The 134,641-nt window shown below is 40.7% G+C and overlaps 5 protein-coding genes across 5 annotated transcripts; 2 read left to right on the plus strand and 3 right to left on the minus strand.

The window, feature by feature from the left end:
* The first annotated feature begins 704 nt into the window (after positions 1-704).
* On the plus strand, positions 705-8,815 carry LOC146610018 (digestive cysteine proteinase 2). The gene is made up of 11 exons (XM_085345729.1): positions 705-859; positions 1,504-1,563; positions 1,647-1,739; positions 2,325-2,497; positions 3,445-3,706; positions 3,797-3,992; positions 4,090-4,283; positions 4,364-4,455; positions 6,510-6,671; positions 7,971-8,160; positions 8,247-8,815. The coding sequence occupies exons 1-11, from the start codon at positions 814-816 to the stop codon at positions 8,432-8,434; spliced, it is 1,656 nt and encodes a 551-aa protein (XP_085201855.1). The 5' UTR covers positions 705-813; the 3' UTR covers positions 8,435-8,815.
* A 3,806-nt stretch (positions 8,816-12,621) lies between these two features.
* Positions 12,622-36,043, minus strand: LOC146610019 (solute carrier family 22 member 13). Its single transcript, XM_085347055.1, has 10 exons — positions 35,711-36,043; positions 24,536-24,639; positions 23,603-23,757; positions 15,821-15,989; positions 15,559-15,673; positions 13,698-13,801; positions 13,392-13,603; positions 13,186-13,294; positions 12,890-13,102; positions 12,622-12,724 (listed from the first exon to the last, which is right to left on the minus strand). Exons 1-10 carry the CDS (start codon positions 36,041-36,043, stop codon positions 12,622-12,624), a joined length of 1,617 nt encoding a protein of 538 aa, XP_085203181.1.
* On the minus strand, positions 30,100-33,414 carry LOC146610020 (uncharacterized). Its single transcript, XM_085347054.1, has 9 exons — positions 33,330-33,414; positions 32,884-33,030; positions 32,470-32,651; positions 32,090-32,226; positions 31,875-31,968; positions 31,278-31,610; positions 30,915-31,089; positions 30,701-30,825; positions 30,100-30,502 (listed from the first exon to the last, which is right to left on the minus strand). Exons 1-9 carry the CDS (start codon positions 33,412-33,414, stop codon positions 30,176-30,178), a joined length of 1,605 nt encoding a protein of 534 aa, XP_085203180.1. The 3' UTR covers positions 30,100-30,175.
* Positions 36,044-49,816: 13,773 nt separating the features above from the next.
* On the plus strand, positions 49,817-61,918 carry trak1b (trafficking protein, kinesin binding 1b). Its single transcript, XM_085346126.1, has 16 exons — positions 49,817-49,867; positions 49,991-50,107; positions 50,185-50,285; positions 50,414-50,519; positions 50,608-50,686; positions 51,667-51,797; positions 51,901-51,975; positions 52,072-52,209; positions 52,289-52,365; positions 54,788-55,036; positions 55,150-55,427; positions 59,138-59,256; positions 59,436-59,637; positions 59,850-59,955; positions 60,843-60,968; positions 61,324-61,918. Exons 1-16 carry the CDS (start codon positions 49,817-49,819, stop codon positions 61,916-61,918), a joined length of 2,550 nt encoding a protein of 849 aa, XP_085202252.1.
* Positions 61,919-73,221: 11,303 nt separating this feature from the next.
* LOC146610022 (cholecystokinin-like) lies at positions 73,222-75,768 on the minus strand. Its single transcript, XM_085346002.1, has 3 exons — positions 75,648-75,768; positions 75,413-75,568; positions 73,222-73,358 (listed from the first exon to the last, which is right to left on the minus strand). The coding sequence occupies exons 1-3, from the start codon at positions 75,766-75,768 to the stop codon at positions 73,222-73,224; spliced, it is 414 nt and encodes a 137-aa protein (XP_085202128.1).
* Positions 75,769-134,641: the final 58,873 nt, after the last annotated feature.

A 134,641-nucleotide genomic window follows, 5' to 3' on the forward strand; every position in this document is an offset into this window, starting at 1 on the left:
CCCATTTCCTTTGGGGTCAACCTTCAGGATCAATAAAGTTTTATTGAATTGAACTTCATTTTACACGTACAATGACAATAAAGGGCTATTCTATTCTATCTATTCCATTCTAAAAAATAAATAAATAAATAAAAATGAATAATAGAAATTGTTTTAAAAACTTCTGGAAATGGTCAGGTATGAGGATTGGACTGAATAAAAAAGCAGTTATTGTCCAAAGAAAACTTTGAAAACCCTTCAGAAACTTTGAAAGACTATTCTCGACATCACTGGATCAAAATGGGAATCAAAATGGGGCGACTTGACACTTTTGCACAGGATTGTATATAAAGAATAGCTTTTAAAAAAGCAACCCTTCTCTATAACAAACAAAACCCAAGAGGGAACTCTGACTAATCCTGTTGTAAATGTCATTTAACATACAATTAGCACACAATTAAGTTATCTTATCAAAGTATTTTCGTCTGATTGATTTAAGGATTTTAAGAGCTCCAAACAAAAAAGGGGAAGCCTCGGCTTCGTGACACGCAGTGGTAGTTCACACAAACACTGCCCTTTCCGCTGTTTTCCTATTATCTAGTTAACTACAGTCATATGACATGCTTCACATGATGTGCGTGCAAATAAAACTGTGATTGGAGGAGACACTTCCTCGGCGCGATGTGATTGGTGGACCGGGCAGGCACCGTTCTCCATGATTTAATCATTGTTTTGGGGGTTAAAGAACGTCCGCAGAGCAATGTGTTTCTGTGAGGTTTGGCTTTAGTCTGCCAGCTGTTCTCATTGTCACTCTGAGAATACAGAAGAAAAAAAATGCAGCTTTGGTACATTGCAGCTATTTTTTTGTGCGATGTCGCTGGTAAGGAAATACATTTCATATTTGTTTTTTTAGGTTAGCTGTTTACAGTCAGCCAGCGTTACATGCTGTGGAGGTAGCTAGCACTCGGGGGTCTTGTTACGCAGCCGTTACGTGCAAATAAACATGTTAATAAACGTACATTAGCATTCAGTTTGCTAAATAAGAGGCTATCTTTGTGTGTAAGTAGCTATACAGTAGAGCAGGAATACATACGATAATTTTTAACTTTCACATTAAAGTCTTCCTGTTTTAGCTTGAGAGAAGTGCTAATTTATGAGCGCCACTAACCACTCTTTAATTCGGCACACAACTAACTTTATTATTTACCAAAGCTTAACCTGTTCCTTTTATGATAAAGTGGGCTTTAAAACTTAAAAAAGGAAGGTTGGGGTATGAGAAGTTTATCTAATTTTATAACTTATATTGCCAAAATGGCTACAAACGTCTGTTTTATCCTCTGCTCCGTGTGTGAGAAGTTAACAAGGCGTCTGTAAATGACCAGTGTTTGTAGCGTCCATGTAACCAGTTATAGCAAATATCCAGGGATAGCTGTCAGTATTTCTTGCTTTGCTATTTGCTGCTTGTTGCACACAGCTCTGTAGTTATATTACTAACATGTGTTGTCACCTCTGCTTCATTGTCAGGTACAGAGGCAAAGGCAGTACATAGCCTTCCTGATTTTGGAAAGAGCTATCATGTCAAAGGTAAGCTGTGAACTAACAGAGGGTTACACAGTATGTTTTGGGCCTTGTTGGAAGTTATGTTTCATTGAGTATTTACATTTCAGGAATCATCTCTCTGCCCTATGCTGAAATTGAGGAACCATTTGAGGCCTGGTTAGACCTAACAGCAAAGTCAAGCCGGATAGACTACTACCACGGTGAGAAACCCCCTTCAGCTGATTCTCCTGAAGCAGATTCTGTATTCCCCTGCTTGGCTAATCAGTAATTTGAAATTGAGTGCCTGTTGTGTAAGAGAAACGATACCAGACTGTAACATTATCGCAAAAAAAGAAGTGAAAAAAGACAGAGTAAGCACGCGTGATGAACATAATCTGATGACTTGTGTTGCATGTGACTTTGTACTAAAATTGTGTTTTTATATGCTTACAGTGCTGATGACGGCTGGTGCAAACTTACCCACAAATACTCCTCTTTATTTAGTTTTTCTTCCATCAGACAAATCATCATCTTGACTTGTACATAACTGTAGTCTGTTAGGAAAAAGGAAGAATGAACACATTCAAAGTAGTAATGAAATAATAATAATAAAATTGAATCCTGATATAATGCGTTTCTACTGACAGGTGTATACGCCAAAAAGCCCTGACTATAGCTAATAAGGTTTTGTCTGAGCCACACATAGCATATTCATTCAGAAATCTTGAGCTATTAACAAAATAAATGTACTATTAACATTAGAGAAGTCAATAATGTCTCATTTTAACACTCTTTATCACCAACAGGCCAGGTTTTGACTTACCAGTTAGCTTCAGAGCAGCAGTATGGCACTGCCTATAAGATCTCGCCTGAGACCACTGAAGAGGAGCTAAATGTGATGAAGTGCTTCCAGATTAACGGAACAAAGGACGAAGCAGTCACACCGCAGGCTGCGCTCCCCGATGTGCAGGGCTTCCAGGTGTGTGTTTTATTTCTTTTTATTCCACTTTTCAGTTTGATCTTCATGAGTAAAAGTGTATATATGGAACAGTCTCCGGTTGTTAAAACAGAAGCCAAAGCAGAAAAGTCTTAAAGCTGTATACTATCATTCTAATGGCCAGAAGGGGGTAGTTACCCTACTGCAAGAAGAAGTCAGAGTGTACTGAGGTCACGCACACATCGGTTAAGAGTTGACCTCGACATTGGACATGATGCAACCACCGGTTGCTAGGGAAACTTCTATTCCCCAACCAGTTGGCAGTGTTTCTAGTAGATTGCCAGTGTTTGTAGATAAGCCTTTCACTTACAGTCAGACCAGTAAATGGGAATATGCTACCATTACCAGTATTACTAACATTGGGGGAATACTAATATTTCTTTAGTGACAGGTTGTTTCCAGGAAACCATTAACCTGTCTGTAGGCCTGTGTGACTTTGGTTATAGCAGTCATTTTTGCAGCAACTGCCATCAGCCTCCAGCAATCATTCACCGCTGGTCTTGGAGTACTCATTTTCCTCCTCACGTTCGAGGGTTGTCAGATGGTCACTCTCTAGACCCGTGTCACTATAGACGCATTCACTTGATCCTATGTTGTCACCATGATTGTCACACAATCATGGTATTAATGGTTAACAAGTTGACATCACACGGTCAGTGGTGATGTGTCAGCAAAACCGCAAAAGAAAACAGGTAAATGACTCAACTGCTTACCTCAGTAAACCTTTTCTGATGAGTTTGTGGGCTCATAAGTCATAAGATCTTTATTACAGTGTCATGTTCATTTTGTAAATTACATTTTCATGAGGAGTATGTCTTAGTGGAAAACAAACCGTCACCATTTGTGAGTATTTATATCGTAGTCACATATTTCATTGAATGTTTTTATCTTTTATTTTGACAAGTCAAGTTGTTCATTTCCCTCCTTAGTTCCTGAGGGTGGAGTACTACAGAGGTTCCCTGTGTGAAGTCTGGCAGAATGTGACCACTGTGGGTTACAAGAAGAACACGTACACACTGTGGGTGACACATTCAGAGCGAGGTGCAGATGGAGGAAAAGACACCCCCATTCCCATTCACTATGAGATGATGGGATACAACACTCTGCTGGGGTCCCATTACGACAAGTACTTGGTGGAATACAAGGAGTTCAGCACTGACGTGAACCCCAAAGTCTTCCTGCTGCCTGAAGGTTTGTGTAAATATATACCTGCTCGACCTTTTGGAAGACTCAGAGGACAAAAGAAAAACAAAAACTCCTTCTTGTTGTGTTTCTATACAGGCATGAGTTGTGGTGGGTTTCCTGGTCCTGGAGTGGAGCACCATATGTTGGCCAATCCAATGAAAGATCTCATCCACACCTCAGCGTCAGGCCAGTCACAGCGCATGTTCAGCCATTTCAAGGACAAGTTCCAGCGGCAGTACAGCGATGAAAGGGAGCACGAGAAGAGGGAGCATGCTTTTGTTCTTAACCTACGGTGAGCGCAACATTTAATACTTTAATAATAATTGTGAGGCTACAGCTTTAGTAGTAGTTTTTCAGCGGTGTGTCTGACTGGTTCCCTGTTTTTCTAGGTACATTCACTCTAAGAACAGAGCGGGCATGTCTTTCTCTCTGGCTCTGAACTCTCTGTCGGATCGCACCATGTCTGAGCTGGCAACCATGAGGGGAAGAAAAAGGGGAAAGACCCCAAACAGAGGGCTCCCCTTCCCCTTCAAAGCTTACAAAAGAGTCAATCTTCCCGAGTCACTCGACTGGAGGCTTTATGGTGTGTATAAGCTTTAAATATTCACCAAAGATGCATCTGTGAGGAAGGTTTGTTTTTTCACCTTAACTCTGGCCTCCCAGGCGCCGTGACCCCAGTAAAGGACCAGGCCATCTGTGGCTCCTGCTGGAGCTTTGCCACCACTGGAGCAGTAGAGGGCGCTCTCTTCTTAAAGGTAAAAAGGATAGGAGGCAGCTTGCTGCACAGTCCTTGGCCCCATTCCAGTGTCTTCGAATAATGGGGCTCCTTCCCTATTCTCTTTGAAGCCGCAGATGCTCAGCTTGATGCTTCATCTGTTCTTGTTTGGGTTTATTTCCAGTGCACTTACGTTTGGTATAAATCTATATCTATCTTTCTGATGTTTTAGGGAGAAATTAGGTTTTATTTTAATACTCCTTGTATTGAAGTGGCTCGTGCAGGCAGAAGAATACGCCCAGTGAAATGAATAAAATACAAAGATGCAAATTATTCAAGGTGCATGACTGATATAGATTCTTTGTGACAAAACCAGCAGAATTATTTGCAAAATTAAAAATAACCATTTGTAAATTAGATAGATATGACAATCTGTCACATTTATTTAGCATAGGGCTGCTGTTTGAGTCTACTGACCTTTTTTAAAAAATAAAAAAAACAAACAAACATCCTTCTCTCCGAAGTGCAGCCCTCCTTTTGGGGATAGATCCACAGGAAGATTCATTGTGTAACTTCAGTCGTGTTGGACGGGCTTTACAGTGTGTGTGTCTGTGTGAATGAATGAGTCTGAGGGGACGTCAGCTTTGGGCTGCCTCCATCCTGTAGAAAGCTGAGCTCAAAGGCATTCCTTATCCCATGTTGCCTAGCAACTTGATCCAAACATAGGATCAGTTTATTGGGACTTGACGGCACCCCATTGAAGTGACCGAATTCTGTGTCTCTCCCTCACATAGGAGACTCTTAATTATGTGTCTTGCCCCTGGCCTGTAGCTCTGTAACTCCTAGGCTGAGGTCCAGTGATGGAGGAAGTCTCAGGGATAATACTTACATTAAAGCTCCTGCTTCATCGCAGTGCAGTAACAACATTTAAACATTAACTGAAGTAAAATGTTTTTGCATTGCAGTAAACTTAAGGTGCTGCGCTTGGAAATTTACCATTGAGTATCAGTAAAATCTGATCTTAGTATTTATTTACTCATCTAGTTTTAAATTACTGATCAGAAAATGCAAAGTACATAACGAACACCGAAATCCAGGGTCGAAAAGTAAAGTGAATGTGGAAGTGAGCCCCTTGAGACTGGCTCCAAAGGCGATTCACTCAAGTATAAAAGATCGATAGAGCTTCTGGGTCTGAAAAGTGAAGCAACTGCAAGTTTATTAAAGCCACCGGGGAGGTGATATCTGTGATTTTAAAAATACTCCTGCCTTATAAAAGTCTGTAGGAGAAGAGCCCATAAATCTTTATCCCTTTTGTAAATTTTAGTCATTTGAAGTGTCAGAAAGGAGGATTATCCAGGACATGCTCTTTGGCATCAGCGCGGTTTCATGGTCAGATTACCCCTCGCTGTCACATGTGGTTCAAAGCACCGAGATGATGTTGCAATGAGATTTCACAATGCAGTAGAAAACTTTATGGTAGTTGCATCCTTGTTTCACACTGTCAGTGGTCGTGATGGACTTCCATGTAAAAATGTCCAACTTTACACCAAAACATGTTTTTAAGGTCTGGTTTTGGTCTCTGTAGCGACTTCTTGTTTAACGATGTATAAATATATAAATGTAAGGGATTCATCCGTGCAATAATCTTAACATTTCTCACTGAGGTAAAGCAGCTTGAACTGCTAATTGCTTTGCAATAATTGCAGGAACAGTTTGTTTTGGCTAGGAGGAAGTACTGCTGTGAGGCTGCAGCAGGTCGTCTTTGAACCTGAGCGATGCAGTGACCCCCATGGGCAGGTTCATAAACAGAGCCACTCAGTGGGGGGCACGCTTTGAATTTAGTTCTTCGTGATCTCACAGCATCTGCCTAGAAACCTGTAGATTGCAGCTGGAGTAAAAATGGTGTAGGAATGAAAGCCGATTATAAATGTTTAGCTGTCTTGTTTGTGTTTCATATAATCAAATGTCAATAAAGTGGATCAGTGGATTAAAATGTCTGCATTTTATTAGAGTTTGATTCATGATTAGTGCAGAGTAAGCGCAGGCTGCTGATGTAATGCCGAGTGTAATCATACTTTTGCTCGTGTCTTTCAGACGGGCTCTCTGCAGGTTCTGTCTCAGCAGATGCTGATCGACTGCTCCTGGGGTTTCGGTAATAACGGCTGCGATGGCGGGGAGGAGTGGAGAGCGTACGAGTGGATCATGAAGCACGGAGGCATCGCCACAATGGAAACATATGGCGCCTACATGGGGATGGTGAGATGATTTCACAACAACAAATCAAAAATTTAAATGGCCTTTATTTGTATAGCGCTTTACTCGTCCCTAAGGACCCCAAAGCACAACCAGTCATCCACACACACATTCACACACTGGTGATGGCAAGCTACATTGTAGCCACAGCCACCCTGGGGCGCACTGACAGAGGCGAGGCTGCCGGACACTGGCGCCACCGGGCCCTCTGACCACCACCAGTAGGCAACGGGTGAAGTGTCTTGCCCAAGGACACAACGACCGAGACCGTCCGAGCCGGGGCTCGAACCGGCAACCTTCCGATTACAAGACGAACTCCCAACTCTTGAGCCACGATCGCCCCTTAAAAGAGCGACGTTAATAGTGTAATTCTACAAATCTTATCATTGTGGTATTAACGGCATGTTTGATTTCAGGCTCAGGAAGCCTGTCTTACAGTTAAACAAGCTTTTGACCAGAGACTGTTTCATGTGTCTCTTAAGTACTTAAAGCATTCAGAAAGTTACTGTCAGTTTGCCCCACTGTGTATAACTGTGTATTTATTAACATCAAAGGAAGAGACTGACTTCCAGTGACCTGTGATTATCCCAAATTGCTCTGGTGTCACCCAAAAGTAGCGACACCTGAACAGTATTTTGCAAAATTCAGTCATAAATCTAGCATGCTCTAACTAAGCAGACATAGATCTGCTGTTTAAGAGTAGTATTAAATATTATACATGTATTTAAAAATAAACTATGTGATGTCTGTTCATGTCTTTAACCCAGCTGCCCCACATGTGCTAGGTCACAAAAAGCCAGAGATGGATGAAAGCCAGTTGAAATGACCACTGCTGGTGTGTATAAATGGCCTTTACTGGGCAGCTATTCTACCACTCTCTCCAGTGCTCCTTGTTAAGTTTTCCTTTGTAATAAAACAGCAATTTTAAGGTCCAGAAATATTCAGAACCCAAACAAAGATTCACATTTTGTTCCAATAATCCCTCCCCTCTGGTATTCCAATTAAAATAACATTCCTTGCAGCTATCATAGAATCATCAGGAGCAAAACATCACATACTTTCTTTCTGCGTTAAATAATGGATTGTTTTTCCATTAATTTGCCCTCCACAAACCCCAGTAAATCACATGCGTATGATTCATTTCAATACATTCCTCCCTAAATGTTAAAGCAAAACCTACAAATTTATATTTAAAAAGCCAGCAGAATAACTGCCTGCTTATTAACAGTGGATTTCAACACAAAAGAGGATTTCGAGAAGCTGTGAGAAAGTTTTTAAAAATATTTTTTTCTCTCCGAGTAGAACGGATTTTGCCACACTAACTCGTCCGAGCTCGCTGCACGTATCCAGAGCTACACGAACGTCACGTCTGGCGATCAACTGGCCCTCAAGCTGGCGCTCTTTAAAAACGGCCCCGTTGCCGTGAGTATCGACGCATCACATCGCTCGTTTGTTTTCTACAGTAACGGCGTCTACTACGAACCTGCTTGTGGTGAGTGTTTTTTCTTTCCACAGTGATTGCGTTAGATACTATCCTTCACGCTCACAACAACGTAACTCGCTGGTTCTGTTTTTCAGGGAACACTGTGGATGATCTGGACCATGCTGTGCTTGCAGTGGGATATGGCACCCTGAATGGAGAGCCATACTGGCTCATCAAGAACTCTTGGTCCACATACTGGGGCAATGATGGCTACATCCTCATGTCTATGAAGGATAACAACTGTGGTGTTGCCACTGATGCTACATATGTTACACTGGCATAGACTGTCTTCTTTTAAAGCCTTTATGTTGCTGTTGATGCCACTTCATGACTGCTGAATTACACTTAATCTTGATGTGTGTGTTAGGCCAGCTTTATGGGAAAAAAGCCTAAGAACTTATCGTGGACTGAACTAAACATGGCAGCCTGATTGGGAGGAGACAGCACTACAGTGTGTTGCATTGATAACAAGACAAACTGGATCATTGTGAAGTAAAAAGTGTTACGTCCCGATAATCTATTTTGTCTCTGTGGTGTTAGTTTTTTAATTGCTGCTGGAAGGCAGAATTTTTATTGAAAACAAATTTAAATAAATTTGCTGGTCCCAGGAAGTTATTAACTCTGGTTGCTTTGTCTGTTTCTACTTGATGACACACAAACACACACAGAACAAGTTCACTCAGTCATTAAAATTTTACTGCTCAAGGCACACTGGCTCAATGCCCTTATTTCAGATAAGTCACAAATTTCCACTCGTCCTTTACAGGCAAATTATTCCTGCTATAAAAAGAAGTTGCATTTATAATGACATCTAACATCACATGCTGTGGCCAGCATTAAGGCGTGCACTCTCACATCATGCATATCGACATTTATACAATTGGTTTCTTTAATTTCTTTGCAAAAGGAATTTAGTTTGTTTGTTTTTTTAAATCTACAAAAAATCTTACAACAAATTGTTTTCATAATGGAACAGAAATAATATCAAGTGTTTCAATTGACTTTACTATTTTCTTTTTCTTTTTTAAATTGATGGAAGGTCACAAAAATATTAAGTCATACAGGAACATGATAAAGAAATGATGCCGGAGAAATTGGAAAACTGCTCTGTGGTCAGAAATGTGAAATTCCTTTTGGAAAACATGAGCGTCATGTCCTCCCGGATAAATCCTGTGTCTTTCACGGTGTGTGAGTGCATCAGGGGCTGTGCAATTACACATCTGAAAAGGCACCATCAGTGCTGAATGGCATATACATACATATGAGGGCCCAAAATTAAAAAAAAAAAGCAGAGTGGGTATAAAATTTTGAGAAAAAACTCAAGATTTTTGACATTAAAGTGGCAAATCTGAGAGAACATTGAGCCTACAGTACCTAAGACGCCTCTCATGGTTTCAATCCTTCAAACCATGAGGATTGAATGCTTTAATAATCTGTTGGATTGCGTCCTGATGTACCACAAGTCCTCAAGATATCAACTGTGCTGTAGTACTTCACACACAGGCTGTTACCTCATCCAAATCAGTGTGTTTTCTCATGAATAGCAGCTCACGACAACGACTCTTTGAAACTCAGACGCTTTTGAAAATGTGGTGATTCTGAACTTAAACCACAAGGATTTCTTTATTGCAAAGTCCAATTGAAAAGTAGAATTAAATTAGGTCATCTAAGAAAAAGGTTTTTTTTGTATTATTCCTGGCAAATTTGCCATTTTTCTCATTAATTTGCCACTTTAATGTAAAACATGTTGGGGTTTTTTCCATTTTTTTCTTGGAATTTTTCCTGCAGTCCAGACCTTCCACCAACAGAAAGCAATTGGCACATCATGAAGAGAACAAGATATAAAGACTCAGGACTGATAAGCAGCTAGAATCATTTTTTTTCTCAGTTTAAATGTTCCATATTGTTTCCATATTCTATTGTGAATCAAATGTGGGTTTATGAGGTTTGCAAATCATTGCATTTTATTTCTATTTACAATTTTACAGTTGGACATGTAAATGCTTGTGCCTGAATAACAGCACAAACATACGGTGTTGTGTGAAAGTATTTGCCCGCTTCCTGAGTCCCTCTTTTCTTTTTTCTCATCTGTCACAATGTTTCAGATCATTAAGCAGAGTAACCAGAGTAAACGCAAAACGCAGTTTTTAAATGATGATTTCATTAAATGTGTAAAAATAAAATCAAGAAGGGGCACAGATACTTCACAGCACTGTATGGCATCATATTGCACATTCAAGCGCATCCGATACATGAATCGAATTTCTTCTATAATTCATAACAATAACAGCCCTTGATTGCTTGTGAAGACTCATAGAGTGTTATCATTGATACATGCTGCAGTCCATTTGTATTGGACAATAATAAAAGGAGAACAAATCTAAAAACAACAACAACAACAACACTGCTGAAATCAAATATTCTTCCACATGCTGATAACAGTCAAATCTCTTTTTTTTCATCCAAATCTATTAAATACAGCAGTCTAACTAAAAGGCTTCACTAGTGCATGCAGTCTCACTTGACTAGTCTCTTTTTTCTTGGCTTGAGACGAAGATGAGGCAGTTGCTTGCAATATAAATTTGTGCTACAACCAACATATGCCCAAAACAAAAACACTTTCATACAAAAATATCAAGCATGTTTCTTTGAACAAAATGTTTAAAATGCAGTAATAACGTTTGGAGAATAGGTGCGTTGCATTTGGCAGTCTGCTAGTCTTCTCCAGTCTTTAAACAACGTTTAGTTGTGCGTTCGGCACCCCCAATCACAAGAGCAGCGCGTCCAGGGATTTTGCCCTGAACAGCAACCGCACACCCATCTTGAGTGAAAACAATACCTAATTTTAAGTGGTGCGAAACACAGTCCGGAGATCTTTGCGAATTTATAGCACGCAGCACACACAGATCAACAATCAGCACCGTTACAGTCACGTGAAACAGAAAGTTTTCACTGGACTTCATGCTGCCTGTGAAGACCCAAGTACACATTTAATGCTTCCAAAGCAATTAAGAGGATAATAGAACACAGTTTATTTAACTGACTAACAACAAGCGTGACCACTTCTAAAAAAGCAGACGTTTGATGGTCTGGTGCATTCAGGTGTGTGTTAACACATTACCGAATCTTCAGAGGAATGGACACCCCAAAGTCAGACCACCAAATGCTCAGAGTAACAGCAAAAAACAGCTACGTGAGCTACATCTCAGAGTCTACACACTTCAGTTAGAATGTTAAATGTTAAAGTTCATGACAGTACAATTAAAAAAAGACAGAAAAAGTCGCTTGCTTGTGAGGACCTACCAGGAGAACATCTCCTCTCTAAAATGAACATGGCACCAATGCTTAGGTTTGAACAGTAACATCTGAACAAACCACAACACTTCTGAAGAATATCTTTTGGCTAAAACCAAACTCAGCATATCAGCACTTACAGCTCATATCAGCTGTGAAGCACGGTGGTGGAGGGGTGATGATTCAGGCTTCCTGTTGGCCATGTGACCTAAGCATCTTTCAGTGACTGAGTCGACCATGAACTCCTCCGTACACACAAGTGATCTAAAGTCAAACGTGTGACTATCTGTCCGTCAGCTAACGTTTGACCCAAATATGGTCACGTAACAGCACAGCAGGAACAGAACGGCTGAAAAGAATCCAGGCGTTACAATGGTCCCGTCGAAGTCAAGACTTCAATTTGATTAAAATGCTGTTGCAGGTGCTTAACAGAGCTGTGTATAAACAAATGCCTGCAAACCTCAATTAACTGAAACAACGCTGTAAGGAAGATGTCCCAGAATTCCTCCACGATAACGTGGTAGACTGAGAAAGTCATACAGTGAACTATTACTTCAAGTTAATACATGTGGTTCTACAAGAAGTTTCTGGAGTTAACGAGTGTCGCAGAAGGAGAGAGGAAGTCGCTTTAGCTTGCTGTAGCCATGTCTGACAAGCTAACTGTTAGCCGACTTACATACAGGAGAAGATTAAATTAATTTTTGCTGCGTTTTCATTGTTGCTACAGAGTTATTATTAAACTGGCAGATTTTACAAATGTGACTGTTTACTCTTTAAATTTGACTTAAATGACATACTTACAGAACAATCCAACTCAGCTTTATATTGATGTAAAGACCCTACAGTAATGCACTTTTACGCTGATTGTTTTCACCCAAAAGGCAGTGCAGACGTTCTGGTGGCAGGGAAGTGATGTATGAGTGCTCTCATGCATGGATGAATATATACACATGTGCAAAATCCTAATAGGAGCTATTATTCTGCCTAGCCACATTCAAACCTCAAGTAAAAGGTGTAAATCTCTGATGGATTTAAAAGATTGTAAAACACAGATATTTCTGTGCTGCTTTTTTTCCATTTGAAATATGTTCTGCTCAGAATCAAACACCTGACGTGTAATTGCATAGAGGGTTTTGTGAAAAGTAGTATTTCTGGCATCAAAGCTGAGGCTGTGCATTAGGTGTGGCTTGCCAGATTGCATAACTCCAGCTTCTCTGTGCTGCGTCCTGATTGGCTATCATCTTCACACATCTCTGGGTTTTCCTCGGTTGGAGGTGTCCTGTGAGAGAGGAATAACAAAAAGTAGACACTCATAAGTGTAGAGGTTTCATGTGCTTTGGAGTTCAAATTGAAGACTGTGTGTTAAAGTTTGCTAACCTGCGTTTTTACTTTCATCCTTTCTTTTGTATTTTGCTCAGAAGCAAGCAGGTTTTTAAACAATTACCTAACATCCCAGTTCTCTGCATCCTCCACTGTGTCTGGAAGAGGTCTGTTGGCAGTTTCAGGAAGGGCCAGGGCAAGGACAGCTCCCAGAAGCGGAGAGATGCCGAAGATGGCGAGGGGTGTGGCCGGGCTGTGGTTATGCAGCATGTTGATAATGGGTGCCAGCACACCACCTATCCTTGCAAACATACAGGATACGCCTATTCCTGTTTGCCTTTTGGCACAGCAAGGGAAAAGAAACTGTTTCAGGAATGCGTCACTGAAATAACCGTTTGATGATTAGGACAGAAGTCTCACCGAAGCACCGTGGGGAATATCTCAGCAGTGTAGACATAGATCACAGCAAACGACGCCGCTATGCCAAACTTCCCTACCATGGCGAGACCACTCAGGAGATTGGGATGATCTGCAGACGGAAGGAGAAAAATCATTCAAGTGATGAAATAAATTTTAATATTAGCTTTTTGAGGAAGAAAAAGCATTTTAGCAAGTTTCCATCTTACCTGCAGGCACTGCAAGCATGAGCAGACAGGCGAGGCCTCCGATTGCCAGAAAGCCACTCTGAGTGAGTCGGCGGCTAAAGGGCAGCACGACGAGGACCAGAGAACGAGCTGGGATCTCAACCAGCCCGAACACGAACTGGGTCAGGTAGAGGTCTGTCCCCAACCTGGACACGCCCAGTGAGAGACCATAATAGACCAGCACATTCACAAACCTGTGATTTCAAAGGGGAGAAAGAGAGGAGTGGTAAAAAGCTACAGAGACATTGTCTCTGCTGAAAATGACAGTGAAACGACAAGAAGTCGTACCAAACATAGAACAGGATCAGCGATCTTTTCCTCATCTGAGGCGTGCGTACCAGATCGACAGCCGAGTGACTTCTCTTCCCCTCGACCGATATCTCACACTCAACCTGATGTGGACGCCACAAACGAATCAGAAACCACAAAAGAGGCTTTTACATTTTACCTGTACATTAAAAACATCCCTACACTACTTGATGTACTGTAAATGTTAAATCAAAATATACTATATTTAAATCTAAGTGTTACATTAAAAATCCTCAAACCAGATGTTTTTATAAGGTGTGGAGCATGCTTCAGCTTACAAACCCCATACAGTTATGTGTAGGCTGATCTAGTACTTAGCAGTGTTGTGGTACAGGTGCCTTTAGCCACGCTGGCTTTAAGCAGTCATGATGGCTCATGTAACGACTGCTTATATCTTTGCCGAATGCATTTAGCTAAATCCACAAGGAGCAGTAAACCTCTGAGTCATCAACACCAGGAGTACAGGTCAGCTGATCACCGGCTGTCCACAAAGAAACTACTGTAACTCCCAGTGCACATCATCATGTGACTTATTTAAGTTAACCCCCCTGTGGCACTGCTCCATCTATCTCAGGGTTCCCCACCTGTCAATTTCAATTTTAACACCTGTACATGATTAATAATAAAACATGTTTTAGTATCAAAATTTAAAGTACATAAAATACTCAGTAGTAAAGCAGGATGGCCTTTTTCACAGCCATATACAGGACATTGTTGGATCATTTTTGGCCTGATAGCACTGAAATAGAATTCATGGAAAATTTACGTTTATTTGTAATTTCATTCAAAAAGGTAAAGTTGCATATATTCTTTATTCATTACATGTGAAGTGAATTAATTCAAGCCTTTTTACATATTGATCAAACAATATAGTTACTGCGTATCTCTCCGTCTAGCTCTGTACATGAAACCACGGTAACGGGAAGACTGATTAGTCTGGAAGGTCGTCACTAGACTGCAATAGTGTATCACCAGCTGTGAGTCATGACAACCAGTTATTGAAGTTTCATCTGTGCCACAAACTTGCACGTGTTCAGCACACAGCCCGAGAAAATCCCTGCTATCCTGACCATGCATTACACGCTGCATTAAAACAAATCAAGAAAACAGTGTTCTCAGCACGAAACCTCAAGTCCTTCAGCTTTCATGTGGCCATCATCAAATCAGAGGATTCAGTTTTGAAAACCAGCTTAGAAATGTATGTTTTTATTTATTTATTAAGTTTCACTGTATAAAAGTTGTACTCCTCATTTCGTGATTGTCTCATTTTCCTCAGGAAGCTCAGCTTTCACTTGATTCATATTTAATTCTTATGAATATCTTGCCAGATAGAAAATGCCAAAGGGACCCGTTTCATGAGAGAACTGCAGCATGAGTCCTACGAGACAAAACAAAACATTTAATATGGCTTTTTCTTTTCTTTTTCGCATGGAAATGATGAAGACGACGAAATCTCTGCGGCTTTTCCGAGATCATCGCTGCTGATATAAAGGCAACTGTAAGGGGAGGAGATTTCTCTGTGATTATTTTCTTTTAATTTTGTTACAGAGTCGCACGAGGCCACATGAAGATCAAAGGAGCAAACATTTGCTTCCAGGACAGCATGCCCTGTTCACTGTTTTCCCTTGGTTTAATGTAGCATGTAATGAATGCTCACACTACTGGTGTGTGATCTGAAATGCAGTTAGGTTTGTGTGCGATTGCTGCTGGAGGAGTACGAGGTTTTTGTTAGAGATTACAGAGTAAACAGGAGAAAGGTGGCTGTAAAAATAAAGCCTAGCACTGTCACAAACACTGTTTTTGAACCAGGTGATCCTGAACCTGACACACACACACACACCTGTACGGTGGGAGGTAAGACACGACCATTAACAAGCGCTGCCTTGCGAAGGAGCGCGATGGCCTCCTCTCTCCTGTTGTTGGCCAACAACCATCTGGCCGAATGGGGAAGCACCCTTGTTGGCATTGAGAGGTCAAACAGAGAGGTAGAGAAAAGGAGAAAATGAGGAATGATAACATGCAAGACACTCATAGAAATGCAGGTGTATTTTCATGTCTGAGCAGGGCAGATTTTATATTCAGATGTCAGTTGAATTTCTCACCATATATAGAAGCTAAGCAGGAAGCCCGGGGCTGATATTGCTAGTTGCAGCTTTCTCCAGTCTCGTATAAGATATGCTACTCCTGCTAGCAGCATATAACCCAGGCCATAGGCATAGTCGGTGATGATACCAGCCAGCATGCGTCTCTTGGTGCATGTCCACTCAGTACCTGTAGAACGAAGCGAGGAGAGGAGAGGAATTGTGGGTAATGGTGGCAAGGGTTTTGCAAAAACAGCTTTCAACCAGTTTATTTGCATATCTGAAGATAATGAAAGGTCTGCACAAATGTGTTCCTTTGTTGTTAGCATAAAGATGAGGAGAGCCTAGCTGTCTAAAGCCTGAATTTACATCTAAAAGTTCTGTCATGTTTGCTTACTCAGCACAAAAAATAACTGTATGAGAACTTAGGTGAAAATAAGGAAAGCGCTAGACAGAGCTTATAAATGTCTGGCATGGTGGTGCATTAGTAGTCTATGAGGTTTTGAGTCATGTGACCACGAATCTTGTGACCGTTAATCACCTGATATAACCTGTGTGCTTTTTTGGATGTGTAACAAGGTTTAAGTGAGTAAGGCAAGGCAAGTTTATTTATATAGCACAATTCAACAACAAGGTGATTCAAAGTGCTTTACAGAGACATTAAAAAACAAAAACAAATAAAAAGCATGATTTAAAATCGATAAAAACAAAACAAAACAGCAGATAAAATCAGTAGTTAAAATGTAAGTTTTGAAATTTAAGCTTAAAGGTGTGGATTTGGTGCTTTATTCAAATGCAGCTGAGAATAGGTGAGTCTTCAACCTGGATTTAAATAAACTGAGTGTTTCAGCTGATCTGAAGCTTTCTGGGAGTTTGTTCCAGATATAAGGAGCATAAAAGCTGAATGCAGCTTCTCCGTGTCTGGTTAAAAAACCGGATCCAGAGGACCTGAGGGATCTGGAAGGTTCATACTGGGTCAGGAGGTCACTGATGTATTTTGGTCCTAAACCATTCAGAGCTTTATAGACCAGCATCAGAACTTTAAAGTCTATCCTCTGACGGACAGGCAGCCAGTGTAAAGACCTCAGAGCTGGACTGATGTGGTCCACTTTTTTGGTCTTAGTGAGGACTCGAGCAGCAGAGTTCTGAATGAGCTGTAGTTGTCTGACTGATTTTTTAGGTAGACCTGTAAAGATGCTGTTACAGTAATCAAGCCTACTAAAGATGAATGCATGGACTAGTTTTTCCAGGTTCTGTTGAGACATCAGATCTTTTATCCTTGATATATTCTTGAGGTGATAGTAAGCTGATTTTGTTATTGTCTTAATGTGTTTTTCTAAGTTTAGGTCTGCATCCATCACTACACCCAAATTTCTCGCCTGGTTTGTGGTTTTTAGGTGTATAGATTGAAGTTCTCTGGTGACCTGTAATCGTTTTTCTTTGGCACCAAAGACTATTACCTCAGTTTTGTTTTTGTTTAGCTGGAGAAAATTGTGGCACAGCCAGTCATTAATTTCCTCAATGCATTTACCAAGAGCCTGTACAGGGCCTCGGTCTCCTGGTGACATTGTGATATATATTTGTGTGTCATCTGCATAGCTGTGATAGTTTATTTTGTTGTTCTTTATAATCTGTGCCAGTGGGAGCATGTAAATGTTAAACAGAAGGGGTCCCAAGATGGAACCTTGGGGAACTCCACATGTGATACTTGTCTGCTCAGATGTGAAGTTACCTATTGATACAAAGTATTTCCTGTTTTCTAAGTTTTGAACCAGTTTAGTACAGTTCCTGAAAGACCTGCCCAGTTCTCCAGTCATTTGAGTAATATGTTGTGGTCAACTGTATCAAATGCTGCACTGAGATCCAGTAAAACTAAGACTGACATTTTTTCCACTGTCTGTGTTCAGACATATGTCATTAAACACTTTTGTCAGAGCGGTTTCAGTGCTGTGGTTCTGTCTAAAACCTGACTGGAAGGCATCGTAGCAGTTATTCTGTTTTAAGAAGTAATTGAGCTGTTGAGAAACTGCTTTTTCAATGATCTTACTTAAAAATGGGAGATTTGAGATCGGCCTGTAGTTGTTCACTTGTGTCTTGTCAAGATTGTCCTTTTTCAGTATAGGTTTGATTACAGCAGTTTTTAGTGGTTCTGGAAACACACCTGACATTAAAGAAAAGTTGACGATCTGTAACAGGTCTGACTCCAAAGTCTTTGAGACCTTCTTGAAAACACTTGTTGGCAGGACATCTAAACAGCAAGAGGAGGAGTTCAGTTGACCTAAGATGTCCTCCAGGTCTTTGCTGTTAATAGGTTGAAACTGTTTCATGGTGTTTAAACAGTTTTTTGGTGGACACAGTACATATCCTGGATCTGCTGTTGATGTACCAATTGCTTGTCTAATCTTTTGGATTTTTTCTGTGAAGAATTTGGCAAAGTCATTGCAGGCCATGGTCGAATGAAGTTCAGCTGCCACTGACACAGGAGGGTTTGTTAGCCTGTCAACTGTAGAAAATAAGACCCGAGCATTATGACTGTTTTTGGTGATGATGTCAGAGAAGTAGGACCTCCTTGCACTCCTCAGTTGTAAATTATAATTGTGAAGTTTCTCTTTATAGATGTCATAATGAACCTGGAGGTTTGTTTTTCTCCATCTGCGCTCAGCTTTCCTACACTCTCTTTTTTCATTTTTCACTAGTGTGGAGTTTCTCCATGGAGACTTTTTCCTTCCAGAGATAACCTTCACCTTAATGGGAGCAATTGTATCCATTACATTTAACATTTTTGCATTAAAGCTATTGACGAGCTCATTGACTGAACCTTTGGACAGGCCAGGTGTTAATGGGAAGACCTGGTTAAAGATCTCACTACTGTGTTCAGTTATACACAGTTTTGTGATCACTGCTATTGATATATTTGTGTGTGCTGAAATTGCCCAAAGTTGCCCAGAGTGTTACTCAGGTCTTTAGTCCCTTTGTCCTGAGGGTTGTCCACATGGATGTTAAAATCTCCAACAATAATTACACAGTCGAAATCAACACAGATCACAGACAGCAGTTCACTGAGGTCATTAAAAAAGTCTGTGCAGTATTTGGGAGGCCTGTAAACATTAAGAAACACAACTTTGGATGGGGCCTTCAGCTGTAAAGCCACATATTCAAAAGACTGAAAACTTCCAGGAGAGAGCTGCTTACATTGAAATGAGTCATTAAATAAGACAGCAACCCCCCCTCCTCTCCTGCTCACCCTGGCCTCACTGATAAAACTGTAGTTAGGAGGTCTGTGAAGGTTCTCAGTCATCCAGGTCATCGTAGTCAAAGGAGCTTGCAAAGAAAAGCGTCTGGACTTCTTTAAGTTGCTTGAAGACGTTTCACCTCTCATCCGAGAACTGAAGAAGCTGAAGAAGCTTCTCGGATGAGAGGTGAAACGTCTTCAAGCAACTTAAAGAAGTCCAGACGCTTTTCTTTGCAAGCTCCTTTGACTGTAGTTAGGAGGGGTCAACTCGATGAGAACAGCTCCACTGTTACTTTGGTCCAACCAAGTTTCAGTTAAAAACATAAAAAAGGCTGTGCTCAGTGATTAAATCATTAATTAAAAATGTTTTCCCAGCTAAAGATCTAACATTTAATGAAGCCAACTTAAGTGTTTTAGAGGCATTATTTGCCCCCTTGTGTTTGGGAGCAGTCTGTGGCACACAAGGTATGTTTACTATATTTAAAGATCTTTTAGAGTGCAGCTCTCTGTGTTTTGACCAGGCCACATGTCTCCTTCTGTCACCTAAAAGTACAGAGATTTTAAAACCTTCTAGTAAACAGGGTCCCAGCTTCTCCTGGGAAAAGTCGCCACTGCCATAATCCTCGCAGCCCGGACCCTCCACACATCACACATCAGACTGCGGAGACAGAGCATGAAGGTGGTAAGGAGGAACTAAGGGGGGCGAGGCTGGGCAATGTAACTTCGATTGCTTTGTTGAGGGCGGGGCTCGATGGCAAACCTTTGGCTGCTCTGGTGGGGGGTTTATGGGGGACAAAAAGGGATTGGGCCGGGGGGTAGATCTGAGCCCAGCACTGACCCGCTCCATCATCTCCTCAGTGAATTTCAGGGGTGGGGAGGAGGGAGAAAGGGAGGGGGGGAGAGGGTGATGGCCTGTCAGGGGTTTGGGGGACTGGGGAAGGTCATGGTCCCTGGTCCTGGTCGTTGGTGTTGTTGAGAGAGTTGGAGGCAAATAGGGACCCCTCTTCTTGCCTCTGATGTCTCTCCTTTCTGAAGCTTTTCTGGGCGAAGCTCTTCTGGGTTGGGAACGCAGGCTCCTGCGTTCCCAAAAAATATTAAAGTTGTTGATAAAATGCACTGAGTGGTCAGTACATGCTGATATAAGCCATTTATTCAGTGCAAACAACCTGCTGAATCTCTCGTCTCCTCCTCTGACCGGCGGTACAGGTCCACTGATGAATACAGCTGCATTCAGAGAGTTTACAGTATTTAATAATCCAGTAAAGTCCCGTTTCAGAACCTCCAACTGTTGTTTGGACACATCGTTTGACCCTGTATGCAGAACAATGTTTGTCACAGTTGGATATTCATCTGCAATTTGAAGAATTCTCTCCTTCAGGTTGTTGACCATATCCTTAGGGAAGCAGAGCACTTTAGTGTTCTTACCGCACATCCTTTGTACATCCTTAACGGCAGAGTCACCCAAAATCAGAGTTTCAGGCCTAGCCTTTAGCTTTCCCTGTGGCCTTTTACTTTTCAACAGATTTTCAGTCCTTACTTCGCTACTTTTAGATGGATGGTTGTCCGATATAGATCCAGGGTCCTTTGATAGTGGAGCAAATCTGTTCTGCAGTTTCACATTCAGTTGTTTTGAAGGTTTGTTGTTAACCTTCCTATTCACGGTTGTCCAGTCCTGTTTCCTCCCATATACAGGGGTTGAAGAGCTTCCCTGTCTTGTAGGAAGTGAAGGCCAGTCGGTTTCAGAGATTTCAGCTCGCTGTGCTCTGCCTGTGATACGTCCTCCCCCTTCCAGGAGACATGATTTATGTCTTGGTTTTGCACCAAGACAGTCCAAGGGGGGATTTTCGCTTGAGGATTTATTATAATGCACAGAGTCTACTTTCTTGGTCATGTTATCTGTGCTCCTTAGCTGTGTACTAGCTTGCTCATCGCCATTGTTTTGAATCAAAGGCAAGGTTGTTTCATTTCCACACAGTCCATTTACCTCCACGTTTACTTCTAAGCGATGAATTTTTGTCTCCAGTACTGAAATCTTCTGCAGGAGGCTGTGGTAGTCATCTGTGGAGAGGGAAGGCATCTTGTTGCTAGTTAGCCGAGCGGTTAGCATCTTTCCAGGCTGTTCAGTGCCCAGACGCTGTAATCAGGCTTCAGCTGTGTGTAGGCCACAAACACACGGAGCGCTGAAGATAAGCTAACTATAAAAATGTTGCTGTTTCTGTTAAGAACACTTTAGTCCTGATGATCTATAAGTGTCCAGTATCCAGAAGCTATCGCAGGTAAGCTCATACGGAAAAAAGGGAAAAAATCTGCATAAAAATCAATAAAAATCAATAAAAGAAGCAAAGTATTTAAAGAGCAAAGAGAGGAAGAGTCCACACTCACAAAAGGGGTTGATAATTTAAATGTCACACAGGCTGCTCTGTAACCATCTGGCAACAACCAATCGTGAGGGAAAAATGAGTATTCTTCGACTAGTTTTTGAGTGGTTTCTGCAGGTTGCTGGCAGTTGTTGTGAAATAGACTCCTAAACCCCCAGTCACACAAGCCTAGACCCATTCAGTGAAAACCTGGCAACCGCTGGTCACAAGGAAAAAATGTGTATCACCCTGCGGGTTGGCAAAAACCTCCTTGAGGTTGCTTTGGTCAGTGGCAGGTTGTTGCAGTCAGCGTTCTCCATTTCTGGTTCTGGCTTTGTCAAGGCTTGCTGCCACCCTGGCCATCAGGAGGCAGAGCAGGTCTTCTACAAATCGGTAGGCTTGTTGTTTAGTGTGCTTGTTCCAGTCCTTGGGCAATGGGCATGGTACTGAACCCTGATGTGCTCCCAGTGCATTTATCAGAGTGTGAGTGTGAATGTTAGATGCAGATGTAGAAAAAAGTGCTTGTAGAGTAGAAAACTTTAACTATAACTATAAAAGAACCAATCCATTTACCATTCACTCAGCTGGCAGTCACAGACTGTTTGGAAATAAGTTGACGTGTTGCATGCAAACGACTGGGAACCACAGTAATCTCAAATCAGAAGCAGGTTTATGGTGCAGCATCCTCTTTGTAACTGATTTCATCCAGCGAGAACCAGCAACCTGCAGGAACCACTGATCAGCATGCTATAGGTGTGTACTGTTCCCTTCATGTTTGTGCTGATATTGGCTCTGGTTGTAAGACAATAAGAACATCTTTGTAGTGAAGTGAAACCAAGTGAAAGAATAAATACTAACCACTGCAAATACTATCTGTGCTTCCCACGCATGTTTTTTTTAAATATATACTTTCAACCAGTCAGCAGTGAACATATCTGCAAGGCCACCAATGTCAGTTTATGTGCTGTTGGCTTTTTTAGAGAACTGTGTACAAATATATCTTCACAGACTCAAATCCCACAATCCCTCAGACTCCACACAGACACCAACCATAAATTTGTATTAGCGGTGTCTCTCAGTGTATCTAATTAGAGCCTCGTTAGCTGTTTCCATGTTTCCACTCTGAGTAAATAAAATTGAAGTTTATCAGCCAGGATATAAAACTATGTAGGTTTGAAATAGTGTTTTAACTGCATTTAATCTGCATTTAAAGTAAATGTAATCACATTGCAACAGATACCAACGTGTTTTTTTTATACACACACTTTTGGGACACTCAACCAGAAACACGCCTGTGCTGGATCTGTGACGATTAATAAAACTTAAAAAGTCTTAACACTGACTAGGAGGATGATTTTGTTGAGGCGTATGTCATTATGTTTTCTTTATTAAAAACTCTTCGGAAAATGACAAACCCTGAAGTCATCAGAAAAGTGTGAAAAGTTTTGAAAAATAATAATAACATTAATAGATTAATTAATTTATAAATTAATTACCAAATTAAATATTTAATATTGAAATGTAAGTTGTTTTTTAGTATAAAAGTTCTATATGAATAAATGAGGTCCTTATATGTCTGAGATGCATCTTATTGATCTGATATTGCTTTAAAATTAAAGTCATAATGAGGAAATTAAAATAGGAACGCTTAAACATTTAAAAAACATAAACACACTATCCTGCATCAACAGAAATGTCAGTCCTGTCATACATGGCATTATTGTTAAATAATTGACAATTTAAAAAAATATTAATGAATTATCTTTTTTCACCATTTAAATGAACCTGAGATTATATATCAGCCACTGTGTTTTATGAAAACATCACTTTTTTTATAATTACTAGCAGCGCTTTCTCAAATTCTTCATCCTTTATTTATGGTTGTCTTGGTGAACATTACGTTTCGAATGGGCAACGTATGTTGAACATGACTCATGAGACATGATCTATATGAAAATCAAAAGAATTTGGATTTATTTAAAATATTTTTAAAAACATATAGATGTTAATAATTGCTACATGCATGACGGTGTTCGTGCACAGCTTCATTCCGATTGGCCCACCCAACACATATGCATACATACACTACAATGATCACAGTAGGAAGGTAAGTGCCTGTCGGGTATTCTGTGCTGACGCTCCACTACAGCAGCCTCAAATCATCATACTCATGCAGGGTTTGAGTATGTGTGTGTGTGTGTGTTTGTTTAGTACCAAGTACAAAAGCATTGATGATGACACCAGATATTGTTGTGCCAACTACAAAGCGAAGAATCACATAGACCGGGAAGTTGGGTGCGAAAGCCACAGCGACACCGAACACAGTTTGGAGAGCGAGGGACAGCAGCAGGACGAAGCGTCGGCCATACCTTGTAGACAGAGAGAGGACACAGGAATGTGAGTTAGCCCTCCCTCATTATTAAAGATTTGCACCAGTAGACCCAACGAAACAGAAGTAAAGATATCACACTAAGCTCGAAACACATAAAAGAAAAAAAATACTAAGTCTTTATCTAGTTCTTAGTGTAGGAGGTGCAGTTATCAGAAACCAAGTGCTTATAACTTTATGTTCACCAGAGAAAATCTGAGGTTTGAAAATTAGTAACAAAGCTGGGAACTTCAGTTTGCTCCCTGGGCTGTTTTTCTTTTCAGGTGCAAACGCTTCCTTTTGTTCACTTTAGCCCTAACTTACCAGGAAGACCACATATTGCCACCTGCTCACTACCACCCACTGCAGCCTTCACTCTTCAGTTTCTTAACCCTTTCAGCTCCGTCAATAAAAGGGAAGCACAGGTCTCATGACCCACTCCCACTTCCCATTTGTCTTTCTGCAATAGATCTACTGTGTCAGTTCAAAGACTTTTCCAAGATATTGATGATACTACCCTTCTATTGTTTCTAGTTTAAAGAAAAAACAGAGAATGAACAAGAATGTTAAACGTATGGGTGATTTTTACTGTCACACAGTTAAGTCTGAACAGTTTTATCGTGTGTATCTGTAGCTGATGAAGCAAATAAATTAACTGCTCCCCTTACATACAGTTACCACATGCAAAGGCCTACAGCAGTGGCCACCCCTACAGTCGTGCTTTGATGCTGAGGATCTGACACTTTGTTCTATCTGTGCGCCGAGTGAGAAAAGCCTACCTGTCAGCCATGGCTCCAAACACCACCGATCCCACCAGCAGGCCAAACATGTAGATAGATGATCCAATGTTGTTGAACACAGCTTTGCTGCACACCAGGTCCCACTGGTAGATGGAAAAAGAAGTTACTCCTTGTGCATTTGTTTATTTCTTATGTATTGGTGAATGGCCATGCAAATGGTAAATGGCCTGTATTTGTATAGCGCTTTTCTAGTCCCTGAGGACCCCAAAGCGCATTCACACATACATTCACACACTGGTGCAAGTGACATACACTCTGTGGGCAAAGTATCGGGCTACATCACGTAATCTTAAGCACCTCACTTTTGTAAAAGAACTCAATACATTTAAGTGTAGTACTGTAGTAGGATGATATCGGTGAAACAAGTCAGTTCCTGAAATTTCTTTCTCCTTTGATACTACACAATAACATGAAAGTGGTATCATTGCAACGTGGAAGCTTTTAGGAACCAAACCACAGCAACTCATCCACAAAGTGGCAGACCATATAATCTTACAGAGCAGGCCTTTCAAGTGCTGAGGCGCATATTGTGGAAAAGTTGCCAACGCTCTCCTGACTCAGTAACTACAGGGCTCCAGACTGCTGCTGACATTAACATCAGCACAAAAGCTGTGCAATGGGAGCTTTGCACATGTTTATGCAGATCCTGTAGCTGTATCTGGCCCAGTACCTATGTCTATGTAGAGTATTGTCAAAGTAAATTTGCTTGTGTGTTTGGGCTGCTCTTTGCTGATATTGATTATAGAGTATGGTATCAAACTGGCATTGGACAAAACAAAGCACTGTCATAAAGTTCCAAGTGCAAATGGACCTTAGGAAAGGGTTAGAGCTGCATCAGGGTCAGATTGACTGCAACCTCTAAGGAAATATGATTAAATCAGTCTATACTTGCCAAAAATGGCAGCTGACCAGCTGTAAATGACCAGACACTGATGATTTTCAAATTACACTGTCATTTGTTTCTGTTCTGGCTCATTAAACATAAAATAGTCCTTGCACACAAACTGAACCTTCCAAAGTCCAAGAAGAAGTGGCAAAACTGTCCAGGATATGGTCGCAGTACAAAATGATGGCAATCATTTCTGAATCCCTTTATTGAGACAGTGACTGTTAGTCAAGGAAAATATGTGGCACTACAGCACAATATCAAGGACACAAGAACCTTTATGCCAAGAAGACTCTTATGTAATATAATACAAACTGTTGTTGATTAATTTGTGTATGATTACAACAGCAGCCGTGAACAGCAGGGGTGCAGCAGGGTGTGAGTGGGGCCAGTTGCTTATTTTGGCTCCAAGGCCCTTTGGAAAGCTAATGTGGATGTTTGCTGTGCTGGGTTCATTACTCTTTATCATCACATCAGTCTTTCATGAAATAATTTCTCAGATTTTTACATATTTGAATTTTATTTTATTTTATTCATGTTTTTCCTTATTTAGCTCCTTTCTTTTCCATGGATTTTGAGATATTTGCCTTGCCATATTGTTTTATTACATGCATTTAGCACAAAAAATAAGAACATTTATGTTTGGTTGATTATTTCTTTGGACAGCCAGTTTATTTGGGTGCCACATTGGGTGCCAAATGGTGCCACGTTTGTAAGAAAAATGCATTTGTGGGTTGAGCAGCAGAGCTGAGTATGTGGATCGCACCGATGAAAAACCTGCAAATCTTCTCTTAAATCGTGACTCTTGTTTGGTGTTGTTTATTGGGTTATATGATTGAAGTCTGAAGAAACAAGAGATATTGGCAGATTAACAACTGATTCATTTATCAAACAGGGGCCTCTGCAGCATGTAGAAAAGCCGTACACAGCCACAACAGCCCGGCACCTCCTCCTCACTAGTTTGGCCACACACTGCTTTGGCATGGCATCCCAGTCTTAATCACTATTTGTCGCATTTCAGACAATGTTGTTGTGCTGGTCACAGAAAATGTAGCAACAGCGATTAAGATTTGTCAAGTTTTTCACGGCACAACCCACGTACTCAACTCTGCTGCTCAACCCACAAATGCATTTTCCTGACAATTGTCACGACATTAAAGGGAAAACAAATAAGCTATGATTTATTGCCAAGAAGCATTGTCATATGACCACATGTCATAAGAACAACACAAATATTTGTCAAAAACAGGCTAAATAAAGAAAACTATATTGTTATATAGGTAGCCTACATAAAACACTAAATTCAGGTTTTGCCAAAAAGTGATTTCCAATGTTTCTATGCGTTTTCTATGTGTAATATCTTTATTTATATTGGTAAATAGAGTTTAGTGAACAGAATTTACAAAGGGTTACATAAAAAATGCAAGCTCTTCATATCTTTATGACTGCGACATTATAACCAGTGTAGTCCTTTATGGCCAATTAAAATATCTTCCTAGGAAATTTAAAAAAAATAATCATTAAAATTTCCTTCTAGATATTTGTTGCAAATTCTGCTACCCACTTGGTCACATAAGTCGTAAGTCAATGAGACTTTTTAACTGGATAAATAAAAGATCGATGAAAGTCACTTTGCCAAAAACTTATTGCGGCTTCTACACAGCAAAATCTCCAGTGTTAATTCAACTCCTATAGTGTTAAAGTTAACACTTTTCCAGTGTTTATATAATTCTCACTGGTTTAGAGTTAAAGTAACACTTTGCAAAGTGTTATTATTTTAACTCCATTGTAGTGTTAAAAATATAACACCCATAGTGTTAGAATTTCACTCTGTATGGTGTGAAGTGTCTTCACTCAGAGTGTAACTACCTAACATTTATAGTGTTGTTTTAGGACACTGATAAGTGTTCACTTTTACACTGGCTTGGGTTAACTCTTTTCACTGAGGGTGTTACTACACAACAACTATGGTGTTATTTATGACACTTTTAAGTGTTTATTTTCACACTGGATTGTGTTGACTGTTTTCACTTAGAGTGTTATTCTGTAACTTTTACAGTGTTATTTTGGCACTTTAAAGTGACATATATGAGCTTTTAAATACTAGTCTGTATTAATTGTCTGAATACAAAAATGCATTAAAGTGCAATTACTGTATGACGACTGTGTTACATTCAGTGAAAATCCTTGTTAAGTCCCTTTACAGGATAAAAGGAGAAAACATAAAATTGGTCACATAAGCATTTTAATAAATATTAAATTCCAAGCACCATACAGCATACGTTCACAACAAAAATAATGGCACAATGTACAGACCATCATCATCACCATAAGCACTTTGCAAATCAAAGGGCTTGTATATTTCAATACAGTCTGCTTTAACAACATCTTTTTCATCCGTTTCAAACACTTTATAAGCATGGCAATGTTCACTGAAATTTTCAACCACAAGCTTCTGAACTATGAAGTAGGTGTGACTATTGACCAAAACTATTGTTTTTATTCTGCAAAACACCGGCATCTCATGTTCAGAACCACAACAAATGACCAATCCTGTTCTGTACTCAGTCCCATTAATGTTAACCCAATTAGCAGAGAAAGCCTCTTCTGCAACAGCAGGCAAGCCTAGGGAGATCATTTCACTATTTTCCTCACTATCAACATCAAATGATTTCAAGGGCCCATACTCAACATGGCTTAAAGGACATGTCTCCCACTTGTATGCTATGGATGTTTGATGTTTTTTGGCAAGTGACACTGTGATGTTCTTAAAGTTCTTAAGGGTGTCTTTGAACACCCTATGTTTAGCCTCACCTCTCATGCTCCATACATGCAATAATGGCCCAATTTTTCTGATGCAAGTTGGGTAGTGCAACATAAAGTGGTGTTTGGGAATCATGTTCCTACCTGGATACAACAATTTGAACAAGTCATGATGTTCCATTGTTAAATGTTTTAGAAGCACAGTCATGCCATGTGTAACAGATGGAGAGAATATGATGTTAATTATTTGCAACAATAGCAATAGCATAGTCCAGTTCTGATTTCCTTCTGGCACAATATCACCAAAAATTAAAGGAATGTTTCTTATCAGACAAAGAGTCTGAATGGAGTTAAGACCTATACTATTACCACTACTGTCTAAGTTCACCCTTGTTGGACGATTTTTGCTCTCCAAGTAGCCATAGTCAAAAGCATAGATCCGTGACAAAAGAGCAGGTTTCGGCAGAAAATTGTCTGACAGATATTCCAACAGTAACTTTATCTCATATTGTGCTACCCCTTCGAGAATATCATGCATAATGTCCAAGGAAAAGTTCTGGCAAACATGAAAGAATTGAAGAGTGTTCAGTGTAGAATTCTTTCTTAAGCCAAACACATGTAGCTTTTGAGGATCAGATTGCAACTCACTGCAGTGCATTTCAAAAAGTTCTTTCCCTCGTAAGATGATCTTTGGATCATCCTCAGTATACACACTCTGTGCATCCTGTTTTGCAATTAAACACAAACGACAAAAGTAACGTCCACTGAAAGACTCAACAAAACCCAAAATTGAGTGCATCCCCAAGTTGTCCCCAGTTATCTGACATATAGTGCCATGGACCTTTTCAGATGAGAAGGGTAAATCAATGCCATGGCTCTCCAAAAACTTTATGTCATCAATCAGAGGCTGTAAAATAGGATCAAAGCCGTATTTTTTCACATCTTCTGCATGAAACAATGCAACCAAATGAATGTTCATCAATGCAGAATTTAACTTTGGAGGCAGATTTCTGAGGACAAAATAGATTGCACCAACTTTGTGAACACCACGTTTGGAACCAAGTGGATTAGCAGTCTCAAAGTCATCATAATAAAGCTGAATTTGCAAAGAAGTCTGTGGTTTTGAAAACAATGGATGAGACTTATAGTAACTCCCATCACAAAAGTCTTCATATCTGTCTTCTTTTGATACACATAGTTTAGCAAGCAGCTCGCAAATATAAGAATTGCGACATATAAATTTGATTGTTTCCAAAATTGGAATGTACACAAAAGTGTCTTTTACTGGTACCTGGTCATAAGTGCCTGATTTTTTATTTAACCTTGTATCATAGCGTATTCCTAAAGTCTTTTCCACTGGATCCACAATTCCCCATTTTTCACGGAAATATGACTTTCTTTTAGCTTCAGTGTCGAACTTCTCAACTGGATTGTCAAAAGTCTCAAGACATTTTTCCACTGGAGATCTAACAGGATTTTCTGTTGGCACAACGTTCAGTACTTTATGTTTAAACTCACAGTGCAGTCCATCTGCAAAATCTTCCAAATCACAAACAAGTGATGACACAAAACTATTTGCCAAACCACTACCATTGAGTTTACCAATAATTTTAGTGCAAATTGCTTCAGAATTTTTTTTAATTCTTTGACCTGACCCATTGTTTTCAGAACACCCAACCTCTAGGCTCTGAGTAACACTTGTTCCTGCAACTGCTATGTCTGTATCTTGTAATCTGTCAAAATCAGCTTGAAATGACTCTGAGGGTTCTGCATCACCACTTTGACAACAATCTTCATCATGAACACTATTTAAATGTTTTTTTAAACTAGAATATGTAGTGAACTGACGGCTGCAACCATCTTGTGAACAAGCCAACTTAAATTTGGTGCTTGGATAAAAACTGTGACCTAGTCGCAAATGACTTATCAAAGCCTGACTGGTGCTATGCAGAGTTTGACAGATAAAACATTTAAACATGGTTCTCATTCAACATTTTGGCACGCAACTCACGAACACGTGGTGACTCATCTGTTGAGGTGGCATCAATGTTGAATATGGTGGTCTGCACAAAACTGTAGAGATGAACCAGTGACTCGTCGTAAGATAAGTTGAACACGTAGTGGGATTTGAAAAGTTCATCAAAAGCACTGAGTGAGCTGGTGGCTTGGCAGGGGATGAGCTGTTTGTCCACTGCAATGTAGAAGGTGTCAATGCTGTTCTGGGTTCGACCAACAGCGAGGATGTATGGTTGTTTACCATCTCTTGCTTGCAAGTGTTCATCAATGCTGCAGCATGACTAAAAACAAATGAGATATTGACATATAGGCCTAGCTTATACTTGCTGAGTATGAACCATTCATTCAGTTTGACATTATGTGCCTTGCTAACTTATTACAAAATACTAAGACACATACTTCATGGAGAGGAAAACTAAAAAGTGCAAAAACTGAAAAAGTGTTTTGTAGGATTTTAAAAAGTGAGACAACATATTTACCTTGTGAAAGTGCACCATTTTGTGTGCTGCATCAGTTGGACTTATTTTGGTTCTCCTCTTTCGTCCAGCTGTGGGTGGCAAAAGTTGAAGGAGTAGCAGCAGAGAGGCCATGTCACTGTCCCAGTCTGTGTATGGTTGAATTTATAAAACAATTTCAAAATGACAGGTAAAAATAAATATTATTAAAATCAAACAAGCATGGTGCGACGCCTACCATTTGCATCACTCTCTGTTGGTTTCTCAGCAGCTTTTATCAAACGACACAGGTCAGTTGACTGAGTCAGCTGTTTGGCTTCTTTAATAACCTTTGGCTTGAATGACATGTCCCACTTCTCAAGCAACTTGGTGGCTGTTTCAGCACCAAACAGCAGCAGGAAGTCTTGATTGACCTGTTCATCATACACACAGGACATAAAGACAGTGCTCAACATTGTTTACATTGCAATGTGATTTTGACCAATATGGGATATAGCCTGACTGGGATGACCAATGATCACATCTTTTACTGTTGCCATCCACATCAGCAAAAAAAAAAAAAAAGGATTAACAGTTGAAAATATCAAGTGATTTGACTTACTAGTCCTTTGACATCCAAAAAGCGTGGAAATGTTTTGAAGACATCTGCAGTTCTTTGTGGATCATGCACCAGATCCTGGCGATGTTGGAACATCATTTTCATCTTTTGAAATACACTTGCTTCATCAGGAGAGTGAACAAGAAATGAGATGGCCTCCTTGCAGGCATCTCCATCAAGTTGCTGAGGCAATGTGGTTGCTAATCTTCTGCGCTTAGGCCCTTGTTCTTGATGCACTGGGACTTCCTTCACTGGCCGTTTGGTTGTAGACCTGGACATGGTTTTGAGGCGCCACGCTACATATCCAGTGCCTTTCACTCCGTCGTAGAAATGCTCCTGTCACATTTAAACATAGATGAAAAATAAACATCAAATGCGATCTTACAGACTTTGCAGATTCAACAAAAAGAAACCCAAGGACTATTATCATGTAACAGGTGCAATACATGTTAAACAACATCCACAATTTCAATACAGTTTTATGACAATAGTTATTACGAAAGAGGAATTAAGATTTTTCTTTTAAATCATTTAGCTGATGTAATTATTCCATGATGAAAACTAAATAATGTGCTGTTTTACAATCACTGCATGACTTACATAGCCGTTTGGAGAAAATGGATCCTTCAATGAGGGAAAGAGTGTAATTATTCCAAGGGCATATTTCTCCTTTTGCTTACGGGAGGGAATTCTGCTATAGAGGAAATACAATTGACAATGTTAAATCAGAAGTATGTGTCTTTACTGCAGTATACATTACAAGAATATTCCATATGGCCCATCTTTACTTTTTTATTAGGTACTATTACTCTTACCCATGTCTCTCAGTCATATCACTTGCCAATATGTTAACAAGCTGCCGCCGGGTGCGGTGGCTCAGTGAATTTTCGGCATTGTATTCTTCAAGAATTTCCTCTCCACCAGGTTTCCTAGTCAAGGCATTTTTAACCATCTGCTCATATAAAAGGGAAAATAATAACAATAAAAACTTGTTTGTCAGTAAAGGTGAAAGTTTAGAGGAATGTCAACAAACCTGTGAAAGACATATCTAGCAAGAAGCACTAACTTCTACTAACATTTTTTCATACAGGGCAAGTTGGGAACCACCATGTTTTGAATTTCAATTTGTATAACAATCTACAGTATAAACGGTGTCAACTCAAAAATACAAAAGACATTTTCTGTTCTCAATTACCTCTTTTGCAGCCTCTGACACAGAAACATTTGGTGCAGAACTGTCTTTGCTGGATCTACTGCGGCCTGCAGGAATGCCCTTTTCCCTGAGGTCACTGTCACTTGATGAAAGTGATATAGTGTCCGTGAGGGAAGATAATGTATCCGAGGAGGATGGTGTGGAATGAGCTAAAGGACAAAAATCTTTGGGAGAGATGATTTGGTTAACTTTCTTTAGGCTACTCCACAATGCCATTAATAACACAATTTCAATGTTCATGTTCAGACAACATTCTATACAAATATGACCCAGCCCTGTCCACTGTCATGTATATTGCATGAAGACAGGTCAATGTCATCTGCATCAAGAGCAAAAGAACTTGGCTCTACATTGAGTGGGCTATACTATGAAAATTTAAGTTATGATAACATTTACCTTCATCTGAAATCTTTTCACATATTGTCAGGCATAGGTCTGGTTGGGCCTCCAGTAACTCCAGAAAAATGTCTTCTTCGACAGCTGTGTCAGTTTCATCGAAAATATCAAGGTCAGCAGCATCCGGAAGTCCAAACTTGGTTTTGGCTTTACAAAAAGATAAGCATAATGTCACCTAAAACGCCTGAAAAACTTTTTTAAAAACTAATTTTGACTTTTTTATTTAGCTAATATTTATTAACAGCTGTTTTACCTGTCTTTAAAATGGTTAAATTAGACAAGTCTGCAGCAACAATATAGGCCTAGGCCTACTGCTCTGTACTGTTTTTAATGTCACACATTAAAATAAAATGTGTTAACATTTAATTCGTTTTTTAAATAGATGAGATGCAAACATGATGAACTGATACATGTGCAACAAATTTTGTTCTGCCAGGTTATCTTACCTTCACTGATGAATTCTAGATAAGTGAATCCTGCGTGCAATTTAATGTACTTCTTTACATTGAGGTATTTCACTTTCAGCAACATGTCTTACAACAGCACCTGGTGGAGAGAAGGGGGCACAGAATATTTTTTACCATATATTTAAACCATAGCTTAAGTGGCAACAAATCCGGACAACTTTAAGAAAATATTAGGCTATACATTGTGTGATGATCTGTGAAGGGGTGACAGACCACTTCAACCTCAGGAACATAATTTGGCTTCCCCCTGCGCACTAAAATAGCTGAACTTGGGTACACAGAAATAGCATCCAATGAATTATCCACCCATCCACATGTTTATAAGACGACAACGGCGATCTTCTCGTCTGCACGCAGGCTAGATACTTAGTTCTGCTATGTTGCGAGTAAATCGCTGTAGCCTACTTGGGGAAAAGCATCTCTGTTTAAACCATGTCAGGATGATAATCCACATAAAATTTCCTGTTGAACGCACACCTGCCTTCATCACGCTTTCACTTATGACAACAAATATCCCTTATACTGTAAATTAATGAGTGCAAGTCTTACATTTATATCGGGAGTTTCTGACACATGCACAGCCGTCTGGCTAGTTGCTACTTTGTGGTGGTTGTTTTGTGACACGACATGCTAGGATTATCAGTGGAGGCGACGTCAACGACCCTCAGTCGTTATACAGCTTTGTCTTAAACACTGGATGGTAGCCTATTTCACTAAAACTGTAGAAAAGGGGAAAATGTTCCCTTAGATTAGGCCTACTACAACATGTATGATATATCCTAACCGTTAGCAAGCAATCCATGCACAAACGCAGCGCGCCTTGCTTGGTCACTAACATCTAACAGAATTCCATAACCCCCTGCCACTTCAAAGATTTGTAGGCTAGGCTACTGCTAAACTCGCTGGTAGCACGTGTAATTAGCCTATCTTGACGCTTTCCAAAACTTGAGTTGAACGTCTCCATGTGATTGTTTAGTTCACTTTTAAATAGGATATTTCTGAGGCGAATGTTCGCTTCCCTTAAAAGCAGTGGGCTAAACGCATTTGTCTTAGCTGCCAGCTAGGCTACCACAAATTCAAATTTTAACATTACATTTAACATATCCAGAGGATAGCTAACTCCTCCCTCGTTTCATTTAATAAGCATTGAACACTGGAAAGCATTTCTCTTATGACATTAGAACTAACTAGAATTGAGAATTATATTGAGCACGCATTTATTTTCGCTGCAATATTAACTTGTTATAGAGGATAGTTTAGCTACCTAAGCTAACGAATCCCATCTCTTACCGCAGATGAATACACTCCACATTAGGAAAATATTGCATGCTTCTGATAAATAATGTTATAGGCTAGTTAGTTACAATATTTAATAATGATAAAATAACATAGGTCTTGTTGTATAGTTCTTACCTGAACAACCTCCTCGATCTTGACAGCAAACCTCTGGCGGACTCCTCATGCCCATGAGCGCGAAAAACCCGGATGTGGAAATCAACTCCAAATGAGTGTTATAGTATTGACTCTTTGAAATAACTCCGGCTACAGAGCTTTTTCAGCACCGTTAGTGTTACTGTAACTCTCAAACCAACACTTTTCAACTCGAAATTTTTAACACCAGTAATTTTAACTCACATCAACACTTCGGATTTTGCTGTGTACCCTGTGACAGAAATGTTCTTTCTGGCACTTAACGAATTAATATCATTCACGCGGGACAGATTGTACATGTGTTTCACATATTATAGGCCAACATTGCAAGTAAATAACCGTAATTTGACATCTTAATATAATTTTTAAGTGCTTCCCTTTTTTTCTGCTTATAAAACAGTAAATTTGGGAATCAACGGCTAACAACAACGATTATATTTTAGCATTAAAAAATATAATTTAAATAAAAGAATTTAAGCACGCTTGGATTAGGCTTTGCAGAAACAAAAGAAGATGATTTTGGTAAATATCAATACGGTTAATTTAGACATAAACGCTACACTAGGTGTTGGTCTAATAAATGTTTTAAACACTGGTAGTTTTGGCTGCTGTAACACAAAAAAGTCCCAACTTTGGGATAAAGATACCACACCATAGCTTAAAAACCACACTGGCAGCAAATGATCTTTGGATATGTCTTTTTATATATTAGTGAGATTAAAATCCTTACTCTGATACTTATAATAAGTATTTAATAGGTAATATAAGCAATAAAAAGTATCAAATGATAGCCTACCGTCTACTATTTGACACCTTTTTGTCGCTTTTTTTGATTTCCGCCTCTTTTCCCAGCATGAAAGTGAACTGATTAATGACTAAAGTTGATCTTCAGCCCAAACCGAACAGACCAGATGGTCATGTTTCTGTACCTCGGTGACGGTGGTGCTCTCAAAAGTCTCCCTGCTGTAGACCCATCCGTCACTGCACGGCACGCGCTGAGTGCCGTTGCCCAGCAGCACGACATCCTGCGAGAAGCAGGAGGAGTTGGAGAGGCTGAAGTTCAGGGTGGCTGAATACAGGGACTGATTCCCCGCTGCTGGACTCGAGCCCTCGCGGCACTGATGAGGCGGCGTGGCTCCGGTGAAGATGCTCACCAGCATGTGGAAGGCGAGGAGGATCTGAGGTAGACATATCCATATGTAGAGAATTTTCTGGTATCTGCCAAAGCCTCCAATGGCAGAGAGGATCTGATCGAAATTCATTTCAAATGTAGGTCAAATTGGCTCCAATGGAGTGGATGAGCCGGGGAGATGGAGGCGGAAGATGGTTGTAAATACCGACCAGATACTGAGGCGGTGTTATGGAGACAAACAAGATAAATTACCATGTGCTGCCGTGGTCAGTCCACGTGAAGTTGTTTAACAATTACTGAAACGAGCTCAAGAAGGTTATCCTCCCTCTGCAAACACACTCTCACCTCACGGGCAGCGAGTGTCTGCAGATGAGGCTTCACAGAGATCGATTAGAATGCTCCAAGATGAGACGCGCGGACAAAGTTTTTCAGTCTCAAACCAAGTAACAAGTAAACAAGTAAAAATCCACAATTAGTCTTCCGTTGTAAATATTGCACAGGGAGTAAAATCACGCACCCAACAAAACGCCAGTGTTGTTTTCCACTCTGTACAAAATATGCACATTATGGCAGCGGGGAGCGCGTGTGGTGTTACGTATCCGTGACTTATAGGGGAAGGGCCATAGCATCGCTACCACATCTCATATGTAAACAAAAAAAAAAAAACTCAGTGTAAGAATCACGGGCCACCACTGAGGCGCAGTGATTTCACAGATTACCGGATTTAAAGCACTTCAATGTGGAAATCGTGTAAACCTCACTTGCTGCAGTTCACTGCGTGGATGCAGGTGTAGCACTCAGCTGTTACACAGCCTTCAAACACAACATCTCTACTCTCAATTCGCAAAAAGCAGGTTGTGCGTTATGTAAGAGGCTCTCTGCTGCCACCTGCCGTTTGATGCGATGGTAGGCACAAAACTTCTGTGAGCGGAGGGGATGCGGGGGTTATCATAGCATTCACCTGAAAGTGCTAGATATGAAAGGTAAAGACCATAAAGTGTTAGACAAGCGACGGTGGGGAGAAAGAACTCTGTTTTAAAGGGAAGAAACTTCAGAATCAGGGAGGAGCAGAAAAAAGACGAGCACAAAGGGATCAGGACAAATAAAAAAAACAAAACAAACAAAAACAGTAAGATGAGAGAAAAGTTAGTGATTAGTGGCATATGAACATCAGGATAGAAAAGAGGGAGGTGGAGGAGTCCAGAGTATATCATAAGATTTCATTTTCAGGGGCTCGAGTTGGGAAAAATAGAAAATAAAAGCATAAGAAATCAGAAAAGGAATCATAAAGAAACACCAAGATAAACCATTTAACAAATGACTTATAGTAATGCAACTGTGGACACACTTCTTACTTTGCAGCCGATAATGCAAGGCTATCTTGTTTTGCGTTTATAATCACCACAGGTTACAGCGCATACCTATATAATATTTCAAAGGGGGATCTGTCCTCCTGTCATTTCTGCATATTGCTGCACTGATATGATCACAGAATTTATGCTTGGTGGAGACAAAAAAAAATGGAGGTGCAGGGGTGGCACCTCTGGTTTCAGACCTACTCGTTTGCACTGATGCAGCTGGCTTTCAGAACAGGATGAAAAATGGTTGAGAAACAGTGAGAAAGAGGACCTGAGTGGCTGGTCTCACTTAAGTTACCCCTCTCTCACTTGTGCAGTTGATCAAATAGAAAACACTGAGGATTGCTGGGAACTGAAGTTGTGTGTCATCAACAATAAATTTAAAAAAAAATTACCTGTGGGAGAAACGTGATTATCTGTCGTGACCTGTACATTTGTAACTTTGCACAAAATGCAAGTTTTATTTTTAATCTAAAATATAATAACACTCTAAATGTCTCGACGTTACAATAATATGGATAACTAATTGCACTTTATATTCTGACCACTCTCTACCCTTCTGTACACAGTGCTTCCTTTATTATATTTATTTTATTTATTGACGTGTAGGAAATCTCGCAAAGTAAGAATATCATTGCTCAGCGTGACCACTTTGTTCTGGACAAATACATTTCTTAATTAGAAATTAAATGTGTTCCTTATCATGATTACAGCAAAACTAGCCTTACAAGCTTTTAAAGCTGTAAAGATCCTATAATTTTAAATTGCCCGCAAATGATCACCCCAACCTCTTCCTGTTAGGCGCGTGTGACGTCACTGATGCTCGGTCCAGAACGGGTTGGGTCTCTGGTTTGGGAGTCTTCTGGGTGGCAGCAGGGTGGGAAGAAAGTGAAGTCATATACAGTTACCCAGGAAACCGTGCGAAATAAAGCAGCGCCTTACAATTAAAAGCATCAACGCGTTTACTAAGTACGAAACTTTTCAACTTAAGCCGTAATAAATATTAAAATCATCAAGTGGGAATAGAAGTTAATCTCAAGATGATCATTGTGCACTTTCACTGTATTCTACAGGCGCGTGATAACAGCATACTTACTACGGTGCAAAATATGCATCCACGTTTTTTTTTAAAGCTGTTAGGGAATAGAGATTTTATTTTGAAGGTCTCTGCCAGAAGTTCTATTATTCTAATGCAGTGTGGTGTGACAGTGGCGAGGGAGGTTGATCGCAGGGAAAGTGAGAGAACAGAGAGACAGAGGGAGATGGCTGAAAGGCTGGAGCAGTGGACCAGGTCAGGAGCGAGTCGGGACAGCGGTCTAAGGTGATCTTGATCATCCAGAGGTGTCTGCGCTGAGGAACGAGAGTCCAGACCGCGCAAATCCCCCGTCACGGCGCTTCAGCCCGGCCTGACCGAGGACTGTGTGGCAGACACCGTCTTCGGCTGCCCATCCTGGAAACATTTTCACTGTCTAAACATTTCCTAGCTGCAGGATTGCTCAGCTTCACCCGAGTCCTCTCTGGATTACGGACAAGGAACCGTGCTTGGATCCGTCACCGTGAGTGTCCGTGTAGTGGCAGATGCACTGCTGTCACGATTAAATGCTTTTAATGGCGATGCCGTGCATCATAAGGTCAACTGACCAGGTCCTGGTACTTACTGTCATACTTGTACGGTGACACGATTTGCAAAAACACAGATTCGCATCCGTGACGGGTGCTGATGTAGATGAAGCCACGCCCTCAGACATGGCATTGTGTATGCCCCACGCTTGAATGAACCCTGGCCTATTTACTGCAGCACAATCAGCAGGAGCAGCTGTTAGCGTTCATTGCGGGACAGTTGTAATATCTGGGCCTGCAGGACATCCAATAAGCACCTCACGTTTATCCTCGTCAGCACGGGATTGCAGCTTTAATGTGTTGTTTTAATCCCAAATCTGCATGTGGTGCATGTGTGTGTTGTCAGTTCATATCTGAAGTCATCTTTCACCCACAGAGTATGTGGTGAGGTTTTTAAAAATAGATAAATTCCCATAAGATGCTGCTGTCACAGTGAGCAGTGTGAGTTCAGCTTTCAGACTGCTGCAATGGGAAAGACGTTCCAAGGTTGCACTGCAGCTACAGTGATGACAGAGACCCGTGCTTGCCCGTGTGTCCCTCCCTTTATACATACACTTTCTGCACCGACATGTCTCTCTTAAGAGAGGTAACCGGCTATTCATGCAACTGGCTCACACAAACACTCATGCATATTCACAGAGACTTTTAGTGAGGCTCTATTTTTGTTCAGAGCTGCAGCACCGGCTGTTTGATCTGGAGCTCAGGTGAATTTGTTTCATCTGGCTTGTGTGTGTTTTTACCCTGCCTCGACACGCTGATCCCTGCAGGATGCAAACTGAAATATACAAGGTCACCGTGAATGAGCACCGGTGTGTTTATTTCAGACAGGGATCCCAGTACAGTGTGTGACTGCGAAAGAGGCCGTCTAAGGTGACTGTGAGGTCAGCTGGAATAGGCTGAAGCTAAAAGGTTTGTCCTTTTAATTTAAAGTTACTGGATCGATTAGGTAGAACACTCTTTCTTCTCTTCTTCGGTATAATGTCTTTATAAAGAGCTGCACAGGGGACCTCTTATGCTCATTTCCAGCTCCATATTTTATTTTTATTCATTTGGAGTCTGCTGGAGTAGATCTGCATGATTTACAGCTCTTACAAGGCCTTTGCACCATTTTTCTTCCTGTTGGCTATCCCTCACAAACAGAAGGTTTAAAAGCAGGTGGGTGGAGCTTATGTGATTCAAGCCAGAGCTGGATGCCTGTGATGATTGTCCCAGAGATGTCCACTCTCACTGACATCAACTGGAGATGTTAGGAAAAGTGTTAGAAATGGAGAGTTTAGAGGTCTGAAGCCCACTCTTTTGACCCACAGACATTATTTGCACATATCCTGAGCTCATGATTTGAAACTTTGGCCATGTTTCATATGGGCATCCACTACTGTACTGTATATATGACAGGAAATGGAGAAAAGCATAAATGTTCCCCTCCAACCACCGTCTGTTTTTATTTAAGTCTTGCAACTTATGAAACCTGGTGTCTGCAGTGGGTAGGCTGTGGTTTTATGCAGCTTGTTGGCAGGAAGCACTTTGCAGAGTCAACAGCAGCACTTGTGGTAAAGAGTCTGTAGGGAAAGAGAGACACACTGATTGAAGTGGACTTTGGATCACAGCAGCAGAAAAAGTAAAGGTCTCTCCTTCTCCTCTCTTCTGTCCCCTGCAGGTGTCTGTGTCTGCTGTCTATCGTCTGTCCCGTGTCACCGTTACAACAGTGGAGCTCCGGCTCCATGGCCCCCGTCTCTCTCCGCTAGCGAGAGGTGAGCCAAGCTGGCCTCCCCAGCCCCCTCCTTGTCCCAGGACCCAGAGTCAGAGCCTGAGCCCGACCGGCGGCACAACCACGAGGAGCAGTATGTGAGCGAGGGCGAGTACAACCAGCCCGAGACACGTCCGGAGCCTCCCGACTGCAGGGACGCCGAAACCATCACAGGTGCAGAAGAACTCAGATCATCCAAAAGTCCAAATATAGCAACAAAATTTTGAGTATGCAGCTCACCGTCTGGTGACAGTGTTGAAATTACTATTCTAATAAATCTTTTTTTAAATAGTTTTATTAATAAAGTATTGCTTTTTCTTTTTCTTTTTCTTTTTCTTCTTCTTCTTCTTCTTCTTAAAAAACGCAATTTTATATGTGCAATTCCAAACGTAATTTTTCAAAATAAAAGTTACTTTTCCACAATTTGCACATGGATGTAGCCATGCAATCAAAGTAAAGTGATACCAGTTGGTGAAACTAGTCTTTTACCATTCTAAGCTTGCAGTCATAATTAAGTTAAAATGCACAAGTGTTTCTTTTTGTTTTTAAAGTACAGTATTGCTTGTTTTTCAAAATATTTCACATTAAATAGGACGTGTTATGTTAAATTCCAGCTCCATAGTTTCATTCATGGACTCTACTAGAGTAGCTTTGCATGATTGACAGATCAAGACAATCCTGTGCTACTGGTGTAGCCCCTCAGCTTCCTTTAAGCCGGCTTTCACCTGATTGGCTGCTCCGCGTAAACATTAGCTTTGAACCCACAGGTGTCCAGGGGCCAGAGCCGTGTGCTGTCTGATGTCTTTATTTGAAACATTGGCTGTGTTTAAAACAGGTCCTCTTACCAAAAAAAAAAAAGAGTCTTGTGAAGAGTTATCTAATTTTATTTTAGCAGAATATTTTTTGTCGCTGATTAAACGTAAACTTGCCTTTCAAATGTTTGATCAGATTTAATGTCGGCCATCACAAACCTGACTCGCTGTGGTCACGCAGGGAATGAGAAAAAACCCACCCGTCTCATCCACCCTCATCCCCTCTCTCTCTCTCTCTCCCTCTAATGTTCAGATGTCTGTAACAGCACTGACCTGCCGGAGTTTGAGATCATCAGTCTTCTGGAGGAGCAGCTGCCGGTGTACCGCTTGCGGGCTGACACCGTCTACGGCTACGACCATGACGACTGGCTCCACACGCCCCTCGTCGCTCCTGAGGCCAGGCTCGACCTGACCACCGAGCAGATCGAAGAGACACTAAAATACTTCTGTAAGTCTGCGCGATCAGCACTTTAAATGTTTCACACCGAGACAGACTGAAAGCAAGAAGGAAAAGCTGCCGAAGGCAATGATAATAGAACTCTCTACTTAAAGGTTTCAGGTTATAACTGCAGGATTAAAACTGAAACGTCGTTTATCAATATTAAAATTGCAGAAGTGTTTCAGTTGAAAAGCTTTAGAATACAAATAATTTTAATGACAGCAAAAAGTACAAATTGTAGTCGACATGCACTCAAATGGGGTAGATGTTATAAAGAGGTACTCGGGTGTTCTACTTGCCTTTATGGGTCTTTCCCTTAAAATCCTCTGAGAACCCCTCCTACATAGATGAACAAGACAGGTTTCGAATAGCTCTTTGATGTCTTTTATGAATCTGTTTGACTTAATGCTCAAAGTTAAGCCATAAAAACATTTGGATACCAAGCCCTTTATTTCTGTTTGGCCCTGAAACATGAATGCATCTTCGTTTATTCTGGATAATTGCTGCGCTCCCCGTATATCATATCAGCACTCTGCTTAATTCGCTGCTTTATGAGTAGGCAGAAGAGGTTTATGGAGTAAGGACAGCGCTTTCTGCAGAGGCTTTCTCACATTAAAGATTAATGTGCAATATTAAAAAATATTAACTCTTGCTGTCGTCGCATTACATTGTTCTTTGAATCTTTGATGGCATCTGTTTATAAAGTATAACCCGAGCCACCAAGCGTCCGCCATAAAATCTGTGCAAAATCAAACATGCTGATCATCAAGATGCAGATGAAGGAGGACGTGCAGCTGGTGGGCGTGACACAACACGATGTGATTGACATTTTGAAGATCAGATACATTTGAGTAGAGTGATCTTCAATAAGATGTTAATGTTAGATTTGGGTTGTTTGTTTTCTATTCTAATCTAGTCTCGTCTGTCTTTGTCCTGTATGGATAAAGCTGGTATTTCAGCTTCTGTCCACATGGTTGTCTCTAATAACCCAGTTTGAAAAAGTGGACAAAACGAAAATATGGCGTGTAAAATGTGAATAAAGGCAGAATGCACTGATCTGCAAATCAATGATAAATTTAAGTTAAGTTTAAACATTTCATTTTTTCTGCTATCTGTGTTCTCTTGTGGATAAAATATGGGTTTATGAGATTTGGAAATCGCTGCATTATCTTTTTATTCATATTTTCACTTACTTAATACTTTGGGAATTGGGGTTGTATAGTTGGTAAAATCTCTCCTATGGCTTTTGCAAATGACTTTTTCCTTGACCCACATGGAAAACTTGCACGATGGAAAGATGTGAAGAAGAATTTAGGTCATCTAATGAAAAGAGGAAGAATCTGACTGGCTTACTGAGACGTTAGATCGTGTCACGTGAAGGATGTTGTCTGAAACATTGTTGAATTTTTTTCTTCATTTATTTTGTGCGTATCTGAGATTGATTGGTAGCAGAGGTGGGACCAAGTCATTGTCTTGCAAGTCTCAAGTAAGTCTCAAGTCTTTATCCTCAAGTCTCAAGTCAAGTCTCAAGTAATGTCAGGCAAGTCAGAGTCGAGTCTCAAGTCACTGGTGTAAAAGTCCGAGTCAAGTCACAAGTCTGAAACTTTGAATTTCAAGTCCTTTCGAGTCTTTAAAAAAAAAAACGAAAAAATAATGTTGCAGTTATGCTAAATGTAAATATTAGACCATGTAATTTTAAAATCTGTGTTTTTCTCAACACATGACAAAATAGTGAACTTAGAAAATATACACAAATTGTGAAATTGCACCTCTTTAAAATGCAGCTCAATTAAACCTAGCTCCAAGAATAATTTTCACCGACAGTTCTGAGATACGCTGCATGTTATTCTTGGATGCGGTTGTAGGACCAGCTTTAAAATCGCATGACAAAAATATCATACACATTAAAAAAAAACTGTATCACCAACGTAGCCTGGAAAACATTTGCTAGTTAGATGAAGTCAGCTATCTCATCTTAGCATATTTATTTCAATTCAATTCAATCTTTTTTTTTTATTTTATAAATTTTATTTTCAGTCACAGCAGCATGTTAACAACAAAACATTGAACATACAGTAGTTTGCTGTTCAGTATTTACAATACCCCAAAAGATAACAGAAATAGAGAAGGAAAAAACAAACAAACAAACCAAAGAAACCCCTACAAAACAACAAAAAACAAACAAACAACAACAAACAAATAGAAAAATAAAATGTATAAGGGACATTCAGCGTACAGTTAGCTATGATAGCGATATAGAGATATGGTATCTGGTCATGATAAGGTGGTCATTTTAAATGTTTCCATGTACATCAAGAATGGCTGCCATGCCCTAAGAAATTTGGTGGTTGAACCTGCCAGTGTATATCTCATCTTTTCTAAATGTAAAAACCTCATGAGCTCCGCAAGCCACTGTTCATGTGTGGGAGGAGCTTCCTGCTTCCATCTTAAAAGTATAAGGCGCCTTGCGATAAGTGAAGCAAAGGCAATAGAATTCGAATAGCATTTTGGCAAAGTGATGTCTTGAGGTATCACCCCAAAGATAGCCGTTAGAGCAGAAGGCTCATATTTAACGTTATACATCTCTGACAGAGTGTTAAATATAGACACCCAATAGGTATGAAGATTGGGGCATGTCCAAAAGGTATGAAGGAGCGAACCTGTTTCTGCTTTACATCTGTTACACAGAGGGTCAGCTCCTGGATAGAACTTGGCTAACTTTTCCTTGGAGATATGTAATCGGTGTAGGACCTTAAATTGAAGGAGCCCATGCCTGGCACATATCGAAGAAGAGTGTACCCTCTGGAGAAAAGATTGCCAGAGCTCATCTGTTATAGTCATCCCAAGGTCTTTCTCCCACTGTGCTTTAAGGATGAAGAGAGAAGGAGATTGAAGATCTAATAGTATAGCATAGATTTCTTTAATCGCCCCTCTCTTATGAACGTTTATATTAATAATTTTATCCAAAGAAGTTTCCTCAGGTAGTTCCGGAAATGAAGGAAATCGACTCTTTACAAAGTGACGAATTTGTAAATAGCGGAAAAAATGTTGCTGAGGAACATTAAACTGCTTCAGGAGCTGCGTGAATGAGGCAAAAATCCCATCTACAAAAAGGTCTTTGATATTTCTAAGGCCATTACTTTCCCATATTTTAAAGGCAGAGTCCATCATGGAGGGTGGGAACATATGGTTTGAGCAGATAGGTGCTTTAATTGACATTAAGTGTAACCCCAACCTTTTCCTACATTGCACCCAGATTCTGAGCGAGTCATACAACAAAGGGTTACGTTTATAGGTGTATAGTTCTAATGGGAGAGCTGAACTCAACAAAGCTGATAGGCAAATTTTGCCACAATTGGATGACTCAATTTGGAGCCAAGCTGGAGTCTCTGTAGTAACATTACTCATCCAGTACAGCATATTACGAATATTTGCTGCCCAATAATAAGACTGAAAGTTTGGCAAGGCTAATCCACCCATTGGCCTAGTCCTCTGCATGAAATCTTTACGAATTCGTGGACTTTTGCCATTCCAAATAAATGCAGAGATATGCTTATTCAGTGTTATAAAATACTTATTGGGTAAGTAGCATGGGATACATTGAAATAAGTAAAGGAACTTGGGAAGTATGTTCATTTTGATAGAATTGACGCGGCCAATTAATGACAGTGGTAAATTGTTCCATCTCTGAAGATCTGTCTCAGTATTTTTAAGCAGCGGGACAAAGTTTCTTTCATAAAGATCTTTGTATGAGTGGGTAACCTTAACCCCCAGATAGGTCACATACCCTGATTTAACGCTAAATTGAAAACCTGAAAATGAAATCTTTCTGGCTATAGAGTTGACACAGAGAAGTTCACTTTTATGCAGATTTAACTTGTAACCTGAAATATTACCAAAACATTCAAAAATGGCAAGAGCACGGGGAAGAGAGCATAAAGGCTCTGACATATACAGCAGGAGGTCGTCAGGAGGTATTTCACCTTTTTATGAACTTCAAGAGTTTTTTGTGCCAGTTTAAACAAAGGGAAATTTAGCTGTTTATCCTGCTTGGTTCTACATATCAAAACAGCACTTTTAGCAGCATTGTACTCAATGTCATATTGCACACCATATTCAGTGCAGACATTAAGAAGATCCTGTAACCCAGCACTGCTTGGACTAAAAACAACCAGGTCATCTGCATACATGAGATGATTTATCAGTGCTTTACCTAATATACACCCAGTGTTACAGGCTCTCAGTTGTATGGACAAATCATCAACATACAAATTAAATAAAATTGGAGACAAAATCCCACCCCGTCTAACACCATTGCTGACACCAAAGGGGGCAGAAATACTGCTTCCCCATTTAACCTGCATGTTCTGATGAGCGTACCAGTAAGAGAGAATCCTCACGATGTACTGAGGAACTCCCCATCTCTTCATTTTATCAAAAAGTTTTCTGTGGTTCACTCGATCAAAAGCCTTAGAGGCATCAATGAAAGACATGAGGACAGATGAATTTTTAGCCCTTTACAAACTGACTATTTCCTTGAGTGCATATATGCACATGTCAGTGCCGTGCTTTGAAGCCAAACTGATTATCCAGAGAAGAGATGAACACACTAACTCTGTCAAACAAGATTCTTTCTAACACCTTAGATAAAATACTGGCTAGTGCAATCGGCCTGTAATTATCCAAGCAGCTCACTTTTGCAGCTTTGTCCTTCATAACTGGTACCAGTAAAATACACAGCATTGAGTCTGGTAATATGCCATGAATCATAAACCCAGTGAAACAGAGTGCTAAAAGAGGAGCTAGCCTTACACTAGCATGTTTTAAATGTTCTGCAGTGATGTGATCCAAACCAGAGGATTTATTATCAGACAACCTATGAATGGCTTCATATACTTCATGTGTCCTTACACTTATTGTGTCATTACTCATGTCAAGATTGTCCTCATATGGTTCACTTTTTATACAGTTAAACAACGCACTGTAATGCTGTCTCCATAATGCTGCAATGTTATCTGCCCCAGAAACACCTTCAACAGTTGATGGTAGAGATGGTTTACAGTTATTAAGAGCTTTCACCTCTTTCCAAAAATCTGCCGTATTATTACACAGCATTTTCCTGGCCAAAGAATCTGCTCTTAGCATTTGCTCATTTTTAGTTATAAAGCGAACAGCGTACTTATATCTGGCATTCGCACATTTTTTCTGTTCAAATTCTGGGCCTTGTTTAGGTCTTCCAGCCATGGCCCAACATTTATAAGCTATGCGAGCTTCATCATGGTACATGGATACATGTTCTTTCCAGCCAGGTCTGATGTTAGGTTTCTTATGCTTATATTGTTTATCAAGCAGTGTGCCACTTTTATACAGAGCAGTCACTATATCATCATACATGGAGCAGAGTAAATGTTTATGCACAGCATTCTTACAGTTGACATCTTTGCACAAAATAGCTTCTTTATTTATATGCATATTAATAATCATACGGTTCTTGGAGTGAGTGCATACACTCATGAAGTTTAGTAACTTCCGGTCACTGCAACAAGTCCAGGTACAGTTTACCGACGGATGGGTGCAGGACCTTGAAATGCACCGTGTAGAACGAAAGACCATCGTACGTATCATAAGTTTACCAATCTCACAAATCGTCGTCATAAATACACATTCGTTAACCGTTTATTAATATAACCTTTGAGCTCAACGGTAATTAATTAGCAGTGGAAATAATTTCTGGTAGCATCACAGAAATGTAGCAGTGACAACAATACTGTATGCTGTAATCGTACTGGGCAATTAGTGATACAAAAAAACCTGTTTTATCCTGTGAATAAAAGTATATGTTTTTGTCAATGTACCATAATAACATAAGCGAAACGCAATATTGTGTCAGGACAATTCACTATTTATGCACAATAAATAAAGGAGCATAGCGCCACAATTTCTGTTCAGCGCCAGACTTGCTTGTAACCTATATCACCAATTATGTTATGAAAATGACGTATTAACTACTAAAAAACACTGACCTTCGTGTAAATGCTTGGAGCAGACTAACATGTGAGCTGGAGTGTTCTGGGACGTTATATTTGATCTTTGAATGGCTGCAATCCAGTCGCGTCTTTGTTACTTCGGAAACATGGCTCGAACAATTTCTCTTCAACGACGTAATCCGATAACAACCGATCTCTTTACCCGTCGGCTTCCCGTGGCTGTCATGCGACCGGCTATTGCAGTTAATAATACAACAGCTTCTTGACATTTTTGTGTTTCTTTTTATCGCTGTATAACTGATTTTAATTGAAAGCCTGCGTGCGCTAGTACCGCTTGCCACGAGTTCCCAGAATCCTTTGCGGTTCTACCCGTGAATGACGTCACATTTTCAATCTCTATATAATATGCATGTTAAATTTTATATTTGGGGTAAAATATCAAGTCTTTTCAAGTAAACCGGTTCAAGTCCAATTCAAGTCCCAAGTCATTGGTGTAAAAGTCCAAGTCAAGTCACAAGTCTTAGAACATTTTTTCAAGTCAAGTCTAAAGTCATAAAATTAATGACTCGAGTCTGACTCGAGTCCAAGTCATGTGACTCGAGTCCACACCTCTGATTGGTAGAGTTATAATTTCTAAGATTGAGTTTTTACAGTTCAGATAGACTCATCCCTGATCTTTGCTCAGATGATTTCAGCTTTGACATCTTAGCATACAGCTAAGTTGTTTAATTGCTGAGGAAGTTTGATTACAGGTTGCCAGTCTATTGTGTTAGCAGCGGTGCTAAAGAATGAGTCAGAAGACAGAGGAAGTGAGGTAATGAAAGAAAGGTGAAAATGAGAGAAGTGGGAGTCACTTCTATTGACTCTGTCCTGGATAATGCATCCTCGCCTGTCCAATCATAACACAACTTCCACTTCACCTCCGCAGCTGTGGAACCAAAACGGATGCACACACGCTCTCTCTCATCTCTCCGCCTACCATGTTCTCGCTCCACCAACACAGGGACGTCCGTGTGGGTGGAGGGTAATATAGTCTGTGAGCCTGTGATACAGTAGCTGAGCAGTGGCATGAGAGAGACAGAAAGCAAATGGATCAGTGTTTTGGACCAGCGGTCGATTGTTATCAAGGCAAGTGGAGGATACGGACAGCAAGAGCAAAGATTAGAAAGGGATGAGTGTGGGCCGGAGGACTGCTCAATGTTAAGATGCGATCAAATGATTGGGATATTAGTTTCTTTTCAGCACTCTGATTTTTGTTGAATATCGTTGTTCCTCTTTGCTTCCTGACTGCGGTGGATTACAGGCTGCAGTCTCATCATTTCAGAGCTCCAGTAATGCAGAAAAGCTGTATTATTTCTTGCTGATAGTTTTGCTCCGGTGTTTGTTTCTTAGTTAGTTCGCCTCACTAAGATGACGCATGTCTCCTGTCTAATTTCCACGGCTATCTGTTGTACCCCTGTAAACCAGCGCTGATCACTATTTCAGTGCCATCACCTAAATTTGCTTTCAGAAATGGGAAGTTTTTGTGTTGTTTAGAGTACCAACAGGATTACAGAGGCTTACCATAATGGATTCGATAACTTTGTGCAGCACGTTATCGATTCGAGCTCTGAAGTCAATAATTGCTGCCAACCCCGCGGCAGCAGAGCCACACGTTGTGCGCCATGGAACACGACCCTTTCCCCTTTAACGCCTGCTCGTGCATTTCCAAACAGTGGTGATGGAAGTGTTGCACGCTATACGTGGTACATCCACTTCCTCTGAGTGTATAAATACTCTTTGTGTTACATAATGGGGCCGTTTTTGCATGCAGTCACACATGTTTGCAGATCACAACTCAAGTGATGGGATGACCAGAAGGTCATTCGGTGTTTTGATGTTCGGTTGGGTTTTCTTTTTTTGTTTTTTCCACAGTGCTATGTGCAGACAGAGTGGGCCAGATGACGAAAACCTACAATGACATTGATGCTGTCACACGTTTGTTGGAAGAGGTGAGGTATTTTAATTTTGCCAGTTCTATGAGGGTAAATTGAAGCTTTTCTTTTTTTAATCAGACCAAATGATAATGAGATGTTCCTCTCCTCTGTTTGCTTCTCCTACATTGCAACCAATAGAAAGAGAGAGATCTGGAGCTTGCTGCAAAGATTGGCCAGTCGCTCCTTAAGAAGAACCGGACTCTCACAGAGCAGAAGGAGTATTTGGAGGAACAAGTGGGACAAATCACAGAGGAGGTATGCCTCACAGAAATTTAGACCAGGAAAAAATGTTTTGGTGCTACAGGTGTTGAACAGTACCTGTCCTCCTGCAGGTTGCCCAGCTGCACCATGAGCTGAACCTCAAGGATGAGCTGCTGCAGTTTTACACCAATGCAGCTGAAGAGATCGAGGATGAATCCAGCAGCTCCCCAACGTTAGTTTCCTTTCTTAATGTCACTCCTAAAATGTGTGAATACTGTTACCATTTCACAGGTGTAAAAATATAACCTCACTTGTACTGGCTGTAAATTCCATGATAAAATTTGTGTTTGTCTCCTGAAGGGGTAAAAAAAGCAAAGTGGAAACTGCTTCAGGAGGCTTTGTGAGCGACACGCTCCAAAAGAAACTCAAAGAGCTGGAAGAGGAGAACCTGTCACTCCGCTCAGAGGTATCACACGCAGTATTGAGGAAAACACGGGAGGTGAGTTACCGAAACGGCTCAGATATTTTGTGTAATTATGGACGTCTACTCGCAGGCTAACCATCTAAAGTCAGAGACCGAAACTTATGAAGAAAAGGAGCAGCAGCTTGTGAACGACTGTGTCAAAGAGCTCAGTGAGTTTTGTCTTGCCACCAATTTCTTTTTTGGAGCTTCTGTGTGTGAAATTGCCTGTTTTTCTTTACACAACTCCCTCCGAGAGTTTGCATGCTGCGTAATATTTGAATAAAAACACAATGCAATCATTCTACAGTATATAATATGGCTGCAGCTTCCAGGGCAGAATATTGAAGCCAGAGTGGAAGTGCCTTAAATCTGGATTCTACTGGATGGCAAAAGCTGTGGTAGACTTCCAGTCCTATATGTAACTGTCCCAAAAGTCTACGAGAAAATGGCTTTATGACTTGACCTCTTTAAACACTTTCCTGCTGAGTTTGACTTGGTTTGGATCATGCTGGATAAAAAGTTAAGTCTGTGAAGGGTTATCTTTGGTAACAAACTCCAAGTTCAATAGCTGATCATTTTCACATTTTGTCACATCTTGTCAAGTAGTTGGTAGTAGTTCGAGTTTGTTGTTTCATAGTGAGACTCTGTTTCTTCATCACATCTGCGGCTTTGCAATAAAGTAACAGCGAAAATGCATCGTCAAAGCAGTACTTCAGAAATCATTGAGTGATGTCATGGTAGCTACATCAACCTTTTATATTGTCTATGGCAATGACGCAACTCATTTAGAATCATATCTTGTTACAACTTTATCTAATTTTTAATTGGATTTAATCAACATTTTTGAAGAGCAGACAACAGACTGAAAAATATATAGTGAAAAAATGTTTTTTTTTGTGGAAGGGTGGAGTGTCCACTCCGGGTCAGGGACAAGTTCCTGCCCCAAGTGGAGGAGTTTAAGTATCTCGGGGTCTTGTTCACGAGTGAAGGGAGCGGGAGATCGACAGACGGATTGGTGCGGCGGCCGCAGTGATGCGGACGCTGTACCGGTCTGTTGTGGTGAAGAGGGAGCTGAGTGTAAAAGCGAAACACTCAATTTACCGGTCGATTTTTCTCTGTGCTCTTTTTGAACTCCCTGTCAAACTTTAAGGGTTGTCCAGTCTTCAGATTTCTGCCATAGCGGAGGAACTGGCCCGTAAGACTGAAGACGCATCACGACAGCAAGAAGAGATCACACACCACCTCTCTCAGATAGTAGATCTGCAAAAGAAAGCCAAATCTGTGAGTATATAAGCACACAGGTATATACTTTGACTGGTTATATTTTTACTGGTCTTGTCCTGTTTAGCTGTTTGCTCAGTCAAAGCTGCATTTGTGTGTCTAGTATGCAGTGGAAAATGAGGAGCTCTCTCAACACCTGCTGGCAGCTAAAGATGCCCAAAGGCAGCTCACAGCAGAGGTAACTTCTCTTTGCTTTCCAAGCTTGTCCCCAATCACAGTTTGTTCCCTAAATACTGTGAATGTGAGTTTAATTGCTGTGTTTACAATACAACAGCTCCAGGAGTTAGAAGAGAAGTACTCAGAGTGCATTGAGATGTTGCATGAAGCTCAGGAGGAGCTGAAGAACCTGAGAAACAGAAACTACCCTGCAGGAACCCCACGCCGCTATCACCCGCTGGGACTGTACCCGATGGTGAGTTACTGTAAAAGTGTGTGTGCCTCTCTTTGCTTGTAGGCATTGTCTTCCCCTCTTAAAAGTTTATATGTTGCAGGACTCTCTGGCAGCTGAGATTGAGGGAACGATGAGGAAGGAGCTGAGTCTTGATGACCCAGAGTGTGAAGAACAGAAGTAGGTATTCATGCATGCATACTAGATGCCAATTTCCAAACATGGGAACAGGTTTTGGAATTGTTTGATCAAAAGAGTTGGCAATAAGTAATGGACAGACAGTAGAAATAGCCAAAATAAATATACTACGGTGAAAAGTAAATGCATAAGTAATTGTCAAAAAAACTGATAAACTAGCCAGCATAGCTCACTAAAAGTCTTTTCAAAACTTTTTCTAAAAGTATACATAAGCAGTAGCGGTTTTTGATACAGGCGACACGGGCAGTTGTCCCGGGCGGCATCATGGTGGGGGGCGTACTCACGCTGCCCCGACATCAGCCAGCGCATATTGGGAATGGCATAGGCACCGATCGGTTTTCTATCGCCCATTTGCTGGGAGTAAGGGCGCCCTCCGTTTGCGAGGTGCGCCTGCTGCTTGCGGCACAGGAAGGAGAGGGCGGGGCGGCGGGGGATTCTCTGGCTGGCTGGAGCAGCATCTAATAACCAACTTGCAAAATAAAACAAAATAAAAACAAAACAACAAACACGAAAACACCAGACATTATGATACAGACTTATAATGTGCACCGATGTTTTTTCGAAATTCTATAAAGTGAGCGCGAGAGCCCTCGGTGCGCCTGCTCGCTGCTGAAGTCAAAGTAAACTTTATTGTCATCTCCGCTACATACAGTCCAGTATATAGAGAGACGAGCCGACGAGGCTCCAGTTACAGCAGTGCAAGTAAACAAACAATATATATAAGAAGAGTAAGAAAATAAATATACACTTTAGGACCAGGGGTAAAGGGATCAGTAACAATTTAAAATTTATAATTTACAGTTTGATGATTTAAAGTCTCACACACAACCCGTCGAAAGGGGAGGGGGGGGTGGGCTGCTTCCAAATAGAGCACATTTCATTGGTAATATTGTAAATCCAAGCCCCTTATCTAGTCATGATTTGAATCCTGGGTTGTGCGAAATCCAGAGGGAGTGTTCGCCCGGGGCGCCAAACAGGCTAGCACCGCCACTGTACATAAGCATAGTATCTAGTCAAAGTTATGAATACAGTGTATAGGAGAGGAATGTAACCACTGTGACCTCACCTACTGAGTTTGGACTTTTGGAAATGTTTAGCTTTAGCATTAGCATTGTAGCCACTGTCATGTTCTTTTTTAGAAGCCTGAAGTTACCATGTCTGGATGAACAGGTGGTGTATTAAATTATCAGCTAATGCTAGCAGACTTTTATTTAGCAAGCTGTATAGCTAAAATACACAGACACTGTTAATTTGTGCTAAATACCAGATCTGATACAAGAGGAGAGGATTAGCTAAACTGCTAAATATCATTCTAGCTAAAATTGATAGCTATAATAGTTAAATTGTTTAAAAAAATAGTAACAAAACCTAATGAATACACTTATAATAAAGTAGTAGCTTAAACTAGGAAAAGACTGGTTAAAATGTAAAGTGTAATGAAATGAAGTGTAACTGATGAATGGTAATCATACAGAAATTGCTTATTAAATCGCTAATAATGGACACTACTGTCTATTAGCTGTCATGAAGTTCTGTGAAAAACTAAGCACACCATGTTAAAAGGGTAAGTTGCAGCCAGGTGCTTATAATCAAATGCACTTGATTAACTGATCATCAGCAAGTGTGGGTATCTCTCTTTTGGCAGTTTCCTGGTCTGTAGCATTCGGGTATGTGTTAACATAGTACTACAGTCTTCCTAGTTGTGGGCGTCCAAAAAAAATCACCCAAAGTTCAAACCATGCAATGCTTAAGAAACTGCACAAAAATCGAAAGCTACTTCTTGGACTCCACTGCTTTCTGGAGACTTCTGGTCATAATTCACAGCCATCTGTCTGACAGCTAAATCTTAGCATTAGTGACAATGATCCCAAGCACAGCAATAACTGTGCAAAAGCATGAAAAAGAAAAGAATCAAGGTTTTGTAATGATCCAGTCAATGTCCAGACCTCAACTCTACTGAGTTATGTTGCAAGACCTTAAGAGACCTGTGCACAAATGAATGCCTGGAAACCTCAATAAACTGAAGCAACATTGTAAAGAAGAGTGGACCAAAATTCCTCCACAACAATGTGAGAGATGGCTTAAGTCCTAGAGAAAACAATCGCTTCAGGTTATTACTGATGGTTCTATAAGCTACATGGAGTATTAGTTTTTCACAGAACTCCATAGTGTCACAAGAAAACTTTCTTTTTCACACGGCCATGGTGGATGGTGTTCTTCACTCTGATTGTTAGTCGCTTTAAACACTCGACTTAAAGTTGGGATTTGTTTAATGTTAAGAGTTCAAATAAATGTAACCTTGGTGAAGCGTTCTTGAGTCCATCTTTGGGAGTAACTTAGGTAAAAAGGTTTGTGAACCACTGTTGAAGAGCATCAGTATAATACTATGTTTGACTGTGTGCAGGGTCCATCGGAAACGTGTATTTGAGACGGTCAAAAATGTTAACCAGACAGTTCGTCAGCGTTCTCTGACTCCAACCAACTCCAACATCCCGGGTTCTAACCAGTCCCTGTCAGCTCGAACGTCACCCCAATCGAGTGGTCTCTCCACACCCCACTCCAGCATATTTGGAGGTGACCTTAGTGGAGAAAGTGTAGTCCTTGATAACCGAACGCAGAGCATCCTAATGGAGACGGCATCCAATCAGGACAGGTAAGACCGAGATAAGCTGCTGTCATCTGCATGAATCAAACTCAGTTTTCTCAAGAATGATTTTATTTTAAAACATTTGATTGATTTTTGTTTTAACCCTGCTCTGTCAACAGCACAGAGGGCCAGGAGAAGAAGGCAAGTGGGGCAGAGGACTTGCGGCTTGCTCTGCGTCGCCTGTCTTTGCGCCGACAAAACAATTTAAGTGAAAGGCGCTTCTTTGAAGAGGAGCGAGAGCGACGGCGGGGAGGGCACCCTGGACTCCACGATGCCCTCAGCCAGGAGAGTCTCTTAACCCCATCCGAAAGCATCATGTCCCTCGGAAACCTCCACCTCTGGGCCTCGCGAGGGCCCTACCTCCCCGACAAGCTTCAGATCGTCAAACCACTCGAAGGTGAGGTAGAAAGGGAGCACGGAACGAACGGCAAGGCAGGGAGGAACCTGGAAGGAGAGAGGCACCGAGGGGCCGGGGCAAAAAAAGGGAGCAGGCAGGGCTGGGGAACAGAGGGGGAGAGGAGGCAAGATGGCAGTCAAGGGGAAAGGGAGAGAGTGTGGGGATGGACGAGGAAGACTGGAGCTGGAATAGAGAGGGAGAGGGGAAGGAGGTGGGCTAGAGACCGAGCCGGCAGCAAGAAGATGAGGAGTGCGCAAGAGTGGACAGAGAGGCCCCTGTCTCTGATGCTCTTCAACTCTTTCTGGTCTCTGATGCATCATCACAAGTCTGGCAGCTTTGCATCTCCACACAGCTATTACAAAGAAACCCAGCCCAGAGGGTGGCTTTGAGCACTCATGCACTACACGGAGGAAGTAAGACGGAGTCTATCCAAATCACTGGCTGCTGCTCATGAACTGATCGGGGGCTAAAAGGGGAAACAGGCAGACCTTAGGTCTATACAGTGTGATAGAGTCACATTAGTATTCAGTCAGCATGTACAATTAAGGAGCTGGTGTCTTAGATTTAACCTTAAAGAAGATTATGCTCATTTCCAGATCAGTGCCAAATATTTATTACTGGACTCTGTGCTAGATTAGTTTTATATGATTCACAGTTCAAACTAACCTTATTTATCTTTACTGAACCTTGGTACCGTTGTCAGAATCGGACTGTTGTGGCTTCCTGCCTGTTCTTTTTAAGGCGCGTGTTTTCTGATTGGTTGTCCCTCGCAAACAGAAGGTTTAACTCTACTGACAAACAGTGTTGCCAACTTAGCGAGTTTGTCGCTATATTTAGTAAGTTTTCAGATCCCCTTAGCGACTTTTTTTCTAAAAAGCAACCCGTGCCAAAGCGCTCATAGGCGGCGGATCGTCCTCACGCAGAAGTCGCCCCCAGCTGCTGTCAAAACAGGACATGTTCACCCAGTTGCGGCCCTAGCCTGTTTGGCGCCCTGGGCGAATACTCCCTCTGGCCAGAGAAACACACACACACACACACACACACACACATATATGAAGAGAGAGAGAGTATGCATTGTATGCAAACGGCTACCAAACAGCCATCATAATTCGTCATACAATGAGAACAGGAAGAATCAACAATTGACAATGACTAATTAATATTAAAATCTGTAACATAATGTATTGTTTGGAGTTTAGTCTGTTACTGCTACTATTTCTTCTTGGACCAACTGTAACACACAAAATTTCCTTAGGGATTAATAAAGTATTCTGATTCTGATTGTTTCAGGATGACCTGCCATTATCCAATGACACATCTGCTTACCTGTATCATTTGCTCGTTTCTCCTCATCTTCTTTTCTATTTTTTCTAAACTGAGGACCTGATGGCTTTGAACTTTCTTGTCCATCTTCCATTGTTTTTAATTTTGCACTCCAGTATGAACACCCATCCCCCAACCCGAGGATCACCACAACATAACCTAACAGACCTACACCTTAGTTCACAGATTCACTTTGTCTAAGGTTTATTTCTGAGATTTCACACAACCCAGGATTCAAATCATGAATAGATAATGGGCTTGGATTTACAACATTATGAATGAAATGTGCTCTATTTGGAAGCAGCCGGTCCCCCTCCCCTATCGACGGGTTGTGTGTGAGACTTTAAATCATCAAACTGTAAATTATAAATTTTAAATTGTTATTGATCCCTTTACCCCTGGTCCTAGAGTGTATATTTATTTTCTTACTCTTCTTATATTTATTGTTTGTTTACTTGCACTGCTGTAACTGGAGCCTCGTCGTCTCGTCTCTCTATATACTGGACTGTAGCGGAGATGACAAAGTTTACTTTGACTTCAGCAGCAAGCAGGCGCACCGAGGGCTCTCGCGCTCACTTTATAGAATTTCGAAAAAACATCGGTGCATATTATAAGTCTGTATCATAATGTCTGGTGTTTTCGTGTTTGTTGTTTTGTTTTTATTTTGTTTTATTTTGCGAGTTGGTTATTAGATGCTGCTCCAGCCAGCCAGAGAATCCCCCGCCGCCCCGCCCTCTCCTCCCTGTGCCGCAACAACCCGCGCACCTCGCAAACAGAGGGCGCCCTTACTCCCAGCAAACGGGCGATAGAAAACCGATCGGTGCCTATGCCATTCCCAATATGCGCTGGCATGATGTCGGAGCAGCATGAGTACGAGTAAATTTTTATTTTTTTCCGATGCCCGTGATGCCGCCCCACTACGATGCCGCCCCGGCAAACCGCCTGTGTCGCCCGTATCAAAAACCGCTACTGTGTTCACCCCTACGCGTCCAAACTGCAAATGAATCGCGCATGAAGCCGCTGCTCCCGCCCTAACTATAACAGTCGGTTCTTCTTTTACTCTTACTCTTTGTGGATCACAAGGTTTAAAACTACTTTAAAAACACACACAAACAAACACAAAAAGTAACTCCGCCAGACTGCCTATTTCGGGTTACTTTTGCCGGTACCAAGCCTGGATAAAGGAGGAGAGTTGGAATTGTGACATAATAAAAAAACAATAATTGCTAAAAGAAATTTAATTTGTAGTTCTAAATATATCCTAAATGCATTTAGGCTGTTTTTTACTGACTTTATGTCTCTTCCACAATGTTATTTCTCTCTCCTACAACATAGTTTGCAAATACATAAGCATCACCAATTATGCTAATTAAGTGATGACGTCATTTAGCGACTTCTAGCGATTTTTAGGACAACCAATAGCGATTTTCCTTACTGAGGAGTTGGCAACACTGCTGTCAAAGTTGACAAAATTAAGGAAACCTGCTCTTGCTGGCCATTAAGAGAAGTCTGAATCGCGAGCTTCAGGGATTATTTGCACATACTCTGAGGTCTTTATATGAAACTTTGGCTATGTTTATTATGATATGTAATGGTATACTCTGTATGCAATAGAAAATAATGCTAAGTAGAATAGAACCACTCAAAACATGTTCCTTTGGCCTGTGCTGCCCTCTGCTGGTAATATTTTATACTTTATTTAAACTGAATCTATCCCCCGTGCAGAAGCCCTGATATTGTGGATTTGTTTATATGTATTCTTATATATTTATACACGTTGTTCTGTCCATATTCATTCGTAACTTAGAATTTTTTAAGCTTTTTCATTTTTTCACTGCTCACTCTGTCACCTCTTTGCTGTCTGTTTATTTTCTGCCATTAATCCATGTGGCTGTCTTAATAAAAAGATTCTCATTCTGCTTTGCTCCTCCATTTCATTTCCTTTTCATATCATTCCTCTGATAATCATAGCTTTTTGATATTCACCTTTCTCTGCCATCCTCTTCACTTATAGTATTAGCTTCATCTTCACTTTTTTATTGAATGGATGAGCTCTTTAGAGAAAAGGATCTAAAATACTTTTTGTTCTTAATTGCATGAATTACTGGCTGACACTCTGAGATATGTGTGTGCACAATATCGGTTTTGTTGCTGTTACTGCTAGTTACTTCTCAGTTACATATAATTCTTAAAACCTGTTAACGTAGGAATGCCTTTTAAAATGCTAACAAGTATTTTCAGGAGATTTAAGGTATAAAACATCTGCTGAAGGTAAAGCAGCCAGTTGAAAACGTTTCATATTCCCCTAAATGTTTTTTTGTCTGTGTGTTTGGAGATGGTGCAGGTGGAGTTAAGTACATTAAGTTAAATCCACTTCTCTCCACCAGGATCTGCCACTCTGCACCACTGGCAGCAGTTAGCCCAGCCTCACCTGGGTGTGATCTTGGACGCCAGGCCAGGAGTTGTGCCAAAGGGCTACAGACCTCTAGAACTAGAGCTGGAGCAGGTCTGTGTGTGAGGTTTCTCTGCGTGTATCTGTTGTGTTCACGCTAAACCATCTCCGTTGATTACATGTACCGCTGTATTGGTTTAAACGTAGGCCCATCCTCTGGTAACGAGAATCAAACCTTATCACCTGTAAAGCACTCCTCTCCCTTCCCTGCATGGCTCTTTGTTTGTGTTAAGGCGTACCCATGGGGCGGCTTTGAGGAGGATGAACCAGGAGAGCAATACTTCCAAAATCTTCCCACCTCTTCAGCTTCTGCCTCACCGGCAGTGGCCCCCACCTCCAGTACAAGTGACGCCAACCTCGTACAGCCTTCAGTCACCCTGGCCCCACCTTCTCCGCCCTCACCATCACCACACCTCAGCAACACCGATGCTCTGGGTGAGGACATATAGCAAATTTTCATTGACTCTAAATACATTATACTGCCAAAAGTATAATTAAGAATGGATTTCACTCAAGTTCATATGCGTGTGAAGGTGAGCAAACACTTCTGGCAGTATAGTGCATAAATACTTCCACATTGTTGAACATGTGTAAAAGGCTAAAATGTGGTGACTGACAGTGACGGGCTGTGTGTGTTTGACTTCCAGCTGCATACTACCCAGGTAAATGCATGGCTCACACCAGCTCCACTTACACCTTTACAACCTGTCGGATCCTCCATCCAACTGATGAGCAGACGCGGGTTACGCCAAGGTGAGTGGCATCATTAAGTGTCTGTGATCAGAGTCGACTCTTTGTTATTATTCGAGCCACCGAAAGTCACACATAGTGTTAGTTCAGGCAGGTGATGAGGATAACAGTTCTCACTATGGGCACACTCTTTAAGCTCCTTTAGCCTGCCTATACCTGGTGCACATCTGCATGCTGCTTTGTAACCCACCTCCTCCCCAGCATAACCTTTTAATGCTACTCTACTCAGAGCCGGGGGCTTGTTGAATGCTTCCCAGAGCCATGGACATCGTTGCACATGGAAATATCTTTTTTCTTTTTAGAGTGACCCTGACTAAATTTATCTATAACTGACTCCTGCAGAGTTGAGCTTTTCTGCTAAAAATGGTCTTATAACGACGCTTAAAATGAAACTCTGGCTCTGAGTTTTCTTTGTATTATTGTAGGGTCTTTACCTTACAATAAAAAAAAAAAAAAAATCGAGTAATTCATTTTTATAAAAATTAGTAAATGTTTTTCTTCGAGAAGCTCACCCTTTTAGAAAGTTAAAACGGCACTTAATGCCACTTCACACACTGTAGTGACAAGAAAAATTAAGTGGGAAAAAACGAATGCAGTTCTTAAAAAAAGTCATTTAAATACGCCGTTCAGATGCATCATGTTTCTAGAAGCCGAAAGAGTGCTAAATGTGCACTCATTCTGAATTTGATTGGATCTCACAGGACGGGTCTAGGCAGGACACTTAGTCAGTTTTCTGATAGACAGTGGGAAGGTGCTGAATTATACATGCAGCTGCTTATATTTTGAACACCCGCTGTAGTTCTGGTTTTAATGATGAGACCATCTGAAAGTGTGATTTATATATTTATATTTTTTTGTTAACCTAGATGAAATCTTCTCATTCCCTCCAGTTTAAACCCAGTGCCTGCATCGTCCTCCTGTGTGATGACCAGCACTCTGCTGGGTACTCCTGCTGCTACTCCCTGCACGTCCCGCAGGCTCAGTCTCAGGCCCTCTGAATCCTCAACTAACCTCAGGCAAGAAACTGCATATTCTGACATTTTCCTTTTTATTTAAAAGACAAAGTAAAATCAAAAGATTGTTTTAGCTAATTTCATATTTTATATAATGTCATATTTAATTGAGTGCATAGAAAAAGTAAGTTTGCATTCAACTGCATGAGATCACAGACTTGTGGTATTGTAAGCATTAATGCCTTCCCTCTCTGTCGGGCTGAATGCTTCCTTTGGTTGACAGGTGTAGTTCCTTGGTTATAGCTGGCTGTTTATTTGGATAAATAATCAGCAGTAAAACTATATGCATTTGAGTTTGGTGTGAACTGTTCCTCTAAGAAAGGACATTATGTGTGTATTTTGTCTCATGTCTGTGCAGAGATGCTACACGCACCACCAGCACCTCCCTGGGGTTGGTACGTCTTCTCCAGGAGAGAGGAATCTCAGCAGCTGTGTATCACCAGAGCCAGGGCCTGGAGCAGGGTCAGGGCAGCGGAGGAGTCCTATTAAGCACCTCCATTGCCCCCAACCGAACACCTAATCCCGATCCTATGCGACCCTCGACCCCTCCAAACTCTCCCACAAGACAGGGAGCTTCAGCTGTGCCAAGCTCCGCTGGGTTTGACTTCAAGAGTCCTTCTTATGAGAACTTCCTGGCTTCCAAACCAGCCCGTTCCATCCTGAAGGAGGTGACAGGGGGGATGAGAGGCAGGCAGCGAGGCAGGGACTGTGAAAGCCAAACAGACGTTAGCGTGGCCGTCCACAATCTGAACCTGGTAGACAAGGTGAAGCGTCTGGGTGTGGCTGGAGCCCCCGGAAGCAGAGCAATGAGCCCTGGTCCCATGCTAGGGCCTCTGGGTGGACTGCGTAGATCTGGCTCCCCTTTTGGACCTGATGGAATGAGGAGGAACCGGAGTTATCCAGGCATGGTAGGAGCCAGCATGGTCATGAAAGCCCCAGGGCCCCAAGAGTAGTCTGGATAGCTGCTGGCCAACAGGGTAGATGAGTAGGAGCCCAGCAGGGCCAAGGACTGGCTGTTGATCAGTCACCTGGAGCCCATAAAAATATTTCCACTGTACAACAGCAACATGGCACTACTGACCTATTTCTAATCACAGCTACAGTTTTACACAAACACTACACCTCTGTAGTGCTTTACAGTGGTGATTCACGCTTGAACGAAGAGAAAAATAACTTAAAGGGTTAGTTCATCCAAACTACACAGCAACATCTTCTATACTGTCTGTGCTGTACTTTTGCTTTTGTGTGCCCAGATTTTGAGATATTGCTAAAATGACCGGACAGATTGGAGGCTCTTCTGTGTAAGCACTGAACAGTGACATTTAAAGACTTTCAGTTATTAAATTAAATTAAACGGTGATGACGAAGCTTACATTCTTTCTAGCTTTAACAGGTCTGAATTAAAATTTTTGCCAGAATTCCTGCCGAACTGAAAACAAGTGCTCCCACGTCACCTGCATTCATCTTCATTTTTATAAAAATTAGTGTTTTTCTTCGAGAAGCGAACTCTTTTTAATTTAATTATGTAAAAATTAAGGGGAAAAGGCTAATGCAGTTTTAGGGGGAAAAAAGTCATTTAATTATGCCGTTCAGGTACGTCATGCTTCTAAAAGCCAAGAGTGCTAAATGTGAATTTGATTGGATCTCACAGGACGGGTCTAGGAAGGAACACTTAGTCAGTTTTCTGATAGACAGTGGGAAGGTGCTGAATAATACATGCAGCTGCTTATATTTCGAACACCTGCGGTAGTTCTGGTTTTAATGATGAGACTAACTAAAAGTGATGGAGAGGCTCACCTTCTCTCTAGCTGCAACAGGTCTGAGTTTAAATTTTTGCCAGAATTCCTGCAAAATTAAAAACAAACACACCCACCTCAGCTTTATTTTGACTTTAACTCTTAAGATGGTAACTAGTTTCTTCCATGTCCGTGAGCAACAAATGCTTCTTATTAATCTAAAGTGGAAAACTGACAATATGTCTGCACGGAAATAAAAACACATTTACTTAAAGTTTTCTTAATCGGAAGCTAATAATATACATAAATATTTTGTCATTTTCTAATGCCCACGGATTGATCAGGAAAGAATTTATAGCATTTACATGCCATTAAGGGAGGAACCCTTAATGGTAGCTGTTCCCACCCTGTGGAATTGATGCAAGCAGCAGAAATGGGTCTCACTTAGAAATAAGGGGAGGAGCTTAGTTATTCAGGCCAGACTTGGAGGACTACTACTCCACATCAAAAGGAGGCAGTTGAGGGGGTTCAGGCATCTGAATAGGATCACCTGATGACAAGTCCTACCCGGAGGAGGCAGAGGATGTATGGATGGATGCACAAGCACCCCCTATGAAATGCTTTTGAGCATCTGGAAGTCTTTCCTTGTCATTGTTAGCATGTTGAGTTTTGCATGTAAGTCAAAGCACTCTTTATAGAGCTGCTGTAATCTCTGCTCACTCTCTAATATTCAGATATCTAAAATTCTGGACACACAAAGCCAGTTTTATGTAACTTAATTTCACATAATTGGGTGAACTGACCCGTTAAAACAGAATACACTGAAAGCGAGCTACTGAAATATCACTCGGATTCCTGCTTTGGAGACTGACTCTGCTGGCTAGATGTAGTACTCCCACTCTTGCCTTTTCTGAAACACATCCACAGAATCCCACGCACATCCAGACTCACACAGGTGCACTCTGCTAAATCTTCCATGCACTGGCTGGCTATTTGTAGTCACTGTAGCACTGAAACATGCCTTTCTACTTCAATACTAGCAGATGAAAATTTCATAAGTGGTTTTAAAAAAAGTACACCGAATTCATAAAATATGTCATCCTCTGTCTCTCTCTCCTTTCTTTTGAAGGGATTAAGTGTGAGTCTGACAAGTCACTTTCACTAAATCATCAAATAGATTTCACGCCAGTGTTAAAGGTACTTCAGTTTCATTTTCTAAATGGCCGTTAGACAGTAAAGCTGATGGTACTTCCACTGAACTGGAGAGATCAATACACTGAGGGATTGCTTTATCGTGGTTGGAAGCTTTCAGCTATTTTTCCCTTATTGTTTTATGGTTGAAGAGAATGAAGCAATACAGTGCCTCAGCCTTGTGTTTTGTGATTTTTCCCTTGTCATGCAGGTCCAAAGGCGCTCACGCAACCATAGTTTGCACTTGTGTTTATTTATTTTTAAAAATCCTGATTTTAAGATATCTTTTTTGTAAAAAATAGCATCGTCTTACAGACTGTATATATATACTGTTCACAGTCACTATAATGTCATGTGTAGATGAACCATTATTTGTAGTGCTTTAACCAAGAACCACACATTGCTGTAAGTATCTGGGTGAGCATGTAATCAGGGTTTTTCCAAATAAAAAGTCATCAAACAATCATTTATTAATAGGATTTCGTTTCCCTTTCTGTGTGATGGAGTTTTAAAGCATGACTCAGAATTGAAGAGGGGGTAATAACGACGTAAAGAAAAGCCACACACGCAGGAAATGATTACTTGGCCTCCTCCAGCAGATGGTGCTCACAAATAACTCGACACGCGACGGCGAGGATGTGTATTGCGTTCATCTGTCTGTCTACAGTCATCATCCATTACCCATTCACCATCTGGATCTCGTGGAGGGGATATGACGAAGGCTGCTTATTAAACTTAGGCTGGCCACAGGTGAATGAGAGGTGAGCAATAACCAAAAAATGTCACAGTGGCAGGCGGCGAGTCTAATTAGAAAAAATAAACTGGTTTCAAATGCCAGTGACGTCGCTCATGTCAGATATTTGTCATCTTACAGAAGCATTTTGATAATCTTATTTCATAACCTTATTTTTGTTGGATGTAATGACACAGCCCCAACAGATGAGCTTTGGTACCTGTCATATACCAGACGAGCTCATTTTAGGTGACAGTGGACAGGATGTCTGGAAGCATCATTTTTATTCAATAACTGACACCCAGACTACTCTCACAGGATTTAGTGTTTATTAAAGGCTTGTTTGTTTTTTAAAATTTACCATACAACATTGTTTCTCTGTAATGTCTTCGCTTAGCCCCTGGATTGCAGACTGCTTGGTGGTCTTTATAAATGCTGGGCTATGATTGGTTGTTAACCGGTTCAAGTGCTGACATTCAAGCCCCTCGCAGTAGTTCCTCTTGAAAGTCAAACACCTAAATAAAAAGATTTTTTTCCTGTGCATGTTTCCTTTTTCCCACTCGAATGTGGAAGAATGAGTGTCTGGACCTGATTTGTGCAGATGAGTGGGGGAAAAGCACCTAAAACAAACAGGATGATATTCTCGAGAAATGGGATTAGTAGCTTTTCCTGATTGCAAAGATGTGCACTACAGTGAGTGAAAAGATTACTTATTGATGGGAAACATCCCTCTGAATTTTTGATTCAGTAGCATCACACAATTGCTGCAGATTTGTCTGCTGCACATCCGTGATGGGAATCACCTCTTCCACCACATCCTAAATGTGTCTCCTTAGGTACTTGCCTGAGATTTGGTGACCATAGAAACCATTTAAGTGCAGTAAACATCCGGTCATGTTGAAGAAAACAGTCTGAGATGATTTGAGGTTTTGAGACATGGAGCTGTATCCTGCTGAAAGCAGCTATCAGAAGATGCGTACACTGTGGTCATAAAGGGATGAACATGGACTCGCGTAGGCTGTGACGTTTAAACAATACTTAATTGATACTAATGGACCTAAAGTGTGCCAAGAAGATATCCCCCCCCCACCATTGGATGGATCCATGCTTTATGTTGCTGCCAAATTCTGATCCTGTCATCCGAATGTTGCAGCAGAAATCGAGGCTCATAATATTTCCAATCTCTTGTTGTCCAGTTTTAATGAGTTTCCTCAGTTTCCTGTTCTGTGACATTAAGTGTGGTCTTCTGCTCGTGTAGATGATGAAGGTTTGACGTGTTGTGAACTCAAGGATGCTCTTCTGCATAACTTGGTTTGTAACCAGTGATTATATGAGTTACAGATGCCTTCCTATTAGCTCCAAGTAGTCTGGCCATTATCCTCTGACCTCCGGCATCAACTAGGCCTTTTCACTAGAGAGCAATGGCTCACTGGGCATTTTCTCTTTTTCAGACCGTTCTCTGTGAACTCCAGGGATTGTTGTGTGGGAAACTCCCAGTAGATCAGATTCTGAGCAGCAACAACCATGTCATGTTCAAACTCCCTTAAATCACCTTTCTTCCCCATTCTGATGGTCACGTCAAACTTCAACAGGTCAGCTTGACCATGTCTACATGCCTAAATGTTGCATGTAGTTGCTGCCACGTGATTGGCTGATTTAACATGTCGGTTATAAGCATTAAAAGGTGGCTGATGAGTCTACGAAGATATTAAAGACGTGTGAATATAAACTGCAATAAAGTCATTAACAGACATGCTTTTAGCAGGAAAATGAATACAAGCTATAATTATTTCAGGCTTTATTATTATTTTATATAGTAACATATTCAGAATACGTTACTCTCATTGAGTAACGTAACGGAATACAGTAAAAATACATTTTGGAGCATGTGTTCTGTAATCTGTAGTGGAATACATTCTAAAAGTAACCTTCCCAACACTGGTCCAAAGATATCCATGTTAGTGTTACTGGTGGCTGTAAATTGCCCAAAGGTGTGAAAGTGTGCATGAATGGTTATTTATCACTTTGAGTTCATCTGCGATGGCCTGTTTAAGGTGTACTGCTCTGGAGGATCTGATTGAACTTCTATTGTATTAATATTCCTTCCTACAGTCCTTCGTTCTTTTTAACTGTCACTGCTTGAACCATGATCACTGGGTAGCAATAGCTACCAAGCTAAATAAAACACAAGAGCTATCTTTTTCCTATTTTAGTTACAAAACTGAGCCTCTCGTACTGGGAAATTTACCAGCTGAGCCATTTATATATATTGTATTCAACTTTCTTTATAATTATAAATTAAAATTGCAACCATTAATAACAAAAGTATGCTAAAATAACAAGCATTACAGGAACTACTTAATGAGTCCTATTAGCTAACTGGCCCCTGCCATATGTATTCTATGCAGCAACACTAAGACATCTTTCTAACAGTTCAAAATGCGTAGCTATCCCATTTTATGATCAGCGTCTTTGCTGCACTGTCAGGTGGTGGTGCTGTTAGATGAATCTGCGTTATGTAAGCTTGGAATCGGAGCATTTTGGAGTTCAACTCCAAACATCAGAGGCATTAAAGACTCCCTATTTTGCCACAAGCCCTTTTCTTTTAGACGCCTCTGAAATGTGTTTCAAATGACAGATCTGAAGTCAAAGGAAGGAAAGTTTTGGAGATGGATAGAACAGAATGAAACGCAGCATATTCAGCCAGTTTCAGGAAGAGCTCAGACCATCTGCTCATCAACGTGGCTGGAACTTCATTAAAGCCTCACGCCTGTTCCTTTCATCACTGTGTGGCTTTGCCCATAAACAAAATCTTGTCCATACAGGAGTGGTCAAATTGCCTAACATAGGATATGGTAGGCTTATGGTAGGCTTTGACCTTTTTTATTTCTGCACTGACAGTTCTGAAACCACACACACATACAGATGTGCACGATACAAATGGAGACATTTACAGCTCGTTCCACTGAAGCCTTTAAACCTTTCCTAAGCCTTTTTAGCTCTGTAGCCTTTCTGGCCTCAGCTCTTTAAACAGAAGGCTGAATCGATTCCCATGGATTGCTGTGAATCTCAAGGCTCTGTAGGTTTTTGCTTCATGTGCGACCTCAGTCCGAGCCAGTGGCTTTAATGCCCAAAACACACACATACACAGGCACAGCAAAACCAAACTTTTCCCCCCAGGGTTTCCCAGCCCACTTCTCTGAATAATTCACCAAACCTGCTTTGTTCATCGATCGCCCTCTCCACCTCTCACTCACAAAGACACATCTTTCACTTAACACACACAGCCAGGAGCAGCATAATGGGCATCATTCATTATAATTCACCACCACTGTGGCTATTGTGTCTGCTAATACTTTCTACAGGCTCAACTTTATAACCCTTTGTAACCACTGGTATTGTTTTCAAGATCATTTCAAAGAAAAGAGCCAAAATGTCAAGTAGACTGGAGTAAACAATATGACTAACTGTCAGTGCCGAGCTATCAAATCAGCTTTTCTCTTTGCCTACATTGTTTTCACAGCACGCCAAAATATACCAGACTCCGCAAAAGCCTTTCCTGCCTCTCAAGTAGAGTCAAAAGCAATTATTAGGATTTAGATTCAGACCTGCTTTAATAATTCAATTGATACCAGTTTCCCCCAGACGCTTCAAGCCATTTCAATATTTAGCATAGACGTTAAAGCTCATAACGATCTTGCTGTTCTTTTGAAGATATTTTTGAACTTTCTCCAGCTGGCTCCCTAAATGATACGCTCTCAGACTTTCATCTCCTTTGTGCTGCTCCAAGTTGTCCCTTTATGTCAGCCTTAGACGTTTTCTCCTTTACATTCATCATATTCTAAAGACAACATCATTACCCATAATTCTTCATGTCCCTGCAAGGTTTTTTTTTATTATCCTGTCTTCCTTTTCTCACCCCAACCGGTCGCAGCAGATGGCCCCGCCCCTCCCTGAGCCTGGTTCTGCCGGAGGTTTCTTCCTGTTAAAAGGGAGTTTTTCCTTCCCAGTTTTGTTGTGATTTGGCGCTATATAAATAAAATTGAATTGAATCTTCTGCGTAGGATGACCTCTGTGTTCGCGTGATTATACAATGCTTGCAACGCACTTCTCTTTCCCTTTAACATAAGATTGATGTTATAGATTTTTTAACAAAATACTAATAAATAATCACTGTCCACCAAACTGTAGTGAAACTTGAAAGAGTGCAGTGCAAATGAGAAGTGAAACAAAAAAAGTGTCATGTCTTGTCGCTGTGACCAACAAATTCCAAAATATGCAACTTTTACTTTGAAGGCGAACGTTCTCTGTTTTCAATTGGCGCTATACTTTTTACAGATTCAGTGCAGCTTTGCAAGTAGTTGGCAAGTGTTTGCAGTCAGGTTGGCATCTTGCACGCATGCTATTACTGACTGCGGCAACCTGCTTGTGACAAAAGCAAATGCAAGGAGGTTTTGGTGCAGCACCACATACCTCTTTGCGACCAGTTTCACATTAGAGTCTGCCAGCAACCTCTGCCAACCACTTGCCAACCTGTTGCAGAATAAAAACGTCTGCCTAGTTACCAGTGAGTCACTGACTGGTCTCTAGACCTATGGGCCCTCAGCAATTTCTGTTATTGTTAACAACAACTCACAACCAGTCAGGTAATGCATATTTTTCAGATAGACATCGAAGTCCAATCTGGATGACAAACAATGGTCTGAACTACACAGGAGACTATGTTATTTAATTTAATTCAATTAAAATGCTCTAAAAGGCACTAACACTACAAACATGGTGGAAACATCCAGTTAGTGAAGGTAACAGCAAGTACACAGCTGTCAGCTGACGCTAAAGCTGCCTATGTCAGAATGATGCTAACCAAAGCAGTCATTTTGCCATCTCCCAGTAATCAGGAGGAGTAGTTATTTTACAAAATCACCAGGGAGAAACCATCAATAGAGACCAATATTGTTTTTGTATGAGGGTGTAAACATGCTGTAAAGCTTGTAAAGCTGTGTATTTTAACATTTAACAGTCTCTGGGGATCGGCTCATTTTTAAGCCAGCTTCAAATGGCCACTAAAGGAGCTGCAGTAGTTCCAGCTGGCCGCTTAGTGAAAGTTTTTTTTTCCTGAAAACATGTGGCTGCAAACCAGTCATCTACTGCTATCACCTGCTAACATATCTTAGTTATCAAATTAGCTACACATTCTCCCAAGGACCAGAAATGGTGAGCATGGGCTCCAGTCAACAATTATATTTGATTTATTAGGGGACATCAAGTCTGAGTGAAGTGTACGCTATATATGCTGTATTGCATATATAATTTATGCAATTAGCAGTAGTTTCTTACCATTTAGTTGTACTTGCTTACAGTGGATTAGTGTTATAATATTCTTGCAAGTGCAAGCAACTTCACTGCAGCGGGCCTTTATTCACACAGTTTCATCATGTGTATGAAAAAGAAGAAAAGTAGAGAGCAGTACAGTGAGGAGAAAAGTCAGATGATAAAAGCATATATTAGTAAAAGAGATGAGCCAATGTTTGCAGATACTGAGATCAGAAATGGTAATTCAGTGTTGGAGGGAATGACAGACCCCAGACTCCCAGCTTTGATTTACTCCACCCGTCACACCAAGGCCATGGCTACAGTCCAGTTGTGGTCTGTATCTTTATTCTTTAGGCAGAATCAGATAGTAATTGTCTTTCTCTATCACTAGCTCCAAGGGACTCACTTTCGGTACTTCATCCTGAAGGTTCAGCTTCACTAAAAATGCACTATAAATGAAAATAAACAGCTTGCTTGCAACAAATTAGTGCTTTTAGCTCAGTTTATGCTAATATTTAAACTTTGCTTTCTTATGCTCAGGCTCATGTACATTTTGCATACCTACTTTCATTTAATATTTTAATAACTCGTTTTTCTAAATATATACAATTACACACTGACAACTGAAAAGAATAATTGTAATGTTGCTTTTTAACCTTACATAAAGATTTTCTTAAATGTTATTTCACATATGCAGCATTTAATAATAATAATAATAATAATGGATTGGATTTATATAGCGCTTTTCAAGGCTCCCAAAGCGCTTTACAATGCCAATTTAAAGTTGCAGTCAGTCATTTTTAAGGTTATTTGACAGAAAAAAAGAGTATTGTACTGACAGATATAACATAATTATGTATTACAACACATTGACGTGTTCTCATAAACTTAGAATCCATTAAAAATGCAAAGGAGAAGGCGCCAGTTAATGGAAGCCACCATGTTGTCCTGACATTCAATTCAATTCAATTTTATTTATATAGCGCCAAATCACAACATAAGTCGCCTCAAGGCGCTTCATACATGAACTGACAGGAAGCCAGCTAAACAACAACAACAGCTAACATTAAGGAAGCTAATGTCAGGCTCGAGTGTGCTAAAAATAACACTTTCCCTCTGATAGGCAGTTTGATTACATTCTTATATTGTATGAGAGTTTATTCTCTAAGCATCCAAGTTCAACAATATTAGGTCCAATAACGACAGTTTCACTAAAGGCAGCTAAAAGATGCTAACAGATGCTAACAGTAGCGAAAACAACAGCATTTACTGACAGAGAAGTTCAGGATATCCTCAAAAATTCACCTCTTTATTGCTGTAGTTGAACAGAAGTGAACTTCACTGACTCATCGACTCATATCAGACTCCTCCAGAGTAAATAATGTCAGCTGAGGTAAACAGCAGACTAACAGTCTACAATCACTACAGCCACAGTTGTTTGTCTTACAGTGACCGCCATAGCTAGAATTATGGATTTAAAATGGGAGGGGTGAGAAAACTGAATTCAGGAGAATGCAGTCTACAATCTACAAGCATCTAGTGGTGACATTTTACACACTGTGCCTTTAAACTTTAATTGTAGTGAATGTATCATGTGGTTTCCAAAGTTCTGGCCATGAGCAGGGATAAGGTTTAGTTAGTGACCATGACCAAGACGACTCTGAGATTTTCTCGGACTCTGAGATTAAAGATTTGCTTTTGAGTTGATGTCCAAATGTTAATAAAAATAGTGTTTGCACTAGCCGTGCAGTGTGTTGGACATCTCTGTCAACTGATATGTAATGTTGTTGTTCATTTAACTACTTTTAGCTTTCTACAGTAAATAAATAAAACCTTTCATGATCACATTTTTCTGAGTTGATTTATCTTAAACTCTAAACTAACATGCAAGCAGAGCTTGCTTACTTTGGAATAGTGTATTAAGTTTGAGTTTTATTCAACTATCAACCTTTGGCTCTTTCAAAATGGAAAAGCTCAAATCCCCACTTCCTTTAAAGAACACTTGAGGCTAATGTGAAAAACCAGTTTTTCCCCACAGACTGCAGCGTTAGACTCCAACCTTCAAGTATCACATTAACATGTTCAAAGCGATCAGGATCTCTATGGATAGTTTTCTCCTTTATAATACACAGAGAGTGATGTCTTATTAAAACTGTGGACTGACAGGCAAGGATATATAGATTAAGAGGCAGCTGTGGCAAATCAGTGCCTGCAATGTTTCACTCCACAAAGACTGGTCACTGAATTGGAGCACACCATAATTTCTTGAGGTGTTTGTGCCTTTTGAAGAACATCAGTTAGCAGTAGTCTCTGTGTTGCACATGTAGAGTTTATAGATGTTGATATTTAAAGTAGCTAGCGTTAACTGATGATGATAACTTGCTAATCTAAACATAGCAACTTCTGACTTCAAAATAAACTGCAGCAGCCAAAATGTTAAGGTTTTAGAAATGTGAGTCAACAAACCAGAGGGCAACTTCCATTTTTTATATACAGCCAGTGGTTTTATTACTTTAATCACCGGGACTCAAAATAAATGATAGCAGTTACAACATATAACTTTATTTAAATGAGGCAATAGGTTACTTTATTTAGGCAAATTAAGTAATTAAATGGTGCAGTAGTATGCACTGTTGCCTCACAGCAAGAAGATCCTGGGTTCAAATGTGCCTTTTAACTGTTAATCCTAGATGTAGAAACACTTAAATAAAGTAGACCCTAACCCTGACTGGGATGTTTTATCTGCCACCTTTGATTTACAAGCCGTCTACTCTCACAAACTGTCACCAAAGTAAATATGTACTGAGTATTTGTCCATGCTTATGTTGTCATTTCGGCTCCTTGCTATATAAAAGAGTATGATTGCACTAGAAATTAAGTGTTTCAGATAATCTGGTTCTTCGGCACGCATGTTACGTAACAGCAGTTGAATGTGAATGCATCTACTTTAAGCAGCGTGCATTGGAAGAATACTTCTGCAGAGCGATAGTTTAAATCTTTATTTGGTTACTTTCCACAAGCCCTGACACCATCCGACTCCTTTCCACTTTGAATGATAAAGAAACCAGAGAAATCCAAAAAACGAAGAAAGTTGGACAGTGAGAGCTTTTCTGCAAAATTTGGCATACTGTATGTATATTGCATTATTACAGTTTTACAAACAAATGTACAACAAATACATCATAAATAGACTCTTATTGTGAGACAGCTTGCGCAGGGTTTTTTTTTTCTTCTTTTTATCTTGTGCCCATATGGTGGTGGTCGTGTGAGCCATGACTTCCCCTTATGAGGAGTACTCATACTCCTCTGCACTGCGGCGGCCGAAATCCATCCAGCCTAAGTAGTCCCTGTCTGCTATCCGGTGGTTGGCACTCGGTCCGACGCCTTTGCTGTTTGCCGTGGAGTTTCTGCGCACAGAACCTTGGAGGGGAGGAGGGAAAAAAGCGTGGGTGGAGGAGAGAAAAAGAGCATGAGTGAAATTAGTATTCCTCTGAGTGAGGAGAGCATGAGAGAAGCTGAGAACTTCTCTGCGGTGAAATCTTACTTTTGATTTCTTATTTTGCATAGAGACGCTCTGATTTTCAAAGTAAGAGACATGAATCAGACTTTTAATTCCGCGAGAAGCTTGAGCAGGGCAGAGAGGTTTTTAGCACATGCAGGAAATTTAAAAATGTGGGAAACGCTGAGCAAATAAGTGCTCTCACAAACCAAGCAGTTTATAGACTCTGCACAAAAGCTCATTTTCAGGGATTTATCTTTTGAATATCTAAATTTGCATCTCTTTTCCAACTTTTTAAGGCACATTTTGTGCACTTAAGGGCACTTTGGCAGTTAGCTGTGTTCATTACCAGCTTACAGCTTAATTTAATTCTTTATTTGTGCCTTCTAGAAGAAAAAGTGCGCACAATATTCGAAAACTGGCTCTCCGCACTGAGGATATTTGGCTGGTGAGCTGGGCTTTGAAAAAATGTTCTCATCTTCGCTTCATTTTGTGAGCGCTTTGCGGTAAACTGGGTGTCTTTTGGGCATTGTAATTGCCCGGTAGTGATTCTGAGCTCACATCGTCATTATTTCTCTTTCTCTCTCTCTCTCTCTCTCTCTCTCTCTCTCTCTCTCTCTCTCTCTCTCTCACACACACACACACACACACAAAAGACACGGCTGAAGTCTAGCCTGACAGCGTGCCATTAGCCTCCCTTCCTGTGTGTCATGATCGCTGTATCAGTGCATGTGTGCAGAAATTTGTGTGTGCTTTGCAGAGAAATGACCGCACACACGCACACACACACACACACACACACACACACACACACACAGACACACAGATCTTGTAGAACACGTCTGCTTCCAATCTTTTGATTTCTGTTCCAAGTGAACTGGAGCAGAACTGCTCTCCGTTTGGTAATCAATTGGACGCTCACAGAGATGGAGTTTTTTTCCACCCACATCCTCCCACACAACACACACACACACACGCACACGGCGGCATGCACATGCATACACACTGCGTTTCAACCCCCTGGCGTGCTGAGAAGATTGGCTGCAGAAAGACTCGATAACGACACCTCCCACACCAAAACATGCAAGTGAACAGCATGCACATGAGCACAGACACCCACAATCGCACACGCACGATTAACAGAAACACACATTCCCCGAGGCATTACATATGAGTTTCACGGCGCCCTCTGACATTTTAGAGTGTTCACTGTCTGGCCCAACGCTTTCTGAGTCTGGGGAACTTTTATAATCGATATTACACAACAGCAAAGTAAAAGTACGGCTGTAACTCAAATACATATTTGTGTTTTATTTAAGCTGAAAAAATGAGCTAAAGAACGGGGTAAAAACAAAATCCAGATTTCTCACTAAAGCCACTGATGCCAAAATAAAAGATTTCACTGTCCATCTGTAGCTCTGCAAAATGTTTCAGTCTGTACAAACTGTCCTACAAAGAGACACGCAAGGAGTCAGTTTCAGTATCTGGACGCCAAGTGGAAAAGTCTGATTCTGACAGTGTGTCTGTTTTCCCCTGTCCGGTCAGCTGTCCAAGAGATGTGAGTGCTGGACGTTATAATCTACGACAGGGTCAAGGGTTTGTTTCCTTAGCAAAAAAAAGAAAAAAAAGTGATGTGAAGTCAGATAGGGGGAAAACAAAAGTGAAATAAGATGGTATGAGGCAAGTGGCCGGAAGGCTCTACACACTAATACGTGCTCTTTCAAACCACAAGAGCTTTTCAGAGCCACTAATTCATTTTACAAAGCTGGTTGTGCACTAATTCCCGTAATTAGCATGACTGAGGGGAGGGGGAAGGCAGGAAAAAGCACTGCGCTCCAAATACTACTGTTGCCAGATGTTTTTCGTTTCACACTCACATGCACACAGACACTTCTCTAAACACATATATCATTTAAGGCTGCAGGCATGGAAAGGATGCCACCTAAATCCACATTCCTCACATTCACTAACACACCTTTCCTGGAGGAGATGAGTCTAGCGAGCAGCTCACTGAGATTGGCCCGGGAGTCTGCATCCTCCTCAGCCAGAGGAAGAGCTTTCAGCTGGGGGGCAGAGCGCCTGTGTCGGAGGTGGAGATCTCCCAAGGTGTGGGTGTCAGCCTCAAGGAGAGCTGCTCAAAACAGGCAAGAAAAGCACGAGTCAGGCACAAAAACTCACTGTGATGGCGAGAAACGTGTCGCAACTTTTACCTTCAGAGAGAGCAGAGATGGGGCGCTGGCCCTCGTCTAATGGCTGGGAGGAGAAGGGGAGCCCCAAACAGCTCGCACACAGGACTGCCAGCACGACACACACACACAGCCCAGCATTCATCTGAGAGCGGTGGGAGAGGAGCAAACAGAAGTTTAATGAGAAGGAATCAGAGATGCAGTCCAGAGTGAGAAACGACAGCTTGGACCATCTGCCAGACAAGCGCTCCTTCACAACTGAAAATTACTCTGACTCAACACATTAATGAGGGCAGCATATTAACATATTAACACAGTCACCCGCGCGCAACACACTCTGGCCACATTAGATAACTGAGGGTAGATATCATGAATGCAGCTTCACCAGGTGGAAGTGACTTGATTTTTATTGCAGACAAAAATGTCCATTTTGATTTTGGGAAACGTCTCTGGAATTTGTTTTATGAATTCGTGTCAAATCATATTAATCAAATTGTATAAATAAGGAGGGAGCATGTGTAGCTTTCAAAGAATTAAAGCTTAGCACAAAAATATCAGATTTTATCCTCTGTACCTCACTTTTTGTCTGTTTTAGAAAAGACTCTGTGTTTGAATTTTGAAATGATTATAAAGAAAACAAAAGAATAATAAAAAAGAAGGAAATTCTTAGTTTAACAATCCTCATAAAAGCCTCAAATCACCTGCCACAAAGCAAATAAAGCTTACCTTGAGAAAGATCTTCAGCGCGTTATAGGAGTGTGTGAGAGTGAGAGCACTTCTGCGCTGAGTGGGAAGGATGCCCCTTTTATACTCCCTGCTCAGCGCCCTCAGAGTGTGTGTCTGCGTGTGCGTGATTTGCCTTGAGTGTGCATCCTGTGTATCCCTCTGAATGTTTGAGAGCCGTGCGCAAGCGTGCTCGTTACAGTGATACAACGGAGAGCTTCACTTTTATTGTTTGTTAGCTTATCATAAAACTCCACGTCAAGAGCTGCCTGTTTGACATCCAGTGACACTGCGTTATATGTGTGTGTGTGTGTGTGTGCGTGTGTTTAATCGTGAACGTATCTGTGAACATTGCACACGACATTGAATCATTCTGATCTGAAGTAAAGCCTCAAACTGCTATTTAAATGTTGAGAAGTTCTACAGTATCCATGTAGGAAAATCGAGGACATTCATAATGCATGTGTGTGTGTGTGTGCACACGTGCATGTGTGTGTGTGTGTGTGAGTGGGGGCCGTTTGGCCAGGCATGCGTAGGTGTGAGTGTTTGTGCACACCCACATATGTGTTAGATGTCAGTGGCTGCTTAAAAAGTGGGCGGAAGCACAAATGAGAATCTTTGGTTTTGCTCATTTAACAGTTGACCGATCTTGAAGTGAGACATCCTCACCATCCACCTACTGTCTCTCTCCCCCCACCCTCTCTGCTTCTCTAACCACGCAGTATTAACCCGCCTCATTGATCATGCAGGTGCAAATCGGTTGATTGCTATGGATCAGCTGTTATGGGTTAACAGTTTTATTAATGAGGCTGATTTTTCCGATGCTGGTGGACGACTTAGAGCGCCGGGGCTCTTCTTACCTGCTGAGATAACATAGCGTCAATAAGGCTGTTAAATAAGGTTAAAGTGAACAATTGAACTGGAGAAACATGAGTGGCGGGTCTGAAATGGAGAGGACGTTGAAGCTGTACTTGAGCAATGTTTCAAAGCAGCTACAGTTTACAGTATGCTTACATCTCCATGAAATATGGATTATTGGTTATTTGCTGTCAAATAAGTGAAAAACAATCACAATTCCAAGATTCTTTGAGGGGTTTCTGTTAAAAGCAATAGCTGTTCTTGACATTTAACTTCTTTACTTTGCTTTTTTTTTGCCAGTGCAGATGAAAAATCTCTTTAAAGACACCATCCACTGTTTAAAAGATGAAGATTTTAAATGTAGACCTATATACATTTATTTATTTTTAACCTGTCCTGTCCAGAAGTTGTACTGCCAGACATATATAAAGACACTGAGAGTTAGCTGCATTTAAGCCACAAGTCACAAATAGAAGCTGTATTAATGGTGTGACCCTGTAACAGAGAGATTAGAAAATTGCTGCAGTTTTTCTCACACATTTAATACCATGTTTGAATTGATATTTTTGCATTAGCAAAGTGGAAAGGTTTGTAAAATATGCAAAGCTGCACCAGATGAAAGCTTACATCATCAGTGTTCAATATGAAAGAGGTCACTCGCAGTGTCAAAGACCCAGGAGGAAATAAATATGTCATCAGTACCAATATTCATTTCACTGTGTGATGGCATGCCACACATGGTAAGCTCCACACCTCATCACCCGTTGATTCACTTTAGTTTAATTTACAGTCACTACTTTAAAATATTCTATTTATTGTTCAATATCGTTTCTTTATTAAATGTATTCATTTTTCCATCACACCTTCCAATGTTTATATGGCGTGCACACATATTAACCTTGCAAGGTCAAAGTTCTGTTTTGTTATATTAATACATCTTTCTTTGTTTGAGTTACCTGGGGGTTGGTGTCTCCTCCTGTCTGGCAAAAGGTGTGGCAAAGGGCTGGGAGACCTGAAGTACTGCTGACAGCCTAATTGGATTGCACCACATGCTTCATTGCCTGGGGGGTGTTTCATGTTTGTTTAAATGTTTTGTATTAGTTGGTTATATGGCAGCCATCTTGTTTTCCCCCGTGTGTGTCATTTGGTTTAGCTAAACCAGTATTTAAGTCCCCCTGTGTGTCATTTCAGCAGGTCAGTTTACCATATGTTTGTTTGAGGTTTTGTTAATTATTAGCTTGAGTTTAGTCTGTTGAGTTGACCTCTTTTATTGGTCTGCCTGTTTAAGTTTTGGCTTTGTTAAATATATTTTCATATTTTTGGGTCAATAAAACCCGGTTTTTGAATTAAAACCACCGGTGTCCTTTATGCTTTACTGCTTGGTCCCTGACAATTGGTGGCAGCGGTGGGATCATCCAGTATTGGACACAGGTCTTTTTTCTTTTTTTCTTTCTTCTGTTTTTCCCCATGAGGAGGAAGAATGCATCGTGGTGGCAAGAATGAAAAGAAAAAGGGATCTGCTCAGCAAACCTGCGAAGAGGAGGAAAATGGAGCCTCAGGAGTCACTGAAGTTGTGGAGAGAGTTGAAAAGGAGCTTACTTTGTCTGATCTAGTCAATATGCTACATGCTCACATGGAACAACAGGACATCCGGGATGCAAAACAGAGTGAGTTAAATGCACGACAAGAACAGCGATTTAAAGCCTTTCAACATCAGTTTAGACTTTTGCAGTCAGAAATCCAAGTCAGAACATCACCATCAGATTCTGCAGAAGCTCGCTCTGAATCATTAGAGTTTGATATTCATCCTTCTTCCTCTGTTCAGCAGGCCCAGGCTGAACCAGTTATGACTAATTCCAATCCAGCCATTTCACCAGCATTTCAGTTTCCCCTACAAATAGAGGGCAGATTGGAAAGATTAACTGAAGCTGATGATATTGAACATTTCCTGATCACATTTGAACGTATGGCTACAGCTTATCGATGGCAGAAGTCAGATTGGGTTTTTCATTTGATACCCTTGCTTACTGGTAAAGCTAGAGGTGCCTATGTTCACATGGACATTGATGATTCATTAGACTATGATAAAGTGAAATCAGCTATTCTGTCAAAATATGACATTAACCCTGAAACATATAGGCAAAGATTCAGATCCCTGGACGTTCAACCAGATGAAAGCCCTCGTGAGCTATATGCGAGACTGAAGGAGCTTTATGGGAAATGGATCCAGCCAAAGGGTAAAACTATTCATGACATTGGTGAAACTATAATCTTGGAGCAGTTTCTCAGAATGTTATCTCCTGAGCTTCAGGTTTGGATCAGAAAACACAACCCTGGTTCAGCAATGGAAGCGGCTCGGTTAGCTGATGTTTTTGTTGCTGCCAGAAAGAAGGGGCAAGCATGGAGCCATAATGCATGGAAGGTATCGAGGGACACCCGGAAGATACCTCAGCAAAACCATCTGGATTCAGCAAATACAAGCACCAGTAAGAGCTCTCAGTCTACCACTAGACCACCAAAGGCCTCTGGTAAGAAGCTCATTTGTTATCTTTGTGGATTAGAGGGCCATACAAAACCTATGTGCCCAAGAAATTCTGCTAAAATGGTGCAAATGTGTTTTGCTCCTCGTTCTAATGCTGATCCTGAGCAGGAGAGTGACAAATCCATCAAAATGAGCCAGATTGAAGTGAATGGGGTTCTACTCAATGCCCTTCTTGACTCTGGCAGTTCTCGGTCTCTTATTCACTCAGATTTTGCCCCACCTAATATTGTTCGCACCAGTGATACAATTTCAATCTGTTGTGTCCATGGAGATGAGAAAAGATATCCGACAGCTGACATCTACATTAAAGTTCAGGACCAGATGTATCTGCTGAATGTGGGTGTTGTGAACAGTTTGCCTTACTCTGCCGTGTTAGGGCGTGACCTTCCTGTGCTTTTTGATTTGTTGGAGTCTGAGCAGACTGAGGAGTGCAATGTAGCTGTTACCAGAGCTCAGGCTAAGCAAGTCAGTACCCACTCTGAGACCCTGAGTGCCCTGCCTTTTTTTTAATGAGGAGTTTGAGACAACTGTGGTGAAGCCACGGAAGACCCGCAGACAAAGAAGGCAGGAGAAATTCAAATTTTCACTTGTGGATACACTAACAGACGCTGAGCCAACACCGTCACCCCTAGGGTTTAATATTCCAACTGAAATTGCTGAACTCCAAAAATCTGATCAATCTTTAATATCTCTTTTCCGGAAGGCCAAAGAAAAGGAACCTGGAGTGGAGCAGGTTAACAGTGAGTACATCTTGCAAAATGACATTCTCTATCATCAGCAGGGGTCGGTGCTGCAGCTGGTGGTTCCCCAGAAGGTTAGAAACGCCATTCTCACCTTAGGGCATTCTATTCCGTGGGCTGGCCACCTTGGTAAACACAAGACCACAGCTCGCATCAAACATCATTTCTACTGGCCTGGTCTTAGCAAAGATGTGGCTCAGTTTTGTAAAAGTTGCCCACAGTGTCAGATAACATCTGCTAAAATCCCCCATAGAGCTCCACTCCAACCTCTCCCTGTCATCGGCACTCCTTTTGAGCGTCTTGGAATGGATATTGTAGGGCCTGTTGAGAGGAGCAAAGCAGGAAATCGTTACATGCTTGTTGTAACAGATTATGCCACAAAATATCCTGAGGTGTTCCCTTTAAAATCTATAAAGGCCAAGCCCATTGCATTTTGTTTAGTGCAGTTCTTTGCAAGAGTTGGGTTTCCACGAGAAATACTAACTGATCAAGGCACTAACTTCATGTCTACTCTGTTAAAGCAAGTTTATCAGTTGTTGGGCATCCGGAGTCTGAGAACTTCACCATACCACCCTCAAACTGATGGGCTGACAGAACGGTTTAACCAGACATTGAAACAGATGCTCAGGAAGTTTGTCAACGACAGTGGTAACGATTGGGATCAATGGCTGCCATATCTACTCTTTGCTTATAGAGAAGTCCCCCAAGCCTCCACAGGTTTTTCACCTTTTGAGCTGTTGTATGGTTATGAGGTTTGTGGCCCTCTAACTCTGTTAAAGGAGATTTGGGAGGGAGACAAGGTGGAGGGGGGATCCAAGAACATTTTGTCTTATGTCATTCAGATGAGAGAACGGTTGGAGAAAATGGGTGAACTTGCTCAATCACATATGGTGGAGGCCCAGCAGCAGCAGAAGTCTTGGTATGATAAATCTGCTCGTCAGCGTGCGTTTGAGCCAGGACAAAAGGTGCTCGTGCTCCTCCCCAGTGACAACAACAAATTGTTGGCAAAGTGGCAGGGGCCATTTGAAGTCATGAGGAAGCTGGGACCCACCACATATGAGGTGTCCACCCCAGGGCAGTTGCGCTCCAGCAAGGTCTTGCATATAAACCTTCTGGAGTGGGTGGAGCGTATTGAACACAAGGCGGATGCAATGCTCATACGGCGAGTGCCTGAAGAAGATGAAGCAGATGAGCAATATCTACCACCTGCTGGCTCTCTAGATTATGATCTCAGCCATCTCCCAGAGGACAAGCAGCAGCAGGTGAGAGAAATGTGTAAATCAGCAGTCTTTCAAGTGAATCCAGGGAGAACTGACATTGTCGAACATGATATTGTGGTACGAGAAGGTGCCTCTGTGAGACGATTAAGTTACAGGATCCCAGAACGTCTGCTGCCTTCATTGAAGAAGGAAATCGATTTGATGCTATCTCTAGGGATCATTGAAAGATCTAAGAGTGAATGGTGCAACCCTGTGGTCTTGGTACCCAAAAAGGATGAGAGTATGAGGTTCTGCATTGATTTCAGGTACCTGAACTCCATATCCATGTTTGACTCCTACCCGACACCAAGAATTGATGATCTACTTGAACGTCTGGGAAAAGCAAGGTACCTGACCACAATAGATCTGTGTAAGGGTTACTGGCAGGTCCCACTCACTCAACGGTCCAGAGAGTTCACAGCATTCAGAACACCATGGGGGCTTTTCCAATTTACAGTCTTGCCATTTGGACTACATGGAGCTCCAGCAACTTTCCAACGGCTGATGGATCAGGTATTACATGACTGCTCTGACTTTGCTGCTGCTTACTTGGATGATATTGTTATCCACAGCAACACCTGGGAGGAGCATGTGGAACACCTGCGAACTGTTCTGGACCACCTGCACTCAGCTGGGTTGACGGTGAATCCGTCAAAGTGTGTTTTCGCCGCTGCTGAGACAGAATACCTGGGCCATGTCATCGGCAAGGGGGTTATCAGGCCACAAGTCAGCAAAATCGAGGCCATGGAATCATCCCCCCTGCCCCAAACAAGGAAGCAGCTGAGATCCTTTTTGGGCATGGCAGGTTTCTACCGTCGTTTCATCCCTCAGTTCTCCAACAGGGCAGCTCTGCTCACAGACCTGACGGGATCACGTTCCCCCAATTACATCCAGTGGACAGAGGAGGCAGTGGCAGCGTTTCATGACATACAACAGTCACTAAGTAAGCAACCGGTTTTGTACAGTCCCAACTTTGATGAACCATTCATATTACAGACTGATGCTTCAGATCGGGGCCTGGGAGCTGTCCTCCTTCAGGAAACTATGGAAGGCCGCCATCCAGTGGCTTACATCAGCCGGAAACTGTTTCCACGGGAAGTTCGGTATTCCACAGTAGAGAAGGAGACCTTAGCGATCAAGTGGGCCCTGGACTCCTTCCGCTACTATCTACTGGGAAGAGACTTCACCTTGGAAACTGATCACAAAGCACTACAGTGGCTTGAGCAGATGAAGGACACAAATGGGCGAATTACCCGCTGGTACCTGGCCTTACAGCCATTCCGATTCACTGTCCACCACGTACCAGGCAAGGAGAACCTTACTGCTGACTATCTCTCTCGCTGTTCCAGCGAGAGCTCTGAAGAGGGGAGGTGTGTGATGGCATGCCACACATGGTAAGCTCCACACCTCATCACCCGTTGATTCACTTTAGTTTAATTTACAGTCACTACTTTAAAATATTCTATTTATTGTTCAATATCGTTTCTTTATTAAATGTATTCATTTTTCCATCACACCTTCCAATGTTTATATGGCGTGCACACATATTAACCTTGCAAGGTCAAAGTTCTGTTTTGTTATATTAATACATCTTTCTTTGTTTGAGTTACCTGGGGGTTGGTGTCTCCTCCTGTCTGGCAAAGGGCTGGGAGACCTGAAGTACTGCTGACAGCCTAATTGGATTGCACCACATGCTTCATTGCCTGGGGGGTGTTTCATGTTTGTTTAAATGTTTTGTATTAGTTGGTTATATGGCAGCCATCTTGTTTTCCCCCGTGTGTGTCATTTGGTTTAGCTAAACCAGTATTTAAGTCCCCCTGTGTGTCATTTCAGCAGGTCAGTTTACCATATGTTTGTTTGAGGTTTTGTTAATTATTATCTTGAGTTTAGTCTGTTGAGTTGACCTCTTTTATTGGTCTGCCTGTTTAAGTTTTGGCTTTGTTAAATATATTTTCATATTTTTGGGTCAATAAAACCCGGTTTTTGAATTAAAACCACCGGTGTCCTTTATGCTTTACTGCTTGGTCCCTGACACACTGTATCCTGTGTGCTTTAAATAATTACATATTAGTCATATAAGTCTTCCTTCTCTCACCTCAACCAGTCGCAGCAGATGGCCCCGCCCCTCCCTGAGCCTGGTTCTGCCGGAGGTTTCTTCCTGTTAAAAGGGAGTTTTTCTTTCCCACTGTCGCCAAAGTGCTTGCTCATAGGGGGGTAATATGATTGTTGGGTTTTTCTCTGTATGTATTATTGTAGGCTCTACCTTACAATATAAAGCGCCTTGAAGCAACTGTTGTTGTGATTTGGCGCTGCATGAATAAAATTGAATTAAATCCCACTTCCTTCGTTGCTATTTGGTCAGCTGTGCCACTTGAATGCATTTAATATTTCACCAGAACAAAATGCTGTCGGTTCAAAACCAAAGAAACAAATATATAAATATCACCCTGCAGAGTAAATTTCTACATATCAAACTTAGAAAACAGTCCACTTTGACGATGTACTCGTTCTGCTTTTTGCATAACATCACCTGCAGCGAGTTGCCTCCCTTTAACCCACATCTGCATCAGAGGAGGACAAAAGTGCTCGATTTACTGAGATCAGCTGCAAACTTCTGGAGTTGGAGAGTCAATAAATACGTGAAAATGACTCTCTCAGTCTAATGGAGCCCGAGTTCCAGCTGTGACTGATTAAGTGAATGGCAGACAGGTTAAGGTTTATCTTTTCATTAAGCAGGGTGGCTGCTACTCTATATCAGCTCATCACAGCAGCTGCACTATCATTTGCAGAGCCAACAAACTGTGCGGGTAATGTCTTCAGAGACATCCTTCATAACACGGTTTTCTACCTGGAGAATGTTGCAAGAACTATAGCTAACAGAAGAAGCTGCACACTCTGAAACGCCAGTGCTTGGTAGCTTAATAAAAAGCTGAATAAATCTAACTCATCATCATCTGCTGAAATCCCAAGAGAGTTCCTGGTTTTAGTGTTGTGTGATCTGTAAACTGTTTTAAGATATAAATACTGATCCCCACCAGGAATGAAAATGGTTTAACAGATGAACGGAGCCCAACACCTCCAATAAATCCCACCATGGACGTAGCTATCATGATGCTAGCTATTGGTTTTGGATTGAGCATTTTGAACCCCCAGAGTTAGCATTTTAGTTAGTTAGCTGCCACGTTGGTTGGTTGTATCTGGTTGAACAGGTGCAGTGCTAACATATCAGCTAGCTAGCTTTAGTAAGCTACTGCATTTCGTTGCCCTGTACCTGTGACATGTGCAATGACAATAAAGTTGAATTTTATTCTATTCTATTACCAAGCTTGCTAGTGACCCTGAATTGGATAAACAAAAAAAATGGCCAGATGTAACCAAAAGCTAGTGGTTTCCTTGCTTTTGGTCAGTGGCTTAATAAGCTAGCTTACTAAGCTTGCTAGTAAGCGAGATGCATCCATACACAATGCAACGCACAGACACAGATACCCAAATCTCCCACACTGGAGCACACACTTCTTAGAGGGGCCATTAACTATATTAACCATGGAGCCATCAATATTATTTGTCTTAACTGCATTAATAATGCACCAAAATGAAGAGTAAAAACTGGCCTCACATTTGTCAGATGGACATTAATATGAATCTAAGTAAATGTCAGAAATCCAATGTAGCTGCTGGATGTGTAAAAAAGTCATTATTCAGCACCAACTGCTGGGATATTTCTCAGTGTTTTCTGCTTTCATCTGTTGCACACTTGGATTAAGATGAATCAAAACCAGTGTAGCTTTGTGAGTTTCGCCTTTACTGATGCAAATGTATATACATGGAGCAACGTTACTCATTTGTACAATCTCTCACAGCTCTTTTAGGCGCACTGTGGTTAGTCTTTAAACTCAAAACACTAATACTTCTTACAGTACATCAAGGAAATAAACATAAACAAAAAAGTGTGATTCACCAGTCTTCATCTACAGGTATAGATCCACAAAAGCGCCATGAGGTTTCCACACAAACTAATGAATTAGCTCTTTCTTGTCCTTACACATCAATGCCCCCAAGCAGCCAAAAAAATATATCAGGTTTTATGTTTTATATAATTTGCATTAGATATCATAACCTCACCAGGTTGTGTAACTGTTGTAAACTGTTTACTGACATCATAAAAAAATTATGGTACTTCAGTGAGAACCACTGTAGTTAAAAGAAGATTGATTTTTCCATGTACTGTAATATTATCTAATCTATGTGGCAACATGATTTCATTTTGGGACATCCCCATCTTTTTTTGTGCACACATGGATTTCATAAGGCGGCGAGAAGTCAGCACTGAACATCAGGCATCAGTGGCAACATGTACAACACTGATTAAGTTACATACAGCATGGGGATGGGGAATGTGTGTGTGTGTGGAGGTAAGTAAGTAAAGTCAAATATTTATTTGTATATCACTTTCAAGATCAATATAACAACGAAATGCTAGAACATAATTACAAAAGGCTCCAGCCTCCTCGTGACCCTGAGTTGGATAAACAGAAGAAAATGGATGGATTGACCAAAAGCTAGTGGGTTCCTTGCTTTTGGTCGGTGGGTTGTAAAGTGGCTTGCATTTGCACAGTAACTGTGGTCAGGCTATATGTCTGTGAAGGTTCTCAGTCATCCAGGTCATTGTAGTCAAAGGAGCTTGCAAAGAAAAGCGTCTGGACTTCTTTAAGTAGCTTGAAGACGTTTCACCTCTCATCCGAAAAGCTTCTTCAGTTCTCTGAACTTAGACTGTGGCCAGGCTAAAGCAGCCAAAGTAAAGCACCTTATATCACTTGTGTAAATTTGCACCATCAGCTGATGTGTCCTAGCACTGACTGCAGCCGAGCTTGACGTTGTATCCTCCAAGAACTAACACCCAGAGGTGGGACCAAGTCATTGTCTTGCAAGTCTCAAGTAAGTCTCAAGTCTTTATCCTCAAGTCTCAAGTCAAGTCTCAAGTAATGTCAGGCAAGTCAGAGTCGAGTCTCAAGTCACTGGTGTAAAAGTCTGAGTCAAGTCACAAGTCTGAAACTTTGAATTTCAAGTCCTTTTGAGTCTTTAAAAAAAAAAACGAAAAAATAATGTTGCAGTTATGCTAAATGTAAATATTAGACCATGTAATTTTAAAATCTGTGTTTTTCTCAACACATGACAAAATAGTGAACTTAGAAAATATACACAAATTGTGAAATTGCACCTCTTTAAAATGCAGCTCAATTAAACCTAGCTCCAAGAATAATTTTCACCGACAGTTCTGAGATACGCTGCATGTTATTCTTGGATGCGGTTGTAGGACCAGCTTTAAAATCGCATGACAAAAATATCATACACATTAAAAAAAACTGTATCACCAACGTAGCCTGGACAACATTTGCTAGTTAGATGAAGTCAGCTATCTCATCTTAGCATATTTATTTCAATTCAATTCAATTCAATCTTTTTTTTTTTTTTTATAAATTTTATTTTCAGTCACAGCAGCATGTTAACAACAAAACATTGAACATACAGTAGTTTGCTGTTCAGTATTTACAATACCCCAAAAGATAACAGAAATAGAGAAGGAAAAAACAAACAAACAAACCAAAGAAACCCCTACAAAACAACAAAAAACAAACAAACAACAACAAACAAATAGAAAAATAAAATGTATAAGGGACATTCAGCGTACAGTTAGCTATGATAGCGATATAGAGATATGGTATCTGGTCATGATAAGGTGGTCATTTTAAATGTTTCCATGTACATCAAGAATGGCTGCCATGCCCTAAGAAATTTGGTGGTTGAACCTGCCAGTGTATATCTCATCTTTTCTAAATGTAAAAACCTCATGAGCTCCGCAAGCCACTGTTCATGTGTGGGAGGAGCTTCCTGCTTCCATCTTAAAAGTATAAGGCGCCTTGCGATAAGTGAAGCAAAGGCAATAGAATTCGAATAGCATTTTGGCAAAGTGATGTCTTGAGGTATCACCCCAAAGATAGCCGTTAGAGCAGAAGGCTCATATTTAACGTTATACATCTCTGACAGAGTGTTAAATATAGACACCCAATAGGTATGAAGATTGGGGCATGTCCAAAAGGTATGAAGGAGCGAACCTGTTTCTGCTTTACATCTGTTACACAGAGGGTCAGCTCCTGGATAGAACTTGGCTAACTTTTCCTTGGAGATATGTAATCGGTGTAGGACCTTAAATTGAAGGAGCCCATGCCTGGCACATATCGAAGAAGAGTGTACCCTCTGGAGAAAAGATTGCCAGAGCTCATCTGTTATAGTCATCCCAAGGTCTTTCTCCCACTGTGCTTTAAGGATGAAGAGAGAAGGAGATTGAAGATCTAATAGTATAGCATAGATTTCTTTAATCGCCCCTCTCTTATGAACGTTTATATTAATAATTTTATCCAAAGAAGTTTCCTCAGGTAGTTCCGGAAATGAAGGAAATCGACTCTTTACAAAGTGACGAATTTGTAAATAGCGGAAAAAATGTTGCCGAGGAACATTAAACTGCTTCAGGAGCTGCGTGAATGAGGCAAAAATCCCATCTACAAAAAGGTCTTTGATATTTCTAAGGCCATTACTTTCCCATATTTTAAAGGCAGAGTCCATCATGGAGGGTGGGAACATATGGTTTGAGCAGATAGGTGCTTTAATTGACATTAAGTGTAACCCCAACCTTTTCCTACATTGCACCCAGATTCTGAGCGAGTCATACAACAAAGGGTTACGTTTATAGGTGTATAGTTCTAATGGGAGAGCTGAACTCAACAAAGCTGATAGGCAAATTTTGCCACAATTGGATGACTCAATTTGGAGCCAAGCTGGAGTCTCTGTAGTAACATTACTCATCCAGTACAGCATATTACGAATATTTGCTGCCCAATAATAAGACTGAAAGTTTGGCAAGGCTAATCCACCCATTGGCCTAGTCCTCTGCATGAAATCTTTACGAATTCGTGGACTTTTGCCATTCCAAATAAATGCAGAGATATGCTTATTCAGTGTTATAAAATACTTATTGGGTAAGTAGCATGGGATACATTGAAATAAATAAAGGAACTTGGGTAGTATGTTCATTTTGATAGAATTGATGCGGCCAATTAATGACAGTGGTAAATTGTTCCATCTCTGAAGATCTGTCTCAGTATTTTTAAGCAGCGGGACAAAGTTTCTTTCATAAAGATCTTTGTATGAGTGGGTAACCTTAACCCCCAGATAGGTCACATACCCTGATTTAACGCTAAATTGAAAACCTGAAAATGAAATCTTTCTGGCTATAGAGTTGACACAGAGAAGTTCACTTTTATGCAGATTTAACTTGTAACCTGAAATATTACCAAAACATTCAAAAATGGCAAGAGCACGGGGAAGAGAGCATAAAGGCTCTGACATATACAGCAGGAGGTCGTCAGCATATAAGGATATTTTGTGCTCCTGGTCACCTCTGAAGATGCCCTTAATGCAACTGTCAGCTCGCAGTTTAATCGCCAGTGGTTCAATTGATAATGCAAAAAGAAGAGGGGATAAGGGACAACCTTGTCTCGTACCACGGAGAAGTGGGAAATAAGAAGAGAATAACGAATTTGTTCTAACACGTGCCATAGGTGAGGAGTAAAGTAACTGAATCCATGAAATGAAATTAGGGCCAAATCCAAATTTATGCAGAGTATAAAACAGATAATCCCACTCCACCCGGTCAAATGCCTTCTCAGCATCGAGTAATAAGGCAATTTCAGGGGTTGTAGTTGACTTGGTGTGTAATATGTTCAAAAACCTGCGCAGGTTGAAAAAACCATGCCTACCCTTCACGAAACCTGTCTGATCTGGAGAAATTAACAATGGTAGATGTTGCTCTAGCCTGAGAGCAAGTGTTTTTGACAGTATTTTTAAATCTACATTTAAGAGTGATATAGGACGATATGATGAACACTCTAATGGATCTTTATAATTCAATTCAATCTTAATTGGCAGACTTCATGTCCATAAAAACAAGACAAAAAAAAAACAAAAACACACACACACAACACTCCCCCCCCCCCCCCCAACACAAGGTATACACCATTAAATATATATATGTATATAAATAAGTATCTAAAACATTTGTAAAAACATAAAACCATAATATACATAAAACACAATTACTTAAAATAAATCAATAAATACACAAACACTTTAACCAGTGCTTTCTGAGACTGGATGAGTAACGGGAACCACTCACAGTCGGATCTGTGAGTGCTAAAATTATACTGTTACTCGAACCATCCAGTCGTTCTCTAAAATTGAACATTAGCTTCCTTAAAAGTGCTTTAAAAGTCCAAACACCCACAGCTACAAACATCTGGCTGGCACTACCACTTCTAGGTATCCTGCAAAGGATTCTCATCGCATCATTATATGCAACATGCAGCTTCTGCATGCTACATTGTTTGTAGGATGACCACAAGGGGGCAGTATATAGCGGTGTGCAATACGCTTTAAACAAAGCCACTTTAACTGGAAGTGAACAAAAGCTGAATTTGCGTGCAATAGTATTTGCCTGCACATAGAGCTTACACCGTTGTCTGTATATGTCATCATCATCATTCATTTGCTCAGTAATAAAGTGACCGAGGTATTTCACCTTTTTATGAACTTCAAGAGTTTTTTGTGCCAGTTTAAACAAAGGGAAATTTAGCTGTTTATCCTGCTTGGTTCTACATATCAAAACAGCACTTTTAGCAGCATTGTACTCAATGTCATATTGCACACCATATTCAGTACAGACATTAAGAAGATCCTGTAACCCAGCACTGCTTGGACTAAAAACAACCAGGTCATCTGCATACATGAGATGATTTATCAGTGCTTTACCTAATATACACCCAGTGTTACAGGCTCTCAGTTGTATGGACAAATCATCAACATACAAATTAAATAAAATTGGAGACAAAATCCCACCCCGTCTAACACCATTGCTGACACCAAAGGGGGCAGAAATACTGCTTCCCCATTTAACCTGCATGTTCTGATGAGCGTACCAGTAAGAGAGAATCCTCACGATGTACTGAGGAACTCCCCATCTCTTCATTTTATCAAAAAGTTTTCTGTGGTTCACTCGATCAAAAGCCTTAGAGGCATCAATGAAAGACATGAGGACAGATGAATTTTTAGCCCTGTACAAACTGACTATTTCCTTGAGTGCATATATGCACATGTCAGTGCCGTGCTTTGAAGCCAAACTGATTATCCAGAGAAGAGATGAACACACTAACTCTGTCAAACAAGATTCTTTCTAACACCTTAGATAAAATACTGGCTAGTGCAATTGGCCTGTAATTATCCAAGCAGCTCACTTTTGCAGCTTTGTCCTTCATAACTGGTACCAGTAAAATACACAGCATTGAGTCTGGTAATATGCCATGAATCATAAACCCAGTGAAACAGAGTGCTAAAAGAGGAGCTAGCCTTACACTAGCATGTTTTAAATGTTCTGCAGTGATGTGATCCAAACCAGAGGATTTATTATCAGACAACCTATGAATGGCTTCATATACTTCATGTGTCCTTACACTTATTGTGTCATTACTCATGTCAAGATTGTCCTCATATGGTTCACTTTTTATACAGTTAAACAACGCACTGTAATGCTGTCTCCATAATGCTGCAATGTTATCTGCCCCAGAAACACCTTCAACAGTTGATGGTAGAGATGGTTTACAGTTATTAAGAGCTTTCACCTCTTTCCAAAAATCTGCCGTATTATTACACAGCATTTTCCTGGCCAAAGAATCTGCTCTTAGCATTTGCTCATTTTTAGTTATAAAGCGAACAGCGTACTTATATCTGGCATTCGCACATTTTTTCTGTTCAAATTCTGGGCCTTGTTTAGGTCTTCCAGCCATGGCCCAACATTTATAAGCTATGCGAGCTTCATCATGGTACATGGATACATGTTCTTTCCAGCCAGGTCTGATGTTAGGTTCCTTATGCTTATATTGTTTATCAAGCAGTGTGCCACTTTTATACAGAGCAGTCACTATATCATCATACATGGAGCAGAGTAAATGTTTATGCACAGCATTCTTACAGTTGACATCTTTGCACAAAATAGCTTCTTTATTTATATGCATATTAATAATCATACGGTTCTTGGAGTGAGTGCATACACTCATGAAGTTTAGTAACTTCCGGTCACTGCAACAAGTCCAGGTACAGTTTACCGACGGATGGGTGCAGGACTTTGAAATGCACCGTGTAGAACGAAAGACCATCGTACGTATCATAAGTTTACCAGTCTCACAAATCGTCGTCATAAATACACATTCCTTAACCGTTTATTAATAGGACCTTTGAGCTCAACGGTAATTAATTAGTAGTGGAAATAATTTCTGGTTCATCACAGAAATGTAGCAGTGACAACAATACTGTATGCTGTAATCGCACTGGACAATTAGTGATACAAAACAACTGTTTTATCCTGTGAATAAACGTATATGTTTTTGTCAATGTACCATAATAACATAAGCGAAACGCAATATTGTGTCAGGACAATTCACTATTTATGCACAATAAACAAAGGAGCATAGCGCGACAATTTCTGTTCAGCGCCAGACTTGCTTGTAACCTATATCACCAATTATGTTAAGAAAAATGACGTATTAAGTACTAAAAAACACTGACCTTCGTGTAAATGCTTGGAGCAGACTAACCTGTGAGCTGGAGTGTTCTGGGACGTTATATTTGATCTTTGAATGGCTGCAATCCAGGCCATCCGTCGCGTCTTTGTTACTTCGGAAACATGGCTCGAACAATTTCTCTTCAACGACGTAATCCGATAACAACCGATCTCTTTACCCGTCGGCTTCCCGTGGCTGTCATGCGACCGGCTATTGCAGTTAATAATACAACAGCTTCTTGACATTTTTGTGTTTCTTTTTATCGCTGTATAACTGATTTTAATTGAAAGCCTGCGTGCGCTAGTACCGCTTGCCACGAGTTCCCAGAATCCTTTGCGGTTCTACCCGTGAATGACGTCACATTTTCAATCTCCATATAATATGCATGTTAAATTTTATATTTGGGGTAAAATATCAAGTCTTTTCAAGTAAACCGGTTCAAGTCCAATTCAAGTCCCAAGTCATTGGTGTAAAAGTCCAAGTCAAGTCACAAGTCTTAGAACATTTTTTCAAGTCAAGTCTAAAGTCATAAAATTAATGACTCGAGTCTGACTCGAGTCCAAGTCATGTGACTCGAGTCCACACCTCTGCTAACACCACATTTGATGACCATCTCAATCCAATTAAGCTAGCACTTCTGGCTGCCACTTGCAAAGCTGCCTTTAAAACATTGAGCCAGACTCCCAGCCACCACACAGGAACAATGAGTATCTGCCAATCACATCACCTCCCCCTGACATTTTTTTCTATTTTCACATTCATGCTTTTGCTTCACTCTGCTCGTCTTTTCCACTCACTGAAGATCACTGAGACATTTTCTCCAGGAACCATCAGAAGGCATGAGTGTAGGAGGTGAGGCTACGGTCGTTCAAATTAGAATTGATTAACCATGCGGTGTGGGAGGTGTGCATGTTTGTCTCAGGCACTTGCTTTTGGGCGTCTCTTCTTGGGCTGTGTATGTGTGTTTGGGATGTGGACAGACGAGATGGCAGCCAAGAGGCAACCTGTTGCTCTCACTCTCAGTTTTTAGTGGAAGTGAGCAAAAAGTCTGCACTCCAAGAGCTGAGCATCTATCTGCAGCACACATCTGGCCTGACAGGCGGGTTTTACTGCTTCGAATGAAGAATTTAACTGATGACGCTGAAGGAGATTTCCAGAAGTAACTATTCTTAAAGCGCGTAATTATAGAGACAACTGGCAGAGACCCCTCGCTGAGGGGTTTGCTACAGCTTTGGTATACAGTTAGTAAACACACTAAATAATGCATAGATCTATTAATGCATCTGTCTCAGTAGCATTGTGCTCCACTCAAACAAGCGTCTTAGAGCAGTCACGATTAAATGGCTTACATATTTACGTGTTTTATTATGCAAGTTTTAATTGATTGATTTCGAAGATGTCAGCAAAAATAATATAATACAAATAGCCAATAGAAATACGGCACAATTTGCATACTGAAAAAGGAGTAGGAAAAAATATAAACTTATGCAATCTTATGCCTTTCAGTGTTATTTGGTAGTTATTATCTCAGTGTCCACATAATATCTATATGTACGCACATATGTACACAGATATACACACATGAACAAAAGAAAAACTGCAACATGTAAGCATTTTGAAAATATTTTGTTTTTTTCTGTGCAGTCACTGCACAGATGCTTGAAGGAATTTCTTCTGCATTACTTCACGTCCCAATTATAGTGGCTTCCAGGCTAAAATGGCATTCTGTTGATTGACTGGACATTGTTATTATGCTATACTTGCCACAGTCACAGCCTTAATCTGTCAGGGTGTGGTGTGGAGAGGACACAAATGCAGGAAATCCGCCAAACAAAAGAAATGAAAAGGTGTCTTTTATTTAGCTTATTGTATAAATCCCCCACAAAAAAAGACAAATTAGGACAAACACTGGAGATGAACCAATGATCTGACAGAGGGGGGACTCAGAGAGGGAACAAAAGAGGTTTCCACAGGTGGAAACAATTAGGGAGAAAGCAAAAGGTAGACAAGTAGTACAAAATGAAACAAGATGTAAGGAAACCAAGAAAGAAAACCACTGAAAGACAAAAAAATAAAACAGGAACCGAAATTCAATGACATCACAAAAGCCGAAGACCATAGCATAGCCAGACAGCAGGAAAATACACTCTGGATGAATGACGCACTCCTGCACCTCACATGTTCTTAAACCTTAATTCAGGGATCTCAAACTCATTTTACACCTTGGGCCACATACTTTGATCTGTCAGTATCAGAGGTGGGAAGAATTTTTAGGTATCTGTACTTTACTTAAGTATTTTTTTTTGACAACTTTTACACCCTAAATTTTAACGTAAATATCTGTACTTTCTACTTCTAACAAAACAGACTTTAGGTTCATAGGGTTTATACGGCCGGAAGGACTGCAGGTGTCCGTAAGTTATGTTTGAGGAACTTCAGATTCTAGCTAGCGCTGCAGAAGAGCAGGATGCATGAAGGGAATGACATAATTTAAGGGGCAGGTAATTTCAAATTCAACATTTCCAACAGCTCAAATGTTGCAAGAAAATTCTGGTAGTTTTGTCCAGGATAAACAATTTAGTTTGCATCAATGTGGTAAATGTATAGTAAAGCAGCAGTCCACAACCTTTTTTGCGCCACGGACCAGTTTAATGTCCGACAATATTTTCACGGCCTTTAAGGTGTCGCGGATAAATACAACAAAATAAAATGATACGGCCAAGACAAAATCTGTGTTTTTTTGTAAATATAATAATAAACGTGAATTCACTGTGTAATTGTGTAACTTTATTAGCAGTGTCCTCTTGAAATGCACCAACAAAACTGAGAGTAACATCCTCCTCTCTACCCCTTAATGCTCTCTGGTCGCTATGGTAACGCGTAAATATTTCTTTCAAAATAAGACAGAGTTAATAATAAAAACCCTGAAAACCATAAATTTCACGCGTGAGCTTCAACTTTCGCAGCCGGTACCAAACGACTCACGGCCCGGGGGTTGGGGACTGCTGTATAGCACAGTGTGTGACTGGTGCGCAGCAGCTGTGGTGCTCATGGTCAGAGTTAGATTAAAGGGTAGCAGAAATGAATTTGGATTTCAGATAATGACACTTAGAATATCAACTTTATACCAACTGTATAGAGTCTAGTATAAAGACTATAACAGAGAGCAGCAGGTCAGCTGATCACATCATGTACATTCATTAGAATTTAGATTCGTATATTTGCATTCTCATGTAATATTATTTAATTATTATATTGAAATGTAGCACATAGTTCAGTTACCTTTGTACCAAAATGGTAGGTAGAATTGTCCTTCAGAGAGCTACTTTTTACTTTCTTACTCTGACTACCTTTCAGAGCCTGTTACATTTTCACTTCTGCTTGAGTGAAGAAGTTGTATTATTTAAGAAAAACATCTGTACTTCTACTTAAGTACAGAAAGTCTGTGCTTTAGCCACCTCAGTCACCTCACTGTAAATAAGTTTAACTACACATTTAATCGCTCAGCTATCCTAATATAAGACAAAGAATTTCAACAGTACAGTTTTTCTACATGATACAGAAATACTGCTCTAATAAATAAATCTGTCAGCACGACTCTCTGAGCTTAAGTAGTAAGAAATTACTGTGTAAAGTTACAGAAAGGTTCAGGTACCTCATGGCACAGACTGTCTTGTAATTATAAAACAGAAAGTTTTTGTTAATTTGCACAATGATCCACATAACACAAACAGTAGATAGGGGGAAACATGAACTTTCCCGTTATTTAATTGTTGATCTATTACTTAATTACTTTGGTGTCGTATAAATTGCCATGGGGGAGGTCTTTATCAGCAGAAAAAGCTGTAAAACTGCTGTAAACGTTTTCCAGTGTACCCGATAAGAATCTGTGCAGGGAGGATTCTGGCTTGCAGGCCTTAGGTTTGACCCCCCTGGTTTAAATGCAATGGTGCATGGTAAAATATGACTGTTTTCATTTCACATTTCTCATCCCACGTAGACTTTTAAACCAGAAATCTTCAATTAAAATTAAAACATGAGTTTGCATGCAACTACAGATTCTAACAATGTAGGCATGAGCATAAAAATGATGCTCCACCCATCATTTCTACACAGGTATATACATGCAGTATTAAGTTTTGTTTGAGAGGCTATGAGCTGAGTAAAAATAACCAAAACAAATATTAAACTATATTTAGCAACACTGCTTTGCTGTTGCCATGATCATGACAAACTGGAGTTATTTGTTTGCATAATTAAGGTCTAAACAAGTAAAAAGAGGTCATTCAAATACAAAAAAGGATAATGATTTGTTCTAGAAAACAGATGAACCCCACCTTTAGCTCCCTAAAAATAACTATTCCAACTACGTAACCAGAGCAACGGTGCTAATTGTTATGCCTGACATAACAAGCTATTTCCTAGTTCTTCAACAAACACACTCAGACTGAGGCACTATCAGAGGTAAAAATGTTCCAGATTTTTCTACAATTACATGATCAATGTAGTTGTTCTCCCAGGTGTTACAATCAAGCTCAGCATTCATACACCGACCAAACCAAGAAGTCAGGCTCTTGATCTTTTTTGATAAGATAAAAGAGCAAAAAACAAGTTCATCCGAACAATGCTGCAGCTCTTTACACAGAAACATAACTTTCACATGGTATGCTTTAAAGGTAGTGTCAATCAATTTTTGAGTTTATTGATCAGGGGAAAAGATATTGTACTGATAAATATGCATTGGTTACATGTCTTCTCATACTTAAAGTAAACCCATTAAAAATAAATAGGTGTGAGTGGCAGTTTATGGAAACAGCCATGTTGAATACAGTGGCCTAGTGGTATTTTATGGACATGCCTAGAGACTAGCCATCTACACTACTAGTCAAAACTTTAGGCACACCTTCTCATTTTTGTTTTATTTAAAAAAAAAGAAAAGAAAGAAAAATAAAGGTTAGGTCATTGTGTCTTGATTTATGCTCAATCATCCTGGTAAGTAAATCCCAAAGGTTAGTTCTGTTCATCTGGACATTTTCAGTGGGAGAAACGTTTCGTCAATCATCCAAGTGACTTCTTCAGTTTCAGCTGACTGCAGGTTTCCCCAACCTTAGAAACAGTACATTTGCACAATGACTGAAACCAGCCCACTGAAGGAACAATGGACAGTGAGGTCAATTCCTTGATCATTAATATGCAAATTGTCATGACCATGAGTACTGTTTCTAAGGTTGGGGAAACCTGCAGTCAGCTGAGACTGAAGAAGTCCCTTGGATGATTGACGAAACGTTTCTCCCACTGAAAGCGCTACGTCCAGATGAACAGAATCAGCTTTTTAGGAAAGGTTATGTTAGGTTTCGCTTTTTTTAAATGACTATTTACATTGTAGATTTTCACTAAAGGCATCAAAACTATGAATGAACATATTGAATGAACAATATTTAGTAAACAAAAAAGTGTGAAACAACTCAAACATGTTTTATATTTTAGATTCTTCAAAGTAGCCGCCCTTTGGTTTGATTACTGCTTTGCACACACTTGACATTCTCTCATTGAGCTTCATGATGTCGTCACCTGAAATGGTTTTCCAACAGTCTTGAGGAAGTTCCTAGAGATGCTGAGCACTTGTTGGCCTGTTTGCCTTCACTCTGAGGCTCATTTCATCCCAAACCATCTCCATTGGGCTTAGGTCAGGTGACCGTGGAGGCCAGGCCATCTGGTGCAGCACTCCATCACTTTCCTTCTTGGTCAAATAGACCTTACTCAGCCTGGAGGTGTGTTTGGGGTCATTGTCCTGTTGAAAAAAAAAAGATGGTTCAACTAAATGCAAACCAGATGGGATGGCTTGTTGCTGCAGGATGCTGTGGTAGCCATGCTGGTTCAGTGTGCTTTCAGTTTTGAATCCCCAACAGTGTCAGCAGCAAGCACCCCCACACCATCGCACAGTCTCCTCTGAACAGTTAATGTAGAAATGTGTCTGCTACTGTAGCTCTGTGGGGCATTTATCTGCGCTCTAATCTGCGCTGTTAACTTTTTTGACTCTTGGTCTTCCTGCGGCGGTCCTCATGTGTCCTCAGTTTTATCGTAGCGCTTAATGGTTTTTGCAACTGCACTTGTGGGCACATTCAAAGTCTGAGCAATTTTACGGACTAACTGACCTTCAGTTTTTAAAGTAACGATGGACTTTCTCTTTACTTAGCTGATTGGTTCTTGCCATAATGTGAATTTTAACAGTTGTCAAATAGGGCTGTCAGCTATGTACCAACCTCACTTCTGCACAACACAACTGATGGTCCCAACCCCACTAAGAAGGCAAGAAATTCCACAAATGAATCCTGACGCACCTGTGAAGGCCAAGGGTTTGCAGCACTGTCACTACTTTCAGGAGTCTAAAATATAAGACATTTTAGAGTTATTTATCATTTCTTTGTTTGCTACATACAATATCGCATAAAAGTGAGTACACCCCTCACATTTTTGTAGATATTTTATTAAATCTTTTCATGAAACATCACTGAAGATATGACACTTTGATACAATGTGAAGTGATCAGTGTACAGCTTGTATAATAGTGTAAATTTGATGTCCCCTCAAAATAACTCAACACATGTCTAAACAACTGGCAACAAAAGTAAGTATACTGCTAAGGGAAAATGTCCAAATTATGCCCAAAGTGTCAATAAGAAGAAGGAAAAATATAACCTCCAACAATATTTCCGAAAGTATGTTTGTGTGATAACGGCTTTGTCATTGTGGCAAGTTAGAAATGATGTGGCACATGCGTTACATGACAAATTTAAATCCAGCTGTTTTTTCGCAGCGTGCTTGATGTGTAAAGGCGTAAGTCTTGTTCCAGACTGTGTTATCTGTCATAGCCATGTATAATCCTATTTGACTGATGAGTCACAGCGACTCATCTCTTATGCTTTTTGCAATAAAACTTTCGATAAATAACGAATAATGGTAATTGTCTTGGACAACAGCAGATGACACTACATATCCAGTGCTTGTCATCAGCTCTCAGTAACCCTTTGTGTGTTATGACGTAAAGCTACAACCTCAGTTCAAGTGCAGAGCAACACAACAGTGTAGCAACCACCCACTGGTGTATGCCCGCAGGTTTGCTCTGAAACAGCTTAAGCACACATACTTTTACATTATGGATGAATGCTCTGTGCTGATACTGAGGTGGTCCAGCAGCACTCGAGTCCCAATGAATTCAGTTTCAAGTGCAGTATGAAAAAGACACCTGGGCACTCGGCTGCATTTAGACAAGGAAGGAGCCCCCGCGCTCCCTTTTACACACCTACACAAGCAGACGCGCATACCTGGAAGGAAATCATCCAATCCTGCATCCATTACAAACTCAAAAGGGAATAGTAAAAGCTCATTTCTCAGCATCCTTATGCAGATCTCAGTTTCTTTCAATCTCATTGTTAGCTTACCATACACGGACCATATATCTAAATCAATTCTTTTATAGAAATCTAGTGAAAAAAACTGGAAACATTATTAAAACAGAGATTTTATTCATCCCTGTGCTGGACATTTAGGATTCATTTCTACACATGAAGCTTTTCCATTTTCCTTCGCGGACCGTAGGTGACGTCTCGTGTGAATGAATCTCACAGGAGATGGAGCACCAGCACGGACAGGACAAGGAGACCTATTACACCCTGCTTCCCATCAATTGTTCTGACACATGGGTTGATGAGACTGAACTCGTCTCACCGCAGCAATGGACCCACTATGATAGACATGCTCACACATATTATCACGTGCGAATTGCTCAGAAATTCTTCCTGTTAAGCTTTTTCTTTCTTTCTTTTGGTCCATGTTATTCCTCCCGTCTCATATGACAGAGATGGGAATGTACAGGGAGTGCAGAATTATTAGGCAAGTTGTATTTTTGAGGAATAATTTTATTATTGAACAACAACCATGTTCTCAATGAACCCAAAAAACTCATTAATATCAAAGCTGAATGTTTTTGGAAGTAGTTTTTAGTTTGAGCTATTTTAGGGGGATATCTGTGTGTGCAGGTGACTATTACTGTGCATAATTATTAGGCAACTTAACAAAAAACAAATATATACCCATTTCATTTATTTATTTTTACCAGTGAAACCAATATAACATCTCCACATTCACAAATATACATTTCTGACATTCAAAAACAAAACAAAAACAAATCAGCGACCAATATAGCCACCTTTCTTTGCAAGGACACTCAAAAGCCTGCCATCCATGGATTCTGTCAGTGTTTTGATCTGTTCACCATCAACATTGCGTGCAGCAGCAACCACAGCCTCCCAGACACTGTTCAGAGAGGTGTACTGTTTTCCCTCCTTGTAAATCTCACATTTGATGATGGACCACAGGTTCTCAATGGGGTTCAGATCAGGTGAACAAGGTGGCCATGTCATTAGTTTTTCTTCTTTTATACCCTTTCTTGCCAGCCACGCTGTGGAGTACTTGGACGCGTGTGATGGAGCATTGTCCTGCATGAAAATCATGTTTTTCTTGAAGGATGCAGACTTCTTCCTGTACCAGTGCTTGAAGAAGGTGTCTTCCAGAAACTGGCAGTAGGACTGGGAGTTGAGCTTGACTCCATCCTCAACCCGAAAAGGCCCCACAAGCTCATCTTTGATGATACCAGCCCAAACCAGTACTCTACCTCCACCTTGCTGGCGTCTGAGTCGGACTGGAGCTCTCTGCCCTTTACCAATCCAGCCACGGGCCCATCCATCTGGCCCATCAAGACTCACTCTCATTTCATCAGTCCATAAAATCTTAGAAAAACCAGTCTTGAGATATTTCTTGGCCCAGTCTTGACGTTTCAGCTTGTGTGTCTTGTTCAGTGGTGGTCGTCTTTCAGCCTTTCTTACCTTGGCCATGTCTCTGAGTATTGCACACCTTGTGCTTTTGGGCACTCCAGTGATGTTGCAGCTCTGAAATATGGCCAAACTGGTGGCAAGTGGCATCTTGGCAGCTGCACGCTTGACTTTTCTCAGTTCATGGGCAGTTATTTTGCGCCTTGGTTTTTCCACACGCTTCTTGCGACCCTGTTGACTATTTTGAATGAAACGCTTGATTGTTCGATGATCACGCTTCAGAAGCTTTGCAATTTTGAGACTGCTGCATCCCTCTGCAAGATATCTCACTATTTTTGACTTTTCTGAGCCTGTCAAGTCCTTCTTTTGACCCATTTTGCCAAAGGAAAGGACGTTGCCTAATAATTATGCACACCTGATATAGGGTGTTGATGTCATTAGACCACACCCCTTCTCATTACAGAGATGCACATCACCTAATATGCTTAATTGGTAGTAGGCTTTCGAGCCTATACAGCTTGGAGTAAGACAACATGCATGAAGAGGATGATGTGGACAAAATACTCATTTGCCTAATAATTCTGTACTCCCTGTATTAGGTGGAAGAAATTAATATAATATATTGGCTATCTAATTTATTTTTGATTTCCCTCTGTGGTGTTCATTTTCTATTCTAAATTAAACTGACGACAGGAGTGAAAAGAGGGGAAACAGACAGCAGAAAAGAGCAGACAAAAGGAAGAGGCTCAGATTAAAAAAAAAAAAAAAAAAACAAGAGGAAGGAAGGAATCATTAACAGCAGGTATAGTTTAGCTGTTATTTAAAAGATGTTCAGGTGGTCAATAGTATGGATTCACTTTAATGAAAACATTGTTTCACCTGCTTTTTGAAAAGCTTCTCTGCTGCCAGAGCTTAAGGCAGCTCGTGGCTTCCAGGAGCATCTGCGCTTTCATTTTTCCGCTTTTCACATTTCATGATAAGCTCATCTGTTAACACATTGTTCCAGCAGCACATAGTTGGTCCTCTGCGATTTGTAGTAAATGAGCCTTTTTCTCATATTTAACTTTGAAACGCCGGTGGTTATCAGTCTATGTAGAGTACACTCAGTGTGGGTTGTGTTTTGCATGTTTCATTTCCATACAAATAAAAGGCATTATATTTTGTATTCACTGAGAAGACTATGTTTCCTCTCAGTCTAAAGATTCAAGTTAGTTTTGTATTCGCTAAATTGCATCTCATCAGCTCGGGACTAATTTGTGAATGTCACAAAAACCAAGCCAACTCCAGCGAGCTGGCAGACTCTTGCTTCTATTTGGTAGTCCAAACATGCAAAATTTACATCATCTCCAGCCAAATAAGCCATGGCAGCGTACCCATGTGGTTCTCTACAATGAGCATACACTGAATGATCAGCTCCATCAAAACATGCATGATTTGGCACATGAACTATAAGCTTTTTTTTTTTTTTAAACAACAATACTCCTCCTGCTATGTTCCCGTAGCTCCATTAAAAGAACTTACGGTTTTACTGCTTGAGGTTAATAAGAAAAGTACAAACATGTAGTCCAACTTATAATAATGCAACATGAGAAAATATCTGATCAACCTAAAATTCAGATTAAAAAACAAAGAAAAACAGACACATGAGAAGAAACACTGTGGAAAAAAGCCAGAGATTAATAATACCTAATGATTCAAGAGAGTGACGTATAAACTTAAGGTGAGTGATGAAAACACTCAGTGCATCATGGGAAGCCCCCAAGCCTAGGACTATTGCAGCGTAACTAAAGAAGGATTCAGGGTCACCTGTTCCAGCCCTAACTGTAAGCTTCATGAAAAAGGAAAGTTTTAAGCCTAATCTTAAAAGTAGAGATAGTGTCTGTCTCCCAAATCCAAACTGGAAGCTGGTTCCACAGAAGAGGGGCCTGAAAGCTGAAGGCTCTGCCTCCCATTCTACTTTTAAATACTCCAGGAAGCACAAAAACAGCGACGTCCTCTAATGAGGTGATACGGTGCTATGACTTTGTACGTGAGGAGAAGGATTTTACATTTGATTCTGAATTTAACAGGGAGGTTTTAGGACATCCTGATAATAATGAACCACAATAAGCATCACTCTGAGACAGGAAGTTTCTAATTTGAGAGACTGCACAAATGCAACAAACCAGTCCTACATATTTCTTTCATGTGCACATTGAAGGACATATCGTGGTCAAAAACGACTCAAAGATTCCTCACAGTGATACTGAAGGCCATCCAGATTCAGGTCAAGTCAAAAGTAAAGAACAGCCAACATTATTTTATAGCTTTGCCCTCAACAACATCTGAATCAGTTTCATCAAGCCTGGCACAACAGAGGCAGGCGTTTTTGATTTAGGGCAGAACACACGACACTTCTTATTATTCAGTCACCTTGTTGCTGTAGACTGAACTGCAAATAGTGTTAAATGTGTCATTGTGACTTTTGCAGAAGTCAAATTGCATGATGTCAAACAGGGAAAAGTGGGAAAACTGACTCGATTTCCACATTTAGTAATGGTGGGTAATGAGACTGTACCGAGATGGGGTCATCTATTTAAGTGACTACTACCTCATGTCAACCTAGGATGTAAAATGCAGCAGAGCTGTAACAGTCTGCTTGCTTTTAGTGTCATTATCGTTCAGGAAAACATGTAGATACAGAAACATATTTTGTATTTCACTGGGAAGCCAGGTTTTTGCCCTCAGCTATATTCTCGCAAACTGTTCCTTCGTGTCCTGATCTTTGGCATCTCCTCGTCAGGACTTGTTATATAACAGCATCACTTTTCTTATTTAGAAAACTACTGGCGTCGAGGGATACAGCCCAGAAGAAGAGAAAACTGTCGAAATAAGTAGGCCTTTTGTTTTTTTATAGATATCCTGACCTGCAATACCAAGCATGGATCTGCCTCTTTAGAGGAAGAATGGCTTTTAGAGAAAACTTGCTCATTAATGCTTGCAAAAGGCTTCCAGCTGAAATGATGGCTTTTTTGGATTTTCTTCCCAAAAACAGGAACAGCTTCCATTAAGAAACTATTTCCTGTACAATAAATTTTCCTCCTAGCTGCTCGGCTAAAGCCTGAATCAGGACGCAAATATGTTATCGTGCACTTTTTCATTCAACTCGTACAGTATGTGCGCGTGCACATTTATCTGTATGTGTGCAGTCAGCTGCTATATTGACTGTATGTGAATCGTGCGCATCCAATTAAGTTGATGAGCCTTCATTAATTGACACCACATTTCTGAACCCAAAGCAATTAACAAAGCTTTTGAAGGAAAGGCAGCCTGTGACAAAAACTAGTGAAGGCCTATGGAAGAAGATGGGGTAAGCTGAAACCTTATTAATTCTCTCATGGAACATGGATTCCCACTGTCAGTCCTCCCGGTATTTATCTAAAAGCTCTAAAATGTCATCAACGAATTTGCACGGCGTGTTTACACATGCGGCACACATGGGTGGAGAGGAGAGGAGCCCGACAGGATGGTGGTTGTTTCTCGGCTGCGGCGTTGTCTGCAGGAAAGCTATCCGTATGGCTCCTCTGGCTCTACTTGGTCTCTGCAATGAATTATAAATGATCCTGTGGTGTGTCACGGCTGACAGACGACAGTGGATATACTGTAGGTTACTCCGACTGAGCAAACAGCGGCATCAAGCAGCGAAAAGATATCTGAGATGGCTTTATTCCTACACTTATACTTAGACACGGACTCATGTGCAGTAAATGTGAAACAGTATGAGGTTTTTTTTTCTCTTCAATTTAACAAAAGGGGCAAATGGGACTCTTTTCATCAAATCTGACTCATAGGGGCTGCAAATCAGACGGCTGTAACTGACAGAAACGAGGTAAAAGCTAATAAAAATATTATAATTAGGAACATAAGAGGGAGATACAGTTAGGGAAGAGGAGGCACATCTTTTTCGTCATCATGAGTGGATAAACTGCTGATGATTACGCATGCAGTGAAACCACTTGTGTATTCTACGTGAGTGCATGTTTAGGTCAATTTTTTTAACAAACTCATTACATGCGTATTTCATCAAAAAACACAAACATAGCATACAGTTGTTGATGATTGTGTCCCAAATGACAGATTCTGGTTTACTCTGATTGTAAGAAAGAACAGGGAAAATTTGGGGTTTTATTTGTGATAGATTTTGATATTCATCTTCAGTTATGGCCTCAGATTTCAATGTGCAAACAAAAAAAAGGGGTCTGTGGCGTGAGGGTGTATGGTAGGCAGAGAGAGGACTCAAAATGCAGGACTTGGCAGGTTTACAAGAACTTAAACAGATCAAACAGTTCACAAAATAAAATACAAAAAAAACAAGAAACACACCTTAAATTGAAATCTAGAACTTACTGTGTTCATAACAGAACAAATAGGAAACACACAAGGAAGGAATGATGACGATGTGACAAGGAACACGGGAAAACTAAGGGCCTAAATGCACAGGATAAAAAGAGGATGGGCAACAGGTGGAAAACACAGATGGAAGAAATCCAACTAATGAAACACAGGAAGCAAAACCAAACGGAATGCACATGAGATGAGGGACTATCAGAATAAAACAGGAAGTGGCCAGCACACTGAGACGTGCTTGACACTAGGACACTTGATAACAGACATGGAAACACACAACAGACTGGACACGAAAAGGGGAACAGACATTAAAGCAAGCAATAGCCAAAGTAGAACATGAGAACCACACACATGACGAGGCCAACAGACACGGGTTAAATGTAAACATACATGACTGACAACACACTCTGGACGCTGAGCAGCGAGGAAGGACTAAGAGACTGGACAAGAAAAGGGAATGAAATTAAACAAGAACTAATAACTAGAACTTCAACAAAACTCAGAGGCTCTCTCAATATTCTGCAACAAGAAGTCTAAACAAACTCAAAAACCCACGACAGGCTCTGAAAATAAAGACATACTTTACAAAATTCTTTATTTTATTTTTCACTTTTTAAAAGAATTAGCAAACATTTTATTAGCTGATCAGAAACTTCATATTTTTATTCTATTTAGAGAAGACAGGATTCTGACATATTTGTTTAATCCAGCATGAATTTTGAATAAAAAATAGCATTTTCTCAATTTTTCTTTTAGGTCACAACTGATAAAGAATTCCATATTAAAAAGTTCAATTCAATTCAATTCAATTTTATTTATATAGCGCCAAATCACAACAAAAGTCGCCTCAAGGCGCTTCATAGATGCAGAGAAAAACCCAACAATCATATGACCCCCTATGAGCAAGCACTTTGGCGACAGTGGGAAGGAAAAACTCCCTTTTAACAGGAAGAAACCTCCGGCAGAACCAGGCTCAGGGAGGGGCGGGGCCATCTGCTGCGACCGGTTGGGGTGAGAGAAGGAAGACAGGATAAAAGACATGCTGTGGAAGAGAGACAGAGGTTAATAACAGATATGATTCAATGCAGAGAGGTCTATTAACACATACAGGGAGTGCAGAATTATTAGGAAAGTTGTATTTCTGAGGAATAATTTTATTATTGAACAACAACCATGTTCTCAATGAACCCAAAAAACTCATTAATATCAAAGCTGAATGTTTTTGGAAGTAGTTTTTTGTTTTAGCTAAAAAACAAATATATACCCATTTCAATCATTTATTTTTACCAGTGAGACCAATATAACATCTCCACATTCACAAATATACATTTCTGACATTCAAAAACAAAACAAAAACAAATCAGCGACCAATATAGCCACCTTTCTTTGCAAGGACACTCAAAAGCCTGCCATCCATGGATTCTGTCAGTGTTTTGATCTGTTCACCATCAACATTGCGTGCAGCAGCAACCACAGCCTCCCAGACACTGTTCAGAGAGGTGTACTGTTTTCCCTCCTTGTAAATCTCACATTTGATGATGGACCACAGGTTCTCAATGGGGTTCAGATCAGGTGAACAAGGTGGCCATGTCATTAGTTTTTCTTCTTTTATACCCTTTCTTGCCAGCCACGCTGTGGAGTACTTGGACGCGTGTGATGGAGCATTGTCCTGCATGAAAATCATGTTTTTCTTGAAGGATGCAGACTTCTTCCTGTACCACTGCTTGAAGAAGGTGTCTTCCAGAAACTGGCAGTAGGACTGGGAGTTGAGCTTGACTCCATCCTCAACCCGAAAAGGCCCCACAAGCTCATCTTTGATGATACCAGCCCAAACCAGTACTCCACCTCCACCTTTCTGGCGTCTGAGTCGGACTGGAGCTCTCTGCCCTTACCAATCCAGCCACGGGCCCATCCATCTGGCCCATCAAGACTCACTCTCATTTCATCAGTCCATAAAACCTTAGAAAAACCAGTCTTGAGATATTTCTTGGCCCAGTCTTGACGTTTCAGCTTGTGTGTCTTGTTCAGTGGTGGTCGTCTTTCAGCCTTACTTACCTTGGCCATGTCTCTGAGTATTGCACACCTTGTGCTCTTGGGCACTCCAGTGATGTTGCAGCTCTGAAATATGGCCAAACTGGTGGCAAGTGGCATCTTGGCAGCTGCACGCTTGACTTTTCTCAGTTCATGGGCAGTTATTTGGCACCTTGGTTTTTCCACACGCTTCTTGCGACCCTGTTGACTATTTTGAATGAAACGCTTGATTGTTCAATGATCACGCTTCAGAAGCTTTGCAATTTTGAGACTGCTGCATCCCTCTGCAAGATATCTCACTGTTTTTGACTTTTCTGAGCCTGTCAAGTCCTTCTTTTGACCCATTTTGTCAAAGGAAAGGACGTTGCCTAATAATTATGCACACCTGATATAGGGTGTTGATGTCATTAGACCACACCCCTTCTCATTACAGAGATGCACATCACCTAATATGCTTAATTGGTAGTAGGCTTTCGAGCCTATACAGCTTGGGGTAAGACAACATGCATGAAGAGGATGATGTGGACAAAATACTCATTTGCCTAATAATTCTGCACTCCCTGTAGTGAGTGAGAAAGGTGACTGGAAAGGAAAAACTCAATGCATCATGGGAATCCCCCGGCAGCCTACGTCTATTGCAGCATAACTAAGGGAGGATTCAGGGTCACCTGGTCCAGCCCTAACTATATGCTTTAGCAAAAAGGAAAGTATGCTACTAAATCTCACAATAATCATTCTATGTGTCCAAACTTTAAACCATAAAATTTTAAGGCAAAGAAAAAATGGTTGACTAGAAAATGTTTGTAAAATATGCTGATTTGAGATGGAATGACTCATCATTCTGAAGCTACAGCTGTATGTTCCAGACAAAATCAGCATCTTCACCAGCAACTCGTTTATTTAGTCAAAGTTTTTAAAAAGTAGCGCTCAACAGTCTAACGGATACTTTGTCACAGAGATGTTGCCACAGGACTACATTACTCCGTGGGTGAAGTCAGAGTGATGGGCTCCGTCCATGCAAGCCTGGGGACGGATCCACAACATTCTGGCAACCACTGCACGGAAGAGAAACATTTATTCCCTGACTGGTTGCTGGAGGTTATTCCCTGAGCTGTTGGCCAAAGCTCCTTGCAGTCACTTTGGTTGCTTGCACACTGCACATCCAAAGAAGGACAAAGATCTGGAACAACTTTATTAGCTCACTGACGCGTTTCAGCTTGTGGCCTTCAGCCGTGGTCACAAGTTGCAGACGTGTCTGGAAGCTGCTAGAGCTTTGTGGCACAAGCAAGAAACAAAAAGTAAAAGTTGCTCTTTAAAGTGCAAAACTTTTACTTTGAAGCCAAGTGGGTTTCCAGTTTAGCTTCCTCTTGGCAAGTAGTTAGCAAGTGTTTGCAGACAAGTTGTTGTCTTTTATACAAAATACAGCTTGCAACCAATGCAGTGACAAGTAGGTTTTTGGGGAAACTTGCATTTTTCCTTAGTGACTGGTGGTTGTATCGCATCCAATATGGAGGAAACCTCATGATTAATTTGTCCAGGACTTTAGAAACACTTACTCTGATTTAAATCCTCTCCCTTCATTTTGGTTTTTGGAAAGTTTCACTTGATTCATCATGTTTTGTTTTTTTCTTTTTCCACCTCATGGTGTTTGCCTGGGAAGAGTCGGGCGCGTTAATGCGAACCGCAACTCACGTCAAAGCCAGTTAAGTACAAATCCATTAGATAAATCATTAAATATTAAACAAACAAGCTAATTGTCATTTAGAATGATGGACTCACACTTGGATGTGCGTATATGAGGCGTGCGCCGCAGATTTTGTGTTCAATGTTTGCGCTGGTGACACAAGAAGGAATCGTCCAATAAAAGGAGATAAGCAGCGGTCGTTATCTGTCATCAGGGGAAACCATTAACTAGATTTAAAATCCAGCCCAGAGAATCTCTATTGATTGCTGCAGTTGTAACGATCAAACACAATCTTAACAAACTAACCAAATATTGATCGGCTGAGATTAATATTTATGCGCCGCATGTGACACGTGCTATTGCTCAAGGAAATGTATAATACTGCGTGTTCTGGATCGCGTAGAATAACACAGCATATTGACTTTAAACTATTTTTATTTTTTATTTATTTGTTGTGTGATTAGGCAGCATGAATGTTAAAAAAAAAAAAAAAGAACAACAGATAAGGCTTAAAAGGTTTGCACCACAGACAACAAACTGAAGGTGTGACTGCAGCAGATCGCTGGTCCGCTCTGTTACCTATTGCTCTGTAAGCTTTCCTGCAAGCTTTCCTGAATTTGAATGAGGTTTTTCTTTTTTTTCATGTCTCTCAGTCATAAAAATTAGAACTAATTAGTGTCAGTTAACTAAAATCCTCATACAAATGTTCTCACTATTCCTTCAACTTCCATTTCTAAATACTTGTTGAATGGTAAAGACAGCAGGGAAGTTAATGACTTAAGAACACACACACACACACACACACACCCTTTGCCTGGCTCTTCCTCGAACAGGATGTACTATTAATTATGCGTTAGTGGAGTTTGGCAGCTGCTGGCTCTGTGAGAGTTCAGAGTAGTAATGTGACACAAATTTGGCAATTACCAGAAGTAAAGGGTCCAAGCACAGAGAAGAAGAAGAGTGTGTGGGGGTGTGCAAGCACTGACCCGAGAGAATGACAGATGCTGAAAGCACTGAGGTACGTTGCACATGTCAGAGATGCTACTGAGGAATTCAGAAGTGGAAAGCATCTATTAGTCTTCCTAAGCAGCAGTGATTCAGTCGATCCAATCCAAAAGATTTTTAGGGTGATATTCAGGGCTTCCCATATGGAAAAGATATATATAAATCTTATAAAGTTTGTTTCTGTCTTGTGTGAAACTTGTATGAAAAGCATATAAGAGTGAAAACAGATATAAGATCCCTAGAAAAATTATATAAATGAAATTTGTATGTTTTGGATACTTGCTAAAACAATACATGAAAGTGGCCACTTTCATGAGTAAATCATATAAGGCTTATATGATTCACTATATGAAGTGAAAGGCCACCAAGTCTTTTATAAGTTTTTTCTATTTCTTTTCCATATGGGTTATGTCACCCTAGCTCTTATAAATCTTTCTGAGTTTTATCACACTCACAGTCCTGTGAAAGTATTTGCTCCCTTCCTGAGTTCTTTGCTTTTTACATATTTGCCACACTTACATGTTTCAGATCAACAAAAAGAGACTAGGCAAAAATGGCATCCATGGGAGCGCTCCAAGGAAAAACACCACAGCTGACCAAAAAGAATAAAAAGGTTTGTCTCACATTTGCCCAAAAACATTTTGATGGTCCCTGAGACTTCTGGGAAAAATATTCTGTGGACTTGTGAGACAAACGCTGAACTTTTAGGAAATTTGAGTCCCGTCACATAGTGAAATCAGGTTGAGATGTTTGGGCTTGACCTTAAACAGACTGTTTATGGTGAAACCCCCCAGTGTGGCAGAATTAAAGCAATTCTTCAAAGAAGAGCGAGCCAAAATCCCTCCAAAGGGAAATACTCATTACCAGTAATCACAAACGCTTGATTCCAGTTATTACTCCCAAGGGTGGCACAACCACACCAAGCCAAGTAGGTTGGATAACATTTTTTCACTTAATAAATGAAATTATAATTTAAAAACTGCATTTTGTATTTACTTAGGATGATCTGAAACATTTAAGTGTGACAAATATGCAACAAAAATAAGAACTATAGATGTATATATTAATAAAATCTATTTATTAGACTTTTAATTACTTAAGTTTACTTTTTAATTATAGCTCCGGTATTTTTCCCTTTTTTGCACAGTAGAGCTGTGAAGATAGCAATGGGCGACCAGTTGAACTTGAATTTGGACCGCTGATTTTTCTTTCATGTGCTATATGGTTGCCTGCTCACTCAGTGAGCTCAAACAGCACATTAATAAAAGTAAAGTTTTTACTTTCCATTAAATATTTGTAATTTCTAGACCATGATCTTTTTAGGATGACAGTTAATTTTTTTTCTGAGCACCCTCAGGACTTCAAAATGCTTTGATGTGTTCAACAAAACAACATCAGTTGCTTTCAAAGGAGCTTGGAAAGAAAAGCGTCTGGACTTCTTTAAGTTACTTCAAGACGTTTCACCTCTCATCCAAGAAGCTTCTTCAGTTCTAAGGTCAAATGGTGGAGATACCAGATATAACCTAGTGGGAGTATCCACCCACAGAGGGACAAAAGGACCCCTTGATGATCCTCTAATCGCCTGAGCCAAGGTGTGAAACTGGGTGTGGGTCCCAATCAGCCAGAGTTTCGGGTGCGTTCATTGTGAAACCTGGCCTCACCTTATCATGCGAAATCCTGGGATCAGATGGCCCAGGATGTGAGTGGGCATTAAGGCGTCTGGGAAGGGATCTCAAAACTGGATTATAGATGGCAGAGAGTTGGTGTCGTAAACCCCCGCCTCTGTTCAAAGATGGTCGCTCACAGTGGACATAGATGGCTTCTTTCACTCCTCTTTCAAACCATGACTGAGAACCTTCACAGACAACATCAGTTGCTCAAAATATGTTAAAAGTGTTTAAAGTGATTAGTTGTTTCCAGTGTAGGGAATCAACTGGTGTCCTGGACCTGGATCTGGTGTCTCTCCAGCTGTCACAGAATGAGAAGCACGGTATACCTGGACATGTCACCAGTGGATAGATCTATAAATCTGACTTTTAACTCTATATTTGTGTTTTTTTGGGTTTTGGTTTTTTTTTTTTTGCTAAAGTAGAAATTCAACTTGCAGCTTCCGTGGAAACTTATAATATTTGTTGTATAAATTATCGGCTATACAGCATTTGTTTTCTGATGGGACTTTGTCAGCAAAATTTGACCTTTATCATTGCTTTGATGGGAATAAATAAAAGGAGTGGGTAGTAAGCTGAACACTGATCGCCACCTTGAATAAACAGAGTGCCACCTACGGAGAGAGTGCTGACAGGAAGTGCTGTCTGATTGACAGGTTATCTCTAGGAGGTGCAAAAACACTCCTCTTATACAGCGCTATTAGTACAGAGAAAGAAGACAAAAGCTTACAAGAAATTTAATTATGAGCACTGCAAACACCCACTGAGAGCAGATTTGGTCTGTTTCAAGAAGAGTGCCTTACAAACAACTCGTGTAACACATAAGCAGCAACCTGTAGGTCTGGAAAATGAAGCCAGTGCAGAACTGCTGAAAACTGCAGTTTCTAGCTTGAGAACTTGAGGCCAGATCAGAAGGCTGGTGTGATATGTTCACACCTAAAGCCTTCTTTTTGTAAAAAATAAAAATAAAAATATGCAGCTACAACAGTATTTTCTTTTCTTCTTGGAGCTAAAAATGCAGTAAATTTAAACATTAAAAAAGCTAACAGTTAGCGTTAGGGTCAGGGCTGTTCTATCAGAGGTAAATGTACCATAAACGTGATAAGTTCAGCTTTGAATGTGACAGTCAAGGGCTAAACCAGTGGTTCCCAAACTGTGGTACGCGTACCACTGGTGGTACGTGGGCTCCCTCTAGTGGCATGTGGGAAGTCTCCAAGAAATTTTAAGATTAAATAATATACCATGTTCTGATTGAGGGATTTCTGAAAAATTACAACATACAGCTCTGCTATCACTTCCAACATAAAGACAGAAAACTAAACAGCAGTGACGGTTATAGGGTTATTGAAGTCGGGCTAGCTGGTATATAACGATGTGCTAACGTGGTGGCTAGCTATACAGCTGTGGTTAGCATAATATAAACATTATTAACACAGTGAAGAATGATGAACGCTAACTTTTTTAACGTGAGGGTTCCCGATGGTTAGGGACAAATGGCAACGGACAAAACTTCAGTCAGGAGAACAACTGAGATAATCCATCCACAATACGAGGTTAGTCAATAATATACTGCTGCATGGGCTGGGCTGAAGTTACATCGTAAGGTTTTAAAAACTGAGTTTTAAATCGAATAGCGGCAATAAAAACAGAGAGAGGCTGACAGTGATCACTGACTTTTTTTAGGAGCTTGTTCAGATTAAATACAACAAGATACAAAACATTAAAATGTATTAAAAACATAAAAGGCCTTAATAAACGCAGAGTAGTTTGGACCCAGAAGCAGGGTTTATAGATCATCACTTAAAAGATTGGATATCCCACCTGCTGTGAATGTTTTAGTGCGTAAACCATTAAACACCAGGGGCGGATCTAGAAGGGTGGCATGGAGTGGCAAGTGCCACCCTAAAATGATCCCTTGCCACCCCAGTTTTGCATATGACAGTGTTGTTTATTAAAATAAGATAGCATTAACAGTTTGAGCGTAGTTACAGTCAACAGTGAATATAAATGCTAAAACTGAATATATTGCATAGTGTTCCCCCCTCCACCATTAACAAATGGTTCAGCCCATAGGCTTTTTTCTTGTTTTCAGTAGCAAGTGATGGTTATGATTGTGCCAGAGCACATTTTGAACAACACCATGGAAATTTCACTTTTTACACAGGTGGTTGGATGTTACACTGTGGAAATGGAAGGAAGGTGAGTGTTATTAACCCTCTGTGGTCCACGGACACGCTGCACCTCCAAATCACATGACTGATGTAAGCTGACATAGCAACAAGCTGCAGCCACGCTGAGTCTCTATTTCAGCCCACATTGAAAGTTCGAACTTCAAAGTTTTTACATTTTAATTACAGGCCAGTAAATCCAGAGTTATGATAATATATATATAAGCCATGCTTTTTTCTAAATACTGTCGTCACGTTTGTGTGTGTGTGTGTTTTAAGCGTTTTCTAAGGACAGCGCAAAAACGGTAAAGAAAGAAATAAAGCCACATGTTTCCTATCGGTGGAAAAATGTACCATGTCGACCAATTAAAAAAAAAAGTCAACACGTGGGATTTGGTTGTTTAGGAAGAGGGGAGAGTTTTGGGAGTGACGGCAACGGCAGCAAGACAGAGCGAGCGAGAGAGTTTTTAGATGTGGGAGATTTGTGACGTTTAGTGTGGAGTGTATACTTAGTGTGTTGTGTTGTGTAGTTGTTCTGTTGTGTAGTCGTTGTTTTGTTTTGTGTGTCAGTGAGGGCACTAATGAATGTCACTAAGGCACATTTGCAACGTAAACACTGTCACTAAGTAGAAAACCAGCGGAGTGATACACCTCCTGTTGTCAGGCCTGCAGGTTTATCCCTGTGCTGTTCTCCTGTTTTTACTGGCACACAACATTTGTGGGGCATCTTATTGCAACACCTGATTGTTCTCTCATTTTAGTTTTAGTAATATTTTTAAATGGTTGTACAAAATAAAAAAACGGCAGGTCTATTGGCCGCATTTTTACCGGTAGATAAATTGTTGTTTATGTTTCCAAAATGTACATTTTATATTTGCATTTCAAGTTATAAAAATTTACTCAACATGTCTGTGGTTTTTTTTACAGTAAAGAAATACTACTAGGATTTTAAGTTCTTTGTGTGATTTCAGATCAGTAATACTAATGCAGTATGTCAGTGAAAAAAACAGTTAAATTCAGTTGAGCTGAAAAGAAAGATACCAAACGAGGCAAGGGGAAAAAATAAAATGAAACAATTTGAGGGTGAAATACAAACGTAAACTCAAAAGGAGTCAAAAATGGCCGGTTGTATTTCAGACCTCAGAGGGTTAATCCAACAAATCGTGAAAAATTAGATTTAAATTTTTGTTCATAACAGTGCAGATTTCTGACATTTTGTGTAATTTAAGCTGTAACAATGTGATTGTTTTCTAACAAAAAACAGTGTGAAATGTAAGTTAGACTTGTGTTTGTAAATGAACCACCCCATGTTGTGTAGCTTTCTGGGTTTTATACTTATTGGGCTACATATTTATTTATTATACAGGCTATACAGTACATAAGATCAAAACTCAATTGTTTTATGTAACTAAAGTGTGTAATTATGTGGGCTACAGACAATAATCAAGTTATAGACTGTATTTATATGAAAAATGTGTATACTTACTGCATTTGAATTATTTTAACCATATGTAACCACCTGCACATGTGTTTGAAAAAAAAAAGGCTTTGATTTTGCCACCCCATTTGATTTCTTTGCCACCCTAAGAAAATTTCTCTAGATCCGCCCCTGTTAAACACCAGACAGATAAGTGAACTTATCACAACAACATACTATTATTATTATTATTATTATTATTATTATCTGCATGACTGTACTTGTTTTTTCGAGCACTGGCTTTGTCACTTTCTGATCCACATACACAGAAATCAGTTTGTTTCACACATGCTCAGAAATTGATTTTTCCAGTTCCTTTCCTGTCATACTGCATGTCTTCTGTACACACACGACTTCTGGTAGAGTTATGTCTAAGTTATGTGTGTATGTCTAAAGACATATCCCAATTAATAACAGCGTGGTTAGGCTTTCCTTCATAATTAATAATTTTAATTGTTACGATAAAGACAACGTCTTTGTAGAAACAAACGTGAAAATATAGTATACATTTTTTTAAAATAAAATTAATATAATTGGAGACCTGATATAAAGACAAAAACACTGCAATAATTTTTGAAAAATTACCAGCCAGAAAATAAAATTTAAAACTGCAGCAGTTCGAGTATCAACGGCCTTCAAGGCATCCAGAAAGATGGGGGCTGAGATGTTACACTGAAGCGTCAACATCAGACTTCAATCACTCACATGGGTGTCATAGGGGCTTCATCCTTTATATATATAATTTAACCTTGTTTAAATGTTCACAAATAATTCCTTTATTCTCAGAATCTTTATCATCCATATATTTAAAACTGTGGACAAATCTTTTACTTTACAGAACTGCTGGAAATAAATCCAAAAATCCACACATACACAAAAATACTATGAAAACATTTATGGGTGGGAATGGTGGGGACGTTTCTTTTTTTCCTTGGAATAACACAGTCATATAGTAGCCCAGCAATGACAGGCTAAACGCTCCTAACTAGAGCTGGCATGAAGGAATTAGTCACAGAGCCATGACAACAGCCGCACTGAAACCCAGACAGTTATTTTATGTGGGCACTCGGTCTCTCTTTCTCACACATCCCGACAGCTACATCCAGCTCCCAGCTTATTGCATATGGATGTCCGTAGCCTCGAACCCTGCTGAAATGCAGTATGCATGGTATGGCTGTGTGTGTGTGTGTGTCTATGAATCATAATGAATATTTCATATTTGGCATGCCTTGTCCAGATAAGCAGATGGTACCTCTTCTGCCTGTCTCCTGTACACCTGGACCTTGTTCACGTATTAGCATTTAAGAATGTATTTCTCTCTCTCCACTCTCCTTTCTCTCTTCTTTGCACACACTGTGGTATGTACTCACTTTCCGGGAAAGGTCTGGTTAGTTGGGCATGGCTACATTAGATCAGCTGCTCAATTGCTTCCCGATTTCACCCTATTTTGTTCTTTTCAGACTCAAATGGGATCCATAAAAAATTTGAAAGTCATGCAGCCAGTTGCTTCTCTGTAAAACTTCCTTTTTTCTACTCGTATTTGTCTTACTTTAGGTTTAATGACCAAAGATGCTGTTTCACATTTGTCAGGAGAGAAGCAGGAAAACTTAACAAGGAAGTCGCTCCGTGAGGCGAGTGAACTAGGTAGATATTTGCTCAGAGCTAATTTTGGCAATAACGCTTCATCTTCTTTTCTAGAGTTGCTTAAAAATTAGATAAAAGCTTTTTAACTTCTACATTTTTAAACAAAAGTCAAGGCTAAGAAATTAACAATGTGCGGACTCATAAATGTTTGTTAGCAGAGACGTCTAATGCACAGCCACGTTACCCATGTGGCAGGCAACCCATTAGTCCATGTGGTCCACGAGATACCGAAGTAAAACAAAGACGAAGAAGAAAGCAACCTGAATCTACAGAGAATCCCACAGAGACGAAGCCAAACAGGCGAGGCAGCACTAAGGCTTGACAGACGATCTCAGAGGAGCCAAGCCACCCATCTCCCAGATGGCGCCATCCACAACCGGTTAGGGGGGTGTAGGCTTCAAAATTCCTTTAAGAACTAATGAAGCTTCTGTCGCTGTGCGAAAACCTTTTTAAAACAAACCATGTTCAGGTCTGAGAGAAAGTGTGAAGCTCTTCAATTTGGTTATAGAGCTGTGAAAGTGAAAATGAAAAAAGGCTGTACTCCATGTTTCCTTTTTGTAATAACATTTAAATTGACCCTTGTGTGGATTTTATGATGTCATACGACCTGGCTGGCTTGTGCTTGTGTTTGTGAAGTGTTCAGATGACATGATTTACTCTTCTGACCGACGGTAAACCGCCAAGAGTTTTAATAAAACTGAGAAGTTTTATTTATAGGAGATATTTACAATCTAAAAATGGTTCCAGATCCTCAAAACATCTTTTGGTTATTGGACTAGCAGTTAGAATACGTTTCCATTTTTTCAATAAATCAATGAATAATCAAATGGTTTCAGTGAGTCTTTAGGTAAGACTGTGTGTTGAGCTGTTTAACAACAGGTCATGAAATGAAAAAGTGCATTTTAGCTGTAAGTTTTAAGCCCACTTAAAACTGTATGTGCTTATTTTGTAATAAAGTATTTAATCTGAAGCTTCAACAGTATAGGAAAAGCTCAGTTTGCATTAGCAGGAACTAAATCACCACATTTTGCAGGAATAAGACCCCACCGGAGTGATGTGGGTGGGCCTCATGGGGCCAGGGCCCGCCCACTTCACCAGCAGCCCCATCCTGACTGCCCGTGCTTATTCTTAGGTTTTGTTTTCAGCTATTAAAATGAATGTTTAAATAAGCAGCAGATGAAATGTGTTTACTTTTATTAAGTTAGCAAAGGCGAATCGCAACAGTCTGCAATTCAGCGAGCAGTATGTGTTAAATCTGAGCAGCACGTCACAGTTCAGAGGTTGCTCAGCAGAGAATTAAAAAACGTTCCTTAATATTTTTTTCCATTGTCTCTGTCTGTGGATGCCATATGTTGTGACACAGGCGTGACGTTTTACTCGGATTGAGCGTGGTGTTTGTCCTGTAATTAAAATTATATGTTGTGAGAGTCATTAACAAATAGGTCACACCTGTAGTTAAGTGAGTGTGTATCACTCGAAGGGGCAAATGGTAAAAAAACAAACAAACTAGAGAGCAATAAATAAAACAAGATTTAGGGGAATTTTTCAGTGTGACATAAGTGACATAAGTCAGCGTAGCTCACTCAGCAGCCCCTTTCTTATTTATATGACAGCAACAGCAGCAAAAAATGATAATTTTCTGGCAATTACTTCATGCTTGAAGCTTTACACAGTAATAATCAGACATCTGTAGACATCTTAACATTTTTTGGTTTTCATTTCAAGTCTGCTGAGAGAATCTTCCCCGGTCCTGTTTGAGTGGATGAGTCAGTGGATGGATGTTTTAACGGACTTTGGCTTCATCCAAGTAAACAGTCTGAGAGCAGAAGAGTAGCACATCGGCTGATTGGCTTTCTTGAAAGCATTGGCTACCATCTTACAATGTTTTCCTTTTTTCTTTTTTTAAAAATCGGCTTTGCTTTCTTTATTTATTTGACTGAATCTGAATGTGAACGTGGGATGGCACATGATCCAGGAAGCCCGTTATGAAAATACTTGCTGGCTACATTGCTCCCTAAAGTGTTCTAAGTAATCAGTTAATAGAAGAGGCGTTTCCAGACTTCACAGCTCTTTATACGGTAAATACATAAATATCGTAATACTTTCCTCGGTGGTCATCTTTATGAATTTGGTTATGAATACTGACTTTCACTAACCGTATGAAGTTTACCATGTTAGTGGTTTGGAGTGATTCCCTGATAGCATTGGAGTCTTGCTGGGAAAACCCTTCTGGAGTCACCGGCCTATCATAGAGCTAACATTTAAAGACAACCATTTGCACCTAAGGCCGATTTAAAGCTCTATGTAACCCAGCATGCATATGTTTGGACTTGGGGACGAAGCAAGAAGACCAGAGAGAACCCATACAAGCACAGGGAGAACATGTAATCTGCTCCAGCTGACTGAACCCAGAGCCTTCTTGTTCTCCCCTGCACCAGTGCAGCCATCTAACAACTGCATTACTGTTTTTATTCAGCTTTAAATTAAATAATACAGTAATTCTGAAGAGTTACTTGAAATGTTGTATCACAGAGAGAGAAAAAACACGTTTTCACAGCATGCTTTGCACTTTGATCCATTCAGTTGACTCATATTACACTAATGGACCAGAAACTGCGCAGCTGAAATGACACAGTGAGTCTTATCACTCCACTACATGGATATTAGATATAATTTTATCCTCGAGAATTTATGAAGTTCATTTTTGTGCGAGTTTTAATGGCTTGTACGAGATGAGCGAACAGCAGTGAACAGCTGGGTCTTTCGGTGATCAAGGTTACTCGGGAATGAATTGGATCATTCTTTTTTTTTTTTCTGGGGAAGATTAAAAACTGCACGTTAGCCCCAGATGTGCTGTTGTAGTTTGGGCATGGGTGGAATTCAGTGAATAAACTCCTAATTTTGTTCCAGAATGCACGGAAGATGCCTTAATTTTGAAAATCAAGCCCCCCTCGGTTTAAGTATGTGGGTGATACAGTAAAGAGGCAATGCTGCACCTCTGGGAGGTTTTAATAAAAATGTCTCAAATGTTTTATGTAATTTAGGGCAAACTACCTCTCTTGACTGATTACTTGTCATTTTAGTGTAAGCCATGTCCTGTAACAGTACTAATTATCACTCCCTCTAAGACAAGGGAATTGACAATGGAGCACTCAAGACTAAAATCAATCTGCACTGATGTTTGTCTGAGGGGGTGTTAATTAGAAAGAGGGGGTGATAACATCTGTCTGTCCCTCAATCACAGCTGTGGTTTTGTCTTTTTTCTTCTCCTTTACTGTTCGTCAGGAGAAGGAGGAGCTACAGCGCAGCGATGATCAACTGCTACGATTTCTAGAAGGCCATCCTATCGCTGACCCTACCAAAAATACACCAGCGCTGCTCCTAATTAAATTATTACAGTAGATTATTTAATTTCCTGCGAGAAGCAGTCGATAATTGAAAAACAACTTGTTACTGTGTAGTTTGAGAGAATGACAACAGCTAGAGACAACACAATGGTCAGAAATGATTCAGGGAACACTCGATCATCACGGCGTGACACAAAGTCAATGAAGTTTCAGGGATGTCATCTGTCCAGCTAGGAAGCAGAAACCACGGTGAATGCATTTCATCTGCTTTGGTGCAAATGGAAGTGACAACAGGTGCACTGAAGAGACTATCGAGACAAACCCTAAAAAGGGAACCGTTTAGCAGGTGGTGGCCACAGACCATTGCATAATCCTCCTCACTGGTTTTTTCTTTAGTTTTGCTTTTCACTGGTGTCCTTCTCACTGCTGGTGGCATGGCACGTTCCCTAGCCCATTTAGGTTGCACAGGGACTCCAGCTCCAGGAATTTTTACTGTCTCCCTGCACAGTTCAAGAGTGTAGAGGAGATGCCGGGAGATACACGAGGAGAGCTCGAGAAGTCCGTAGAATGACTTCAACCAAGCAGCAGGAGCGCTATCTGGTCCATAAGAAGGAACAGGAGGAGCACTGCCAGAATGACCTCGAGCAGGTTATTCATGGGCATGTTTCTGACCAAAGGTCTTAGTGTCCGTGAGGGTGGGATGTAGTCACAGCCTAGCAGCTCAACTGGCATTCACCAGAGATCACCAGAACTAGCAGGTCCACCACTGGCACCCGATTCTCTGCACAGATGAGAGCAGGTTCACAGTCTGGAGACACCTTGGTGAACGTTATGCTCTCTACAACATCATCTGTGAATAGAATAGGGCACTGGCACCAGTTTAGCTCACCTGGTTTAAAGAGAAACCATATGCTGCAAGGCTCACTGCAGCAGCCTGAGTTTGACCAAGGGTACATTAATGTGCGTCTTCCCCCAATTTCTTATCTAATGCACTAATATTCACTGTTCTGGTGAACAAACACCCTTTAATTTTTCTTTTGGTTTATTTTTTGAAAACAACAGGACACCAGTAGTCTAATTTATTAATTAATAACAATAATAGGTTCAGGTGTAAGGATAATAATTTTACTAATATCTAAGCATAACAGTGGATTTAGTTGAATGGATTGCAGGAGTCCTTTAAACCTGGATTCTTTCTAATGGTCAGTAGTGGTATACATCAGTCTTTACAAATAAGTCCAATTACATAGAAGTCAGTGGAAAACGACCCTTCAGCTCATGGTTCAGTTTTCCACTTCATTATTTTGTGCATCCTTCCATAAAGCTTTGTATTAGTTTGGCTTAGGTCATGAAAAATAATCTATAACAGTAAACTCTGTCCCCAAAAGATATTGTACTCATTACACTCTGAATAATTTCACTAACGCTATCACCACCAGTGGGCATGCATTGCCTGGCTAAATAGCTCATTACACCACCTAGTGGTACAAGCTGATATTTGACAAAAGTACAGCCCAGCCCTGCTTAAGCTTCAGCTGATATCACTTCAACAAAGTACTGCACACAGATGTTTTTGGAAATAAAAAACTGAAGTTTTTTTCTTGACATTTTCTTAAGAAATGTAAAGAAAGCTTTTTAAAATAGGAATTTGCAATAAGTAACTTTAACAATCGTGTATGAGTCAAGGATATCTATCTTAGGCAACAAACCAGTGCTCTCAGTTTAAGCCGCAGACCCAATCTTAGCTTTTCCATAAAGTGTCAACATTTTAAATTTTTAACTTTTACCCTGTGGCACTTCCGTGTTTTTTGTAGTGCCACTGATCACCAGTGTTTTTGCTGTCAAAGTGAAAGATTTAGCATGCGTTTGAGAATGCAAAAAAAAGGCACGCATCCATCCATAACTGCCTCTTTAAAAATGTACTACAGTTCTCCCAGCAGCGTCACATCACTTGTCCTCCATGCTGACAGCGAGGACGGCAGTAAAGCTTCTAATCTCTTGATCCCCCTGTCCTGTTCAACCTGATGGATTCATCCACAATCACTGCATGTCAAAATACAGCAGCCTTGAGACACACAACAATCACAACAGCATATGGCGGTGCTTCTGCTGTTGCAGAGGGATATTCACACAGGGGTCTATGCATGGTGGAAGGTTATCGGTCTGCTCCTCATTTTACACCAAATATCACATGAGTTTCTAGCTCAAGTCAAGTCATCATCATAATAATGATGAAGATGAAAAAATCCTTCACTGTCATTCCGTCTTAATTCATGAAAGCCTGCAGACCTTTGTGGTGACGTGCCATTATGAAGTCTCCCTGGTCTTCATTAGTTTTTATTCCAAACTTTTGTTACAGAGTAAGAACGAAAGAGAAAAGGGAATAAAGGAAGAGGAAATAGAGTTGGGAGCAAAGGAAGAGAGAGGTAGGGAGACGGCAGAGATATCAAAGAACATTTGCACTTTAAATGTATTTCTGCCATTCTCTTCAACTATCAGTTTAAGAGCAATGTATCCAGCTGGAATGCAGAAAAACTGGAGCCTTTGGGTAAATGCAGTGAAGCGTAATATCTAAATATGCATAAACCTGCAGTGTATAATTACAGATGCAGACTGAAGTGCTGATGACAGAGAAATGGTCTCAGGGTCACGGCTCCTCTAAAGATGTAAAGTGGAAGATGTTTGACATATTCTTCCAATAATAAAAAAGGTACTGCCATCTAAAAAAGAGAAAAAAAACAACCTTCTTTTCAATTTGTTCGACGTCAATAACACCGTGTGCTCCCAGAGAAATAAAACTGATCGAGTGAAATTGCACTGGAAACCGTATTGGCGATGATTCATGTTCGTGCGAGGGCTCGTTGTGTAAGCGGCCGCTTGTCTGGGTCCTTTAAAGGTGATCAGTGGGAAAAGGATCAGAGAAACAACTCACTATTGTTAACCTCGTGCATTTTTAATGCACATCCCTTCAATATTTGATGGGCCCAGAGACTTTGCAGATATTGTGGTGTCAACTGACACACGTCGGCTTTCGCAAATCTGGCTCCGAAGTTTAAATCTCAATTCTGTGAAAAAGAAAAGAGGCCACGCTTTCTGTGAGCTGTGCTTATTTTTTTCTTCTCCTGCATCAAGAAAGAAGGGAACATTAGCAGCATGTGTGAAATTAGGGCTCTGGTTTGGTTTTGTAAGCTGCTTTTCTTTTTTTTTATTGTGCTGACCTGATTTTCAAAGCCAACTGAGCATCAAGCTTGAACACTGACATGTTATTGTGACATATTATTATGACAGACCTGTTATTGTTACCTTTAAAAAAAGAAAAGTAAATCTATTAGAAAACAGTAGTTTCACTTATCCAGAACAAACAAATGCATGTGAGGATATACAGCACAACTAAAACCTGAATGACTACGACCCCAACCCTGCCCCTGAAAACCTAATCACTCAGTGGTTTGTTGTGCCAACAGCTCCGTGTTTGCCGTCCTCGGGTGATATTGACTGAATGATTACCTGCAATGAAACAAAGACTGTATTGCAGTCCCTTATCTCGCTATCAGATGACTTTTACATGTTGAGCACATATCATTTATGTCAAGGTGCGGTTTGTCTCCGTCATGAACGAAGGTTTACCCACGTGTCCCCTGTAGATCATTAACAACTTGGGTCCTTAAAATCAGTCATATCTAAATAAAATAAATGCTAAGAACAGTTACCACCTGAACCCTCAGACTCAACTTCTTTTTCTTATCCCCACCAAATTATATTTTTATATTTTGAAAACTGTGAACTACTGTGCAAACAGTAAGACAAGTGGAACTGATTGCATAATTATTACATAATAATAATAATTATTATTATTACATAATAATAATAATAATAATAATAATGTGTTTGTGTGTTTAACAGGTGTTTGTTTGAGTTTGGGAAATAAAACTAGTTGGGACCCGGAAACGGCTAATGATATCAGACTTAAGAGGCGGATCCTGGTAATCTATGGCAAATAATGACCCAGTCTCTTTATTTTATGAATCATCTGGGTAACTAGTGGATGTTTTGTTTTTTGTTTGGAGTTTTTTGTTTTTTTAGCATAACACCAGACCAACAGTGCAGGTGTACATAAGTTGTAATTGCAACTTCAGCATCTAGCTAGCGCGACAAAGGATAAAGAGAGAACATAAAGAGAGTGACTTTTTAAGTGGCAGGTAATTTTAAATGCAGCGTTTCTATGAGCTCAACAAACATCAGCAAATACACAAACTGTGTGCAGTTTGTCTCACAGTGTGTTGCTAGCTAAAGGTCCAGCTAACTTCACTCAGAGATGGAAAAAGATAAGAAAGAGGGCAGGAGAGGAAGAAAAGAGGTTAGATGTAACGGTAATGACTGCTCAGTGGGATTTAAGAAATGGGAATGTAAAGCTTACATCTAAGTCTTTATGTTTTTAAAGCAGATATTGGGTCTGTACATTTAACATTATGTTTTTTTTTTATATTGTGAAACATGCTGTAGACTAACTGAGGTAGACTAACTGTGTTATTTAAAGACTGCATGAAAATCCTCTGCAGGATAAACAGTTCAGTTTGCTGTACTGTGATGGATTTAAAGTAAAGAACAGTGTGTGACTGGTGCACAGCAGCTGTGGTGCTCATGGTCAAGAGTTAGGTTACATCAAGTGTCGCAGAGATTAATCTGAATTTAAGCTGATGCTGAGTTTATTCACTGACTTCCACCTTTATACCAGCTGTACAGTGTCTAATATAAAGACAGAATAAACTGTGTACTGTCAGTGTAGAGGATGGAAATCAGCCAGGACAACTCATTAAACATCTGCTGACATCTGGTTAAATTCAGGTGTGTAAATCCACAAAAAACAGTGAACCTCAGAGCAGCTAAACTATTTCCTCACTTGTGACTTCACCGTATCCTACACCTAATTTGCTTGAGATACACCCATGAGTTAGGGCAACATCCAAAATTGAAAGCTTAAAAGTTTAAGCTTCCCGTAGAGAGCAGTGCTGTTGATTTGCTTGAGGCGTGTGAGTGTTTCCTGCCTCAGCTGCTCGTGTGTGTCTGACTTTTTACCTTTTTTATGGGCGTTTCAAGGACAGCTGGTATCAGAACATAATTTTGCAGTACTTTTTGTCACTGAGCCGGATGTCTTTCGGTTTTTGCTGGGTTTTCCTCTCCATTCCTGCCCATTTGATGTATCCCAGGAGTTTATGCATGAGATGTCTAATGTTTTCTTGTTGTCTTATAAAGTGGAAGGATGATAGATCCAGTGGAAGGATGGATCTATCAAAAATGCACGTGACTAAGGTCTGAGCTCTCATTACTTAGACTAATTTATAAAACAGGCCACAAGGCTTTAAAAATCCAGCAAATCCATCTACAGCGCATCAGAGGTTCAGAATAAAAGCCTCAGCATGAAACAAACTTTGATGCTCTTCACCAGTGGGTTTTCCACAGTCACCAGAGAGGAAGAAACAAATGGAAAACTCTATGAATGAGTGGGAGGTTAAGAGAAAGGACCCAGAAAAGAACACAATCGTGACACAGATGCAGGAAAATGGGTGATGATGATTGATCTGTGTTCATGTGATGACCTGCGTGCATGTATGCATGTGTGCTGACTTTTTCACACCGGCTACATGGAGTTTAGTTTTTAAGAGTAGTTCATTCAGTCTTCAGGCTGTTGACAGACTTGCAGGAAACAAGAACAAGAAAGATGAAGAGACATGCTGAATGAATAAATAAAAGTATTATATTGACAGCAGCACCTGTTTATGCATGGCTGACTTCAAGGGGGTTGATTTAACAAACCAGAGGAGTGCGGGGGAAATCACAAATTGGCTGGGTGAATTATTAAAAAACAGACAAATTGTTAAATTAAGCCAGTCTCTGGAGAGACTGAGCTTATCTGGAAGCAAGACATAGACCAAAAAACAAGTGAATAGATGAATATTTATACTGAAAATGTAAAGATGTTTTATGTTTTAGCAGGAAGCCTGTGTCTTTTCCTTTGCGTCCTGCTGTGAGTTCAAATGTGGGGACCTCAAAACTGCAGCTGCTTGGAAAAACTTTCTGTATTACTGTCCACAAGCCAGTGCATGAAATGTAATTGGGCAGTTTCACTCATTGTGGCCAACTTGTACATGAAAGGAGTGGAAAAGAGGGCTCTGTTATCCTACCCTGGAACACCAAGTCATCAGTTCAGGTATGTGGAGGCCACTTGGGTGAAAATCAAATCTCAGGGTGTACCACAGTTCACTGATCACAGTAACTCGGTGGACCAACACATTCACCACGGACGACATAAAAAAGGACAGGTTAGACTTCTTAGACTGTGAGATTTCTATCAGTAATGGGGGACATCTAAAAGCTGATGTGTACCGTAAACCACGCATATGGATCAGTATTTAAGGTTTGACTCTTATCGTCTCAGCATAAACTGGGTGTCATGTCGAAGACCATCCACACAGAAACAGCAGGCAGGGAAGCAGAAGAACATCACATCAAGAAGGCCCTGAGTAAATGTGGTTATCCCAGCTGGACATTTTTCAAAGCTGAGAAGGCACCTAAAGAAAACTCCAGGTGATCCAGGAGAGAAGAAGGACAGCTCCTTCCTAAGCGAAAATCCTTAGTGATCCTTTATGTGTCAGGAGTGTCAGAACAGCTGAGACAAAATTTCTCCAAACGTGGCATTTTAAAACAAGAAATGCCGAAAATTGGTCCACCCTAAGGATCGGATCCCCGGCACAAACAGAGTATTATAGTGTACGCTGTTAAGTGCCAGGAGGATTGCCATGATTTATACATCGGGAAACCAAACAACTGTTGGGGAGGCGGATGGCACAACACAACGGGTGGCTGTAGCTCAGGTGGTAGAGCAGGTCATCTACTGATCGGAAGGTTGGTGGTTCGATTCCCGGCTTCCCCCTAGTCTGCATGCCAAATATCCTTGGGCAAGATACTAACCCAAAATTGCTCTCCGATGCATTCATCGGAGTATGAATGTGTGTGAATGTCAGTTGTGCTTGTGCGAATGGGTGAATGCACAAGTTGTGTAAAGCGCTTTGAGTGCTCAGAAGAGTGGAAAAGCGCTATATTAGAATTAGTCCATTTCCCAAAAGAGCTAACTCGTCAGGCCAGGACTCCGCAGTCTTTTTACACCTACAGGCCAGTGGACACTCTTTGAGGCATGAGGATGTACACATCCTGGACAGGGAGGAACGCTGGTTTGAGCGCGGAGTCAAGGAGGTCATTTACGTGAAAAGGGAAAGACCATCGAGGAGGGAGCTGGTGTTTACCTTCAGGGGACCGTCATATGAATTTTTCGGTCACTTGGATTCTGACACCACATGAACAAACTTTTAAACACTTCAGTTTTGAGATTCTCATATGACATCATGCACACATTAGAGTTGTCCGCCATATTGAATGTGATGCAACCACCAGTTGCTAGGGAAACATTTGCTTTTGGAGGCGGTTCCTGGAGGCTGGTGGTGGACCAAAAAACCTTGTGGTCATTGCTTTGGTCGCTAGCAGAACAATCGCCTGTAATTTTTCCTTTCAGGGCAAGCAGGGCTTACCAGTTATCAATTAAAAAGTGAAAGTGATATTTCCCATCCTCTTATAAAGCTTCTTGCCTATTTGCTTCCATTCTTTGCATCGCTGCCATCTTGTGACCGCAGTTCGCTTGTGTCTCTGAAAGCTGTTCTCGCCTTGGATCCTGCTGAAAACTGTAGCATGTCTCCATTTCACAGGTGCGGTAACAATGCCTGGTGCTCTCCGAGCTAACAGTTTAGCAGCTTTTCTGTTTGTTTGCACATGCACATTATGGATAAGCCTGTGGTGTTTGACACAAACTAATGGGAGGCGCGCAATGAAAGCTGCCTCTGGCTCTACTTTTACTGCTCTGAGATCAGTTACAAGTTGCACTTTGGAAACAGAAAGCATTTCCTGGTAAACAACCTTCTATGATTTGTCATCATGACATGGGTTTCTTCTCGCCAACCACCTTGGCAAACATCTTTGATGTAGAAAAGATGGAGTGTGAAAAGGTTATTAGTAACTACTTTAGCATTTTAGCAAGGAAACTTCGACGATCAAGAGGAGACATCAAATTTGAAAAAAACAAAAACAAAACAGGCGTGCTGAATAGGTCAAACCTCAGCTAGCACTTTCAGCATCTCTGCGTAATCACTCAAGTTAAAACAACTGTTTTGCCAACACAGAGATATAGATTTAGAGATATGTGGTCCTCACAGGAGAGTCACACAAACATTATTTTATAGAATATGATGTACTATAGTAGATTATACAGTTTAGTTTGTGTGTTTCAGTAGTAGTATTAATCCATATAACACTGATTTGGAACATATTCCTGCAGAATCATGTTTTTATTCTTACATTTATGTACAACACAGATCTGTGTGTGGTGAGGTTTAACAGGATTTAGATATATTTTCATTCCTATGCTTCCTCTGTGACTTTACTGCTCATAAACACAAATGAAAGAAGCCTAATCTCTGGAAAGGAGGGGGTTACATCTGTGAAGGAAAGTCAGTCATCCAAAGTCAGTCTCCTTGTGCTAAGAGGGTACGTGGGATGGATGGACAGGTAATTTGCACCGGAGAATAACTGTGCCCAGAACAGCAGGGGTCAGTGGGCTCCAACATGACTCTATGTTGCACCGGTCACTTCATGTGGTTGTCAGTGCACTGCTTTCTATGAAGGCTTGCTCAAATGTGTGTGTGTGTGTGTGTGTGTGTGTGTGTGTGTGTGTGTGTGTGTGTGTGTGTGTGTGTGTGTGTGTGTGTGTGTGTCTGTCTTATAAACAGCTGTGATGCACGATGACCACGTAGAGAAGTGGTCAGCCTAGGCAAACTTTGAGGTTACAAGGCTGCTGTGAGTCTGTATTGATTTATGTCCCGCCTCACATTACTCACATTGTGTCTGACAATGGTGCAATTGTGGAGTTGCCATGACTCCCTGACAGGATGGGAGAAAGATGAAGATGTCATGATGAAATCAACATGGGAAGAAATAAAGTTCATTGTATACGTCTATAACTTACCCTATGGCTCCAGCTGCTACAGCAGCACAGTGTCTTCCACACGGCTCTATCCCATCTTCTGAAAAGAGGGGTTACCAAAAAAAACCCAAACTACCAGGAAGGAAAATGAGCGAAAGCATGACTCAACATGTCACTTCAATCTTCCTCACTAGAAAAGGGGGCATGAACTTCTTAGGTTAGCATTCATTGAGTATTGTTGTCATCTGTGTAGAAGAGTTGGGTGAGTAAGTGTGCTCAGGATGTATGAGAGTGGGTTTGTGTGTGAGAGTGAAACTCATGGACTGTCCTGAAAATGGGTCTTTGCTTCCGTTAAGAAGGTTAGCTTGTATACATGAAATATTTCAGAGGTGGTCCAGTGCCAGTGAGTACTGACACTGTATTTAAAAGATATGAAGTCTCAAGTTTGGCATTATGGCCATCTTTGTTTTTTGGAGGGGGGAGTGAGTACATTTGGAAGAAAAGATGTCAGTTATGAACTAAGACTAGCAAGCTCGATTGGGAGTCTGTAGCAAAACTTTCTTGAATGCCTTGTGGCAATATTAACCACACAGCGAGCCCTGTTATCACATATTTGAATTAAAAACACAAATAGTCTTGAGAGATCTTAAGAGTCTTAAGTGTGGGTGACAGCAGACTGTAAGCACTTTCCTCGTAATCCAGGCAGCTAGCAGCCTCTAACAATGCAATAATGCTAAGCCACAATACTAATAAGAGCTAGCTCAAGCAGGCTTGGAGACCAGTTGCAGACCTGCTGGCAATCTGATTGCAAAGGAAAAATGTATGTTCCCCAACTGTTTGGCAAGTAGTTACTGGGGGTCGTTGGGTGAAATTAGTTAGAATAAGGGCCAAAAACCTCCTTGGGATTGCTATGGTTGCTAGCTATTTGCCAGTGTCACCTTTACTTTGTATGGAAATTGCAGATTTGTTCGCAAACAATCATAAACTAACCACTGAATTGTAAATGGACTGGTTCTTATGTAGTGCTTTTCTACTCTACCCGAGCACTCAAAGCACTTCATACAGCATGCCTCATTTACCAATTCATACAAGCTATTTTATCTGTGCTTGCTTTCTAACATTCACACAGATGGACAAGGATATTTAGCATGCAGACTGGAGCAGGTAGGGATCAAACCGTCAATTTTCTGTAGTAGATGATCTGCTCTACCTCCTGACTTGCAGGCACCCCACTGGGATTGAAACTCTGTTTCCAAAACTGGAAAAGGTGAACATTCAGCATTGTGTAACTGAGGACTGGCAATCAACTTTAATGTCAGCAACCAATCACAAAGGGCTTAAAACTTTTTGGGTATTTCAAAAATTGAGTCTTTGGGGGACTTACTCACTTTTGGAGCCAGACTCAAGTGGTTACTCAGTGAATGACAGTTTTTGATGTTTTAGCTTCCTTTTTTAAACTGCTTGTTCCTTATAGATGAGGTGGATGAGGTAAAGTCTTGGCCTGACACAAACGGTCCCAGAAGCAACCACAGAGAACTAACAGTTGCTGCATCTGGACATAAGGATGACTTTAACACCTTATTTTTAGCTCCCTGCTGAGCAAAATCTGTCTGTGCATTTCTGTCCACAGCTCTGTTCAGCAGGCATGAAAAGAGCCAACAGAGAAAAATCCAACTGCACACATTACATGACACCGCGCACAGTAAAAGATGGAGCAGACATTAGCAACTTAAGACAACGCATGAGAGCTAAATGAAAAATAAAATGGGGGGCATAAAATGTTTTTATGTCAGTCCGGTCAGGAGAAGTTTTTTGATTTTTTTTGTTTTTCCCTGCCTTCACTGTGTGTGTCTTGTTATCTGTCTGAGTGGAAAGCCTCATTATCTCATGGGCAGGCTTGTTTTCTGGTTGTCTCTGTGATGAGGCGGAGCGTAAACATTTCTTGGCTGTGAGTTGGGGTCAATGTGCTTGAAAAGTCTTTGAAGACTGTGAAATACAAGACAAAATCGATGTGCATCTCTCTCTCTCTGTGGTTTCCTCTCCCTGCCACTCGTGCCACACATCTGCCCCCTCTTTACCGCCTTCCTGACACCACCTCAACTCAGAGGCTTCAATTGGATGTGAAGGCACATAAAGGGTGGGGGGGAGGGTGGAAGGGATGGTCACATTCCTCTGGAGCCTCGAGGACGTCACGCCCGTCATCGCCTCAACGTCAAGACTGCGTCAGCTGCCAGCTCCGCTCCGTACGAATGGGGTCGGCCAAATCCGCCCACGCCTCGGAGTATCAGGTGAAAAATCAGGTCCCTCCAAGAAGAAAGAAAGAAACTTCTTAACTCATTCACAGCAAACGTAGCAGCGCATAGATGACTCAAAATGACTTTTTACCCAGTAAAGTGTATTGGAGTTATGATGCACTTTCTTCCCTTCTCCTTCCCTTTTGCCCCCACTTGAGATCATCATGACTGAGATTTGATCTGATTTGACACCGCAATATACATGCAATGTGTCTCTGAGGGTAGCCCTATGAAGCTATATAAACTTGCAGTATTGCACAGCACTACTGTGTAGTGCTGTAATGCTCACCCTCGCCCAGCCATGTGACAGAAACTGCTCATTTCAGAAAACAGAAACCAGGGTTTCCTAAAGTAGGTGTCAGAGGGGGAAAGGGTTAAAAAGAATCATTTTTAATGGGACCGTAATGGGAATGTGCTGTTGAACCTCACGTTAAACCTCCATTTTTAACTTGTTAGTGGTTTTAATGGAGCTAGCTAGCTATCTGAAAGGTCCTCATGCATTTTAATCATTACTTCAATTTCTTCATGATTTCTTGATTCGGTTATTTTTCATTTTTTCCCTCTTATTAACTACTAAAAACTGTGAAACTATCTTTCAGCTCTTTGGTGGCTAAAGGTGACTGAAGCTTTCGGCGGATTCTGGCAGAACAGTCGAGTTTGTGCCGCCACCAAGGCGAAGCAGTCTGGATCTCGGTGCTCTGCGGGGCCTTCTCAGTCTGCTGCAGCTAATTGGCTCCTCTGAGAGCCGTGTACAGTCACTCATAAACACAGTGGATGCAGAAATCCACACGAAAAACACTGACACACCAACTCAGGACCTCCCAGCCATCTGCTGGGGGCTCGCACATACAGGTGCTCCTGTTTTCCCAACTCTGAGCTCAGGAGACGCTCGGGGTCCCAGCAGCCTGCTGTTGTGTTTGATCAGTGACGCCGCGCCGCTCCTTGTCATTGTGATTCTGCAAACCTGCGGTTCACAACTCATGTCTGTCCAAACAGCTGTTTCTTTTGTAAGAATCCCCCTCTCTCTGCTCGAGGACCAGAAGAGCACTTTACACAACAAGAGAGCTCATCATCATCATCATCACTTTTATGGCCCACAGAAGACCTGCATTTCACACAGCTTGCAAACCTCATCTTGATCAGAGCGCAGTCACTGCATCAACACGGTATCATACCACAAATCCACTGTGTCATAATTAACCCACAGTGGAGCACTTAGGAAGTGAGGTGTAGCACTGCTGACATCAAGTTGTAGAGAAAGGGAACTGCATTCGACTGCATTGGATGCACTTTTTTCCATCCTCGAGGGCGAGAGAGTGGCAGTCAGAAAAACACTCCAGCTCACGGGAACTGTAGAAGAAAAGAGCCGCTCAATACAGACGTCAAAACACAATCAGATTTAGAAATGGAAAAACTTGAGAGGATTAAAATACCCTCCATTATACAGCTCACATTTAAAACAGCTGCCTTCAGGTTCAGTGGTTCCACCCTCCCAGTGCTGCACAGTGGACCTCCATGTCTATTTTTGATTGGTCTGCACCATCGTTGATCAATTTTGCTTTCAGAGAAACGGCCAAAAAAAGTTTAATGCTATTGTCAGACGAAGATTTTAGGCAGTTTTGTACTTAATTATACTAATAGGTTTGCTTTCCTTGCTTTTATCAGTAGTCGGGAAATTTTATCAGGTATAGTAATGTTAGGGTTTCGTTTTTTAAGGCCACAGAATAGGATCCCAGATCCAAGAAATGAAAACGAGCCTTGTCCAAAGGATGGCTGGGCTACTCTTAGTGATAAGAGGCAGGGGTGCCACCAGGGATCAGAAATATAACACTGTGCAGACATGGATCAATATTCTGCTTAGATAAATAATTTTTTTGATTAGATTGATGAGAGATGTGAAGCCATTTTTCTTCATTTTAATCAACATTATCAGGGTTTGTTTGTTTTGTTTTTAACATTGATTGGTTCCTTACACCAAAATAAACATTAACTTTTTGGAATGAAGTAAATAAAATAATAATTATAATAATAATTCAATAAAATTGTGTAAAATTGTTTAAAGATTTTAATTTATAATATTTAGTATTGGTAAATATAACCTAAATAATCTTGGAGAGAAAGGTGTCTGGACCCTTTTAGGTTTCTTGAAGACGTTTCACCTTTCATCCGAGAAGCTTTTTCTGTCACGATCCTGGGTCTTATGACCCAGTGTTTTGAGTTTTAGTTCATTTTTGATGTTTTAGTTTATGTAAGCCCTTCAGGTTCCTAAGTTCATTTGTTATCATGCTTAAGTGTTTCTAGTTATTATTTCCCCCTCGTGCTTCCACCATGTTAAGTCTCCCCTGCTTTTCATGTATTTCATGTCTGTGGCTTATGTTGTCAAGTTCAGGTTGTCATGTCTATATCTCACTCTGTTTCCTGTTTTATTGTGAAGAGGTCTGGCGTTTCTGTGTTCATCGTGTTCAGTTTTACTCTCCCACTGTGACGTCATTATGTTCATGTGTGCCAGCTGTTTCCCCAGGTGTTGCCACTTCCCCTAATCACCTCCTGTGTATTTAAGTCCTCTGTTTTCAGTGTGTGATTGTCAGGTCGTCTGTTGTCCACGCCATGTTTCCTATGCCATGCTTTCAAGTTTCTTGTCTAGGTTTTTCTTATTGTTTGTTTAGA

The sequence above is a fragment of the Diplotaxodon limnothrissa genome, linkage group LG22, assembly GCF_057381915.1.
Source record: "Diplotaxodon limnothrissa isolate DT_005_m linkage group LG22, D_limnothrissa_male_GT1.1, whole genome shotgun sequence".
Classification (NCBI taxonomy): Eukaryota; Metazoa; Chordata; class Actinopteri; order Cichliformes; family Cichlidae; genus Diplotaxodon; species Diplotaxodon limnothrissa.

Excerpts from the sequence above, each read along its gene's own strand:
- LOC146610018 (XM_085345729.1), top strand. The coding sequence starts at position 814 with ATGCAGCTTTGGTACATTGCAGCTATTTTTTTGTGCGATGTCGCTG. Across the intron at positions 4,284-4,363 it reads ACTCGACTGGAGGCTTTATG|GCGCCGTGACCCCAGTAAAG; the intron begins GTGTGTATAAGC and ends CTGGCCTCCCAG. Across the intron at positions 4,456-6,509 it reads AGGGCGCTCTCTTCTTAAAG|ACGGGCTCTCTGCAGGTTCT; the intron begins GTAAAAAGGATA and ends CGTGTCTTTCAG.
- LOC146610020 (XM_085347054.1), bottom strand. The coding sequence starts at position 33,414 with ATGTTGCTGAAAGTGAAATACCTCAATGTAAAGAAGTACATTAAATTG. Across the intron at positions 32,227-32,469 it reads TGTCAGAGGCTGCAAAAGAG|ATGGTTAAAAATGCCTTGAC; the intron begins GTAATTGAGAAC and ends TTATATGAGCAG. Across the intron at positions 30,826-30,914 it reads AACAGAGAGTGATGCAAATG|ACTGGGACAGTGACATGGCC; the intron begins GTAGGCGTCGCA and ends AACCATACACAG.
- LOC146610019 (XM_085347055.1), bottom strand. The coding sequence starts at position 36,043 with ATGAATTTCGATCAGATCCTCTCTGCCATTGGAGGCTTTGGCAGATAC. Across the intron at positions 15,674-15,820 it reads CTGCTTAGCTTCTATATATG|GGTGCTTCCCCATTCGGCCA; the intron begins GTGAGAAATTCA and ends AATGCCAACAAG. Across the intron at positions 12,725-12,889 it reads GCAGAGAACTGGGATGTTAG|GACACCTCCAACCGAGGAAA; the intron begins GTAATTGTTTAA and ends CCTCTCTCACAG.
- trak1b (XM_085346126.1), top strand. The coding sequence starts at position 49,817 with ATGACGAAAACCTACAATGACATTGATGCTGTCACACGTTTGTTGGAA. Across the intron at positions 55,428-59,137 it reads GATCGTCAAACCACTCGAAG|GATCTGCCACTCTGCACCAC; the intron begins GTGAGGTAGAAA and ends TCTCTCCACCAG. Across the intron at positions 60,969-61,323 it reads GAATCCTCAACTAACCTCAG|AGATGCTACACGCACCACCA; the intron begins GCAAGAAACTGC and ends ATGTCTGTGCAG.
- LOC146610022 (XM_085346002.1), bottom strand. The coding sequence starts at position 75,768 with ATGAATGCTGGGCTGTGTGTGTGTGTCGTGCTGGCAGTCCTGTGTGCG. Across the intron at positions 75,569-75,647 it reads CATCTCTGCTCTCTCTGAAG|CTCTCCTTGAGGCTGACACC; the intron begins GTAAAAGTTGCG and ends TGTTTTGAGCAG. Across the intron at positions 73,359-75,412 it reads ACTCATCTCCTCCAGGAAAG|GTTCTGTGCGCAGAAACTCC; the intron begins GTGTGTTAGTGA and ends CTCCCCTCCAAG.